Below are 121,896 nucleotides of genomic sequence, written 5' to 3' on the forward strand. Positions count from 1 at the left end.
GGGATATACTTTACTGTGTTACTGCTGAGTCACAGCCTGTGGGTGAGTGTATCTCAGCAATGTTTGAGGTAGGAGACTGGCAAATGATAGTGCAGCAGTCTTGAGTATTTTTTTCCAGAACGGTGTTGATAAACTGCTGCTCAAATACATTTCCTTTCCTTCCTTGACTGCCTGGTTTTATTTGACCACATAGCTACAAGTCAAGTGAAATAAAGAAAGGCAAAAAATGTATAGACATAACATATGTCTATACATGGACAAAGAATATGTGTATAAGTTAGGATGCATTTAAAGGCAAAGTGACACAATGCCTTACAATGGCTTAAGCAATAAAGATGTATAACTATCCTTGCAGCAAGAAATCTAGAGATAGAGGAGTCCAGATTTGATGCATTGGCTCCACTTGTCATTAGAAACTCAGGTGTGTGTGTGTTTTGTTTTTTTTTTTTAATTTTCTATCCTGCCAACCTCAGTACATTGGTTTTTCTGTCCAAAGGCTGATGAGCCTAAAATAATTGTCTCAACGTTCAGCGCTAGGTTTTGTGTGCTTGGTCGCTCAGTCGTGTTTGACTCTGCAACCCCATGGACTGGCCCGCCAGGGTCTTCTGTCCATGGGGATTCTTCCGGTAAGAATATTGGAGTGGACTGCCTTGCCCTCCTCCAGGAGCATCAGGTTTTATACATATTCAAAAAATGAGAGATATACAGGACTCTCAATTTATCTGTTTATCATGAACCAAAACTTTCCCTAGACAGGATTTCCCAAAATCCTCTGACAGGATTTTTCTGGGTCTCATGACTGGATCTGTGTCACATGTCCTCTAATTTCCAGCAAAGAAAACCAAAATTGTTCTGCCTGGCCCAAACCAATCATAATTCCCCTCCTAGGTCTGAAGAAAGATCCTTCTTTCTTTGAGATGTTTCTTCTTTGACAATGCAAAATTCCATAAACTACAGACAAGGATAACACTGGGAAAGGAAAAAAGGTATAGCCAATTTTACACATCAAGAGATTCGTAGATCTTGAATTTTTTTTTTTTGAATAATACTTTGTAAGGTTACTTTCTAGATAGATTAGTAGCTATACTCTTGAGTTTAATTTTTCTATTAATTTATTTTAATTGGAGAATAGTTGCTTTACTATATTGTGATTGCTTTTGTCATACATCAATATGAATCAGTCACAGGTATACATATGCCCCCCCCATCCTGAACCCACTCCCACCCCCCCCCATCCTATCCCTCTGGGTTGTCCCAGAGCACCAGCTTTGGGTGCCTTGCTTTATGCATTGCACTGGTCATCTATTTTACATATGGTATTGTACATGTTTCACTGGTATTCTCTTAAATCATCCCACCCTCACCTTCTCTAGATGAGTCCAACATCTGTTCTTTACATCTCTGTCTCCTTCACTGCCCTAAGATCATTGGTACCATCTTTCTAAATTCCATATATATGTGTTAATATACAGTATTTGTCTTTCTCTCTCTGACTTACTTCACTGTCTATAATAAGTTCCAGGTTCATCCACCTCATTAGAACTGACTCAAACGAGTTCCTTTTTATAGCTGAGTAATATTCCATCATGTATATGTACCATAATTTCCTTATTCATTCATCTGCTGATGGACATCTAGATTGCTTCCATGTCCGAGCTATTGTAAATAGTGCTGCAGTGAACACTGGGGTACATGTATCTCTTTCAATTCTGTTTTCTCTGAGGTGTATGCCCAGCAGTAGGATTGCTAGGTCATATGGCAGTTCTAGGGCTTCCCTGGTAGTTCAGTCAGTAAAGAATCTGCCTGCAATGCAGGAGACCCTGGTTCAATTCCTGGGTTGGGAAGATCTCCTGGAGATGGGATAGGCTACCCACTTGGGCTTCCCTGGTGGCTCAGATGTTAAAGAATCCTCCTGCAATGTGGGAAACCTGGGTTCAATCCTTGAATTGGGAAGATCCTCTGGAAGAGGGCATGGCCACCCACTCCAGTATTCTTGCCTGGAGAATTCCTTGGACAGGGAAAGCTGGCAAGCTGCAGTCCATGGGGTCACAAAGAGTTGGACACAACTGAGTGACTAAGCACACACGCTCATGGCAGTTCAGTTTCCAGTTTTTGAAGGAATCTCCACGATGTTCTCCCTTGTGACTGTACCAGTTTGCATCCCCACCAACAGTGCAAGAGGGTTCCCTTTCCTCCACACCCTCTCCAGCATTTATTGTTTGTAGACTTTCTGATGATGGCCATTGACCAGTGTGAGATGATACCTCATGTTTTGATTTGCATTAATTTAATAATGAATGATGTTGAGCATTTTTTCATGTGTTTATTAGCCATCTGTATATCTTCCTTGGAGAAATGTCTGTTTAGTTCCTTTGCCCACTTTTTGATTGGGTTGTTTACTTTTCTGGTATTGAGCTGCTTGTATATTTTGGAGATTAATTCTTTGTCAGTTCTTTCACTTGCTATTATTTTCTCCCATTCTGAAGGCTCTCTTTTCACCTTGCTTATAGTTTCCTTTGTTGTGCAAAAGCTTTTAAGTTTAATTAGGTCTCATTTGTTTATTTTTGTTTTTATTTCCATTACTCTGGGAGGTGGGTCATAGAGGATCTTGCTATGATTTATGTCAGAGAGTGTTCTGCTTATGTTTTCCTCTGAGAGTTTTATAGTTTCTGGTCTTACATTTAGGTCTTTAATCCATTTTGAGTTCATTTTTGCAAGTGGTGTTAGAGAGTATTCTAGTTTCTTTTTTTTTTACACATAGTTGACCAGTTTTCCGAAAACAATTTGTTGAAGAGACTGGAGCCAGAAATCCGAGATTTAAATCTTGGCACTAGCACATATAAGCTGTCATTCAGTTGTCTCATCTGTAAATTAGGAATAGTAATACTACCTATTTCATAGTTTTGGGGGATTGTTATTATTATTACTTTGCAAATAAAGACTTGGTAATATTGTATAGTTGTTAAGTACTTGAAACTCTGTCAAGCACCTAGGAAGTTCTCAATAAACCTTGGCGGCTTTTATTTTAGAAACATTGGTTCTATACATTTAAATTATGTTTGAGTGAAAGTCACTCCGTTGTGTCCAACTCTTTGTGACCCCATGGACTATACAGTCCATGGGTTCTCCAGGCCAGAATACTGGAGGGGATAACCTTTCTCTTTTCCAGGGAATCTTCCCAACCCAGGGATCTAACCCAGGTATCCCACATTGCAGGCAGATTCTTTAGCATCTGAGCCACCAGCGAAGCCCAAGAATACTGGAGTGGGTAGTCTATCTCTTCTCCAGTGCATCTTTCTGATACAGGAATTGAGCCAGGGTCTCCTGCATTGTAGGTGGATTCTTTATCAGCTGAGTTTGTCTTCTTTCAAATCAAAATTGTATAAGACTCTCCCCTATTCCCTAAGCCTGTGGCTGTATTTTTCTAAATGTAAAACAATATCTAGTATGGATATGTCCTCTTGTTGGGTGGGGTGGGAGTGGGGCTTCTCTTCTTCAGCCAAGGAAGTTCAGGCAGAATGTTGCTGGTGCATCTTTCTGATCTTCAGACCCCAGATATGCAGTTGACACCACTCTTGTGGCAGAAAGCGAAGAAGAACTAAAGAGCCTGTTGATGAAAGTAAAAGAGGAGAGTGAAAAAGCTGGCTTTTTCAACATTCAGAAAACTAAGATCATGGCATCTGGTCCCATCACTTGATGGCGAATAGATGGGGAAACACTGGAAAGTGACAGACTATTTTCCTGGGCTCCAAACTCACTGCAGATGGTGACCACAGTCATGAAATTAAAAGACACTTGCTCCTTGGAAGAAAAGTTATGACCAACCTAGACAGCATATTTAAAAGCAGAGACATTACTTTGCCAACAAAGGTCCATGTAGTCAAAGTACAGTTTTCCAGTAGTCATGTATGGATGCAAAGAAGGCAATGGCACCCCACTCCAGTATTCTTGCCTGCAGAATCCCAGGGCCAGGGGAGCCTGGTGGGCTGCCATCTCTGGGGTAGCATAGCATTGGACACGACTGAAGTGACTTAGCAGCAGCAGCAGCAGCAGCATGTTTGGATGTGAGAGTTGGACTATAAAGAAAGCTGAGTACCAAAGAATTGATACTTTTGAACTGTGGTGTTGGAGAAGACTCTGGAGAGTTCCTTGGACAGCAAGGAGATCCAACCAGTCCATCCTAAAGGAGATCAGTCCTGAATATTCATTGGGAGGACTGATACTGAAGCTGAAGCTCCAGTACTTTGGCCACCTATTGTGAAGAACTGACTCATCAGTAAAGGCTCTGATTCTGGGAAGGATTGAAGGGAGGAGGAGAAGTGGACAACAGAGGATGAGATTATTGGACAGCATCACCGGCCCAATGGACATGAGTTTGAGCAATCTCTGGGAGTTGGTGATGGACAGGGAAGCCTGGCATGCTGCAGTCCACAGTGTCAGAAAGAGTCAGACACAACTGAACTGAGCTAGAGTGAATCTTACTTAAAAAGCTTACTCAGGTCTAGAATCCATTTATTTGATTTCCAGTTGAATGTTTGCCTCTCAGGTCCAAACCAAAACAGCAATGCAATTTACCTTATCTACGTTATATTTCTGGCTGCCAGGGTGAGATCTGGCAGTACCTCAGCTCACAGGAGGCCAGGGCACACAGCCCATTGAGCTTTCTTTCCTAGGTCCAGGAAACTGAGCAGATCTGGAAAATTTGGAAATTTTCAGAGGACTAGCAGATCATTGCCCCCATTCAGTTAGAATATTGACAGGAGGGTGTATTTATTCAGAATCCAATCACCACTGTTATATTTGTGTCCGATAGGAAGTGGAGTTGGTGTCAGAGGAAGGGCTATTGTCACTCTCATTGTTTACAAGACAATAGTTGGGAAGATCTGCTCAAGGTTCTCTTGACCATGGTGCCATTTACAATCTTTGGCATAATTGACTGGATTTTACTGCTACTCCTCTGTTTATTCCTGAGAGTCTCCCTGAGAATTCTATAAATATCCAAGATGTCCCCTGTAAGGGACTCAGTGCTAGAAATTGATGGTCTGAAGGTAGACACTTCCTGTGCTGTGGGCTTTAGACTATAATGAGCAAATATTTGGCTTCCCACTGGTGGGAAAAGGAAGACTTGCCTCTCCTCACATACAGATTCCAACATGAACTCTGCTGTGTCTTATATATAGGTGTTTTTACTGACCTTGAGAAAGGTCAGAAAACTGGCAAACTTGGGTGTTGGGTGATCATTTTAGAAAATGGGAAAACCCAGGAAATACCTTTAAAATTTTTTCCTGTATATTCTTCCTTGATTTCTCCTCTTTTTAGTTTAATTTTTCTACTATTTATCTTTTTCCTTTCTGTTCAGATCAGTTCAGTTGCATAGTTGTGTTCAACTCTTTGTGATCCCGTGAATTGCAGCACATCAGGTTTCCCTGTCCACCACCAACTCCTGAAGCTTGCTCAAACTCATGTCCATTGAGTCAGTGATGCCATCCAACCATCTCATCCTCTGTTGTCCCCTTCTCCTTCCACCTTCAATCTTTCCCAGCATCAGGGTCTTTTCAAATGAATCAGTTTCATTTCACATAAGGTGGCCAAAGTATTGGAGTTTCAGCTTCAACATCAGTCCTTCCAATGAATACTCAGGAATGATTTCCTTTAGGATGGACTGGTTGGATCTGCTTGCAGTCCAAGGGACTCTCAAGAGTCTTCTCCAACACCACAGTTCAAAAGCATCAATTCTTCAGCACTCAGCTTTCTTTATAGTCCAACTCTCACATCCATTCATGACTACTGGGAAAACCATAGCTTTGACTAAACAGACCTTTGTTGGCAAAGTAATGTCTCTGCTTTTTATACGCTTTCTAGGTTGGTCATAACTTTTCTTCCAAGGAGCAAGTGTCTTTTAATTTCATGGCTGCAGTCACTATCTGCAGTGATTTTGGAGCCCCCCAAAATAAAGTCTCTGACTGTTTCCACTGTTTCCCCATCTATTTGTTTTGAAGTGATGGAACCATGACCTTAGTTTTCTGAATGTTGAGTTTTAAGCCAACTTTTTCACTCTCCTCTTTCACTTTCATCAAGAGGCTCTTTAATTCTTTGCTTTCTGCCATAAAGGTGGTATCATCTGCATACCTGAGGTTATTGATATTTCTCCTGGCAATCTTGATTCCAGCTTGTGCTTCATCCAGCTCAGTATTTCTCATGATGTACTCTGCATATAAGTTAAATAAGCAGGGTGGCAATATACAGCCCTGACATACTCCTTTTCCTGTTTGGAAATAGTCTGTTGTTGCATGTCTGGTTCTAACTGTTGCTTCTTGACCTGCATACAGATATCTCAAGAGGCAGGTCAGGTGGTCTGGCAGTCCTATCTCTTGATGAATTTTCCACTGTTTGTTGTGATCCACACAGTCAAAGGCTTTGGAGTAGCCGATAAATCAGAAGTAAATGTTTTTCTGCTGGTTAGGAAAATAGAAATTATATTTGTGCCCTTTTGGTGGTTATTCATGAAAGATGGCTGTGGCCTTGTCTTGCTATGCTACTGTTTCATTTATGGCCTCTGATCACAGAACCTTGCATATGCCGTAACCCCCAGAAACAATTTGTGGTAGCTTTTCTCAGTTTTCTTTCAAGGGTAGTTAAACCTGGGTTCAAGAAGTGACCTCAGTTCTGGTTGCTCTGCTTCACATGAGGAACTTTACCTTTTAGGAGCTGACACTGGGTCACCTCTGCCTCCTTCTGGCCCTGCCCCAGTAGGCATGCTTTAAGTTTCCTTCATCACCTTGAATTTATTTTCTATATCTGGCACAAATAAATGTTCTTCTTCTCCACCCTCCCCTTTCCCTTTTCTACCTCTCTTTCTTTTTCTCTCTCAGTCTGTTCTTGCTACATGTTCATGACTAAAAATATGGTCTTCCAGTGTCATCCTTACTGAAAGTCCTTGACTTGTAATAGAAGATATAAGTCACAGCCCATCACTCACATCAATAAACAAGACTGCCAGCCTGCTAGGGAAGATGTCAGGGCAAGCCATCAGATACTGATTCACTTTATCAGATGCAGTGGTCTCAAACTAGAATTCCCTCACAATCCAGATGTGCAGAGTGGGGGACTGATTGAAAAGCACTCACCCCACCTAAAACTGCTACTCAGCATGAGCTGATTATTGCAATGAAGGAAAACACAAACAAACAAACACTGTATGGTGGAAATATCCAATTTTCATATTTTTAACATTTAGAGAAACTATGTGGACTCTGAATTGAAATCCCCTGAATTCTGAATGCCGCCCACTGATTCTCTGTAAACAGATGAGAACAACGTGGCGGTCGGTGGGGCCCATGTGCCGCTGATGTGCCCCACCAGCTGCTGCGCTGTTGTGCCTTTGTCTACTGCGGTCGCATCTGGACTCCCAAGCTGTGTGGTGCTTGCCTTATACAACTAACTGACAGTTTCCATCCTGTATGGTCTTTTTGAAAGAAGGACAGTATAACTTGTGAACCACAAATAAAAAATCATGTGCTCTTCTGTTTGCATTGTTGGCAAGCATTTATGTGTTCTAGCCTATGGAGCACGGTCAAGGGGGAGGAAGCATACTCGGTATGGACCTGGCCACTGAGCATCACGCTCACGGCCAGACAGCCTTGGGTTTAAATGCTGGCTCCTCTATTTGCTAGACATTTGACCTTAGGCAAATTACTCAACCTCTCTGAATCTCATCTATCATATGTGGAAAACAGTGCCTCCTTCCCATGGCCCCCTGTGGGTACCTGAGATGACCTGCACAGGCAGAGGGCCCAGCACAGAGGAGGTTTCAGTAGTGGCAGCTGTCATTAGTCGTTCACTTCCATGCTTCTAAGATACTGAGCTCATTTGTGGCAAAGTAAACCTGAGCTAATAAAGATGATTATAATCTGTATGTATCCCACTTGGTGTGAATTTTCACAAGTTTCACTGAAAAATGTGTTTGATTATAGGTGCTACCCAGAACCTCTATTATTTTTCTACAATTTGAAAAGTTTTGAATTCTACAATACATTTGATTTTACAGGGTTTGGATAAAAGTCAAAGACTCTGTAGTTGCAGTAACATAGCAACAGGTGGAGATCGACATTATGAAAACCAAACACATAACCCACAATATTGCTAGAAAGTGACAGAGTAATATAAATGATTAGAGCTAGGAGAGTGGGGAGGTAAGTTTGGGAGAGCTTCCTGAAGGCAGTGGTCTTTTGAGCCTGATCCCAGGAGAAATGAAGGAATTGCATTTGGTGACGAGGCGGCAAGTTCCAGGGAGAATGCATAAGATTCTTGGCTGTCTTTCAAATGTCCCCAGCAATCCAAACTGCTTTCAGGTCTGTGCATTGTCATGGAGAGTACATAATCACCTTTAGAAAGATGCAGCTGGGGAACTGACAGGGAAAAACGTTGCTGGTAGGGAGGAGTGTAAAGAATGGGATGAGAAGACCCACTTTATGATGAAGCGCTGTTGGAGAGAAAGCGTGTTTTGAATGGCCCCTGAGGAGCCCTTTGCCTTTCTAGGCTGAGGACCTGGTTTTGCACACTGGCAGCTCTCTTTGTATGACTTCTGCATATGGCAGCAAGCTATTGCTGCATTTAGGAAAACTCTCCTGGAGCTGGGACCATGGCAAGCCAACATTTCTAAATTGCACACCCCAAATCATTCCCCACTTGGCTTGTCTTTTTTTAATGACCCAAAGATGATGCTGAGGAGATGATCTGGCTGAGCAGGGGAGTGATGAAACTTGGTTATGTTTCAGGAAAAGCACTCTTCCACTATGTGGGTTAGAGATGGGCAATACAAGACAGAGAAAAAAATACATAAGTCTTGTTCATCACTCTCTTCCCGGCACTTAGGACAGGGCCTGACACAGACTTGTTCAACTAAGTTAGTAACAAACATAATGCCCATCTTGGCACAGTCTCCTCCTCAGCCTGGAAACCAGAACATGTGATGACCCCCTGAAAGGTGGCCCTGGACCAACACTCCGTTTGTTCTGTGTGAACAGCAATGGTTGGAAGACAAGGAGTCTCTTCAATAATGTTTTGTAACAGGAACAACTGACCTACTCACATGGTACTTCTGTTGTCTACAACTGTAAGAAGAGGACTAAGAGGAACCTCGGGGAACAGAGAAACACTCAGCACCTCCTGGAACACAGTGTGAGGGGTCAGCTTCTACTACTGGCAGCAGCTCTGGCCTCTGAGTCTAGTACAGAATCCCTAGGTCTCTCTACTGAGATGGTACTTTTGTTTTTCCCAAAGTCTTCTACTTCCTGATGGGGACTGTGATGCCAAGCATATGTAGTGATGGCATGAGTTGTATATGGACTGAGAGGCTGAATCTGTGGGTTGGACAGGATGCAGTAAAGGCACATTGTGAAGGAGCCCCGGGAGAATTCTGTAGACTTTGGAGAGGGAGGGGCAGAGTCACTTGCCTACTTAGAAGTTGTGATTTGCTGACTGGAAATCACTGATTTGGAAAACATATTAAATTATTCTGGTTTATCTATTATGTATCTGAACTTCACATCTGCAGGACTAGGGATCACAATTCTTCCCAAATACACGTGTGTTGGAGAGGGCTGCCTTCCTGCCAAGTGAGGCATATGACTGCCCAGTGCTCTACATTTCCCAGTCTCCTTGTCTTGGTCTTGCACTTCTAGCCTCCAAAACCATGAGAAATAAATGTTTATTTATTTTACAGGCCCTCAGTCTGTGAAATTCTGTTATAGCAGCCCAAACTGACTAAGACACTCTGACTCCTAATTCTTGGCCTCTTGGATCTATGCATGTTCCTACTTCACAGCCTTTGTCTGAAGAGCCCTCTAGAATCACTGTCTGAGGCTTTTCTGATAGACTGAAGGTCACAGGAATCCTGGCCTGGGGGCCAAGTGTTAGTGAATAACTGTCCTGGCTTTCCCAGGACCGAGGGGTTTCCTGAGGCTTTGGATCCTCGTGCTAATACTGGGAGTGTCCTAGATAATTAGGACAGTCAGTCATGCTACTGACAGGACATGTGCAGAACCATAATGTTCCTGCTCCAAGAAATGGCCCAGGGTAATTGAAGAAATTATTCTGGGGAATTATAATCACAGGAGCAAAGCGAGATTACCAGGCTAAATTGAGTTTTCCCTGGATCTCGTGTTTTTGTTTCTTGAATGTAGAGCGGAAGGTAAGAAAGCTGAAATGATTATTGACACAGCTGTGAGCCTCACAATTGCCCTCTCTATTCATTCCTCTACACAAATTCCTAAAGTCTAGTCTCTTAAATGAACGCATATAATCCAGAGATATCCAAGTGTAGGCTATCAACTCATTTATTTCCAGCAGTACTTGAGACAATGAAATTCTAACATAATCAGCAAATCTGGGCTGTCCCTTAGGAGGAAATGACCTAGTACTTGACCTGTTTCACCAAGTTCAGCCAAGATCAATTTATTTCCTTCTTGGGAATGATTCCGTGCTTTGCCTGGGGGAGAAATCCGCTGTAATTGCTGGAGAAGTTTTTATGCCATTCTTTCTTTCTTTGGGACCAGGAAAGAGTACCTAATAGTGGAAGGAAGAATTACAGGTATATAGGCCTGATATGTACTAGAGTTAGCTTGTACTGGCTCAAAAGAGCAAATTTGTAAATTTCCAGGAGACTTGAGAGCCTATTGTTGAAAATTAAATCCAGCAATTAGTAAAACTACATTATGCATAGTTATAATTATGTTACCTTAAAAGGAAGGTATCTTCAACTTAGGCTTCAGCAAATACTTAAAATTCATCACTTCCTAATTGTTTTCCCATTACCTATATTCTCAAGATTATATGTATTTATCATATCTGTATGGCAGCCTATGCCTGTATTCAGACAAAGCCTTCTAATTCTCTTTACTAGAATGTTCCTGGGTACCTCTTCCCAAATCTGTCTTCACTGGTGTCAGGTTGGTGGCTGAAATCAGCCACGATGGAGATACCACAACACATGACACATCCATCTCCCGCCTTCTGAGAATCAGTCATTAAACGTATACCAGTGTGCCTCCCAGTAAAGTTGTCATTCATTGAAGGCTTGCTATGTGCTAGGCATAATTCCAAGAATTTTGTAAATATTTATTATTTATTCAGCCAATACTGAGTCATTGCCTGCAGTATACCAGGCTCCATTATCATTAGTAGTAGTTTTTATCAAATACCTACTGTGTGCCTTGCATTCTTCTAAGTGTAATAATTCAAGGAGGGAGGTTCTATTATTTTTTTCTCAATATATATATTTTATTGAAGTTAACTTACAATGCTTCAAGTGCACAGCAGTGTGATTCAGTTATACATATACACACATATTATTTTTGAAATTATTTTCTATTATGGCCTTGGAGTACAGAATGAAGCAGGACAAAGGCTAATAGAGTTTTGCCAAGAGAACACACTGGTCATAGCAACCACCCTCTTCCAACAACACAGGAGAAGACTCTACACATGGACATCATCAGATGGTCAACACTGAAATCAGATTGATTATATTCTTTGCAGCCAAAGATGGAGAAGCTCTATACAGTCAGCAAAACAAGACTGGGACCTGACTGTGGCTCAGGTCATGAACTCCTTATTGCCAAATTCAGACTGAAATTGAAGAAAGTGGAGAAAACCACTAGACCATTCAGGTATGACCTAAATCAAATCCCTTATGACTAAACAGTGGAAGTGAGAAATAGATTTAAGGGACTAGTCCTGATAGACAGAGTGCCTGATGAACTATGGACGGAGGTTCATGACATTGTACAGGAGACAGGGATCAAGACCACGCCCAAGAAAAAGAAATGCGAAAAAGCAAAATGGTTGTCTGAGGAGGCCTTACAAACAGCTGTGAAAAGAAGGGAAGCAAAAAGCAAAGGAGAAAAGGAAAGATATACCCATCTAAATGCAGAGTTCCAAAGAAAAACCAGGAGAGATAAGGAAGCTTTCCTCAGCGATAAATGCAAAGAAATAAAGGAAAACAATAGAATGGGAAAGACTAGAGATCTCTTCAAGAAAATTAGAGATATCAAGGGAACATTTCATGCAAAGATGGGCACAATAAAGGACAGAAATGGTATGGATATAACAGAAGCAGAAGATATTAAGAAGAGGTGGCAAGAATACATGGAAGAACTATACAAAAAAAGATGTTCATGACCCAGATTATCACAATGGTGTTGTGATCACTCACCTAGAGCCAGACATCCTGGAATGTGAAGTCAAGTGAGCCTTAGGAAGCATCACTATTAACAAAGCTAGTGGAGGTGATGGAATTCCAGCTGAGCTTATTTCAAAACCTGAAAGATGATGCTGTGAAAGTGCTGCACTTAATATGCCAGCAAATTTGGAAAACTCAGCAGTGGCCACAGGACTGGAAAAGATCAGTTTTCATTCCAATCCCAAAGAAAGTCAATGCCAAAGAATGCTTGAACTCCCGCACAATTGCACTCATCTCGCACACTAGTAAAGTAATGCTCAAAATTCTCCAAGCCAGGCTTCAGCAATATGTGAACCATGAACTTCCAGATGTTCAGGCTTGTTTTAGAAAAGGCAAAGAAGCCAGAGATCAAATTGCCAACATCAGCTGGATCATCAACATCTATTTCTGCTTTATTGACTATGCCAAAGCCTTTGACTGTATGGATCACAATAAACTGTGGGAAATTCTGAAAGAGATGGGAATACCAGACCACCTGACCTGCCTCTTGAGAAACCTGTATGTAGGTCAGGAAGCAACAGTTCGAACTGGACATGGAACAACAGACTGGTTCCAAATAGGAAAAGGAGTATGTCAAGGCTGTATATTGTCACCCTGCTTATTTAACTTATATGTAGAGTACATCATGAGAAACGCTGGGCTGGAAGAAGCACAAGCTGGAATCAAGATTGCCAGGAGAAATATCAATAGCCTCAGATATGCAGATGACAGCACCCTTATGGTAGAAAGTGAAGAAGAACTAAAGAGCCTCCTGATGAAAGTGAAAGACGAGAGTGAAAAGGTTGGCTTAAAGTTCAACATTCAGAAAACTAAGATCATGGCATCTGGTCCCATCACTTCATGGCAAATAGATGGGGAAACAGTGGAAACAGTGACTGACTGTATTTTTCTGGGCTCCAAAATCACTGCAGATGGTGATTGGAGCCATGAAATTAAAGATGCTTACTTCTTGGAAGAAAAGCTATTACCAACCTAGACAGCATATGAAACAGCAGAGACATTACTTTGCCAACAAAGGTCTGTCTAGTCAAGGCTATGGTTTTTCCAGTGGTCATGTATGGATGTGAGAGTTGGACTATAAAGAAAACTGAGTGCCAAAGAATTGATGCTTTTGAACTGTGGTGTTGGAGAAGAATCTTGAGAGTCTCTTGGGCTGCAAGGAGATCCAACCAGTCCATCCTAAAGGAGATCAGTCCTGTGTGTTCATTGGAAGGACTGATGTTGAAGCTGAAATTCCAATACTTTGACTCACTGGGAAAGACCCTGATGCTGGGAAAGATTGAGGGCAGGAGGAGAAGGGGTCTACAGAGGATGAGATGGTTGGATGGCATCACCGACTCAATGGACATGGGTTTGGGTGGACTCCAGGAGTTGGTGATGGACAGGGAGGCCTGGCGTGCTGCGGTTCATGGGATCACAAGGATTTGGACATGACTGAGCAACTGAACCGAACTGAACTGAAAGGTTGTTACAAGATATTGACTGTAGTTCCCTGGCTATACAATAAACCTTTGCTGCTTGTTGCATATTTATTTTTTTAAAATAGAAATCTAAGTCAAACAAGTGGAATCAAAATAAATTTCATAAATTTTTTAGTTGGTCAAAGATTCATAAGTTTTCTAAAACACACACATTATGTGTATTATTTATACATATGTATACAAAAGCTTTTCTACTATACTTGAGAAAGGCTTGAGAAATAACATCAAAAAAAAAAGATGGAGAAATTGGAAAACATAAAATAAATGTAATGGGAGCACTGAATATGAAATAAAAAAAGTGAAACAAACTAGTTAAAAGTAAAGGATCATCATATAGTTCACTTGTTTTTAAACACTACTGCTCATTAGAAATTTATCTGGAGCTCTGGAGAAAAAGAAAGCAGTACCTAGGCATTTACATTTTTCAAAATATTTCAAGATAATTCTGATGTGCATCTGGATTTAAAAAAGTGATTGTAGCGTTTTCTATTAAATCATAGTTTTGGTGATATAGAGTTCTATTATTCTTCTGTTGACCAATCGTGATACAATGGTATTAAGGGAATAATAGTTACATAATCACAATAGTAAAAGATGTTTATTGATTTTTACAGAAAATAGCCAGACAAAAAACAAAAGATAATTACAATTGCAAGCCATAATTGGAACATTATTAATGTAACAATATAAAATAGTTACATACAGTTTGAGGGGTCAAGCAGTGTTAAGTGGCAGAGCATACATGCACATGTTTTCATCCACCCAGCCAGTCTATGTCTTTCCTTTGGTGAATTTAATCCATTTACATTTAAGTTAATTATTGGCATGTGTGGTTCTATTACCATTTTCTTAATTGTTTTTGGTTTATTTTCTGTAGGTCTTTTCATTCTCTTGTGTTTCCTGCTTAGAGAAGTTCCTTTAGCATTTGTTGTAAAGCTGGTTTGGTGGTGCTGAATTCTCTTAACTTTTCCTTGTCTAGAGAGCTTTTGATTTCTCCATCAAATCTGAATGAGAGTCTTGCTGGGCAGAGTATTCTTGGTTGTATGTTCTTCCCTTTCATCACTTTAAATACATGCTGCCATTCCCTTCTGGCTTGTAGAGTTTCTGTTGAGAAATGATTCTGATACCCTGATGGGAGTTTCCTGGTAAGTTATTTATTTTTCTCTTGTTGTTTTTAATATTTTATCTTTGTCTTTAATTTTTGTCAGTTTGATTACTATGTGTCTTGGTGTGTTCCTCCTTGAATTTATCCTGCCTGGAACTTTCTGTGCTTCCTGGACTTGGTTGGCTATTTCCTTTCCCATGTTAGGGAAGTTTTCAGTTATCTCTTCAAATATTTGCTAAGGTCCTTTTTCCTCTCTCTTTTCCTTCTGGGACCCCTATAATGCAAATGTTAGTGCTTTTAATACTGTCCCAGAGATCTCTCAGGGTGACTTCATTTCTTTTCATTCTTTTTTCTATATCCTGTTCTGTGGCAGTGATTTCCACCATTCTGTTCTCCAGGTCATTTATCTGTTCTTCTGCCTCAATTATTCTGCTATTGATTCCTTCTAGTGTATTGTTCACCTCTGATTGTTTGTTCCTTAGTTCTTCTAGGTCGTTGCTAAACATTTCTTGCATTTTCTTCATTGTGTTTCCAAGATCCTGGATTATTTTCACTATCATTATTCTGAATTCTTTTTCTGGAAGTTTGCCTATCTCCACTTCATTTCACTGTTTTTCTCGGGTTTTATCTTGTCTCTTCATCTGGGACACAACTTTCTGCTTTTTCAACCTGATTAACTTTCTGTAATATGGTTTTTGTTTTAGCACTTTGCCATTGTGCTTCTTCTTGCTTTCTCTGTCTGCCCTCTGATGGAGAAGGCTAAGAGGCTTGTGTAAGTTTCCTGGTGGGCGGGACTGGTGGGCAGGACCTTGCTCAGTAAAACTTTAATCCAATTTTCTGCTGGTGTGTGGGGTTGAATTTCCTCCTGGTTTGGGTTCATTGTATGGTATGAGGAGACCCATCCCTGGGGTTTACAGGCTCTGTGGTAGGGTTAATGGTGAACCCCAAGAGAATTTACACCAAGGGGGACCTTCCTGGCCTGCTGTTGCCAGTGCCCCGTCCCTGTGGTGAGCCCCTGCCAACCAACGCCTCCACAGGAGGCCCCCCAACACCAGCAGGTGGTAATGTTCAGTATCCTGTGAGGTCACTACTCCTCTCCTCTGGGTCTTGGTGCACAAAGGTTTTGTTTGTGCCTCCAAGACCAGAGTTTCTGTTTCCCCTAGTCCTGTGGAAATCCTATAATCAAATCCAGCCGGCTTTCAAGGTCAGATTCCCTGGGGATTCCCACCCTTTGTTGGATCCCCAGGCTGGGGAGCCTGATGTGGGTTCAGAACCTTCACAACAGTATGAGAATTTCTGTGGTGTTATTGTTGTCAAGTTTGTGGGTCACCCACCCAGCAGGTATGGGATTTGATTTTACCGTGGTTACGCCCCTCTTACTTTTTCACTGCAGTTTCTTTGTTTTTGGACGTGGGGTCTCTTTTTTTTTTTTTTTTTTTTTTGGTGGGTTCCAGCATCCTCCTGTTAATGGTTGTTCAATAGTTGCAATTTTGGTGTTCTCACAGGAGGAGATGAACGTATGTCCTTCTACTCTGCCATCTTGAACTGGAAGTCCTCTCTATTATTATTTTTTTTAATTGGAGGAAAATTTCTCTACGATGCTGTGTTGATTTCTGCTTCACAACAACATGAATCAGTCATAATTATATATATATATATATGTATATATATATATATATATATATATATATATATATATATATATATATATATACACACACACATCCCTTTCCTCTTGAGTCTCCCTCCCCTCTCCCGTCCCACCCCTTTAGGTTGTCACAGAGCACCAAGCTGGGTTCCCTGTGTTACACAGCAGCTTCCTACTAGTTTTCTATCATACACATGACTGTGTATATAGGTTAATGCTGCTTTATCAGTTCGTCCTACCCTCTCCTTCCCCCACTGTGTGCACAAGTTCATTCTTTATATTTGCATCTCCATACCTTCCATGTAAATAGGTTCATCAGTATATTTTTCTAGATTCCATATACATGAGTTAATATATGATATTTATTTTTCTCTTTTCTCATCAGTCAGAAAAATAAGTGAAGTTATACTTCACTCTATATAACAGGTTCTAGGTTCATCCATCTCACTACAACTGACTCAAATTCATTCCTTTTTATGGCTGAGTAATATGCTATTGTATAAATGTGCTATATATTCTTTATCCATTCACTTATCAATGAATATCTAGCTTGCTTCCACATCCTTGCTATTGTAAATAGTGCTGCAATGAACATTAGTGTATATATGTCTTTTAGATTTGTGGTTTTCTCAGAGTATGCCCAGTAGTGGGGTTGCTGGGTCATATGGTAGTTTTAGGGGCTTCCCAGCTGGCACTAGTGGTAAAGAACCTGCCTGCCAATGCAGGAGACATAAGAGACATAGGTACATTCCCTGGGTCAGGGAGATCCTCTGGAGGAGGGCACGGCAACCTACTCCAGTATTCTTGCCTGGAGAATCCCATGGACAGAGGAACCTGGTGGGATGCAGTCCATAGGATCACAAAGAGTGGGACATGACTGAAGCAACTTGGCATACATGCAAGCAAGGTAGATTATTCCTAGTTTTTTAAGGAATCTCCACACTGTTATCCATAGTAGCTGTATCAATTTACATTCCCACAAACAAGGCAGTAGAATTCCCTTGGAAAGTTTTATTACTGTCATTTTAAATATAGGAAAACTGAGGAATTGAGAAGTTGAGTAATTGTCCCAGGCTCACACAGCAGTCCATATTGAAACCTCAGAAACCTGGTTCTGAAGCCATTGCTCTTAACCACTAAGCTCTCCTGCCTCTTGTTGCCTCTAAGTTAGTCACTTAGCCATGTCCGACACTTTGTGACCCAGTGGACTGTAGCCCACCAGGCCCACCCATGGAATTCTCCAGGCGAGAATATGGGAGTGGGTTGCCATTTCCTTCTCCACCAGATCTTCCTGACCCAGGGATTGAACCCAGGTCTCCCACATTCTGGGCGAACACTTTATCGACTGAGTCACCAGGGAAGATTATTGCCTTGTTGCCTCTAGGCCAACCAAAGTAAACAAACAAAGTTCCTGACATCATGGAACTTACATTCTGGTTGATAGGGAGATAGATACTAAATAATAAACAAGAGCATCAAAACATGTATATTATCAAGGGTGAAATAGATCACCAGCCCGGGGTGGATGCATGAGACAAGTGCTCGGGGCTGGTGCACTGGGAAGACCCAGAGGGAGCAGGTGGAGAGGGAGGTGGGAGAGGGGATCAGGATGGGGAATACATGTAAATCCATGGCTGATTCATGTCAACGTATGGCAAAAACCACTACAATATTGTAAAGTAATTAGCCTCCAACTAATAAAAATAAATGGGGGAAAAAAAGAGTAACAAGTAAAATGTACAAATAAAAAGTAAGAATAATAGAAAACAATGAAGTAGGGGAATGTTCATTTCTTCAATTATCTTACTTTTAATCTAATACTATCTCATTTTCAGTTCAGTTCAGTTCAGTTCAGTCTCTCAGTCGTGTTAGACTCTTTGTGACCCCATGTATTGCAGCAGGCCAGGCTTCCCTGTCCGTCACCAACTCCCGGAGTTTACTCAAACTCTTGTTCATTGAGTTGGTGATGCCATCCAACCATCTCATCATCTGTTGTCTCCTTCTCCTCCTGCCTTCAATCTTTCCCAGTCTTTTCAAATGAATCAGTTCTTCACATCAGATGGCCAAAGTATTGGACTTTCAGCTTCATCGTCAGTCCTTCCAATGAATATTCAAGACTGATTTCCTTTAAGATGGACTGGTTGGATCTCCTTGAAGTCCAAGGAACTCTCAAGAGTCTTCTCCAACACCGCAGTTCAAAAGCATCAATTTTTCGGTGTTCAGCTTTCTTTATAGTCCACTCTCACATCCAAACATGACTACTGGAAAAACCATAGCTTTGACTAGATGGACCTTTGTTTGTAAAGTAATGTCTCTGCTTTTTAATATGTTGTCTAGGTTGGTCATAGCTTTTCTTTCAAGGAGTAAGCATCTTTTAATTTCATGGCTTCAGTCACCATCTGCAGTAATTTTTGAGCCCCTGAAAATAAAGTCTCTGACTGTTTCCACTGTTTCCCCATCTATTTGCCATGAAGTGATGGGACCAGATGCCATGATCTTAGTTTTCTGAATGTTGAGTTTTAAGCCAACTTTTTCCACTCTCCTCTTTCACTTTCATCAAGAGGCTCTTTAGTTCTTTTGCTTTCTGCCATAAGGTTGGTGTCATCTGCGTATCTGAGGTTATTGATATTTCTCCCAGCAATCTTGATTCCAGCTTGTGCTTCATCCAGTCCAGCATTTCTCATGATGGACTCTACAGATAAGTTAAATAAGCAGGGTGACAATATACAGCTTTGACGTACTCCTTTACCAATTTGGAACCAGTCAGTTGTTCCATGTTCGGTTCTAACTGTTGCTTCTTGACCTGCATACAGATATCTCAGGAGGCAGGTCAGGTGGTCTGGTATTCCCATCTCTTTAAGAATTTTCCACAGTTTGTTGTGATCCACACAGTCAAAGTCAAAGTAGTCAATGAAAGAGAAGTAGATGTTTTTCTGGAACTGTCTCGCTTTTTTGATGATCCAATGGATGTTGGCAATTTGATCTCTGGGTCCTTGGCCTTTTCTAAAACCAGCTTGAACATCTGGAAGTTCATGGTTCACGTACTGTTGAAGCCTGACATGAAAAATTGTGGGCATTACTTTGCTAGCATGTGAGATGAGTGCAATTGTGTGGTAGTTTGAGCATTCTTTGGCACTGCCTTTCTTTGGGATTGGAATGAAAACTGATCTTTTCCAGTCCTGTGGCCACGGCTGAGTTTTTCAGATTTGCTGGCATATTGAGTGCAGCACTCTTCACAGCATCATCTTTGAGGACTTGAAATAGCTCAGCTGGAATTCCATCACCTCCCCCAGCTTCTTTCATAGTGATGCTTCCTAAGGCCCACTTGACTTCACATTCCAGGATGTCTGGCTCTAGGTGAGTGATCACATCATTGTGATTTTCTGGGTCGTGAAGATTTTTTGGTATAGTTCTTCCGTGTATTCTTGCCACCTCTTCTTAATATCTTCTGCTTCTGCTCAGTTCAGTTCAGTTCAGTCGCTCCATCATGTCTGACTGTTTGCAACCCCATGAATCACAGCACGCCAGGCCTCCCTGTCCATCACCAACTCCCAGAGTTTACTCAAACGCATGTCCATTGAGTCGGTGATGCCATCCAGCCATCTCATCCTCTGTCGTCCCCTTCTCCTCCTGCCCCCAATCCCTCCCAGCATCAGGGTCTTCTCCAATGAGTCAACTCTTTGAATCAGGTGGCCAAAGTATTGGAGTTTCAGCTTCAGCATCAGTCCTTCCAATGAACACCCAGGACTGATCTCCTTCACGATGGACTGGTTAGGTCTCCTTGCAGTCCAAGGGACTCTCAAGATTCTTCTCCAACACCACAGTTCAAAAGCATCAATTTTTCGGCACTCAGCTTTCTTCACAGTCCAACTCTCACATCCATACATGACCACTGGAAAAACCATAGCCTTGACCAGATGGACCTTTGTTGGCAAAGTAATGTCTCTGCTTATTAATATCTATCTAAGTTGGTCATAGCTTTCCTTCCAAGGAGTAAGCGTCTTTTAATTTCATGGCTCCAATCACCATCTGCAGTGATTTTCGAGCTCCCAAAAATAAAGTCTGACACCGTTTCCACTGTTTCCCCATCTATTTTCCATGAAGTGATGGGACCAGATGCCATGATCTTAGTTTTCTGAATGTTGAGCTTTAAGCCAACTTTTTCACTCTCCCCTTTCACTTTCATCAAGAGGCTTTTTAGTTCCTCTTCACTTTCTGCCATAAGGGTGGTGTCATCTGCATATCTGTTTCTGTTAGGTCCACACCATTTCTGTCCTTTATTGTGCCCATCTTTGCATGAAATATTCCCTTGATATCTCTAATTTTCTTGAAGAGATCTCTAGTCTTTCCCCTTCTATTATTTTCCTCTATTTCTTCGCATTTATCACTGAGGAAGGCTGTCTTATCTCTCCTTGCTATTCTTTGGAACTCTGCATTCAGATGGGTATCTTTCCTTTTCTCCTTTGCCTTTCGCTTCTCTTCTTTTCAAGGCAAGTATATTGAAGTGGTTTGCTATTCCCTTCTCCAGTGGACCACATTTTGTCAGAACCCTCCACCATGAGCCATCCATCTTGGGTGGCCCTACACAGCATGGCTCATAGTTTCATTGAGTTAGACAAGGCTGTGGTCCATGTGATCAGATAGGTTAGTTTTCTGTGATTGTGATTTTCAGTCTGTCTGGCCTCTGATGGAGAAGGATAAGAGACTTATGGACGCTTCCTGATGGGAGAGACTGACTGAGGGGGAAACTGGGTCTTATTCTGATGGGCAGGGCCATGCTCAATAAATCTTTAATCCAATTTTTGTTGATGGGTGGGGCTGTGTTCCCTCCATGTTATTTGACCTGGGGCCAAACTATGGAGGAGCTAATGAAGATAATGGCGACCTCCTTCAAAAGGTCCCATGCATGCACTGCTACACTCAGTGTCCCCAACCCTGCAGCAGGCCACACTGATGCATGCCTCTGCCAAAGACTCCTGGACCCTCATGGACAAGTCTGGGTCAGTCTCTTGTGGGGTCACTGCTCCTTTCTCCTGGGTCCTGGTGCATACAAGATTCTGTTTGTGCCCTCCCAGAGTCTGTTTTCCCAGTCCTGTATAAATTCTGGCAGTTCTGTGGTGGGGCTAATGGCAATCTCCTCCAAGAGTATTTATGCCATACCCAGGTCTACTGCATCCAGAGCCCCTGCCCCTGCAGCAGTCCACTGTTGACCTGTACCTCCTCAGGAGGTACTGAAACACAGTTCTGTCTCAGTCTCTGTAGGGTCTCTGGGCCCTTGAGCCCTCTGAGCATCTCTGGTGGGTATGGGGTTTGATTCTAAATGTGATTTCACCCTTCCTACCACCTTGCTGGGGCTTCACCTTTGCCCTTGGGTGTGGGGTATCTCCTCATTATTTTACAGATGAGGAAATTGAGGATCAAAGTGGTTAAAACCATATCTAAGGATGAATTCGTGCCAAGTCACTTCAGTTGTGTCCTACTCTTTGCGACATTATGGACCGGAGCCTCCCAGGCTTCTCTGTCCGAGGGATTCTCCAGGCAATAATGTCAGAGTAGGTTGCCATGTCCTCCTCCAGAGGATCTTCCCAACCCAGTGATCGAACCTGTGTCTTTTGGGTCTCCCCCATTGGCAGGCAGGTTCTTTACCACTAGTGCCACCTGGGAAGCCCACATCTAAGGATGTTAGTCATTCGTTCATGTCCAACTCTTTGCAATCCCATGGACTGTGGCCCACCAGGCTCCTCTCTCCATGGGATTCTCCAGGCAAGAATACTGGGATGAGTTGCCATTCCCTCCTTCAGGGGATCTTCCCAACCCAGGGACTGAACTCGTGTCTTCTGCATTGCAGGCAGATTCTTTATCGTCTGAGACACCAGACTAAGGATACACAGCTATTAAGTGGTGGATCTGGGATTCATACCTATAGCAGTCTGGTTCCCAAGTCTGTGTGTATTTTCTGTATAAGCTTTCCTCCCTCTGCTTCTTGAAGCTCCCAGGATACCAGGCCCTTAATTCAAGCTTGAGTTTCCTGTGCAAACTCAACTCAGCTGTAATCTGCCCTGTGTCCATGCTCCTTTATTTCTCTGTCCTCCAAAGCCACATGAGGGGATAAATCAGTGTTGAGTTCACAGTGATCCTGAAAGCTGGCAGTGCCAGGGGCCCTGAGAAGCCTGCATGGATGAATGCAACATCTGCAATGTGGAATCAGCCACACGGTTCTTCTCCACGTTGGTCGCCAAGGGCACTTTGTCTGCGAAAACAGACTTGTGGCTAATATATGTCACAAGTGGAAAGGCCGGGGATGGACAGAGTTTTACTGGATTCCATTAGCACTCATAACAAGCTCAGAGAATAGGCATTGTAGGGACTTGGAACTGTTCTTTCAAGCACCCCACACTGCCCCACTGGAAATACTGTATTTAATGTCAACTTAGTTTGACCTTTAGTTTTGCTGGCATTTACTAATTCTATGAAAACCACCATTTCTCACTTCCCCTGAAGCTTAATAGAAAATCGAACTATTAGTTAGACATAGCCCAGTTTATGCAAAGGGGACAATCTCTCTCAAATGTTTCCCCCACAACCTGAAAAAAGATATAGAACAACCTCTATTATTTTGGTTAATTTAAATTTCTAACACCAGGGGAATTGAAAATGGTATCCTAACCATAGTTGAAAGCATCAGTTTGTTGTCTTTGGGAAGTCAAGAGAAGCCAGATCTCTCAAAGTGGGCCTGATTCTTGGGTTGGACAAAAGCATACTTGTTCCAAAGATTTCAGGGTCCCTGATCATTCAGTGATAGATAACTACTGCATGTATTAGTTTTTCATTGCTGTCATAACAAATTATCACAAACTTAGCAGCTTAAAATAACACCCATTTATTATCTCACAGCTCAAGGAAGCTCAGCTGGGTTCTCTACTCAAGGGCTCACAGTGCCAAAATCAAGGTGGTATTGGCTGGGCTCTTGTGGGACACTCTGAGGGGGAATCTGCTTCCAGGCCTACTCAGATCATTGGCAGAATTTAGTTTCTCAGTGTTCTTCCTGACTCATAGACGGAAGTTACTCTCACTTCTAGAGACCACCTGTATGCCCTGACTCATGGGTGTCTGTCCCCACATGCTCATCACAGCATCGCTCACAGTGGCCAACGTACAGAAAGAGCCTGGGTGTCTGTCAGCAGACAAGTGGATAAACAGGTAGGGGATATATATATACACACACACATATACACACACACACACACACACACACACACACATATACACATAGACATACACAATGGAATATTACTCAGCCATGTTAAAAAATCTTGCCATTTGCAACAATATGGATGGATCTAGAGGGTGTTATACTCAGTGAAACAAGTCACACAATAAAGAAATATGGGGTGATCTCATTTACATGTTGTTGTTGTTTAGTTACTAAGTCATGTCCAATTCTTTGCAACCCTTTACCAGGCTCCTCTGTCCATGGGATTTCCCAGGAAAGAATACTGAAGTGGGTTGCCATTCCCTTCTCCAGGGGATCTTCCCCACCCAGGGGTCAAACCCATATCTCCTGCATTACAGGCAGATTCTTTACTGCTGAGCCACCAAGGAAGCCCCACTTACATGCAGCTTTTTAAAAAGTTGAATACATAGTGACAGAGAGTAGAAGAATGGCTACCAGGGCCCAGGGGGAGGATGGGAGAAATGGGGAGGTGTTGGTCAAAGAATACGAACTTCAAGGTATAAGATGAATAAGTTCTGGGCATCTAATGCATAGCATGGTGATTATAGTTAACAGCACTGAATTAAATACTTGAAGTAGTTAAGAGAGTATATCTTCAATGTTCCTATCACATAATGCAGTAGTAAGTATATGACATGATGGAGGTGTTAGCTACTGCTAAGGTGGTGATTATTTTCAAGGTATAACAAATCAACACGTTGTGCACCTTAAACTTACACAAATTTTTGTGTCAGTCATATCAGTAAAACTTGGGTGAAAGCCAACAAAGGCAGGTTGAGAGTCTTTCTCACATTTCAAATCTTGTGATCCTTCTGCCAAATCTCTTCTGCTTCTAGCTGGAGGAAGTCCTCTGTTTTTAAGTGCTCCTGTGATTAGATTGGGTCTAGTTGAATAATTAGGCTAACCTCCCTTAATTACACCTGCAAAGTCCCTTTTGCTGAACATTGTAACATATTCACAGGTTTGGGGGATTAGGATGTAGACTTCTTCAGTGGTACATTTTATTTGTCATACAAGGTATCCCCTTGACTTCTGTGGGACTCAAATACCTGGCTTAGAGGATCCTGGAGGCAACACAGTGAAGGTGTTTTGGGAGCTGACTGTACCATACAGCTTTGAGGCTTGAGGCCTCAGGGGTGCAAATAAACAGATGTGCAACTAAAAATCAAGTTCACCTATTTGTGTGAAAATAGGTATTTCCAATTATGATTTTCTGCCCCTTAATTTTATGGTAGCTCCTGTGAGGACATTCATGCATTCATTTTCACGAGTCTTCCTTGAGCGCTTACTATGTGCTTGGTTCAATTCCAAGTTTGGAGAATCCAGCTGTACAGACTGATAAAAACCCCTGCACTCAGGAATCCTATGTTCCAGTATTGAAGAGCACAAAATAAACCCAGTAAATAAAGTGTATGAGGTACTAGAAGGTAAAAAAGTTATAAAGAAAAAGGAAAGTAAGGGAGAGGAATGGGGAGCAGTCTCGTGAGATGAGGGTAGGTTCCAGATTTAAATAAAGGTGGTTGGGTGAGGCCTCACTGGGAAGGTGACATTTGAGCAGATACTTGCAGGAGCATGTAGAAGAAGTGCAGAAGAAAACGCCAAGGGGGTTTAGAAATGTGGGAATTGTGTGTGTGTTCTTACACAGCTTGTGGATTTTTTTTTTTTTTTTTTTTTTTGAGTCATGAAGCTAAATGAGTTCTCTGTAGGAGTAAATGTAGACAGAGGACAGAAGAGAGCTGAGGAATGCATCCTGAAGCACTCCACTGTTAGAGGTCAAGAAGATGAGGAGGAACAAGCAATGGATGTGAGAGTGAGCAGCTGGTGAGGCACGGGGGTGATCAGATGAGGAATGTTCTAAGAAAGAGTTTTGAGGTGAAGGGCTTGTTTATCTCTGTCAAATTTATGGATGGGTCATGTAAGATGAGAATGAACAATTGACAGAGTTAACAATTTGGAGGTCCCTGGTTTCTGTGTCTTGGGAACAACATCCTGATTGAAGAATCTCAGTAGAAAATGAGAGGAGAGGACTCAGAGAAAGCAATAAGTAGCGCAGACCACTTGGGAGTTCTGAAGAGGGGCAAGAAAGTGGGCAAATATCAGGCAGGGCATATGGGATCAAGAGATTAAAAAACAAAACAGATTGCATGTTTGTATGCTGGTGAGGATGAGGAAGTAGAGAGGGAAAAAACTGATGACATAGGAGAGAGAAGGGTCATTTCCTTGAGTGTGAGGGTGTAGAGTCTTGAGAAGGGTTTGGCCTTGAATACAGGAAAGACAACATGTTCTTGGTAACAGAAGGCAAGGCAGAACATACTGGCAAAGATACAGGTAGGTGGAAGGTATAGATGTGTTCTTCTGGTGGCTTCTGTTTTCTCTAGGAAATAGGAAGATCAGTGGGGTGGGTGAGGGAAGGGAAAGAGATGAAAGGAATGACCCTCTCTTGGTGTAGCCATTGGTGAATAGGAGGGATTGGCCTTGAATATAGGACAGACTCACTTCTCTGATAAATCTAAGGACTTCCAGGTTCTGCTCCTGTTTCTGGTCAGCAAATATATGTTAAAATATATACATATATATTTACATATATATATATGTAAATATATATATATATTTGCATGCTAGACCAGAAAATATCTATCTATCTATCTATCTATCTATAGATAGATATAGATATATCTTTGGGGCTTCCCTCGTGGCTCAGCTGGTAAAGAATCCACTTGCAATGTGGGAGACCTGGGTTCGATCCCTGGGTTGGGAAGATCCCCTAGATAAGGGCATGGCAATCCACTGCAGTATTCTTGCCTGGAGGATCCCCATGGACAGAGGAGGTCCATGGGGTCGCAAAGAGTTGGACATGACTGAGCAACTCAGCACAGCATATAGCATGTGTATATATATTATATATATATATATATATATATTCATTGCAGTCCCTATATATATATACAGGTTGTTCAGCATTTGTTTGTTGTTAGGAAACTTCTTAAGTGACAACTTCCAAGCTCTTTACTTGCTGCACCAGAAACTGGAAGTCCCTATGACTTTTTCATATAATCCTCACCACAATGCTACAATATAGACATGACTAACTCAGTTTCAAAGATAAAGGAAAACATGAGAAAAGTTAAGGGACCTGTGTAAGCCACACCGCTTGAAGTGGCAGAACCGGAATCAAACTCAGATCTCCCTGCTCTAGGGTGACCATTATCCTTCCACAGTGCCTATTGTCTCTGCTCATACAAAGCATCACAGGTTTATACTTCATTTGGCCAGATTTGTTCTGGTGCTTACCTTGAAGCTCTTTAAATTAGAACTTGAGTATTTTGACCTGGTTTTGCAAATGTGTGGGTCTTCTAGGGAAATCCAGCTTTTCATCATACAGTGGTTTATTACCTAATTCCTTTTTAACCTATGATTTTGCTTCTACTTGGGGAGAGAAAAAGAGTGAAAAGTGAAATATGCTCATTTTATAACTTGATATTAGCTCAAGTAAAATGATTTAGGATGGCATAATTTGAAAGGAAGAGCCAAAATGTAGCTGTAGGAATACATGTGATCACTGTTAATTTGTGCAGAAATGAAAAATGGACTTATAATCATCAGGCCAGAGTTTCAGTTGAGTCCTGGCTCTGCCCTCAATCTGCAAAGGAACCTGAGTCTCAGTTTCCTCATCTATAAATAACTACTTTCTTATATTTGCATCATGATTGATTTAAAAAATACCTATCAACATTTATGGACTATCTCTGTGCCAAGCAGTATGCAAATAGACAGGAGTAATATAAAAAATATATAATGATGCTTGTCTTGATGGGGGTGTTTGTGGAGAGTGGAGAGCTGTGTGCTTCAGGAGACAGGTTGCAAACTATCAGACCTTGTACTGGAATCATTTCTGTCCTGCAAAATCAGTTGAGACATCTCATACCTTCTGCTTTGGCTCCTAAATTCCGAGTTTTTTGTTTAATTTCCTCATGTCCTTGCCTACTGCTCAGCTGACTGCATCTTTCTGTTGGTCCAGTAGTCTATCTAATCTATTTAGTTACAAAACAACTCTAGTTTCATTTAGTACAGCATCCTTCAGCAGACTTTGCCACTTTCCACCTATAGACCAGTTCTGACTCAAATGCTCAGGGATCCTTTTCCCCATTAATTCCGTGATTCACCTCATTTGTACTTCCTTTACCTTTAAAGAAAGCCAACACCAAAAGAGTGTCTTCCCAACATCTCAGTGGTAACCAGTATAAAATAAGTAATGCTTATAATTGAAGTAAAAGGCAAAGGAGAAAAGGAAAGATATACCCATCTGAATCCAGAGTTCCAAAGAATAGCAAGGAGTGATAAGAAAGCCTTCCTAAATGAATAATGCAAAAAAAATAGAAGAAAACAATAGAATGGGGAAGATTAGAGACCTCTTCAAGAAAATTAGAGATACCAAGGGAAAATTTCATGCACAGATGAGCACAAAAAAGGACAGAAATGGTATGGACCTAACAGAAGCAGAAGATATTTAGAAGAGGTGGCAAGAATACACAGAAGAGTTATGCAGAAAATACCTCAATGACCCAGATAACCATGATGGTGTGATCACTCACCTAGAGCCAGATATCTTGGAGTGTGAAGTCAAGTGGGCCTTAGGAAGCATCACTATGAACAAAGTAGTGGAGGTGAAGGAATTCCAGCTGAGCTATTTAAAATCTTCAAAGATGATGCTGTGAAAGTGCTACATTTAATATGCCAGCAAATCTGGAAAACTCAGCAGTGGCCACAGGACTGGAAAAGGTCAGTTTTCATTGCAGTCCCAAAGAAGGGCCATGCCAAAGAATTTTCAAACTACCACACAACTGCACTCACTTCACAAGCTAACAAAGTAATGGTCAAAATTCTCCAAGCCAGGCTTCAACAGTATGTGAACCAAAAACTTCCAGATGTTCAAGCTGGATTTAGAAAAGGTAGAGGAACCAGAGATCAAATTGCCAACTTCTACTGGATCATAGAAAAAGCAAGAGAATCCCAGAAAAGCATCTGCTTCTCCTTCATTGACTACACTAAAGACTTTGACTGTGTGGGTCACAACAAACTGTGCAAAATTCTTAAAGAGATGGGAATATCAGACCACCTTACCTACCTCCTGAGAAACCTCCATGTATGTCAAGAAGCAACAGTTAGAACCAGACATGAAACAATGGATTGGTCCAAAATTGGGAAAGGAGTATGTCAAAGCTGTATATTGTCACCCTGCTGTTTAACTTATATGCAGAATACATCATGTGAAATGCCAGACTGAATGAAGCACAAGCTAGAATCAAGATTGCCAGGAGAAATATCAATAACTTCAGATAGCAGATGACACCACCCTTAAGCAAGACAGCAAAGAGGAACTAAAGAGCCTCTTGATGAAAGTGAAAGAGGAGAGTGAAAAAGTTCTCTTAAAACTCAACACTCAAAAAACTAAGATCATGGTATACAATCCCATCACTTCATGGCAAATAGATGGGGAAACCATGGACACAGTGACAGACTATTTTCTTGGGCTCCAAAATCACTGTAGCCATGAAGTTAGAAGACACTTGCTTCTTGGAAGAAAAGCTATGACAAACCTAGACAGCATATTAAAAAGCAGAGACAGTACTTTGACAGCAAATGTCCACCTAGTCAAATCTATGGTTTTTCCAATAGTCAGGTATGGATGTGACAGTTGGACCATAAAGGAGGCTGAATGCTGAAGATTGATGCTTTTGAGCTGTGGTGTTGGAAAAGCATCTTGGGAGTCTCTTGGCCTGCAAGATCAAACCAGTCAATGCTAAAGGAAATCAATCCTGAATATTCATTGGAAGAACTGATGCTGCAGCTGAATCTCTAATACTTTGGCCACCTGATGTGAAGAGCTGAGTCATTAGAAAAGACCCTGATGCTGGGAAAGATTGAGGACAGCAGAAGAAGGGAATGACAGAGGACAAGATGGTTGTATGGCATCACTGACTCAATGGACAACAGTTTGAGTAAGCTCCAGGGGTTGGTGAAGGACAGGGAAGCCTGGCATGCTTCAGTCCATGAGGTTGCAAAGAGCTGGACATGACTGAGTGACTGAATGACAACAACAATAATTGAGCACATTTAATGTAAGACCTCCCACCCCCACATCCAAAAGTGGACACAAGACAGTCTGCATAAATTGTGCCTGGCAGAGTTGAGTGCATTTGTCATTCTGAATCCTGCTCTGTTCAGGTTCAGCTCAGGAATAGAAAGTTGGAGTATGCAATGAGTTGCTTCAAGAATGTGGCAGATGAGGTCATCATCCAAGAGACAAACCAGGAAGACTCAGCAAACAGTGGATACACTTGGCCATGTCAGGCGGAGTCTACCCTGAGAAGAGCTTTGTAAACATGCTGCTGATGGAAACTTAGGAAATATTCAAGTGCAGCTGAGGATATGACCTCAGGCTTGGATTTCACTGCAGGAAATATTTGTTGAATAATCCTTTGGAACAGTGGTTTGGCAAAATGACCAGGCTGCATTGGATCTGGGAAGAAGGAATTGGGCTGTGCAATCTCACCAAAACCAACCTTATAGCCATGAGAATGTGGGTCCTCAGAAAGGTTTTACTTTGATACAGATTCCTCATAGTGCAACAAGAGCATTCCCTCACTTGAGAATCTTGAATGGTTCTCATGTGGGGGTGATTTTTCCCCAGGAAATACTTTTCAATCTTCTCTAGTATCCAGTCAGTGGATACTATCCAGTATAGTGATAGCAGCAAAATTGGGGGATCTAGGAGGCTTTCATAATAGTCCAAGTGAGAGATGGCAGGGCTAAACCAGAACATAGTACTGGGGACAGAAGTTAAGGACTTCAAACTCCTTTCCACTCTTCTCAAACACTTTGCTTGGTCACTGTTCCAAAGTAAATCCCAGTGCAGCCTCAGCTAATTACTGGGCCAAAAACAGCTCTCCCAGGAGCCTTTAAACCTTCATGTCACCGTTCCCAACCTCTTCTTCTTGTGGGAGTGCTTTTGAGTCCCTAGGCATCCTTGCTTGTCAGTTTGACCTTGATCAGAATCACTATACAGTATCCAGTTCAGTGTTCTGGAAGAGTGCATTTTGACCTGAGAAAGAGTAGAACATATTCTTGGCACATTTCCTCTTCAACTTCCTAAGTTCCTGACCCCTCCATTTGTGTTGTTGGAGTGCCATGGTCAGAAAGAAACAACAAAACCTTTAGCAAGGAATGAATAAAGGGTGATGGGGGTGGGTACAAAAGTGATACAAAGAATGCAGCCAAAGATAAATAAATCTTTAAAAAAAATGGTACACATTTCCCTGCTCTAGTTTTGGAGACAAGAAGTCTGAAATCAGTTTCACTGGGTCAACATCAAGGTGCCAAGAGGGTGGTTTATTCTGGAGACTCTAGAATAGGATCCATTTCTTTGCCTTTCCTAGCCTCTGGAGGCCACTTGCACTTCTTGATTCATGACCTCTTCCTTGCATCACTCTTACCTCTGGCTTTTGTTGCACATCTCCTCATTCTTCTTTTGTAGTCAAATTGCCTCTGCCTTTCTTTTATAAGAAGTCTTGTGATGACATTTAAGGTTCACCTCATCTAGAATAGTCTCCCCATTTCAAGATCCTTAACTCAGTCATATCTACAAAGTCCTCTTTTTCGCCATATAAAGTGAAAGTGAAGTGAAGTCGCTCAGTTGTGTTCAGCTCTTTGCAATCCCATGGACTGTAGCCTACCAGGCTCCTCCATCTATGGGATTCTCCAGGCAAGAATACTGGAGTGGGTTGCCATTTCCTTCTCCAGGGGATCTTCCTGAACCAGGGATAGAACCCGAGTCTCCTGCATTGCAGGCAGATCCTTTACCCTCTGAGCCACCAGGGAAGCCAGAGGTTTTTAAGGTAACATGGTAAAAGATTCCAGGAATTATAACTTGGATATCATTGGGAGTCATTATAAAGTCTACTACAATTATAGAATGGAGAAAAGGGTATTGGGACTGGACCTTGAGGAATGAATGAGTTCTGGCATTATTCTAGCTGAAGGGATATAATATGGAAAGCCTCACCTGCTTAGGAAATACGAAAATCTTTCAAGTAACCAGAATATAAGCTGTATGATGAAGGAAGACAGAAGTTGAAGATGGTGAGGAGAACAAGGCCAACTCACAAGAGCCTTGAATACTAAACCAAGAAGTTTGGATCTGGCCTTCCTAAAAACAGAGCTGTTAAACAACAGATGGAATGGGCTGTTGACACAATCAAGTGCAAAGATGATGAGTTCTGAATGAAGGCAGACACTGCGTTCATCAACTACTAAATAACAAAGCTGTTCCTGCTGGAGGTGGGTAGGAATGCTGAATATTCTTAACTTCTGTCCCCAGTACTATGTTCTGGTTTAGCCCTGCCATCTCTCACTTGGACTATTACGAAAGCCTCCTAGATCCCCCAATTTTGCTGCTATCACTATCTAATCAATTTCTTAGTCTGTAGTCAGAGTGAGGAGAAGGCAATGGTACCCCACTCCAGTACTCTTGCCTGGAAAATCCCATGGACGGAGGAGCCTGGTAGGCTGCAGTCCATGGGGTCGCTAAGAGTCGGACACGACTGAGCGAGTTCACTTTCACTTTTTACTTTCATGCATTGGAGAAGGAAATGGCAACCCACTCCAGTGTTCTTGCCTGAAGAATCCCAAGGATGGGGTAGCCTGGTGGGCTGCCATCTACGGGATCGCACAGAGTCGGACACGACAGAAGCAACTTAGCAGCAGCAGCAACAGTCAGAGACCTTCTAGAACATAAGGCTGACCACACCACTGTTCACCTAGTTAAAATGGCATCCAGTTGCCTTTAGGGCACACAGTCCTTCAGCATCTGGGTTCTTCTCGCCTTTCCACTCTTATACAGTTTGCTTGGTCACTGTTCCCAAGTAAATCCCAGTGCAGCCTCAGCTAATTACTGGGCCCAAAACAGCTCTCCCAGGAGCCTTTAAACCTTCATGTCACCATTCCCAACCTCTTCTTCTTGTGGGAGTGCTTTTGAGTCCCTAGGCATCCTTGCTTGTCAGTTTGACCTTGATCAGAATCACTTGAATCCTCTTCAATATGATTTAATAAATTTGAATCTCAGGGTGGAGATTCTAGGAAGGATGGAGTTCTAGGAAGAATCCCAAGGTGTCTCTCAAGCTTCACCTTTCTGAGTCTCACCCACCTCATGCCCAACCCTGGGTAGATGCCTTGAATAATCCTCTCTCCTTTGTGGGGGGGAGGGGAATCTGTGGATGTGATAGGGTATCACTTTCATGACTAGTGATCGAAAGTTCAACAAAAGACAGATTTCCCTGAGTGGGTCTGACCTCATCAGAAGAGCCTTTAAAAGAAGTTAGAAACCTGTGGTCCTGCTGACCTTAGGGAAGAGGAAGATATACTAAATGTGAGAGGGTCAGTGGAGCTGAGTGCAGGTGGGGGGTGCTATGGCAAGGACTGCAGTAAAATTCTGGAAGCTGAGAGCAGCCCAAGTCACCAACCAGCAAGAGGATAGGGGCCTCAGTCCTAGAATCTCAACAAATTGAATTCTTCCTACAACTGCCTGTGTTTGGAAGAGGACTCGGAGCTCTAAGAAGGAACACAGCCTGGTGAACTCCTTGACTTCAGCCCCTCAGGCAGAAAATCTTGCTCAGCAGAGTGCAGATTTCTCTGCAGAAACCAGATAATCAGTGGATGTCGTTTGTCACTAAATTTGAGTCCCTTCCCACCCAGCAGACCCCCCGGACTCCTTACACAAAAGCATTCATTCCCTTCCCAGGGCTCTGCACAGCAAGAGGACCCAGGAAGACATCAGGCCACAAAGTCCTTTTCCATCTTTCTCTCCTGGATGCCTTCTGGTTTTAGAGTTACATAGCCGAGAGTGTTATCACAAAGACTCTTCTCTAATAAAGTTCTGTGTTCAAAGGACTTGCTGGCTCTACCTACACAGAGAAGCAATGCTGAGCTGTCCGCTTGGGACTGTATCATGCATGGCTAAGAGTGAGGAAAGGAGTAGAAGGAGGTGTTCTAAGGAGATGGTGTAAGTGGTTTGCCCAGCGTGGCCCTTAAAGCAGCACCAGAAGCAGCGTCTGGGAACTTGCTAGAAATGTGAATTCTCAGGCCTCATCCGGATCTTCTGAATCAGAAACTATTTTAGCAAGCCCTCCAAGTGATTCTGACGCACAGTAAACTGAACCACTGGCTTAGATAAGTCATTCTTGATTGCATTAATGACATATAGCAGCATTTCCTTTTTTTAAGTCAATTTTTATCAGAGTACAGTTGATTTACAATGTTGTATTAGTTTCTGTTGTGCAACAAAATGATTCAGTCATGTATATAAATATATTCACTCCTTTTCTTAGATTCTTTTCCTATATAGGCCATTCAGAGTACTAAGTAGAGTTCCCTGTGCTGTATAGTAGGTTATTAGTTATTTATTTTATGTTAGTAATGTGTGTATGTCATTTCAATTTCCCATGATATCCCTCCCCATCTTTATCCTCTGGTAACCATAAGTTTGCCTTCTACATCTGTGCCTCTATTTCTGTTTTGTAAATAGGTTCATTTGTAGCATTTTTTAAGATTCCACATGTAAGCAATATCATATGATATTTGTCTATAGCAGCATTTTTTAAGAAACCCCCTCTAAAGACTACCAGAGTAACAAAAGATGTAGAGGGTGGCCAAGGCTCAAACATGCCCACACTGGCCACAAAGTGACCAGCCAGTCTCAGTTTCTCATAGACTCTGATAACAGGACAGAGAGAGAATCTGTGATGTTAGGTGTCAGGGTCAGCTTAGGATTTAACCCCTGTCTGCAATTTAATCTTTGTCCTCATGAAGCCTGCCACATAGTTGATGTTCAATAAGCAGATGTAAGATGCATAAATAAAACAATCCTTTCTGGTGGGAACAGAGAGACCAAATCCCTTACTCAGGCCCTGGGGTTGGAGTCCTCCTCCCAGTTAACTCAGGGATAAATTCACCCTCATTAAGAGAGAAGACAGTCCCCTAACCTGGCCTCCTTTTAGAATCTTTCTGGAAAACCAGGAGTGTGGTACATGGTGAATAGTGCCTTGGCATTCAGAAAGAAGCCAAAGAGCAGAAGGAAGTACCATTCAAGAGCCTGCAGAGCCCACCTCTGCCCCGTTTGACCTCCAGTTCAGGTTATTGGAGTGGGTCCAACACCTGTGTTCACAGTCAGAGCCCTTGACTGCTGTTCCTTCACAGGGTGCCTCAGACAGAAAATCCTGCACCTCTTCTTGTCATATTGAAATGAAGAAGAAACCAATTTGCATTAATGTACACAACTAATAGATGGGAAATTGAATGACTCTCTCTGGGTAGCAAAGGTGTTCCCAGGACATTCAAGAGCAGAAGGTATTTTTTTAGTTTGGTCAGTTCAGTTCAGTCACTCAGTTGTGTCTGACTCTTTGTGACCCCATGGACCACAGCACGCCAGGCCTCCCTGTCCATCACCAACTCCCAGAGTTTACCCAAGCTCATGTCCATTGAGTTTGTGATGCCATCTAACCATCTCACCCTCTGTCGTCCCCTTCTCCTCCTGCCCTCAATCTTTCCCAGCATCAGGGTCTTGTCAAATGAGTCAGCTCTTTGCATTAGGTGGCCAAAGTATTGGAGTTTCAATTTCAACATCAATGAACACTCGGGACTGATCTGTTTTAGGATGGACTGGTTGGATCTCCTTGCAGTCAATTCTTTGGCACTCAGTTTTCTTTATAGTCCAACTCTCACATCCATACATGACCACTGGAAAAACCATAGCCTTGACTAGATGGACCTCTGTTGGCAAAGTAATGTCTCTGCTTTTTAATATCTATCTAGGTTGCTCATAACTTTCCTTCCAAGGAGTGAGTGTCTTTTAATTTCATGGCTCCAATCACCATCTGCAGTGATTTTGGAGCCCCCAAAAATAATAAAGTCTGACACTGTTTCCACTGTTTCCTCATCTCCTTGCCATGAAGTGATGGAACCAGATGCCATGATCTTAGTTTTCTGAATGTTGAGCTTTAAGCCAACTTTTTCACTCTCCTCTTTTACTTTCATCAAGAGGCTCTTTAGTTCTTCACTTTCTGCCATAAGGTTGGTGTCATCTGCATGTCTGAGGTTATTGATATTTCTCCCGGCAATCTTGATCCCAGCTTGTGCTTCATCCAGCCCATCATTTCTCATGATGTACTCTGCATACAAGTTAAATAAGCAGGGTGACAATATACAGCCTTGACATACTCCTTACCAGACTTTAATTCCTTCTGGACCATGTATTATTATGTGATTCCTGTTGCCTTGGAAAGCTCAGATGATTAAAAGAGTTTATATTTGCCACTTCCAAGAACTCCTCTTGCAATTTAAATGATTCATGCATCTAAGTTTTACAAAGAGGAAAACAATCTCCTTGTTATTTGCTCTATTAAAGCCCTCAAGGGTTCATCTTATTATTTTGTTATCTGGTAAAAAGGGGGAGTTTAATTCTCTAATCTTTTCCATGGGAAATTCTTAACAGCATAATAAAAATCCCTTATTTAACTAGCAGAGAAATAGCTACTGCTGTCATCTTTTCTCCTTTTTGGGGAGGGTGGAAGAGAGATACTGTTGGTTACATGCTAACACTCTCATGCCATGTGGCAAATTTCAGAAGAAGAAATGGGCAGAAGCCAGGGCAGAGTGATAGGAGTATCCCTCTGTCCCTGGTCTTTGCACCAGAACACTAACTGTTATGGAGACTGCTTACCGTCCCCTGGCAATCGTCTCCTTCTTCCTTTTCACAGATGGAGTTTCACTTGTCCTCGCTGGTGGGCTTGTTATTTTATCACCCGTGTAGGTCTTTGTGGCCATCCTCACAGTCAAGGTGGAGAGTGATTCTGTCATCACAGTGGTCCCTAGTGTTGCCTTTTTATAAACACATCTATCTTCCTTCTGTTTCTCCCCTCCTCGCCTAACCAACCCCTGGCCCTCCACTTGTGTCTTTATCCCTGGAAACCATGATCTATTCCATTTCTATAATTTTGGCACTTCGAAGATGTGTAATGGAATCCTACAGTATACACCATGTTGGGATTGACTTTTTTTTCCCAGCATAATTCCCTTGAGATTCATACAAGTTGTTTCATATTATCAGTAATTGGTTTTTAAAAGACATAGAGACACAGATGTAGAGAATAAATGTATGAACACCAAGGGGAAAAGGAGAAAGTGGGATAAATTGGGCAAGCCACCTGATGCAAAGAGCTGACTCATTTGAAAAGACCCTGATGCTGGGAAAGATTGAAGGCAGGAGGAGAAGGGGACGACAGAGGATGAGATGGTTGGATGGCATCACCGACTCGATGGACATGGGTTTGGGTAAACTCCGGGAGTTGGTGATGGACAGGGAGGCCTGGCATGCTGCAGTCCATGGGGTCACAAAGAGTCAGACACAACTGAGCGACTGAACTGAATTGAACTGGACCTGAGCTATACAGTAGGCTCTCATTATTATCTATTTTTTACATAATATCAACAATGATACATACACAGGGAACTCTCCTCAGTGCTCTGTAGTGACCTAAATGGGACAGGGAAGCCTGGAGTGCTGCAGTCCGTGGAGTCGCAAAGAGCTGGACACGACTGAGTGACTGAACAAGAAATGGGAAGGGAATGCAAAAAAGAAAGGGGAGCTGATTCACTTTGCTATACAGTAGAGACTAACACAACATCGTAAAACAACTATACATAAATGAAAATTAGTTAAAAATTATTTTTCTATTGTCGAGTAATATTCAAGGTGTGGGTGCATCAGTTTTCTAACCATTCAGCCATTTAGGAATATGTAATTGTTTTCACTTTTTGGCTATGAGCATCTGATAACAGTTTTTTAATCAACAGTGTCACTCCTCTGGGATAAATGTCCAAGAGTGCAATTGTTAGGATGTATGGTAGTGGCATGTTTAGTTTTATAAGAAACTCCCAAGTGCCTTGTACCATTTTTACATTCCTACCAACTGTGTATGAATGATCCAATTTCTCCACATCCTCACCAGCATTTGCTGTCACTATTTTTGTTTTAGTCATTTTGATAGATATGTAGTATCTCCTTGAGGTTTTAATTTGCATTTTTCTAACGGTTAATGATGTGGAATATTTTTGTGGGCTTGTTTGCCATCTGTATATCTTCTTCACTGAAATGTCTGTTCATATCTTTTGCTCATTTTCTAATTAGATTGCTCATTTGAGAATAATTAAACATTATTTAAGTTTTGAGAGTCCTTTGTATGTTCCAGATACTGATCCTCTATTAGATATGTGGTTTGCAGTCTTTTCTCTTAGTACTAAACTTCTGGGGTTTAAGCTGGGCATCTGGCTACTTTTCCCAACCTCTCTTGCAGCTAGGTGTGGCCATCTGGCAAAGTTCAGAGCAATGAGATAAAAGCAGAAATCCTACATGCTATGCCTGAATCATCTCCAAGGAAAACAAAAACTGTGTGTTCTGAATTTCCATCTTCTCCCTCTTCACGCAACACGCTGTTGCAACTACCCAGCTTCAGCCATGTATATGAAAACTGTGCCTTAGGGCAAGATGGGCAGACTTTTTGTTGAGGGACAGACAGTTTGGGCTTGTGGGCCTTACGGTCTCCACACATGCTCTTCATCTCTGCTGTTGATAGAAAAGCAGCTGTTGTCACGGAAGCAGCTGTGACAGTGTGCAGTCAAGTAGGCATGGCTGTGTTTACATAAAATTCATTTTGAAAAACAGGTGGTCTGCTCACGAACTTCAGTTTGCTGACTCTCCTTTAGGAGTCTATATTAACACAAAACCACACACAGCAGGAATGGGATCTCTGAAGTCACATGGAACCATTCCATCATCCTGGATTGCTACCCTCTAGATTAATTCCTGACAAAGAGATAAACTTGTCTTATTCAAGTCACTTTCTTTTACAGGCTCTTTGGTAGCATCTCAGCCTATGCCTATCTAAGAGCAATAAACTTGGCTTTCACAAGGCACTTGTTCTGCTTGATGTACAAAGATGATTCAAAGGTGTATACCTATATTCATTGCCTAGAGAGAGTTTGCAGTGTGGTGTGAGAGAGTATCCCAGTACTGTAGATTGAGCTATAACCTAATTATAAAAAAAAAAAAAAAAAAATGTGCTCTGTAAACAGCATGGGGATGACTGGGGAGAAGGAAAGAAACACCGAGTGCCTAACATATGGCAGGCATTTTAGTGTTATTATGTGGCTGAAGTTTCAGAGACATCTATGAAATATGTTGCATTTCCATTTTAGGGAGAAAAAAATGAGTCTCCAAAAAATTATTGAACTTTCCCTGTAGCAGAGATGAACCTTTGAAAAGTGTCCACTTCCATCATGGATTTACTCCTTGCTGACATTCACAGACTGACCTGAGTCCCCTCCTTGGGCAGCACAGCACCTTTCTCTCCAAGTCCCCTCTGGCAGGCAGAGCCCTCATCATCATATTCTGTTAAAGTTAGCTCAGCAAGCATTTACTATGCACCTTCTATCTGCCTGCAACCAAAACCAGGAAATATAAAGGAATGTAGTAAAAGGCCTGAAAACTGTTTCATTTTTTTTTTTTTTCTTCACTTTTTGGCTATGGGGTCTTTGTTGCTACTCACGGGCTTTCTCTAGCTGTAGCGAGTTGGGGCTACCCTCTGGTTGTGGCAAGAGTGTTTCTCACTGCAGTGGCTTCTCTAGCCGTCAAGCACAGGCTCTGCAGCAGTTGTGACTTGCGGGCTCTAGAATGTGGGTTGAGTAGTTGTGGTGCAGGGGCTTTGTTGCCCCGCAGCATGTGGAAACTTCTCTGACCAGGAATGGCATCTGTGTCCCCTGCATTGACAGGTGGATTCTCAACCACTGGACCACCAGGGAAGTCCAGGAGTTCATCTTTGAAAGAACAAATCTTTGGACAGTGTTGCATTTTATATGAGCCCTGCACTCCTGGAAGCTTTTGTGTTCCTGGACTTGCTAACAACAAAGGAGGTCCTTGTATATTCTGAGATAAGATCTGTCTCCATCCTTATCCAGGACTCCCATGAGACTCCTAATAAGTTGTTTGCTTACCTGCCTCTATAAATCCCAGGTCCCCTTATTTTTCTGTGAGACATTCCTCATTAATTACCATTTTCCTTATTGCAATAGTATAAGTAAAATCATATCCTTAATTGTCCAATGCATTTTGTCTTTCACAGTTTCGGTGCTGTGACTTAAACAAGATTGGACCTCATCTTTGAATTCACATTTACTCTATCTACATACTGAAGCTTCTCAGAGTCAGCTGTGCTCCCTCCTTGACTTCTAACTTGGGACCCCCATGGTGCCCCTGACTCCTGGCTGGTATTCTGGGCTCTTGCCTGTTAATAGCTGAGTAAGGATTTGGTGCTGATTCTGCGTACTCACTCGACTTCCAGTCCTGGCTTTTCTTGGTTTTATTGTCTGACAAATTGGTGTTCTCTGTAAATAGACTAATGTAAATGTAACAGATGTAACATCATGAAAAAGTTCTTTTCTCTATTGGATGGAAGATAGCACAGAATCAGAATTGTTAGTCTTTCCTGTTTGTCTTTTGTTTGTTTTGAATTTGAATTAACTAAGAATTTGTACGGGAAAAATTCCTTGATACAGACCAGCGAGTCTTGTATTTCTGTTTTTATGCTTGATCCATAGCTGACATTTTAAACTTGAAGCTATTTCTCTCTGTATGTGTTTGTGTGTTTATATATATATGATTCAGAAAGACCTTCACCTTTCCTTTGTGTGACTGTGTAATGTTTTCCTGTTTCTGAATTGTATTACTAAATTAGATTATAAATCTCTTTATAGGAGCTCTATTCTGATTACCTTAGAGGTAAATAAGTGCTTATGTAAATGGAATATTCCTAAAATTCCAAGAAATTAAGGAAATTAAGCCCCAAATATTTTCAATGTGAAAAAGAGATATTCCTATGTAAATGAACTCAGAAATGATTTAAGAATTCAAGTTAACATAATTTAGGTAAATCTTTCACAAAGAAGACTTGTATAATTTTGGTTTAATAAAAACAGCTGTTTTTCTGAGTTATTGACAGTAAGTATAAAAATAGCATATATTTTGTTGTACTTTATGGGTTTTCTAAACATACACACGTTCACTTATTAGATAATTAACATTACTTTTACTTAATGCTTTAGGTTATGAAAGACATACATTTATATTTTCCCAAATTGAATCACTATTCTGAAAACTTTATTTCAACAGTAATTATCTTTTGTAATATGTAAGCTTGAAGGTAATTTCCCAGAATATTAGGTGATTTAAAACTTTAGACTTCTACTAAATTGAGTTTACATACATCACCTCCAAGTAAGATAGAGTACTAAAACATTAATTACTAATCATAATTTAAAGTTTGAATACACTTGCCTCTTATTTTTATACACTGCAGAGAGGTTTTCTACTTTGGGTTGTTAATGAGCATGTTTAATTTTTGCCACTTTGAGACACTGTATTGTAAGGGACATGTATGGTTACAGGAAGTTGTGAGCTCTGCTAATGTGCTGCAAAATGCTGGTGTGTGGCAGATTGTTCAGTTATCAGCCTCTTAATTTTCCCTCTGGAATAGAAGTTGCTGTGGTTAAAAGTTATAATCAATATATGTGAAGGAGATGCCAGAGAGGACTAACTCCATATGCAAGGTAGGTAGGATGTGCTTTTGTTAATGAAGCAAGAGAGTGGTTTGGTTCTAAGCTATCACTGGTTGCTGCAGAATGAGAAAGAGAAAAGAGGAAGGCCGAACCTAAATGGATGTAAAACCTAATAGAAAATTTGTGAAAAGGAAATTTTATTTGTTGTGGTCAGTGCTATCTCAACTTTGATAGGTTTCTTATAAGATTTCAAAAAGGGCTTTTAGTGTCAAATATTGGTGGTAGTGGTTTAGTTACTAAGTCATGTTTGACTCTTGCAACCCCAAGGACTGTAAAGTGCCAGGCTCCTCTGTCCCTGGGATTTCCAGAATACTGGAGGCGGTTGCCATTTCCTTCTCCAGGATCAGGAGAAGGGATCCTGATCTTCCTGGATCAGGGATCAAACCTCAGTATCCTGCATTGAAGGCAGATTCTACACCATCCAAGCCACCAGAGAAGCCCGAGTGTCAAATATTATGCTGATGCAAAATTGAGATTGTTTTTATCTCTGTTAAAATGGCAAAATTTTCTGTCCATTTAGCATGAAGTTTTAAAATATTATTCTTTGCCTTCTGCATAATGTTTTAGTTCACAAAGATTTTGTGTCTTAACAGAATAACCCTCTATGGTTTAATGTTGGTTTTAATGTATCTTTGAAGATTTAAGAAAATAAAAGCTTATCACTTAGGAAAAAGCACGTTACCTTCGGTGTTTATTTTTGGATGTTCCATTGTCACTTTGAAACAAGAAGCAAAATGTCTCAGGCACTCATGATGCAATTCTATCTTAGATGTTCAAATTTCCTAACAACTTTTGAGTTTTGTATTTCCAAAATACAGTTATAAATGATACCTTTACACCTAAAACTGCCTTTGAGATTTCCCAGAGGGCCCCTAGAAACTCACAGAGAATTTGTTCTTTCACCTTATCAAAAGAGAGGTGCTAGAAATAATCAAATTTATTTCCTATGTTACTATTGATGAAAAGCAAAGAGTTGTCAAATCAAAAGAGATGCTTAGCCTTCCCTAGGTAAATTTGTATGGGTGATATTATTAATACAAACATTTTAAATTGTATGTCATAGAGGAAGTTCCTAGAGATCTGTCGGTGCCCTTGCTTTCTACAGTATGTTTCTATTTATCAGATTCCTGGTTCTTCATTGCCTTATATTAGATAACATCAGTGTAGTATTAGTCATATTTTCAGTATTTAAAAAAAAATTAACTTTGTTGCAACTTTATTTCTTTACTTTAAATCTGATAACTTCTAGAACTGAAATCTGACTGCCTAGATCCCTATTAGGATACTAGATTGCCTTGTAGGTGGTGCTATTTCCCAAGATCTGAAGAGGCCCTGCAAGCTGAAGCCCAGCAACTTGCCATAAACTTCCAAGGGCTCACCACTGCAGCAGAATTCTCCCTGTACAAGCTGTGTTTGGATCACTAAGTGAGTGCAGTGAAAAGTTCAGGTCATACATGCTCTTTTACAAGATGTAACCAAGACAGTGGACAACATCACCAAGAACAACAACGTCCCAACTGGAGAACTTTAAGAAATCGAGTACTGCCGAACAACCTTCTCCAACCTCTTGGAGTCCATTGGACTAGCTGCCCTTAGAATTCAGCTTCTGGCTCTTTACCTTAATACAACATTCAGTGCTAATATTTACCTTTCTAACTTTAGGTATCCCTCTTTCAAGATGCCTGATCTCCAGAACCCTAAAACGACTGATCTTCGCTACCACTTCTCAACAGATGGTTCACCTGGTCTTACATGAATGGCATTAACAAGAATGCTTGCATTGCAGGAAGAGGGACCCTGAGAGTGGATTCTTGTCTAACACTTGGAAATGAATTGGCACCTCCTTTTGACTTTCCCAAGTTCTTCTATTAATCATTGTTGGTGGCTTGTTAGTTTCATGTTCCTTACCAGGATCCTTGTCATCAAATAACTCACACAAATTGTTACTGTGGTGGCTGGCCAGGATAGGCAGTTTCAGTCAGTGTTTTCTCTAACAACTACCTTCCTGCAACACCTGGGAGACTATTTCTTAGATTCTACCTTGCCCTCTCAAGAGGCTTATAATTACCTCTGAGTTGTTCAGCAATGAATGATGCTTGTCTGGGAAAAAGGGGTTCTGACAATGTTGAATTATTTTCTGAAACTTGTGCTCTCAGAAAGTTGCAACAGTTAAGAAATCCCTACACTACTGTATCTAAAATAAACAAGGTCCTACTGTGTAGCATAGGGAACTATATTCAACACCTTGTGATAGCCTATAATGGAAAAGAATTTGAAAAGAAAATTAGTTGTGCATATGTGTGTGTGTGTATAACTTTGCTGTACACCAGAAAATAACACAGCACTGTAAACCAACTATACTTCAAAAAGTAAAGTAAAAATGAATGCCAAAAGTCAAAAATCCAAAACCAACCAACCAAACAAAAAAGAAACCTTCCCCCTAATCCTTCCTTTGTATACTCCAAGATCCATTCCCATCCTTTCTCCTGACTTCCATAAGACTTGTAGATTACTTCCTTATTTATCTGCTCTACAAAACCCAGGTTCTCTTCCTTTTTATGAGATGCTCTTCATTAATGAATGTTGTCCTTGTTGCAATAGCCTGAACAAAATCATATCCTTAATTATCTGATACAGTCTGTCACACTCTCATTTCTACGGTTGAGTTCTCTCAATTTCTTCATTTCTCTGAGCCTCAATTTCCCCATCTATAAAGGACCATTATGTCCACCTCCAAAAGATGTGAAGGTTGAGGCAATACACAAGATAGAACAAGCTAGTCTAATAGCAGGTGGTCAATAAGTAATAGTCCTTCTCCCTAGAGGAAAACAATCTCAATGCAATTGGTAGCCAGAGTGGGAACTGTGGTGACTCAAGATTGAAATAGCAGATGAAACCAAGGAGGGGCTTGGAATGCAGGAACAGAAAAGCCAGACCCTTATTGTCCTTCCCTCCCCCATGTTGTAACTATTAATGGATTTCAGGTCCTCCTGGGCAGTGTAACCTGTCTCCCCTCCTACCCCACAGGGAGAAGGTATTTGCCCTACTCTTCCCCCCACCCACTACATGTGCCTTATCCAATCAGCAAATGACCCGCAAGACCCCTATCCCACTCCTTGTACCCTGGGTATAAAAGTGGACTAAGGACCCCTGTTCAACGTCCCTTCTCTCTTGAGCTGGCCAGCTGTTCTAACAGCGCCTCCCACTCTAATAAACTGTATTTCCCTCTCATTCTGTCTCATGTCTGGAAATTCTTTTCCTACTACTGCCCGGACCACGACCTTTTTGGGGCCTGTATGGGGACTTGGGGTCTCTTCCCCACTGCCTCAATTCTCCTTTCTCAAAGGGACCCTCTGCGAACACACAAGTGCTGTGGAGCAACTGAGGCACTCTGGCCAGGGTTATCCTCTGGTGTGTTCCAAAGGGCCCGCTGCCCGCTGCGCCCCAGTAGCTGCCGCCAGAACGGGTGAGGGTCTTTCCTTTGTCTTCTTTCCAACTGAGGACTAGGCCAACCAATATCGTGTGAGCACAGGTTAGGCACTTAAAAGCCACATGAAGACTCCCGTGTGAGGATAAGGGGCACACGGAACAGATCAGGCCACAAGGGCCTCCGCCCACAGCAAGACAACTTCCATGCACCGTGTCAGGCTCACAGTGGTTAACGCAAAGCAGAGCCCACTGTCCCCTGGTCACCGCCTCCCCAGGAGGCTCGGAAGGCAGATTCCTCAGCCTTCTTCCCTGTCACTCTCCCTTCTTTCCCTTTCAGTCCGGATTCGGTTACAGGAGCCTCGGTGTTGCCTCTGGGCCATGCCAAGAGTGCCCTCCGCGTTTCAGGGAGTCTCCCAGCCGTGCGTCACCCTGTTGCTCCCGGGAAGCTGTCTTTCTCTGCCCGGGTCACACGGTGCCCTAGCTGCACGGCTCTCGGGGGTCGCCTCTCACTGTCGGACACGGCTGTGGGGAAGGGCAGCCATTTTTATGCCGTTAGTGGCACAGAGAGATCCCTGGGACAAAGGGGCGCCTTTCTGTCAGCCGGTGACTCTCAGGACCCACGTTCTATGGCAGGTAGGCTAAGAGTGGGTTCTGGGTGTCCTGGGAGCCCTCTCAGACTCACCCCCTGGCTACATTCTCAGAGACGGGAAAATTCTGACCTTGTGAAAGGTCTGGCCTCAATACAAACTGGGGGACGCCCCCAAAATGGCCTCTGAATGGCACACTAGCTCTTGCCAAGAGCAGGGAAACGACCCAGAATCTCCTCACATTCAGTCCTTCATGGCCCTCAGTCAGAATTCGGATTTCAGGACTCATGCCTCACGTGTCTGTCTGTTGCCTCCTTATCTCCCGTCCCCCTCTGACTCTCTCCACCAGATTTCCTAGGCGACCCCTACTCGACCTTTCATATCCGCATGATTTCTAGGAAAGGATTCTGAGGTTCCCTTTGGTCCAAGTCTTTCTCCTATATTCAAAAGCCTGAAGGATTAAAACCTCTCCTAACATTCTAAAGAATGTTCTAACTACACTCATCTCACGGGTGTGGAGGGAACCAAGCTTTCCCCACTCCTGAACATCCTAAAGAATTCCCTTCTAACTACTTCTGTTTCTCAGGGTAGAGAAATACCAAGCTTCCCCCACTCCTGCAAACTCCCTTAACCCTTCAGATTCTTCTGATGTGACGAAGACCTCCCTTCCCACCAGAGATTTTTATCAGCTGATATCGCCTGATATCAGAGTCAGTTTGAGCACTATTTGGTCTATATTTTAGCTATAGAACTATGACTACAGAAAGGAAAGATGACTTTTTGACACAGGATGGCCATGATATTCTTTAGACTCTGGAGAAATCTGGTTAAAATGAAAATTTTTTTTCTTGGAAATTGCAAGACCAATTCTTTTTGCATATGCAATTAAAAAAAAACTAGCTTGTCAAAAGGCCTGCCTAGGGAAAAGCTTGAAGTTAACCCCTTCCATGTCCTTGAAACACACAACCAACTTTGAGACCTCAACCTTGGCCAGATTAGAACTGCAAGCCAAAAAAGAGGGTGGGGGCCGGGGAGGTGGTGTCAAAGTGATATTTTAAAGCTCAAGCAGAAAATTATGAGATCTCGCAGAAAACTGAGATCTCTGTCTGTCTGTCTGGATTTATGCATGTCTCAGTGTGTGTCTTTTGTGTTTTGTTTTTTTGATAATATTGCTGAAGTTGTAAATGAGTTCTAAATTGGCCTAAAGAAAAGTAAGCACTTACAAGTGAGATAATTCTAAATACAAGAGAAATTAACCTAAATGAATTTAAGATTCACATGAACTGGGAAATATTCAGTATTAGATATCTAGTATTAATGTTTGCTTGTTAACCTAATATAGGCATGTCCAAGAGTTATTAACATTAAGCATACTATTTTCACTGTCCCTAGGTTTATTATAAGTTATGTGTTATTATATTGTTATTATCTATTACAAGTTTATCCACAAGGAAAGAACCTCAAGAGAAGAAACTTCCAAAAAATATGTAAATGAGATATGAGCTTTTAGATAAACTCTGTTAAGAATAACCATACTTTAGAAATGTCTGTCTAAAACAGTCTCTCTAGATTTTGGTAACCTGAATTTCTAGGGTTGTGCTAAACTAAGTAACAGAAGTTTATTGAATAGATAGGTCATTTCCAAATAAAATAAGATTCTGAAACATTCATTACTGAATACTAACTTCCTCTTACAGAGAAACTAGAGATTTTGGACTATTAATGAATAATGTTTGATGGCATCCTGAGATGTTCTATAGAATTTTTTTTTTTAGAAATTGTCTATGTTCACCAATCTATAGAATGCTAATATAAAAGTCACTTCTTGGTTGCTTGAGGAAGGTAGGATGTGTGTTTTCAGTAAAGAAGGTATGAGGAATGAAATTACATTTTATAAATGGAAACATGAGTAGGTCTGACTTATAGGTGGCTGTTTCAGGATGGGTGAGGAAAGTAATGGGTACAGATAGTGATAAGAAGATTTTATGGAAAGTGGACCCCAAGGGAAGAGTTTTTTGCATAAATACAAGTTTTCTTGAGATGTTGAACTGCCTTTGATAATAGATTTTAAGTTTCTTTACCTCTGAAGTGATATGTTCTATGTTTACCTTTGAAATCTTCCTTAATACTTTGGTTAAATGAATATATTGTTTTACAGTGATCTATATGATTCTATCTGACTGTTATAAACCCTTTTGATATTTATCGACAAAACTTCTTAAATAACTTAACTTCTAGCTAACTTTGGGATGCTTCAGAGGGCCCCTGAGACATCCCAAGGAGCTATTAAACTACCTGGGTTCATTGGACATGTTAAAGTACATGGGAAGTACTATTGAAGGGGTGACAAATCTTCTCAGGTTATACTGAATGGTTGATGTTATTAATATAGATATCCTAAAGTTATATGGAATTCATATAGATCTGATATACCCTGAGAAAATGTGGTTAACTATAATGCTAGTTAGCATATTGAAGTGTTACATCTCACAGCAATGACCAGGCTATTTTGTCAATTGGAATTTAATCAGATTTTAAACATGCCTTCTATGGTTTCACTCTGATAACTGCAAGAATACTGCTACTTCAAGATTTATGGAAAAGACTTATCTAAGATTAACCAATAAACAAATTTTCTTTGTTTCTTATCTGGTAAACTGGTAACAGACTGGAATTTATTCTACTCTCTTTGTTAAGAGAACAAAGTTTTCTTAGAATGAAACTTTTGTTAATGGATTATGAATTTCTTTGCCTTTAAGTGATTTATATTTGTTTTTAAAATCTTTTGTTACTTTGATAAAGTAAATAAGTATTATTTAAGATTATGGTACATATAGGCAAAGCTCATTCTGCTTCTACAAAAAATAAGTCCTCACTGTTAGACCTTTGCTATCCTGATGTCCTTAAAACATGGCAACAGTCTACTCCTAAATCGGGGAATTAGAAATAGGTGAACAATAGCTGTAAATCAAAGAGTCAGGGCTGTGGGAAATCCAAGGTGGCCGCTTGGCTTTCCTTGCTCCCTGACAAACCTCATTTTCATTTGATGAGTTAAAGCCTTCCCTGGCTACAGGGTTAATGTCCTCACAATGACAAAAAATTATATTTCACTTAATATTAAGTTCTAGTTTTGCTAATTAAGGCCTGGTTTAGTACGATTCATTTCTGAGATAGTTCCTTGTTGTTATGTTATATTGCTAAAAGGTTTAATTAATTAAGTTATTAGAAAGGACATTCTAAGTTTGTTTCTAAAGCTTATCTCAACGACTAATCTTTGGATAAAGGTCAGAGGCTCCATGATGTACACCAGGAGATTAACACATGGCTATAGTCATTTAACTAAGTCAGATGACCTGGGGTATACTGGGCTATACCTAATGAAAGTTCTTGACTTAAATTCTTGCTTAAAGTGAAGTCGCTCAGTCGTGTCCGACTCTATGACCCCATGGACTGTAGCCTACCAGGCTTCTCCGTCCATGGGATTTTCCAGGCAAGAATACTGGAGTGGGTTGCCATTTCCTTCTCCAAAATTCTTGCTTATGACCTTACTAATACCTGCTAGCTATATTATTTTCTGTGTCACTTGTTTCAGAACTGTTTCTTATGTTACTAAATGTGTGCCTGAGCCTGTGATAAAATGCTGATATGCAGTTTCATATGAGATCAATGATTGTAATAATGTAACTCTAGAATTGGGAAGAAGCAACAAGAGGGAATACTTTCCTGGACCAAGAGGCTAGTAAGACAGGTATGGTCCAGAGACTTTTGCTACTCTCAAGGTCTGGTCCAATAACAGCACACTGAGTGGCCTCTCAATGGGATCTTCCCAAGACCTGGGAATGAGCCTTCCCAGCACCGTGGGACACAATGGCCATGAAATGCCCCCCAAACATGGTCAAATATGTGACTATGAAGGGATCCTGCTGACTGGAAATTGGTGCTTGCCAGCTATCTCTACAAAGATTACATCATGACCATTGCAAGCTGTTGACCTTCAACACCCCTTGAAAGAAATTCAGGGTGGAGATCAGAAATAAGGCACTCTGTGCTCTGGGAAAAACCCAAAAGAACTGGCCTTCAGAGGGTCAGATGCTTTCAGGTAAAGGTTTTTATGAGCCCAAATTCTTGCATCTTCTCTTACCTGGAAAAACACTAATGTCACAAACCAAAGTCTAGTCCTGGTTCTCCTGGCTAGCTCCTCAGAATCTTTTCTACTTCTATTAGTCTTTAGGCCATATATCTTTAAATTTCTCATTAAGCTGATTTCTTCTAGAAAACAAAAAATCTCCGAGTGATAGTTTGACAAGAATATTCCCGACCAACACCTAGACAATGCTGAAACAAGCCACTTTATTATTCCATGGACTCTCATCTCCCTCCATAAATGCACCCTGACAGAGAGCAGGCAAAGGGAACTGAAACCCAGAGCCCCAGTATGCCCCTACAGCCTGAAGAAACCAGAGTGGTCATCGCCTCTTTTCCTTTGAGACTGGGTTCCCAAATGCTTGAAAAGGAAAATAGGTAGATAGTTAGACGTGAGCAGAGTATCAACAGGGGCCAAAAATTTGGTCCTAAAAGTAAAGAGAGGGAGGAATGTGGTGACCCAAGGACGAATGAGCAGATGAAACCAAGGAGGGTCCTGGAATTCAGGAACAGAAAACCAGACCCTTATTGTCCTTCCTTCCCCCACATTGTAACTATTAATGGATTTCAGGTTCTCCTGAGAAGTATAACCTGTCTCCCTCCTACCCAATAGTGAGAAGGTATTTGCCTTACTCTTCCTCCCACACCATATATGTGCCTAGTCCAATCAGCAAGTGACCCGCAAGTCCCCTATCACACTCATTGTACCCTGGGTATAAAAGTGAGCTAAGGACCCCTTTTCAACATCCCTTCTCTCTTGGGCTGGCCAGCTGTTCTAACAGCCTCTTCCACTCTAATAAACTTTATTTCCCTCTCATTCTGTCTCATGTCTGGAAATCCTTTTCCAACCCGCACACAGACCATGACATAGATGATATAGATGTAGAATAGACTTATTAATAGATGGTATAGATATAGTGCAACTGAGTAGGATTCTAGGGGGCTTTTTCAGACAAGCCTTCCTCGATGCCGTATGCTTCTCTCTAAAGTACCTAGATTTGATGCACATTTCCCGAGTTGTTTTGCAGATGTGAAAATCCCTCCACAGATTCAGTGCAGTTCAGTTCAGTCGCTCAGTCGTGTCTGACTCTTTGTGACTCCATGAATCACAGCACGCCAGGCCTCCCTGTCTATCACCGACTCCCGGAGTTGACTCAAACTCATGCCTGTTGAGTCGGTGATGCCATCTGGCCATCTCATCTTCTGTCGTCCCCTTCTCTTCCTGCCCCCAATCCCTCCCAGGATCAGGGTCTTTTCCAATGAGTCAACTCTTCGCATGAGGTGGCCAAAGTATTGGAGTTTCAGCTTCAGCATCAGTCCTTCCAATGAACACCCAGGACTGATTTCCTTTAGGATGGACTGGTTCAATCTCCTTACAGTCCAAGGGACTCTCAAGAGTCTTCTCCAGCACCACAGTTCAAAAGCAATTTTTCAGCGCTCAGCTTTCTTCACAGTCCAATTCTCACATCCATACATGACCACTGGTAAAATCATAGCCTTGACTAGATGGACCTTTGTTGGCAAAGTAATGTCTCTGCTTTTTAATATGCTATCTAGGTTGGTCATAACTTTCCTTCTAAGGAGTAAACATCTTTTAATTTCATGGCTCCACAGAATAGAAGACACTAATTACTTGACAACTAAAAGCACACAGCCTCAGGCCTCCTGGAGCCTGACTGATAATGTGACACCACCCTGTTCCCTCCCCAAATCAGAGAATTGTATACCAGCTCACCCCTCCCCCCTCACCTGGCTTTTAAAAGTGCTTTGCTAAACTCTTAAGGGAGTTTGGGCTTTTAGGGTGTGAGCCACCTGTCTCCTTGCATAGCCCTGCAATAAACCTTTCTCTGCTTCAAACTCTGATGTTTCAGTTTGTTTGACCCCAGTGTGCATGCACAGGAATGTGTGCTAACAGTAGAATAAGTGTAGTTGATATAGATATAGAATAGATGGAAATAATAGAGACATAGAATAGATGTAGTTCATATAGATGTAGATGTAGAATAGATGGAGATGATACAGATATAGAATCTGTGAAGAGCACCCTGGGGTGACAGTGGGGATGATACTGGGCTGGTGGAGGGACCAGATCCAGGGCTGGCTTACAAGCAGTGGCAGTGACACCAACGAACCCAAGGTGGGGGCCCGCACCATCATTGTGAGGCCGGCCATTTCCTCCGACCTCAGCAGCCAAGAACACATGCCTCCCGCCAGCCCTGAAGTGTCCATGCTTATTCCTGACTGGCTTTGGGATACCATTCAGCAGCAGGAGAACCAGGAGTCAAGGAGAAGACCAGAGAGCCTGCCACTCCCTCACCCTGCCCGGAGGCGAGGACCGTCACCCCCAGCTCAGCCCCCTCCACTCACGACACCCATGATGACAGCAGCGCCCGAGCCACCGATCACGCCGGTGACCGCCACGACACGTGCGGCACCACGGCCGTGGGGGACCACGCTGAGGCAAGCGCTGCGCTCACGGGCAGGACCGGGCCCCCCGGCCCAGCTGCCGCCGCCGCCACCTACCACAAGTAGGTGTCCCTGTCGCACGTGTAGGAGGAGGCGGACAAGGGACCAGGAGCCGGGCGGGAGTTGAGGGAGCTAGGTTGTTTTCCGTTGGTAGCTTTGCCAAGGTCACTTCCGTTTTACCTTAATGGTGCTGACGCCCGCTCCTGGGGCAACTTGGAGAGGAGGGGAAGGGGCTGTTTCCAGGGGGGCACCTGTCCCAGGACTTCTCAGAGGGGCTCAGCTGACGTCTGCTCTATCTTCCTGCCTTTTTGAGGGGAACCATGTTTTTAATTTATATGTCGTTTTCTTAATTTTTAACTTTGTTGCATTTTGGCAACAAAACTTACCTTTGCTTTGGGGGGGCGGTTACAATCCTGAGGTTGGCATTATAATGAAGGTCCACTTGGTTCAGGGTTCTGTGAACTGTGTGGTCTCAATTGGGAAAATGTATTTCCTATACTTGTGTCTTTAAAAATAATGTGAACAGTGAAAGTTTAGGTTGCTGTGAGCGGGAAGTTTCTCGTGGGCTTCTCCAGCTTACTTCTCCTTCCACTGCTTAAAGTGTCCCAGATGCTTTAAGATGAGCTGCTTGGCCCTTTCCCTAACTTTGGGGACACCCTAAGTCATACTGAGGAGGGGGAGCATAATGGGTTTACACCTCCAGAAAGTGACAAGGTTAGGAAATGTTGAGAGTTTCTGTGTGAGTCCTAGCTTTGTTTAGCAAGCTTGAGTTTCTTTTCTGTAGTCCTTGTAATCATTCTCATTCTTAACAGTGCCAGCTTTGCTTGAATGACTTAGAGGTAGCATTGTAAGTGTCCAGAATAAATGTTTGGAATAGTGCTAACCTAAGGGATGGCGATTGGTTGAACTTCAATTCCAGACTGTTAAGATGGCAGCTTTGTGCTGGAGGAGTGGGTGGTTCTTAATAGACTCTAGTGATCTTACTTAAAAAAAAACCAACAAAAAACTTGTGTTATATTTTGGTAAAAATGAGCCCACTTCCTTCTTCTGAAAGTACTTAGTGATAGAGCTGAAGGGGTCTCCTTTTTACATTTAAGGACTAAACTGGATATACCTCCTGTAATTAAGTAAATTTCCAACACTTCTCTTATCTGCTCCTCCCCCATCCCACCTCCTTTATCATGTTAAACAGTCCTTTTGCTTTTCTTATTCCTCCTCTCCTGGAGAGCTGTGATTAGAAACCACACCCATCATTGAATGAGGTGCTTGAAAGGGAGGCTGGCTACCTGTGAACAAACATTGGCAGCAATGAGGGAAAATGACTGTCCCTGGACATTGGACTAGATTACAGCCAGATATTTCAAAAGCAGCGAGACACTGCTCTCTGCAGCCTCTGACAACAAATGAGACCCATAACACACTTGCTTAAGCTTTTGAAACGTGAATCAGTGTAGCAAAAGGAAAGCCGTTTTCCCCACCCCACCTCAATATATTTTTCTTTTCCTCCTCTTCTGAGAAAGCTTGTATATTGGTGAGCACACCCTCACAAACTTTACTGTTAGAGAATTCTGTTTGCTTTTCTAATCTGTTGAACCATTCCCTCATTCTTATATGAAAGCCTGCGTATTGTTGAATACACACGTACACACACTACACACACACACTTTACTATTAAAAATGCTGTTTGCTTTTCTAATCTGTTTAACCATTCATTCAAGAAGAGTGTGAGGCTATAGTTGGGGAAGGGAGTGACAGTGCATTTTCCGGTAAAATACTGGGGACTAGATTTAAGAAGCTAAAATGGCAAATGCAATTAAAATTTGGGAAGGCCTCTCTAGAAAAATGACAAGTATAACGATTTGCACTTCATTTATACCAAAGTTGGAAAAGTAAGATTTAAGCCCAGGGCAGCTTTTACTTTATGGATATTAAGTAAACAAGTGTGTATTTTCCACAATGGATTTAAGCACTATGCTGATGGAAAGAAGCATGATGTTAATAGTCTTCATGAACTTTCAAAGGCTGTTCATGTTTATAAAAATGCACTGCTCTTAAACACTCACCTAAATCAAAATTAAATTTCAGTATATTTGACAAAACCTGGTACACCGAGCTACAGAACTTTCTGCACATCTAATTCGTCTGCTTTTTCTGCAGCTGCTTAGAACCTTGAAATAGATCCCCTGCCTGAGGGCCAGTTCCTCTCCTGTTTTTCAAATGAGGACCTCTTCTGATCACCTTGACCTCTTCCCAGAAAATACATAGATTATTCTGCTGCCTTCAGTCATTGTGTCTAATTTGGGTTGTTCCTTTTCCTTTTTTTTTTTTTTTTTTTTGTGGAAGAGTGTAAAGATGATGCAGAATTTATCTAAAAGTTGTGAGAGGATGTGGTTGAAGTGATTTAATTCTTACTTTTAAAACAATTATTTTTTTATTTCGGCAACATACCAAACCTAAAAAGAACAACCAATTTACTTTAAAAACAATTTAAGACAGTTAAGAGAAAGGATACTAAGGCAAAGAGCAGTAATAGAGGTAATGCACTGGAGGTTTTTTGGTTCATCCCAGTTGTTAGCGTTGCCTGTTTTCAGTCTCTCTCTCTCACCCCTGCTCTCCCTTCCCTCAAAGATTAAACCCACTGCTTCCTGAAGTCTTGCATCAGCCACCCCTCCCCCTACCCAGGCAGAGAAACCCATCTATTTATGCTCACCCCCTGTTTCCATCTCATACTCAATTCTCTCCTGATTTTTATTTTCATTAGGCAGACCATCCATACTCATGAAAGCAATTATAAAATGAAAGGATGTGAGGTAGTTTAGCAACTTCTTTACAGCTAGCTCTGATTTTAGTGAGGATTTAAGGCCCAGTTTAGTCTCATACACAGCTTTTGGGCTGTCCCTTTCGTGGTTCAATTTTAAGCAATGTCTCTCAGCATAGATAGGAGGGTGAAGATTTAGAAGGAACTAATATGCGACCTATCAGTGAATCAGCTGACAAGAGCCTTAGGAAGTCTTTTTACTATGTATTATTAACCTCACATTCTGAAGCTGTCTAAATTGACTGGAAGAAAGTTCTCTTGGTGCCTTATTGGTTTATCCTTGCAAACCTTTGTCATACTTTCTTGCCGTCGCTTCCAACGACGGGCCCATGTGTGTGTTGTGTGTCACTGTGCGCATGTACAGGCTTAAATAATGTGCCAGCAGCCCTGTTTCCAAGTTGGTATTCATTAGGCCCTTTCCTCCTGGGCTAGGGCTGCACTAATCCTGACACCGGCTGCCAGGAGAAAACCTCATGGATCCCGCACCGAACCTTAGTAACAGCATCCGTGACCCGCAGTCTCAAGTACAGAATGGGAACCCCAGAGCTAGGAGACGTAGTTGTATATTTTAATGAACTGCCACCCCTGCTAAAGAGGCTTCTTTCACTTTTGTGCTCTACAGAAAGACCAAGGCGGGTAGGAGGGACAAAGCTTTGAATCACTGCTTTCTAACACTGAATGGGGCCAACAGGACAGAGAACATCACAAATCTAGGCAGGTGTGAGGTACAGTGGCTGAGAATTGCCTGCTCCCTCAGCGTGCCCTTTCTTGCCTCCAAAGTCCAATCAAGTGATCCTGGGAAAGAAATCTGCCTGGGTTGAGGAGGGTGGTTCTGAAAGAAAAAGCTACCAGGACATGAAAGCAGGGTGAAGGGTAGGCAGGATGAAAGTAACTAAGTAACCCGACTCAGAACTCTCAAAAGCTTCTAGCAGCTTGATGACAATTACAGGATTTATTTCAGCCAGGATAATGTCTGTGGTACATCATTTGAAGACAATATTACTTCATGTTGTTAAAAACTGTATGCATAGTATGTATGTGTTGTGGGTGTATATAAATAATTTTTATATATGGGAGATTTAGTGACTTTTGATACGGGTTTGGTGCAGGTGAATTTATTACTGAGCCAAATGAGGCACATACCGAGTCAGTAGTTTGAGCCCAGGGCATTCACTACTTTTTCTGATTTCCACATATGTGTATTGCCTGTCCCATGAGGTATTGTCGATGTCATGTCAAATCCAGAACTCATAAAGCAATGCCAGTGGTATTTTATTTGTAGACAATCAACTCAAATCTATAAATTATTACTGGCAGATGATTATAATATTGAATCTCTTAACACTAACAAAAGGAAATCCAGAGCATCTTGATAAAAAGTTTTTTGTTTTGTTCCTGGAAGTCAGTAGAACAGCAGTTGCATGTGGTTATGTTAGTTTCAAGGTACTTAATTTGCTGACACTATTTCAGATAAAAAATCTGTATGTATTATATTTGTGGGAAGCTAAAATAATGGTTTGAGATTTTTATCAAATATGGAGAGTAGCTATTTATGAAAAACAAAGAAATGTCTGTTTTTGTTTCTTTGTTCCCAATATAGATAAATTTTAAAGTGCATTAAAGCAATGGTAAAGTAAGTAAAAAGATGCTACACAAGTATTTTTCTCCTCATGCTTTTTACAAAGAGACACACTGCTTTCTAAGGGATTCCCTGGAGTAGGAAATGGCAAACCACTCCAGTATTCCTGCCTGAAAAATTCCAAGGACAGAGGAGCCTGGTGGGCTACAGTTCACGGCATCTCACAGAGTTGGACATGAATGAGCATGTGCTGGCTGAAGGCGCTATGTGGATTCTAACTTAATTATCAGATTTTTCAGATATGAGTGGCAACCTTTTTGTTGATAATGAAATTAAGCAAACTCCAATCACAGAAGCAGAACTAATGAAAACATGTTTTACTTGAACATACTTCTTAGGTTTCTCCTGCCAATCCTGTGATTGTTTTATGATTCACTGGAAGAAGGGAAATACACAAGAGCAGAGGCACTGCCTGACATTGTGTTGTTTTGTCAGCTCTGTCTAGACTGCTGAAGCAATTTGGATGGAAGCGGTGCTGTTCTGTGTGTCTGCTTGGCAGTCATGAACTCCCCAAACTTGATCATTCAATTTACAACTTGGTATGAAGGCCTCCCAGGTGGCTGAGACGGTAAATTATGTGCCTGCAATGCTGGAGACCTGGGTTCTATCCCTGGGTCTGGAAGATCCCCTGGAGAAGGAAATGGCAACCTACTCCAGTATTCTTGCCTGGAGAATTCCATGGACAGAGGAGCCTGGTGGGCTATAGTCCATGGGGTCACAAAGAGTTGGACATGACTGAGCAACTAACACCTTCACTTTCATTAAGGTCTAAACACCAGTCAAGGAGCCCAGATAAGGAGATATATATTCTCCCTCTATATTTGTGGAGTACTGGTTCCAGGAACTTTCCCTCCTGCAAATACCAAAATCCACAGATGCTCAAGTCCTTTATGTAAAATGGTGCAATATTTCCATATAACCTACACACAGTCCTTCCGTCTTCCCCCTGCATCCTCCCATATACTTTAAATCATGTCTAGATTACTTCTAATGTCTAATACAAATCCTCAGTAAGGAGTTGTTTTAAGTATAATGCAAATGGTTGGTAGTATGCAGCAAATTAAAGTTTTGTTTTTCGGAACTTTCTTAAATTTTTTCCCCAAGTATTTCCAACCCATGGTGATTGAATCCACTGATCAGAATCTGTGGGTACAGAGGACCTATTGTAAGTTGATTTAAAGTTGCCACTTCCCTGACAATATGGACAGATGCTTAGCAAACCTGAGAGAATGTAGTGTCAAAGTAAGATGAGCATTGTTAGACTGGTACACATTAGGGCATTTGAGAGAATAGAAAATACAGCAGCTGAGCTGGATCCTGGTAGAAGAGCCACTGTGCCTTCCCCATACAGGTCTCCATAGTTGACACATCTTCCTGATGCTTTCTAAGACATTGCTTATTCCCCACCAGTAGAAAAGGGGCCTGTTAGACTTGGGTGGCTAGAGAAGTAGGTCATAATGCATTTTTAGTGGCTTAGTTGCACAGCTCTTTAATTGGTCACATCCAGCAGAAGGAGAGGCAGTATAAGCGTTCTATGCATAGATTTGGGAGCTAGACTGACGAGGGACTCAGATTCCAGCTCCATCAATCATGGGCTGCTTGATCCTAGACAGATGGCTTAACCTTTTAGTACTCTCATCTTAGCACTTTCTCATCTGTGAAAGGGCGATAATGATAGTATTTATATTTTAGAGTTGAGAGGACCTGAAGGATTAAACCAGGTTAAGGTAAGTATCAATAAAATGAGGAGGAAGCAGCCATTCAGGCATGGGATGGGAGAGAATTGAAAGACTAGTTTTCAAGTTTGTGTCTGTGTAAGAATCATTGGGGGTTCCTATTAGAAATGTAGATTTCCTGGCTTCGCTCCAGGAACTGAGATTCGTTTAGTCTAGGGCCCAGGAAGTGGTTCTTTTTGTTTTGTTTGCTTGTTTAAACTTTTAGAATTATTTTAGGTTTACACAGAAGTTGCAAAAATATATACATCTTGCCCTAATATTAACATATTATCATAGCACTTTTGTTAAACTGAAGTCAAGATTATCATATTACTATTAACTCCAGACTTCATTTGGATCTCACCAGACTTTCTACTAATGTTTCTTTATCTGTTCCAGGATTCCCCTCATTTCTTACAAGTTTTCAGCCCATGAGAGGCAAGATGGTCTAGCGACCACATCTTGTGAAATACTGGGACATGTAAAGGACCAAGCAAGGTCAAACTGCCCTATCCTCATGTTGGGAAGATGAATGCAATTTTGAAGCAGAAGGGAATAAACTGGTGAGGTTCTGGAGGGGATGGGGGTGGATATAGCAGTTTGATTTTAAGCCTTGGGATGGAATTGCCTCCGTTGGATGAGAGGGGTTACCTTAAGAGTGAGGCATCTGTTCCTAACGCCAGGTGAAACAAGTTGTGGAGTCTGCACGTGGGGTTGCTGCTTAGCCTGAGGTGATACGTCTAGAATTGTGGGCAGGTCAGGGGACTGAGTGCAGCAGATGGGGAACAAGCACCTTGAGGAGGGCCCAAGCAGTTGATTAAAGGGGATCACAGGGACCAGTTAGCCTGTGAGCCATATAAATCCTGTACTTCCTGGAACCTGCTAAGGCTTTGGAAGTGGATCACAGTAGTAACCAGCATCAAGCACTGCCACATTTGGCACTAGCAGAAAATCAGAGGGTGAAGCTGAGATGATCCTGAGAGAGGCCAGTGGGAGGTGACCGAACACTCAACCTTTGCCCTTGGAAGGGTCAGTTCCCACAGGGAGGTAATACAGGGCCACCGTCTGGGGAGCCAGAAGTAAAGGTTGGAAATGAGAATGCTAGGATGAAGGAATAGATGTTTTAAGAAAAAGTCAGAACAATCTGAGTAGATATGGACACATTCTTGAGTACCTTAGGTTCTGAGGCTGTCGCTGAATTTTTCTAATATTCAAATTACTAGCTCCCTTCACATTTACCTGGGCCTTTTTTTTTTTTTTTTTTATGAAGATTACTTTCCTGTATCCATTTTATGCTTCTAACTTAGCAGTTTATCTTGCACCAATGTTATTCCTGTATTTTTGAAAAAACAGAAATGACGTGTTGTTTGTTTGGTAATTTCTTTTTTTTTTTTTTTTTTAATTTTTTTATTAGTTGGAGGCTAATTACTTCACAACATTTCAGTGGGTTTTGTCATACATTGATATGAATCAGCCATAGATTTACACTTATTCCCCATCCCGATCCCCCCTCCCCCCTCCCTCTCCACCCGACTCCTCTGGGTCTTCCCAGTGCACCAGGCCCGAGCACTTGTCTCATGCATCCCACCTGGGCTGGTGATCTGTTTCACCATAGATAGTATACATGCTGTTCTTTTGAAACATCCCACCCTCACATTCTCCCACAGAGTTCAAAAGTCTGTTCTGTATTTCTGTGTCTCTTTTTCTGTTTTGCATACCTGGGCCTTTTTTAAAGAATGTTAACCACTTTTCATTTGACTCTGGATTCCTCTTAATTTCTGTTTCACTTTCCTAGTTCTTTCTGCATCCTAGAGTTCCCTAAACCACAAACTGGTATTCTTAAAATTTGTTTCACATTAAATTGTTCTCTCATCTGCCAAACCCATTTAAAATAGACTAAATTGCCTCCGAAACCAGACTGCACCTGTGTACAAGGGACCAGACTTTGCTGAAGGGCTCCTGGATTTTATTTTTGCTGGCAGTGTCAGGCCGGCCAGGGTGATAAGTGGCCAACAGTTGAGATCTTAGGTGATCTAATCCTTGATAGATGCTAGGGATAATCGACAGATTCTGCACAGAAACTAGCGCTTGCCTGAGAGAGGCTCTGCCAGCCATCAGGTGCTTTACCTAGCAGCTCTGAACTCACAGACCACGGCTTCTGGGCGAGGAACAGTCCTAGTCACTCTACACGTGGTAGAAGGCTTGTGTGATCAAAGAGTTCAGGTAACCTACATGCTGTATGGAAACACTTCCCAAAACACTGCATAACCTGAAATATAGAGTGAATGATTTTCCAGTAAATACTGACTTCATCAGCACTTTTAAAAAATCAAGTAATGGTATATCTTATAAAATGGGAAAACTAACAAATGAAACATGAGTTGTTATAAAACCAGGACTTTGTAAGGTTGAATTTCAATAATGGGCATACAGGGTACTTTAGATGTGATAGAATAGGGTCATGATAGAATCTGATACAGAATGGAAAAAACTTCTCAGAAACACTGGGCCCTAAGTTGTCTTAGGGTGAACCACGTGAATTTAATGTAGAAAAATGACAATTTCATTTGGTTCATACATAGATTTGAAACCTTTGTCTTGTCCTTATAAAGTTCAGTTCACAGTATTCCAGTTAAAATTGCACCGTCAGTATATTCCAAAAACTAAAAATGAAAATAAATTTGAGTTGAGGTATTCTTTTATAGTCTTAGTACTTTAGGGAATAAACTCTTCCTATGTATAAAATCTCAACACTACCCTATTGCCCCTACTAGGAACTAGTTTTCATGCCCTATAGTACTTATGAGAATCTTTAAGTTTTCCATTTATCAAAATGGCTGTAATTGTCTCTAGAATTAACACTGAAAGAGCAATGTTTAGTGATTCTAACTTGTCTTCAAACTACAGTCGTGTCCAAGCAGTGTTCCTACCCCCACTTTTTTTTAACCTTTGACCACTCAAGATGTGACAGCATTTCTGCTTAGTAACTGGCATATTATTACATGGTACAAACTATCTTAGTGATTTGTCATAGTTTTTCTCTCCTTCTGCACTAATTCAGATTATTTCTCCTAATCAACAACTTACCAAGAACAAAGTTAAAAGATCTGACCTTAGGTAGTGAATTAAGGTGGATGAAGACACAACAATACTATCAGGAGTGATGGAATATTGCGCGAGTGCAGTGACTAGGGTCTTAGAGAAACCTGATGGTGATCTGGTACATCACATGGCTTGTTTAACATCACCCTCTTTACAACAACCGCAGTTCTACTTCCTCTTATTCCATTTTCTTTCCTGTTCAGTGGCTTGAAATCCTCAAGTAACTCATGTTCTGATTCAACAGTATTTCTGTAACTCCTTTCTGTGTTTTACCTTTTATCTTCCAATGTGCTTTTTTCCCCTGTTGGTACAATAACACACAATTCCAAAGTGCCATCTAATGCACTATGCCACTGAGCACCACAGCCAGTGATTTTAAGTGTACTAAATTATCTTCTGGTTGAAAAGAACATAAGCCGAAGAAATAAATGCCTCTTAACTAAAGGCAACGGTCAAAGAAACTTTTGAATGGGTAGTCGGAAAATGCTTTCAGGCCTGCCTATCAGAGCGTATTGAGAACATTTGCGCTAAGCAGAGCCGTGATGTTACGTGAGCAGTGAGAAGGTGCACAACAGCCACGTATTTTAATTAAAATACTTTTATTCTTTTCTTTTAATATAAACATGAGGAAGAAAAACCACACAAGTTGTAGCATCCTTTTCAAAATAAAACTGCAATCGATACTTGAATCTCCAAGCTCCATAAACAACATTTTTTGAGGTGGTAGACTGTAATATTTTATATCCATTATTTATCGTTTATGTCTCTGTCCTTTAAAAATGATGGAACCTGTGGCACTCAATATAATGTGAAGCCTTGCTATAAAGAGAGAAAGTATTTATAGCCCAGAAATGCTTTGTTTACAGGCAAAATTCCTAGGATTATGTTTGAGAAGGTAGGAGAAAGATTTTACATAGTTGAGAACACTTTTTTTTTTTTAATGTTTCACATTTAGGTGACATCATTACCAATTTCCTAAAAGACTGATTACTGGACCTCCCTGTCTTTTAATGGGCTTCCTGGTGGCTAAGTGGTACCCTGTGTTTTAAAAAGCTTGAGGTAAGGGTTCCTAAGATTTATCTTTCCTCAAGTAACAACTTGAACTGACACACCTACAGCCAGGTTAACACGCAGAACAGAAAAGCTGTTTCATGTCGCTTACTTCCCTGTCACTACTACTAGGGTCCAGTTCCTTTCAGTTTATTATCGATAACTAATGCTATTGTTCGTAATTCCTTTACCAAACCTATAAAAAAGAAACTTCCGGGCTCAAGCAGATCAACAGCCCAGCCAGGCAAAGGACTATTTTAAAAAGAGGAGGCCAGGTCTATAAAGATACAAGATATCCTCCTGAAGTCTTTGTGCAATTTGAAGCTTTGATACTTGTAGAAATATAAATGCTACAAACTTACAAAACATCACCTGAGAGTTTACTTGAATTTCTTCTAAACTCATTTAGTTTTGTAAATTTTAAACATTAAGCTCTTAATTTTAATCTTTTGTTTTAGCCTATTGTTTGCCATCTTCAAGAGGGACTGAAACAAAAAATTCAAATTAAAAGCTTAACATCTAAGATTTACAAAACCAAATGAGTTTAGAAGAAATTCAAGTAAACTTTCAAGTCACATTTTGCGTCTGTAGCATTTATACTTCCACGGCAGTGTCCTGGAGTGTCCAAGCACACTGTATTAAAGCTTAAAATTGCACCAAGACTTTTGGGACACCTTCTATTTCACTATCTGCTTATTCCTGGACTAACAGGTTGGCTGCAATTATGAAAATATCCTTTAATACAAGTATTTAACAAAGAGGAAAATCATCAGAAAATGAGAAGCACCATTAGAGTTAACAAGAAACGCAGCAGGGACCCAATAGAAGCAGGTAACAACATACTTTCTCTGCTTATGATCCCAAACATGCTAATATGCTAATAAGTAGTGCTTGCAAAAAAACTGAATGACAAGTGTTATTCAGCAGCTTTTTGGTTTAAACTGATTGCCAAAAATGACTAGCAGCTTCAATGAAATAGGGAGGAAGAATCCTTCAAAACCTAACAGTGCTACAGCAGTCTGTTCCTAAGTGGCTATATGAGTTGTCAGGAGTCCCGTGTTTGAACGGCAATACTGCACTGATTCTAAAGGAATATGCAGCAATATGGGTGAGAAAAATAGGAAAAAGTAAAAGTTATACAGTTAGTGTCTTTAAAGTCTAAAAATTTAAACTATTAAAAAAACCTCACATAGTTCACAGTTATCGGCCTACACAGTAAGCAAATATCTGTGGGTGGGTTGGGAGCTTTTAGCTTTGGAGTGGTTTTTGTAACTCTGTTTACATTAAAAAGGACAGAAGAGTGTGTTGTCTTGACAAGGTCCAGTTTTTTCCTATGACCATAACCTTTGCTGTCTGCAAGTCTCTTGAATTCAGTGTCTTTCTTCTGGGTGAAATACTAACTTTGCTGGTTTCTGAGCAGGAGAGGTGGTATTTCTCCAGTCCTTGTTACGAGGGGTTCATGATGTTACAACCCCTCACCTCTCTCTGTTCATGAGAGGATGGCATTGGAGCGCTGAATACCAATGAAATGATCAGCGCTGAAAGACCTTCTCACAGCAACTCTGCCCACTTTGTATTTGTCTTCACACAGTCTGGAGATGGCCTAAGAAAGTCAATCAGATAGAACATAAGTATAATTGGGGGAAAAAAGTTCCAACCTTAAAGAAAGCAGCATTGATAAGCCACACATCTGCATTCATTTAGGTTGACAGTTGCTGCTACTTTGGATAGCTCATATCTACACTGCTGATTCCCTAAGATAATATTCTTCAAGGGCTATGATGAGATTGCTGGGGCAGGGAGGAACATATTTAAAAACTGGGTTCCCAAAATAGGCCCCATCTAACAGCAATATGATGTTACCTACATACTAGGTCCTTAAGCATAATGAACACACCTGAGCAAAATCAGTGTTTACCCAGCTATTCAACTTCTATTCAGTCTTCATTATTTACTACACTACGAACATTTTAATGAGGGTAGGTGTGTGTTGAAGGCAAGAAAGGTCTAGTGATGAAGCACTACAAGGTGCTATTTCACATGCATGTAAATTATTGTAGAAAAATGTCTTATTTCTAAAGTACCAAGGTACCAGAAAAAGTGTCAACTTTATATGTATTCATTTCAGTTGTAAATTTTGCTGTATACCCACCAGAAATCACAAACTACTTCAAATTACTCTTCAAATCACTACTACAAATTCCTTCATCCCATGTATGTTACCACTTCCATTAAAAACCCACCTACTTTCTACATCCAGTTTCTGAACCCACATTCTAATTTCCAAGTATAGGTCTCACAGGTTAGCCCCTGATGCTTCTGGTCTAATAAACTCATGGGGCTGAACTGTGATACACAAACACACACTACAAGCTCAGGCAGTTAAGAATGGTAAGTAATTATCAATGTACATATGATTAGGGACACAATTATAAGAATTATTCCTGTATGGTTATATGTAAGTGTGGAGGTTCAAATGGAAAACCATTAAGAACAATTAAATCTGATTTAAAATATTCTGAATTATGGTTACATAAAAGATATCTGTAATTTTTTTAAAAAAATAATGTGATATCTCTGTCTAACCCATAAAAGACACAGGGAATAAGATGCCAATGGGTTAATAAGCTCTGCAAACTGTCAGTCACTGCAGAGTGTAAGTCAGCCACAGACGCTGGCTTTGGTAGCTGACAGAAAACCCAGTTAGTGAATCCCCAGTCTTACCTCTAGGCTCTGTGCTCTTTCTGTGCTAAAAGGAGCAATTGGAAAACTCAGGTTGTCGTCATCTGCTAAGGAGAAAAGATCAAAGTAGTATCTGGCATAAACACTGGTGGAAACCTTAAGATGAAACTGGAGGAGCTCCACAAAGTGCAGTTCCGCCTCATTCCTGGGGGAGGAGAAGACAAAACCAACATAGGACAATTTTAGTCAACTGGGCTATCTTCAGAAACCCCATTCTGTGCCACAACAGCTCTAAATACAGCTTGGAAACAAATAACGGCTCCCCAGCTGGATTAATACACTCATGTTCAAACAAGGGACAGCTCTTGGTGGTTCTTCCTGCGTCCTGGCACTTGGAGTTTGGGACAAGGGGGGGAGGTTACGGCCCTCTTATGCACCCATGCTGCTGACTCAGGGGCTCATTCCTCAGAGTTCCATCAGTGCAGCTGCGCATTCATGCTCCACGCTCGCTCACACGGCCCCGCTACAGTCATCAGATGACAGGAATGATGTGTGCTGTTTACTAGCTCTGGAGAACTTGCAGACATTCCCACAGATAACAGGAAGGGGCTTATTGAAGTAGAGACACGCCAACAAAAGGAGTAGGCACATCACCACGGCAACAAATGGGGCCATGGAGAGCCACTGCTATTATCTCTGAGGGGAGAAGACTCTTGAGGCAACAAGGATTCATCTCAGATAAATAAATAAATAAGCTACACGCGATGCGAAAGGGAATCCCCTCCCCCCGCTCCAGTGCAGGGGACTGTGGCAAAGGGCAGAATGCAAGTTTCTGTTCCTCTTAATCCCAGTAGGACCAGAAGGTGTTCCTGGGACAGGATGGGATACACTTTTCAAGCTATGGGAGGCAGTAGGATTAAGGGGAGACGTCTTGGCTAGACTAAATGCACCTGAGCAATGACCCCGATGGAGCAGTTCCCCCTGCGCTCTGTCCGCCGGCCCTGACTAGGACAGAAGGTGCATAGGCACGCAGGGGGCGAATTCAATGAAGTGGGAAAGTAGGGTCCTGGGAGCAGGTCTTTCCTGTGGGACCATACACAGTCATTAGCTTGTCTAATCTTTAAGTAAATAAAATCAGAGTAAGTCTTACCACTTTCACAGCAATCACTTTAAAGAGTTAATTATATACAAATGATAAATACCCAGACAAATGAAAGTGACTTATTTTTCAAAATATTTGTTTCCTGGTTTTAAAGTGTTAATATTTTATCCATTGGTAAGTCATCAAATGTTTGATGTTCTCCTGCATGGAGAGCAGAGTGTGAGCAGAAATGAGGTTTCTCATTTGCTGAACTTTAAACCTAACTGAACCTACCTCCAAAATTAATTTCCTGTTCATATGGCCATAAGTCTATAGAAATGTAAAACAGATAATGTTTTGATAATCAGCTAATGAGGACTTAATTTATTATGGGAATAAATGCACTTCACTATCCCTTTTATATTCTCTTCCACTAATACATTTTAATTGTGTGGAAATACAGTACTTCATAGGATTAACATGTCTATTAACAGAGCTTTACTTACTGAAGAAAAAGGCATTAGAACTACAGAATACGCTTCTGCGTTTTTTTTTTTTTTTTAAATGACTAGATGACTGAAGAGCATGCCATTTATAGGTGCAGCAAATTTTCTGAACAGCAGCTGCTCAATATATTCAAACAAGATACATGAATGTTAGAAAACTTTTAAGGAAAAGCTGATAGATGCCAATTTTTCAATTTAGACTCAAAATGAGACCATTACAAATAGCAGCCAACAGCAGGGGGATGAGACAAATGTGACTTGAACACTTGGCTGTAATGCTTTCCAGTTTCCAAAGATCATAAACAAAAGCAACCTATTCCGAACATAGCTCCTGGTGATTCTGTTGTACACAGAAAAGGGCTGTTTACAATTAGCTTCTTCCTGTAGCTAGACACTGCCATCAGTGCTATTGGGCTCACATCTATGAACATCCACACACTTCCCTGCATGTTCTCTGATGCTGTAACTGGACCCAGAGCCCCCGTCAGCTTAGCTGCAGGTTCTGAGAAAATTTCAGCTGCCATCATGGCAGACCTGGTGTTTATGATTACACATTTTCCTTCCTTCAAGGAACCAGTTTAAAGATGGATGATAGTGGTGCTCAACGTCACCTTAGTTTCTACAAATTCCAAAAGTACTTCTACTTATCTCGAATTATCTGCCGTAACACTAAGGTGGCTACCAGCAATATCACCATGACACTTTCTATCATCAAAGTGGACATTTTCACCAAAAGCCACTTTGACAGCTACCAACAATCACTGGTCCCTTCTCTTAGTCACAAGCTTCTTTGCTTCAGTTGTAAATATGCACTTTGGTAAATCTGAATTAAGAGTCAGGGGCAAAGGGAACAAACTCTTGCCACTGCCTGCCATGACCTTGATCGTCCTCTGCTGTTCAGTATAATAAAGAGGTGCCCCTTTACGTTTTCCTAAATGCCACCCACAAGGACATTTTTCCTGTCAAGTGAGCACTTCTAGAGTCTGCTGCAAATACCTCTCTGGTTCCTGCTGCCTCCCACCCTCGAGGCCCTTCCCTGCAGCCAGACAGCAAGCCTGATGTTTCACGCCCATGGGAGCATGCCATCTGTGAGGAACCCCCCAAGTTAACTCGAGGCCCCACCAAGTACCACTGTGGTTGCTGAGTGCCCCGGGTGAGGCCCCACTGACACTTCCTGGGCTATCTGAGACAAAGGAGTTTCCTAACTCAGCAGACCTACTTCTAAACATGGGGAACACTCCTGACAGTGGAGGAGACAGAACACAGAGATCTGAAACCTTTCTATTTGGTCATCTGTACATCATGGTTTCCGTAACAACAGAACCTTAGAGACAACCTCAGATTACAAAAGAAAAGACCTGCAAAAACAAACATACAATGTGTGACTCAAGTTGAAGTTATAACCTCAGTAGTCTGGAGGTGCTAAGATCTCAGCAGTGACCACTTAACTTCCAAGGCCAGACATGTGTCTCTTAAAAACAGACTGGACCTGGTAGACAGCTTTAAGAAAGACGTGAAGTTATTTACTGCATCATGTTGTTCTGGTAGTGAGCTTGTAAAATGGCAAAAACGACCAGAAAAGTAATTTCAATTTATCAAGCAGAATATTACAACAGTAACACACCAAGATTTAACTAATTAATGATGGGAAATACAAATGGTTATACTACAGCTAGACAGAAAGAAGTCTAATTTTATATTTATACCTAATTCAGCTCTCTGCACAATGTAACATTTCTTAAAATGTAACATTTCTTAAGCTGTAAACTTTATGGGAGCAAATAAGGTATTGGAAAATGGTTAGACAATTCACCGTAACCTTACAAACTCACATGTCCTCAAGTGTAATGTCCTTTAGGATCTGGCAGTAGTCCGAAATAGCCTTATCGTCCCAAACCTTGGAGGCAAGAAGAATGGCTCCCAAAACAATTCTTTTCCAGTTAGTGGGGCAAAGGTCGATCTCAGCATAAGTTAAAAGCCTTTCTAAGTAAACCTGCAAAAGTAGAGGACTGACCTTTGATTTTAGTTCAGTTTAAAAGCTGTCATAGAATTGTTAGGAATGATAGGTTTCATCTGTTTTTAACATATCTTTTATTCTTTGGTTCTACAGAGACTTTTGCTTGGCCAGCCAAGGCCAAAGGCCAGGTCACAGTTGTAAGGCAAATATTTCTGTCAGTCTGGTATTTCTACTCTGCCCATGTGAATTTCCAACCCAATTTTGGTCGCAGGAATGAAAGGACATCTCAGCATTCTAAAGACAGGCATTGTGTTATTACCTTCCCACTTGTAAAAGGCAGCACGTATGGCCCAGCATTGATTCAACCGTTCAGTAAATGCTTGAGTGCCTACCGTGTGCAATGTACCTACCATACTGGTGGTGGGTACGTGGCAATTTTACATAAAGCTTGAGTATGTAAAACTCTGGTAAGACTGAGCATTTCTTTATCTTCTCTTCAGAGGGTGAACTTGAAGATAATAACTGGTGGTCAAGGAGCCTCCCAGGTCAAGGAGCCTCCTTGCTGCGCCCCACAGGGCAGGCAGCACGGAGCAGCTGTGCTTTACACTCAGGGCCTCTTCAGGGAAGATTCACGCACAAAGAGCTCTTTGTTCACACCCCGATTTTTCACATCTCCATTATTTCATAACTCACTGGTCTTACATATTCTGCAACTTAGTCAATTTGTTTGGTTCTAAGGTGGTTAAGAGCTGCCGATGTCTGAATCCCTGGGGCTCCTCTAAATCTGCCAGGTAGTTTGTGAGATGACTTCATGGCTTCTTTTATATGTGTCAAATGGCTATTCTATAAAGAACCAGACCAAGTTAACAGCTGAGTAAAGACTAAAGACATAAGTTGTGATGGTGTTACCTCTGCAGAAGAAAATATATGCCATTTGACAAAAAGAAAAATGTCCCGTTATCAGACTGACAGCTCCGATCTGCCAAAGCTCTCCAAACTCAATTGTGTTTCAAACACGGTTACTGAGATTATATACTCTTAGTGAACTTCTGCACCCCACTCCCCAGAGAACTCCACACGCGCCAGTACTCTCCAAGAACGAGTCTCCCGCAGGGTCCGCCCCTCTGCTGTATTATGGCACTGACAGAGGCAGTTCAGCCTTAGGGGCAGTCCCTCAGCTTCCTCTCAGCTTCACTTTATAAAGGCAAACCTGGTCTCATTTACACCACTTGCCCTCCTGTCTCAGTGGAAGTTACACTTCTTTCTTTTCCCTGAAGCTAACTCTTCTATGAATGAAGTCAGTCCCACCTCTCATTTCTGCAGAACACTGTTCCCACAATTCATCTCTTCTTGAACAACCCCCTCTCTGTCAGAGATTTTCTCCAATGTTTTCTTACATGTTCTCAGCCCATCCGTCACCACCCCTTAGAACACTTCCTTCAGGAAATGTTCTGACACTGGCTCCTCATGACCCATCCTCTCCTTAGCCCATCTAGTCTGCCCCTGGCCGCCACTGCCCCCCTGAAACTACTGAGGCATGGTCACTGCTGCCTTCATGACAAACAGCCAGCACTCTTCATCACAGCGCCCCACTCCCCAGGCCTGCCCTCAGAGCTGAGAGACACTGCCACACGCCTGGCTGCCGGGACCAAAGACCTCCACTTGAGTTATCTCACTACCATCTGTTGGGAATTCTTATCTCCACTTTCACTGGTCACCTGCCGGCTCTGCTCTTCTGTCCGTCACTTCTGGCTTCTATCACTGCCATTGCCTCCTAACTTCTCTGCTTCCACTGAAAGCCAACCACAGTCTGTTCTCCCCAGAGCAGCCAGGAGAGCCTCTCAGATTAAGTGCACTTCACGGGCCTGCTCAACATCTGCCAGGGCTCTCCCATCAAACAGGTCACTTCCGTGGCCTGCTAGTCACGAGGCCCTGGGTGAGATGCCATCGTCCTTCTGTGCCCTCATTGCCTGTGCCTTCCCTCATTCCCTACTCTGATCACAGCGGCACCCTGCTGACCCCTCAGCACAGAACCCGCTCCTGTCTGCGCCTCGTGCTCTGCCCCCTGCCTGTGCTCTCAGGCCCCTCATCTTCCTCAGTCCAGCCAGGTCCTGGTTCAGATCTCACCTCTGTAAAGAGGCTCTTCCTGGTCTTTCTAGCGTGCATGTGTTAAGTCGCTCAGTCGTGTCTGACTCTGTGACCCCATGGACCCGTCTGGCTCCTCTGTCCATGGGGAATTCTCCAGGCAAGAATACTGCAGTGGGTTGCCACTCCCTTCTCCAGGGGATCTTCCCAAACCAGGGATGGAACCCAAGTCTCCTGCACTGCAGGCAGACTGCTTCCTGTCTGAGCCACCAGGGAAGCCCCTCGAATCTCTCCATCCCTTTACCTTGCTTTCTCTTTCTAGCTTTCACTACTACTTCAAACAGTCATCTTTTTAAAAATACTCATTTTAAAAAGTCTTACACTCTGTGGTACACCCGATACTTACACACACTGTAAATGAACCATACTCCATAAAAACTAGAGAAAAACAAAACCCTTATGTCTGCTATACTTACCTCAGAAAGGCAAGAACTCTCCTCTATGCCCAGCACTTAGAACCGTGACACGGGCAGGCATCCGGTGCCCATGTATGCCCTAAGGAGTTCCTTGGCAGCACTCAGCACGTGCACCATGCTCTCCTTCTTCAAGCTCTCCTGGCAGCTCTTCTGATTCTGTCCTGGGTTTCCTACCACTCCGGCCACTCCTCTGGGGATGTGTCCTGTGAGTGCTGACAGTCCCCACAGATCTATCTTCTCCTCAACTTTTATTTAATGTACTTTCTCTGCATTTGAACAGCTACACGTAATTCCCTGCCTCTTGCTCAGCTTCGGGCTCCAATCCCATACAGTCAAATGACTGCTAGACACTGTCACTCTGCTGTCTCACAGGTCCATCGGGCTTAACTTGTCTACAAAGAAATGCCCCTCTTCCAACCCACACACCCTCTCCTGCCTGCATTTCCCAGCTCTCCACGTGCCAGCGCCACTCCCGCCTCTCTCAAGCACATGCCAACTGAGCCCTGTACCTGGCTCGCAGCTCCAAGAAAAGGCCTGCGTCTGACCCGGGCCCACTGAGGGGAAGCCTCCTCTCCTACACTCTGCCTGCAGGGGCGCGGGCAGCGGTGGACGCAGGCCCTCCCTCCAGACCATGCAGCTGACCTTCCCCTATGGGTTTGCTATAGGGAGGAGTTAGGCAATCCCAACGACCTCTCAGCTGAATATGATGTATTAGTCAAATGATGAAATCTTACCACAGGAATTCAGTATGGATGACAGAAAGGTCCTCACATAGCTGGAGCTCGGCAGGCTAACCTGAGTAAAGCCTTTCCAAGCACTGCTGACACCCCAGTCCTGGGTACCTTCACACGCCGGCACCAGGGGACAGTAGAGATGGTTAACACTGTTGTCCAAGGTCAGGGAGGTGAAGGCAGTCAGTCTCAATCAAGACACACATCACACTGCCTAGGCAACACAGCCTGAGACTCAGAAACACACTGAATCTACACCTGCCGTGGGCCAGGAAGTTCAGTGATCGCCTCCATCCTACCACCCAGCACACTTTGCCGGTGTGCGCCTGTGTGCCCTGTGTGTGCATGCATCCTGAGGTGTGGAAGGAGAAACCAGAAGTCTCTCCTGCTGCCTTTAACATCAATTGTTTTGTGATGAGAAAAGCAGTGGCAACATTTTAAATCATGATGATTACTAAAGCTCAAATCTGTATGTTTTCATTCCTTTTGATACATTTCTCTTTAATAAAGTTCTGATGATCATTTCAGGAACCTACTTTCATTTGAAAAACAGGCCCATACCTTCTGTACAAGAAAAAAATTTCTAGAGATGCTTCTATTAAGAGAAAAATATATTACCAAAGTCACTATTGCACATTTAATAGTAGCCAGCTGGGCGGCACTGAAGAGAGCATACACAAATCTGTAGATGTATTTGGGTTCAGGATCATGCTGAAAGTACTCCTCCGGAACCCTTTCTCGCTGAAAGAAGAAAAAACACAGTGTTAAGTATCCACTGAAGAAAAATACTTAAAAGTACCCTCAAGATAGCAATCTTCACACGTGGGCCCACGTGCTACTTAAAATAATTTTGACTAGGTGACATATCTTGTAGTCTTTTAAATATAAACAATTGGATCCTAAAGTACCATAGTGATTCAATACTCACTACCATTCATTAAAGAAAAATGCAAGCACAACCTCAGAAAATGTATTTTCACCTTCTTCCCCAAAGAATTCTAACCAAATGCAAACTATTTTTAGGCTCAAAGTCTTGCTGATCATTGTACGTCATCAGACTTTTCTGCAGTCAACTATGAAAACACCTTTCCAGTGTCCTGTAACCAGAGGCTCTAAGAGTGTGCTCTCTTACACAGCGGTCACCAGTCACATGTGTCTACTGAGCACCTGAAGAAGTGAGTTTTTAAACCCTGTCATTTTAATTAGTTTAAAATTTAAACAGTTTTTAAATTTTCTCCTTAGAGGTCTTACATATGTGTTAGGAAATGTTTATATTGTGTGACGCTATGGAAAATCATCCTTTAAAAACCTACATTTTCTGTTGCTTGTGTATGTTTACTTACCTGCTCATTCGTCATACAAAGCGTAACTTGGTTCTTATCAGTCACACCCCTGACACAACATGCTTTTGGTAAAATTACTTGACATAATATGGGGTGGGGGAAGAAGACTTAAAGGAAGACAATCTTGGCTTTGAGCTGGAGGCAATAATTTTCTTCTAGTAATTAATTTCAAAGCAAATCAGCATGAAATAAACACAACTGTAATAAGAGAAAAATACACCTTCAATAAAAGTGACACTTACTGTGAGTGGATGTGATCTCTCATCAAAAATGTCCAAGGACCTATTAGAATCTCTATAAAATAAGAATGTGTATTTTAAAAATTAATTCAGGAGTTACTAGCTTAGTAAAATATCTGCTAAAAGTAGAGAGAGGAGTAGAGGAAGCTTAACCTTAATAAAGCAAACAGTTTTACATATTCTCCTGGATTCTGCCCTTAGAAAGGTTTTCTGACCTATTTTATACTCAGCACACCAAGTTGCATGAAATCTCTTCTATAACCAGCCAGAGCTGCCTTTACCCACACAGACCCCTTCTAACAGGCAATGTTCGTAGACCAATACATTTCCACTTCACTAACCTCACAATGGAATATACAAGAACATTTTATAAAGTGGTAGTAGTAGGCAATAAAGTCTTCTAACTTCAATGAATGTAAATATGAGATTCATGATTTTTTCTTGTCTCCACCCCGCTTTTGTTCTTCATATTATATTCTTATTGTTTATTTCTTCTTGTCTCTTTTAAATAGTTTGAGTTAAAAATTTTAATTGTCTTTTAAGAGAGACCAGGCTTTTTCTTTTAAATTCCACCACACTACTACACTGTGCCCATTTAAACAGTAGTTCTGCAAATGTGGTCTATAGGCCTCTATAGGAATCTCCCCTGGCCCCTCTTCAGAAATCCTGTAAGTCCAAGAGGTCAAAACGTGTTTTATAAGAATACCAAGACATCACCTGCCTTTACCCTGTTTGACACTTAACTATGATTGTATAAAAGCAAAAGTGGGTAAAATTGCTCATTTCTGAGTGTGAATCAAGGCAGTGGTATGAAACTAAATTAGAAGTCATTCACTTATTCCTGGCCAAATGAATGTAAAAAATCTGCTTCACTTAAGAACATCCATGATGAAAGAGTAAAAATTAAGTGTTCTTAAACCTTTACTCTTCTTCTTCATATTCTGAGTAAGCGGAAAGTATGCATTAAGCGCTTGTATGGACTGAAATATGGCTGTGCTAAGGAAGAGCATTTGTAACTTACTGGTAACCAAGTCACTTTCTTCCCCCTAGAACATCATATTTAAACCACTTTTTTCATGAAACGCCAATTGACAGTCATTTTTTCAAAAATGAACAAAGTGAGCCTGTCACTTCAAAGAAAACTCTAAACTATTTGTTGCCAATGATAAAATTCAAACCATCAAGCTAAAAATATTAGGATTTTTGGAAAATTTGTACCTTCCAGTGTGTTATTTATGGTGAGCTTGATTTATCAATACTTAAAGACTTTCCTGATAAGACTGGTAGTGATACTAACAAGAGTGAGTTTTTGACACTGTCTGAAGACATGTGAACCAATACTTTGCAAATGACAATGTATAATATAAAATCATGTACAGATAAAAAGATCCACTCAGTATGCATGACAGATCAATGGGCATTAATTTAACATAGTATCTACCTCAAGTTCACTGATAATGACTTGGAACTCCATCTTAACTAATTTAATAAACTGGCACATGTGGATTTTGGGGACAGTATCAAAGAATATGTCCAATTATCTCAAGGCTTTAAAAATTCACCTTTTCCCAACTATATGTCTGCATGTAGCTGGATCTTCATATTGCTTCTTCAAAGCAAATGACTGAAGACAATGTTGACATGAGAATCAACTGTCTCCTATTAATGAGATACTATCCTCTCCACTATTTTGTTGTGGAAAATGGTTATTTTTCATTAAAAAAATGACTTATGTTAAACACTGGGGTCCCCAGTCAGATGGTGATCTCATCCCTCAGGAGACAGTGTTCCTATCCTAATGTGGAGAGAAGCAGAACACCTTACTTGCACCTACAGAGCAGAGGCCGGGGTGCTGCTAAACACTCTGCGGCACACAGGGTGGCACCCCACGCCAAAGCCTCATCCGGCTCACAACTTCAGCAGTGCTGAGGAAAGCCTGTTTTCACATACAGTGGATTTAATTTTTTAAATTTTAAATTTCAATTTCTAATACAGTAAATATCCATGTAAACCACATAAAACTTAAAGAATTAAGAGTCTCAAAATAAAAATAAATGATTCACTTCAATACTGTAATGAAAGGACTCCTAACAGTAAAAGCTTACTCTAATACTGTCCATTGTTATTAACACTAAACTTGATACTGTGTAAATTAATTAGCTGGAATAACAAGACAGGTTTTAAAAGAGCTCACCTGTTTTTTATGTGGTTATATATTTCTAAGCTCACCCTGTGGAGGAAAAAAAAATATTGTAATAATTGGTTTTTATCACATTAGGCCTGAAGACATTTTAAAGGGTTGGTAGAGAGGTAAGACCATCCAGATGCCCGGTGGCCCCCACACCCCCTAATTCAGAGCAGTACCCATAGGTGGTATCCCCCATGTTTTAGGTTCTTTGGCTTTTAGCAAAATTAGGAGACCCAAAATATAGATGTGCTCTTAGAAGACATGTTTGGGTTGATTATTATAATATATAAATTCTTACATATTTCCCCGGTCATTTGTCCTTCTATGCACAGAATCTTTCATCCCATACAAGTTACATCATCTATCCACATGGTTAAATTTAAGCCATACAGATTTTGTGCGTGTGGCTTTTTGTTAGGCACTGCATTTCAGTTGATTCCGTTCGGTAGTCCCCCTAACACATCTATTTTCCATTATTTCTCTAAAAGTAAGTAATACAAGTGCTCCATATCAAATAAAATGGATTTAAAATCACTTTCACACATAATTATTAGAAAATTTAATAGCAAAATTTTATAGTCACAAAATTGATGATAGGCCTAGTTATCCTGAAATAAGCACTGCTAATAAGGCAGCACAATACAACACAGTACACTATTAATGACAGGTATTTCCACATTATTTTAAATAAAGTATTAACTAACCAACAGGTACAAGTCCTCAGATAGTTTTTACACTACTATAGCCCTAAGTTATTCACAGATGCTGTGTATTAGGCAATTAAGGGGTTCTCTGGTTAAGTTATTTGCTTCCCTTTGTTCTCAGTATCTAAAATGAAACTCAAAATAATAGAGAGAAGGCAAATCTGAATTTTGTAACTCCTCTATAGAATCTTAGCATTTGCAGAAAGGCCTGTAACACTGTTAGCATCAAAGATGGATACTTCTATAGTGCTTCAAAGTTTCTTCAAATTGATTTTAAAGTCACAGAATTAAAAGTTACACGATAAAAAGGGCAACTGAACCTAATATGATACTTAACCCATTTTACAAATAAGAGAATCAAGGCTTAAAATTGACTTACTCAACGTCCCACCAGTTATCAGAAGTAGTTCTCTTTCTCCTACCCTCAAAGCAGAGAGTGGTTCCCAAGGTCAGCTGCACACTGGATTACCCGGGACGCTTTAAACACTGCCTGGCTTCTGCTTCAAAATGTTCTGATTTAACTGCATTAGGTACGACCTGGGCAACAGGATTGTATTTAAAGCTCCCCAGGTGACTGCAACGTGCAGCCAAGTCTAGGAATGAATGAGTCAGGGTTAAGATCAGAATCTCTCAGGATGCTTTTGTCTATGAAATCATGCCTCACACATCATTCCTCAGCTTGTCAAAAGGGGTGTGTGTGTGAGAGAAAGAGACACAGGGACAGAGAGGCAGATAGACCCACAGACTGTGTCTTGAGGGCAGGGAGGAAAGGTGGAATTCATGTATGTGTTCAGAGACATACATCTTGAAAAAGTTGCACAAGTGATTCTAATAAGGCTCACCTACCCCAAATGAAAACTAATCCCATCGTATTTTTCAAGATCATTCCTAAAAGCCAATTTGCCCTATTAATTTTCTCAGTAAACCTTTATTTCATCAATAATGAATGTGAATGGTCATTTTTAAAACTTAATGAGAAAAAAATTTACTTTATTTCCAAACACTAAGACTAGGTTGAGAATAAAAAGCATGAAACCTACTTGTCTGAGCAAGGTTAATCTTTAAAACTACTTCTGAATTATATACTGGAACATCAGGCTCTTTTGAATTCAAAAGAAGCTGTGAGTCTAGCCACAGTGAGAGTAGTTTTTAACCCACAGATTTAGAGTCTTGGCTGAATAAAAACATTCAGTGATTACGAGAGAAGTGCCAAAACTCAGGACTTTAAAGAGCAATGGGGCTCAGTTTTTGTTGAAATACGATTTGACCGAAACTAATATTATAAGAAAGTTACATTATTATGATTGTGAACTGGTTGTTTTTAATTAAAGTTAGAAGTTACTGATCATTTAAATAGCTAAAAAATAAAAAGCCTTGCACATTAAAAATTAAATTAAATTTATAAGCTAATTATGCTTTTAAGACAGAAAAGTAAAATTAATGATAAGGATACTAATATATTTTTTTTAAATTTTATTTATTTTTTCAGTGGGTTTTGTCATACATTGATATGAATCAGCAATAGATTTACACGTATTCCCCATCCCGATCCCCCCCTCCCACCTCCCTCTCCACCCGATTCCTCTGGGTCTTCCCAGTGCACCAGGCCGGAGCACTTTGTCTCATGCATCCCACCTGGGCTGGTGACCTGTTTCACCATAGATAATATACATGCTGTTCTTTCGAAACATCCCACCCTCACCTTCTCCCAGAGAGTTCAAAAGTCTGATCTGTACTTCTGTGTCTCTTTTTCTGTTTTTGCATATAGGGTTGTCGTTACCATATTTCTAAATTCCATATATATGTGTTAGTATGCTGTAATGGTCTTTATCTTTCTGGCTCACTTCACTCTGTATAAGGGGCTCCAGTTTCATCCATCTCATTAGAACTGATTCAAATGAATTCTTTTTAACGGCTGAGTAATATTCCATGGTGTATATGTACCACAGCTGCCTTATCCATTCATCTGCTGATGGGCATCTAGGTTGCTTCCATGTCCTGGCTATTATAAACAGTGCTGTGATGAACATTGGGGTGCACGTGTCTCTTTCAGATCTGGTTTCCTCAGTGTGTATGCCCAGAAGTGGGATTGCTGGGTCATATGGCAGTTCCATTTCCAGTTTTTTAAGAAATCTCCACACTGTTTTCCATAGCGGCTGTACTAGTTTGCATTCCCACCAACAGTGTAAGAGGGTTCCCTTTTCTCCACACCCTCTCCAGCATTTATTGCTTGTAGACTTTTGGATAGCAGCCATCCTGACTGGCGTGTAATGGTACCTCATTGTGGTTTTGATTTGCATTTCTCTGATAATGAGTGATGTTGAGCATCTTTTCATGTGTTTGTTAGCCATCTGTATGTCTTCTTTGGAGAAATGTCTGTTTAGTTCTTTGGCCCATTTTTTGATTGGGTCATTTATTTTTCTGGAATTGAGCTTCAAGAGTTGCTTGTATATTTTTGAGATTAATCCTTTGTCTGTTTCTTCATTTGCTATTATTTTCTCCCAATCTGAGGGCTGTCTTTTCACCTTACTTATAGTTTCCTTTGTTGTGCAAAAGCTTTTAAGTTTCAGTAGGTCCCATTTGTTTATTTTTGCTTTTATTTCCAATATTCTGGGAGGTGGGTCATAGAGGATCTTGCTGTGATTTATGTCGGAGAGTGTTTTGCCTATGTTCTCCTCTAGGAGTTTTATAGTTTCTGGTCTTACATTTAGATCTTTAATCCATTTTGAGTTTATTTTTGTGTATGGTGTTAGAAAGTGTTCTAGTTTCAGAATCCAGATAGGAAAAGAAGAAGTGAAACTCTCGCTGTTTGCAGATGACATGATCCTCTACATAGAAAACCCTAAAGACTCTACCAGAAAATTACTAGAGCTAATCAATGAATATAGTAAAGTTGCAGGATATAAAATTAACACACGAAAATCCCTTGCATTCCTATATACTAACAATGAGAAAACAGAAAGAGAAATTAAGGAAACAATACCATTCACCATTGCAACAAAAAGAATAAAATACTTAGGAGTATATCTACCTAAAGAAACAAAAGACCTATACATAGAAAACTATAAAACACTGATGAAAGAAATCAAAGAGGACACAAACAGATGGAGAAACATACCGTGTTCATGGATTGGAAGAATCAATATTGTCAAAATGGCTATTCTACCCAAAGCAATCTATAGATTCAATGCAATCCCTATCAAGCTACCAACGGTATTTGTCACAGAACTAGACCAAAGAATTTCACAATTTGTATGGAAATACAAAAAACCTCGAATAGCCAAAGTAATCTTGAGAAAGAAGAATGGAACTGGAGGAATCAACCTGCCTGACTTCAGACTCTACTACAAAGCCACAGTCATCAAGACAGTATGGTACTGGCACAAAGACAGAAATACAGATCAATGGAACAGAATAGAAAGCCCAGAGATAAATCCATGAACTTATGGACACCTTATCTTTGACAAAGGAGGCAAGGATATACAATGGAAAAAAGACAACCTCTTTAACAAGTGGTGCTGGGAAAGCTGGTCAACCACTTGTAAAAGAATGAAACTAGGATACTAATATTTTCAAGTAGCATTTCCCAAACTGTTCTGGAAAGTCAACATTCATATGCTAAGAAGACATTATTTAATGTTCCATGGACAACCCCAAGGGAGGTAGGAAGGTCTGCATCCTGTTTCGTTTTTAATTCTCTCTCTTAAATAAACTTGAACATTCCCATGATTAGGGCGTTTTGAACTGTGCATCTCCAATTGTGGACTATGAGGGGCTTCCAGAAGTTGAGGAATAGTTTTCGTCATTGTAACACTGTTCGTGTCTTCTTAAGTATAAGCCTGGCCACAGCCTTGTTTCTGAAACTTCATCTCTTTTTTTGTTCTCTGCTTTGATTGATACAGTGTGTTAGAGATACACATATATAAACAAAAATTAAAAAAAAAAAACAAAAACAAAAATTTAATGTGTCTATTAAGTTAAAATCTCAGTTGAACAAATTTCATCTATGGAGAAATTAAGCTTGAGAGTATGCCCCTTAAAACGGTTTTGATATATTTTCCCCCTCTTTGGGGGAGAGGAAGGAGAAGTAAAATTTCCTACAGAAATATTGCAGGAAAAAAATGCACGGTGGGATAAATCTGACCAAGTCCAGTTAAATTTAACTGCAGATTCACTTCAGTGCCAATAGGGGACAAGCTGTTCCTTCTTCTAATGGTAGCTTCCAAACTAGTATACATAGTTGTAGGACTCTCCCAACTCATAAAGAAATAATTTTTTTTCTAGAAACATACAATAAACAGGTACCTCTGTTTCTCATTATGTTCAACATTGTCTTAACAATAGAAATGAATCAAATGAGGTTTACATTTTTCCTGGGATTTCTCACTTGCTAACTGACTTTCCCTTCTATCATGTACTCTATGATTAACATGGAAACTGAAGACTCATATTGAGAGGTCCCTGAAGCCAACATAGAGTTGACACCAGTTTCTTAACCTGATCACTGAAAAGGACAAACCAAACGAATGAAATAATGTATGGCGAGGATGCTTTCAGCATGAAGGGGGTCTGCCACTCAGCCTTGGCAACCTAGTTGTACTCACCATTTTATTGTGGTTCTAAGATTAGGCTCGCTGACTGTGCTGTCATCTGGAAATATGGTTGGGCATGAGCTATACCTTTTAGTAAGCTTCCTTGGAGATACCTGAAGGGGAAGGGAGATAGAAGAAAATGTCACAGTAAGTTAAACCTATAAAAGTGTGTTTTTTCCTTGGTTAAAATGTCAAACGATAAAGCATTAAGATTTTCCTTATACTCCATGAACTGCTGAGTGTGGCATCACGTGCAGCTCCATGGGAAACCTCTGTACTCTCACTTCCACAGGCAAGATCTGAGAAATGTGGTATAAACTGCTGCTCTTGAAAAAGGACCCACAAATGAACCTGGAAAGCACCTATTATAAATTGCCTTTATAGTAATGAGAAAGCTTTTAGTAAGACTTCAGTGTTTCTTCCTTAAGCAATGAAATGCAGCGGAGATTTCTATTTCTATTCATTTACTACAATAAAATGCAATGCTTTATATAATATCGATGTGAGAGCATTTCATTGCAGTCAATGAACGCCAATCATAAATGTATTAGTTTGGGAGACAGTGTGAGGAAACAAGCGTTTTTGAATCAGAGGCTGGGCATGCCAGGGCTGCTCTATCACTAGTGACCTGAAGGCCATAAATCTCTTTGAGCCTCAGTTTCCTTATCTGGAGGATGAAAGGGTATAGCTTTAAGATTCTCTCACAGCCAAGAAACAGACAAAGCAGCTCTGAGAATTTCACGGTTAAGTAAGACTGCCATTATATTACACAAGGGAGAGCCTCAGAGAATACTTTCCACTCATCTCACAGTTTTATTAATTCTACTCTACATGTTATCTGCCACTCATCATGGCACTCTGCTGCCTTGCACATGCTGCTCTCTGCCTGCAGTGGCTTCTTCCTCCTCCTTGTCCCAGCAAGCTTGACCCCATCGACCTCCAGCAAACCTCAGCCAGCAGCCACACCACCAAACTTCTACCTTTCTGCACACTTACACCTCTGTTTCACCACCTGTTACATGGTCTCAACTGCTTGCCTGGTATCCCCCTCCTAAGTAAGCAAACAAGCTCCTCCAGGTGACAGATTCTTACTGCTCCTCCTCCAGCTGCTGAGAACAGAATCTGGGACAAATTAGGAATCAAGAAGCATTTGACCAATTATTTAAGATCGATTACAACTGGAAGGTAAATCATGCTAATGATACACATTCAAACTATCTGCAGTGGTGCTGGGTAGGTGACAAAGAGCTTTGTCAGACCCTCTAGAGAACAAGCTATCTTTAAAACACTTTAGAAGTATCCATTTATTTGTGAAGAGCCCAAAACACAGCCATAGTCAAATACTAAAACAGCCTGAACTATGTGAGGACAATTCTCTTCCTTTAAGTAAAGGCCAATAATCAAATCCCAGTCACTGTCAGTAGCTCTGAGTAATAGCATTCTTTAATACCACAGAACACAAACAGTTTTAACACTTGGTTTTCTTGGGTTTTGTTTACTAATTCAGATGAGCCTTCCTTCCTTCTATTAAAATAGTTTTCACCACGCTGTCACACTCTATCCATGTCCTCCACAAACGCATCAAAGGTGAAACAAGGAGAAAGTCTAGTCAATGTTTTTTTTTTAAATACAGAGCATTTAAATAAACATTGCCAGTAGCCAATAATAAGAACTATCCAAATGGGTGTATAAGCCACCGTTTTGCTTGTTGCAGGTATTTTATGGCAAGGCCACTTACTCCTTATTAACAAAAAGTTCTACACATAACATACCTGAAAAGTACCACTATTTGGGAGAATTTCTCCTTCAAGCTAGAAATGATTTCAACTGAAACTCATATATTCCTTAAGCCATCTGGTTAATGTGTAATTTCAGAATCTCAAAAGAGACACAGCATGAAAACTGTTCATTCAAATAGTTATATTCTAAATGAAGTTATCTTTTAAAAGGTCACCACTATTAAGAGTATGACACATTACACACAGTAAAAGTCAGTTCTGACTATAAAATCTACCTATGAGGGGAATAAAAATAGTAAGAAAATGCACCAAAATATAGACTAGTTTGTAGAGCTTTGGCTTTGGGTAACATTTATCCCGTTTTTCTCTATTAAAACTTTTTTCTTTATTATGAATTATATCTGTTTATCTTTGGAAATATTAGTGCTGAAACGTTTAAGAAGTTTAATCAGACGTAGCCCTACAGACTACGGGCGCTCATTTAGTCTATCAGTAACCTACAGACTACTGGCTAGATCCTACCAAAGAAATAGTGAACGCTTCTCCAGGCCTACTCCTGAAGCGATTCAAACTTTTGGCATCTACTATTCACTAAAGGATGGCAGAATTAAAGCCTCTGAGCAAAGCCTGGATGTATTAGCTGCCAACAGGTTACTTTCCCCTCATCTCACTTTAAAATTTAAGGTAACTGTCCTTTATGATTAAAGCCTTATCATCACTGGCTCAAAACCTCAATAAACTACACTGACAAAGATTAATGATATAAAATGCAAATACAAAAATCAAACAGCAGAACCCACTCACTGATAGTTTAATGTTCAATGAAGAAGAGTATTTACCTTCATTCAGAGCTAAGGACAGAACAGATGGACTTCTACAATCTTTACAAGAAGGGAAAAGGCTTACTTAGTAGACTTCAGTGTTAATGGCAAAGACTAGAAAATCATCATACTGGAAGACTAATAAGTAACAATCCCCCCCAAAACTTATCATTAAAAGTCAAGCACCTGTTGAAATTCTGCCTCCACCCAAGTGAATCTTCCCATCCTGCCTACTGCCTCTGAGTTTAACCCATCAAAAAAATTAAGCTGAAATTCACTTTTTTCTTCCCCTTTCCACAAGCTTTAGATGTGTTTATTAATAATTATTAAGACTTTAACTTAAAATTTTGTAATATTCTATGCATTAGCGTGGGGCTTCCCTGGTGGCTCAGTGGGTGAAGAATCCACCTGCCAATGCAGGAGACGCAGGTTTGATCCCTCAATCAGGAAGATCCCCTGAAGAAGGAAATAGCAACCCACTCCAGTATTCTTGCCTGGAAAAGTCCATGAACAGGGGAGCCTGGTGGGATACAGTCCCTGGGGTTGCAGAAGAGTCATGTCTGACTTAGCAACAAAACAACAAGAAGTGCATGAGTGGAAACTACTCCATCCACATTACTGCACGTTAATGGCCAATGTGGCAGGATGAGTAGTCTGAACAGGATTCTTATCAAGGCCTTAGTAGAAATGTGCAGTATTCTAATTGTAGGTATAATAGAAAGTACTGTCTGAGTCAGTATCATTAACTATACTGAATTAAAACTTTTAAACTGAGAATTTACATTCAAAGTATAAATCCAACTTTGAGTGGACCAACCACAAATCTACTTCTTTTCCCACCTTCTTTCAGAGATATCATCTCATTAGAATTAAAAGTATTTTGTCAAAAAAGCTGTACCCAAGACAGGATAAACTGCAGATGATTTTTGATGTTTGAAAGATGAAAAAATGAGATAAAGGAGTAGTAACTGACATGGCATAACAGAGGAAGCACAACCTTGGAACTACAGAGTGACTGGGCCAGGAACAACAAAACCAATCTGGCTTACAGAACCCAAGGCAGGTTCAAAATTCAGAGACGTGGTCGCCAAATCTGTGCAGTGAGGTCTATCAGTTAGCAAAGTGATGCTTCCAATTAGATCTTAACAGACAGCGAGGGACCATCACATGTTTGAGGGAAACCTCCAAGAAGTCACAGATCAAAGCAGGGAGAAGGAACTGATGGGAATGATAAAAATCCAGGAGCAAATAAAAACTTAAAAAAAAATCTTCAACATCTACAGAAAGATGAGAAATTGCATCAGTGAAAAAAAGAATGAAAGGATGGAAGAGAACTCTAAAAAATAAGGTAGACAAAACAATATATTCAATAGAAGGATTAGAGCAGAGTCAAGGAAACCTCCATGAAGTAGGACAAGAAGACAAAATGGAAAACAGAAGGGGAAAAAAATCTGTACAGAAATATTGCTCTAAAATTTTCAACATCTAACAGGAATCCAAAAGAAAAAAATAGAAAATACCAAAGCAGCACACAAAAAAATTCACTAGAAGAAAAGATGTTCTGCATGTTTAAATGCCCCAATAGCGTGACAAGGTCTATACCAAACCATGTTATGAAATTTCAAAACCCCACAAAGACAGAGGGTACTACAAAGTTCCACAGGAGGAAGGAATGGAGAAAAGACTAACTTGGTAATATACAATGTATCAAATTCAATAGATTTAAGAGCAACACTGTAAATGAGAAGACAAGAGGGAAATGTCTCTAAAACTGCAAAAATTAGTTTCGACCTAGAATTCTACACTGTATCAAATAGAAGGAGTTTCACAGAGGCTAGGTCTTTATAAAATTTTTGCTCATGTGCCTTTTTCCAGGAAAATGTGCTCCAGTAAAACAGGACAGAGGGAAACAGAATCTAGGACATAGGCGATCCAACACGAGAGAGCAGTGATGTGAGATCCCAGGTGACTTCACATAGATATCCCAGGAAAACAGGCACAGAGCTAGTCCAGGAATCATTAGTATGTAGGAGGTAGGAAGACAAAAGGTTGGCGAAGAGTGTCTCCAAGAAGAAATGGAACAGATGTGGTTTTCTGGATGGTAAATATTTTTGATAGGCATGTGACAAATGTTACAACATTTGGGGGAAAAAATAGCTGTTAGAGTGAATATAGTCAGGAAATTAATTCCACAGAACAAAAATGAAGAATGTGAAAACAGGGAGACTGGCCAGGGAGCTACTCAACTATGTTGGGCTGTGTGAGATCATGTTTGCTAGAAAAAGCAGAACTGGATTATCCTGAGAAGTGTAGAAGTGCTCAGATTTCATTAATATTGAAGAAAAAGAATGAAAGGTGTATAAGGAGGTGGCACAGAGAACTATATGGCTCAGCAATGAACAATACTTGCTTAGTCATAATAAAGTAAACAGTGATTCCGATTTAACAAAAACTGATGCATGTAAAGGGACCAGAAGGAGGGAAATAAAATCACGGTGGACGAGGAGGTTAAGCTTTCACCTGTTGTGCCAAGAAGTCAATGGACGGTGCTAAAAATTAAATTACCTATTACACTTTTATTACTTTGGTTAAAAACTAAGATAAAAAATTTAAGGCAAAAGAATTTAAGGTAGATCTTTATGCTATAACCATATTATTGAAATTTAACTTAAATGTCAGGACCCTTAAAAAAAAAAGGGTACTACTAAGTCAAAAACCTTTCTGAATATACTTGATAATTAGGAACTAGAGATTCAGAAATTTTATAAATAAGAGGTTAAATGCTAACAGTATTGGATCCATCATACTTTTTAGGAATCATGGCAGACATACTTTTAATTAATCAAACTATTGATTTCTTAACTTTTCAACTATTTACTCACATGGTTTAAATGGTTGCTCTTCCTCTTTTCTCGCACTAAGAATAAAAAAAAAAACTAACTGATGAATTCTGATAAAACTACCATAGACAAATAAGTCACTAATTATCTGATGGATTACCAATATACACAATGAGTTAAAATTTCATTCTGTTTTTTAAAATAACTTCCAACAAAATATATAATTTAAACCACCCAGCAAAATGAATCCTATAAATAATATTTAAAAACTTAGTTTTACTATTTGACTAATACTAACAGATGCTCTGTATTAGGTACAAATCAAAGACTCTCCATTTACAAAAGAAAAGGACAAAGCAAATTAGGCCAGGTGAGATATTTAGCTGATACCAGCTGCACAGTATGTAGTATTTTCTAGTTCTACATGTACTTTAGTCACCAGGATTAACAGATGACAACTCCAAGTTCCAGTTTCTGGTCAAGCACCCGTGTCTCTGGAAGCATCCCGAACCACTTATTGGTCACCCAACTTAAAAAATACAGGTTCTTTACACACTGAAAAGTAATCTATAAATTTTAACATACGTGCTGACCTCACTGAACATACATCGACAGCACATAGAACTGTTTTGCTCCAACAAAGGCCAGAAGAATATAAGCTCAAAGAGGGTCTTAGGCCATACACTTTCCCATGGCATCACAAGCACGAATTCCTTTAGACTGAGGAGAGACAGGGGCATGGGAGAGTGTTTCTTTTACTCTCTCCACCGTCTCTCTACAGTGTGAGCAGCTCAGGAGTCTGGAAAAGACTGAGAAATACAGTAATCCTAACTAAAAATAATTGCCTCAAGGCAAAGTACACACACTTTAAGAAAATGCAAACTAGAAACCCCAGGAGCTCCCAGGTTGGAGAACATGTGGTACACTCTGGGCCCTGCCCCCATGCCTGGCCCTCTTCCGTCTGGCTGTTCCTGAGACAGACCCTTTGATAAAAACCAGTAATCTAATGAAAATAAAAGAGGAAAAGAACCCTCTATTTTTTACTGTGCTGCATTACTTCAAATATTATAGAACGTTCACTTCTGGTATTCCTGCTCTCATAAACAACCGAAAAACCTGATCATATATGGCTTTTTAGCAAATAAACTAGGATTTAACATATATTAAGGAAGACAAGCAGGCAAGACAAGCAGGAGTGCAAAAACTTCTGATTCTCATCTTAAAACAAGCAGGACACTGGAAATTTACACAAGGTTTCCCACACTGAGGATAACCTTCTGGAAAATCCCATATGGCAGGCACATTGGTCTGATTACCCTGACCCAGCACTACATCAGGATGAAAGAACTTTGAAGAGCTAAAAGTTCTTATAAGAACTTTTAAAAGAACTTAAAAATTCACATGAATCTGGATGTGAGAGAGGTTCACCCGGTTGAGCACTGTGCAAAATGGTGCCGAAATCACAAGCCTCGACTCCCATACATAACAACTGATTATGAAGACCTAACTGTGACCTAAACCGTGTCATTCATCTTTACCTCATGTGCTCTTGGAGCGAAAGGAAAAGGACAAAGTAGCATGGAAAAACAGACCACAACTAAATCATGTGGCAAGCTGACTGCTGATAAAGAAATAGCAAAGTGTATAAACAGATGGTCTGGGTGTTTTTCCTCATTAAAACAGTGACACCTAAATGAAAAATGTATCATCACATATTAAAATAAAACATCACATATTAAAATATTATCACATATGAAAAAAAAAATTAAACCATTCTAAGTGCTTTTCTGTATCTTCCTATAATACACAAAACAAAAACAGTTTTCAATCTTTTTCTCAGGGGGGGAAAACACTGTCTTACCGTCCGTTTCAGATTTGCTCCGGAAAATTGTGCTTGCCCTTGGGTGGTCAAAAGGGTTTGATTCCAAAGCTAAGTCTGCACAGGAAAAAGAAAAAGGTGTGACAATTTAGTTGAGTAGAAAAAGACATGACTTTTAAAACAGCTACACGCTGATTTTAATCAAGTTTAATAGTCTTAAGAAGAGCGTTTAGTAATGACAAGAAGGAAACTGTAGTAAAGGCAACAATACAAAAATTCTATTGGGAAACAGAAAAATTGTAGAAATTCTCCATATATGTGGAATAAAACCAGGGCTATGTCTTAGGCTTTTTTTTTTTTTAACTTGCACTTAATCTATGCCACTTTTAGGCAAATCATGTATGTGATTCCCCTCCTACATATTGATTAAAAATTCAGTCACCTCTCTTTAAGCTGATATTACTAGCACATTTCAAGAAGTCTCAAGAAGCAAGTTATGCTGTAGTCACTTACTATCAGATACCAGATCAATCAAATATGCTATAACCAAATGAGCTGCTTTTGGCAAACGTTCTTCAGACAATCTAATGGCTAATTCCAACTACACTCAACAAACCAACTCATTTAGTTGGCTGCCGTTTATCTAGGGGCTATTCATCATGGCAGATTTAAGAGGATTACATAAGAGTTCAATGTTCTGATCCATAGGAACACTTCCAGGATAGTGAGTTTTAACTTTGCCCTCTATTTCCAAAGCTAAACTCTCACTTCTTCCTTTCATGCTGCATGATTAATAGAGGGCTTCAGTAACAGTATTTCCTGGAGCACATCAAAGGGCTGCTTGAAAAAAATTTTGCCCATACCTACATAAAAAAGGTGGGTCTGCTGGCAGTTCACCTTGCACCAAGGTGGGACAGTCTTCTATTTAGGCAGAAATATCAAGCAAGCACAGGCTGCCATGCTGGACAGTAAGGTTGTTGTTTAAAACAAACGTAAAAGCCCTATGGGCAGTTACTTAGTGAAGTCCACCTCAAACCAATTAAACAATCTTTTAAGAAACTGGACCAAGATTTTTAAAGAGCAACAGTTAAGGCAGCATTTCCCAAACCACATAATAATTGGCCTATTTTTAAAGGGGACTTTGGTGGTCAACGTGATTTACACATTATCGCTGAGAATCAAAAGAATATACACATTGATATATTAAAAACTAACCATGTGTTCCCCATCCCGTATGGCAAAAACTACTACAATATTGTAAAGTAATTACCCTCCAACTAATAAAAATAAATGAAAAAATAAATAAAAACTAACCAGTCCCATAGTGAATTCTGTCTGACCCAGCATTTAACAAATGTTATCTACCTAGAAGCCTTTTCTTCCCCAAAGAAAGAATTTTGCATGAACAGTAATTTGGGACTTCCTGGTTTAATGGGAATTTAATTGTTACTGCCAGCACTAGAAATTTACATAGCTAAACCGACTGCTTTGTTCTTCGTGAAAATTCCTTCACTGCATTTGGAGTTTATTAAGCTGTTTTTGGAGAAAATATTCTACTCAACAGTTTTATGTAAAAGACCCATAAAATTATTTTAAAGTTTTTTCCCCCCTACAGATTTGAAAAGTGGGACACTGGGAAAATAAATTATTTCAGTTATACACAAAGTTGACAGGCACAGACTTTCGACCTAAGGCTTCTGAAAGGATTCATGACTACTTACTTGTACCAGAAAGTAAACAGACTACACTGGAATCTAAAAAATAAGCAGAAATGCTTGCAAAGTAGCCATATTTTTCATCAGGGTTTATGGAATGGTAAAATTTAACAAGAGTCAATGGAAGTCCAGGGAAAATAAGTGTCAGGATCAAAGAGAAGCAAGCTTTAACATACACACACACACACACCCCTGCCAAACACACACACACACACACACACACACACACACACCCCTGCCAAACCAGGGTGTGTTACAGGTATGCTATGATGTGCTACTACGGATCTATATATAGAAATCAAGAAGGCTGGGATAAAAGAAATGACAACATGCAGGAAAAAAGTAAACTTGCCCAAGTGATCAGAAAAGAGCTGGCACTCCCCCTACCCTACCCTAGAGGTTTCAAGGGTGGGCACATGCCCCAGAACTGACTGACAGATCACAGCTTTCCTGGAACTTTCCAAGAAGCAGAAGAAGGCAGAGGGGTGCCCTAGGACCCTTAGCTAGTCTGGGGCTGCTGGACACTCCTCTTGCCATCATGAGGGGAAAGGCTTTTCAGGAGAGATCAATAGAGGACAGCAGAACTGAGATAGGCTGTGAGGTCATTGAACTCCTGGGTCAAGTACTGCTTAATTTACTCATTCAACTCCAGTTATATAAAAGTCAATATATATATTTTTTAATTTAAGCTATTCTGAGACATTTTCTCAAACTTGCAACTGAAAGAGACCTGGTTAACCAGCAGTACTGATGATCACAATGAAGGTGGGGAAAGGTAAAAGTCACTTGCTCATTCCTTTAACAAATGTCATGAACAAAAATTTGCATGAGCCAAAATGACCCTATTTAAAAATTAACCCACAGACTTACAACCCTTACTTTTAGTTGTTTTCCTTATACATTAGAAAAAGCTCTAATTAGTGTATAATTTATGTCTTCTTGTTACTAACAACCCTTCTACATCTCACTGTTGCATATTTACTGTTTAATGAATACACAACAGTCCATCAAGCGTTATTCCTGTGCTGGACTTAGCCAATCCCCTATTGCTGGGGTTTAGGTACTTACAACATTCTATTCTTTGATGAGGAAACTTTTCATCTATAGTTATACAGCTTTTTAAATAAATAATGGTTTTATCTCCTTAGCAAAGATCTTCAAAAGTGGGATGTCTAAGCCAAAAGGTTAGATCATTTTCATGGCTCAAGGTACAGTGCTAAACTGCTTCCTGAAGAAGGTGGGGCCACATTAATGTATAATACTACCAATCATGACAGTTTTAGTTCCGACCCCTGCTCTGTACAGTTGAGAGGCGGGGGGGAAGTTCTACTAATATAAATAAGGAACAGCACTGTAGATCTAATCTGTATTTCTTTCGATTACACAGTTTTTACTACTTTCCCATAATTATCAGCATCATTTCCACTTTGGTGAGCTGCCTATCATTCATACATACTAAACATACCAGGGCCTTACTGCTGTCAATTTGCATGAGGTTTTCAGAAAATATTAATCTTCTGTTTACAGCCTATATAACAATTTTCTATACAACTTGCACTTTTTGCCAGTGAAAACTACATCACTATTTTATAACAGACTTGACAGGTAAGCCATTAGACAGTAAACTCATACATACACACAATATTTCTGCACACTCCATTAACTGTTTTGCCAAGAGTCTAAGGAGACGATGAAAAAAACCTACCGTACTCTTCACTGTCACAAAGGTAAGACTGTCAACTCTGAAGCAAAGCATTACCACCCACACTTCCCCTCATCCCCTCTCCCACAAGCACACACAGTAATGTTAGAGGTATTTTGAGAAATTACTGTGCATTTTATATGTGAATTCTTCCTAAAATTACTTCTCTAGCAATCTTTAAGAATGTTTTAACCCAGGAGAAATATTCTTGAGCTTATGATTAGGGGTTATCATTAAAGTTATATTTTAAGACCCATCACTTTTATATTACCAATTTAAATTGCAACTTATTTGACAGCATGATAGACTTATGTGGAAAAAGGATGGCTAAAAAAATTTAAGTTGGGGTCTTAATATAAACACTCCCAGGAGGAAACCTGTAAAATACCAGGTCACTGAACATTACTTTTCCTCCAACCTAACATTCTATCAATCGTGAGATCCATCTCAATTGCAGATGTTAAAAATATGAAAATAAAGGCCACTTAGGACAAACAAGATGCATTACTGAAGCCTAAAAGTGTTAAAATTATGCTGTCAAACTGTCAATAAATGATTTTCCCCTGTCAAAATATCAGAGAGAGGGTAGTGACTAAGAAATCATCTGACAGGAGGAGACTAATGCCAACATACTGACTTCAGTTCAGTTCAGTTCAGTGGAGTCCGACTCTTTGCGACCCCATGAATCGCAGCACGCCAGGCCTCCCTGTCCATCACCAACTCCCGGAGTCCACCCAAACCCATGTCCATTGTGCCGGTGATTCCATCCAACCATCTCATCCGCTGTCGTCCCCTTCTCTGCCTGCCCTCAATCTTTCCCAGCATCAGGGTCTTTTCAAATGAGTCAGCTCTCTGCATCAGGTGGCCAGAGTATTGGAGTTTCACCTTCAACATCAGTCCTTCCAATGAACATCCAGGACTCATCTCCTTTAGGATGGACTGGTTGGATCTCCTTGCAGTTCAAGGGACTCTCAGGAGTCTTCTCCAACACCACAGTTCAAAAGCATCAATTCTTTGGCGCTCAGCTTTCTGTATAGTCCAACCCTCACATCCATACATGACCACTGAAAAACCATGGCCTTGACTAGATGGACCTTTTGTCTCTGCTTTTTAGTATGCTGTCTAGGTTGGTCATAACTTTTCTTCTAAGGAGCAAGCGTCTTTTAATTTCATGGCTGCAATCACCATCCACAGTGATTTTGGAGCCCAGAAAAATAAAGTCAGCCACTGTTTCCACATCTATTTGCCATGAAGTGATGGGACTGTATGCAATGATCTTGGTTTTCTCAATGTTGAGCTTTAAGCCAACTTTTTCACTCTCCTCTTTCACTTTCACCTTCATCAAGAGGCTCTTTAGTTCTTTTTCACTTAATATATTGCAATTAAACAGGACTGTCAGCATTTTCTGGGCCAACTTCTGGGCTCCAGTTTACTTAAAGGTTTACTCCATTTACTGAACTGCCCTATCACCCCTAGTAGTACAGTATATTAGTTTTATGGCTAATATTACATTTCATGTCTTACAGTCATCCGGTGATTTCATCTGAGTCCACACTTCACACCCTAGCCAAGCGGTTCTTGCCAGCAGATGCTGACCTGGGCTGTCTCACCGGAGGGCACACAGCATGCTCCTGCAACCCCCTCAACTGACCTGCTTCCCCAGTTTCTGACCAACCTGGCTTCCAAACTGCTTCTCAACTTGCCTCTAACTTGGTTCTCAGTCCTGCCTTACCTTAATCCTCAATCAAATGCTGTAATGATGATGACCAAGAGATGATAGACAGGTAAGTATACCTGGATTTATGTATTTCTAAGGAGTACTTAGCTCGGGCTTCTTGGACTTTTAGGAACCTTTCTGGGTTGCAAGCTATGGTGATTTCATTTCACATCATACAATGTTACTGTTTTAACTCTTCAAGTTTTATTGCTTTAATACCCTAAAAATAAACAATTTTTCTAAAAGGGGCGAGAAAAAAGGTAGTATTTCAAAGCAGAGCACAAAATGACATCAATAAATTTTATCCCTATATGTCATGTACATGGAATTTACAGTCCTGATCTATCAAGGTTTTAAAAATGAGTAAAACCTTGGACAATTCTATACCTCAGAGAAGAATCCCTACACTGCCTAACTCAGAACACGATAAGAATCAAATGAAATTCAAGAGCAATCCATACACTATAGCTTCACAGAGTTACACAAGCCCCTTCACCATGACAAGGCTGCAATCCATGAGGGGATATACTATATAAAGCATAATAAATGACACATCACAGCTTTCACAAATTAACTCAAAAGCCAAAAGTGAACATTTAGCATTTCATAGGAAAACTGATGTCCACTTATCACCCTCAGCCAAATAACATCTTAAGTAGATAGTGCTTTGTTGTTGTTCAGTCACTAAGTTGTGTCTGACTTTGCAACTCCATGGACTGCAGCACGCCAGGCTTCCCAGTCCTACACGATTCTGTTTGTGCAAACTCATGTCATTGAGTCAGGCCACCCACTAAAGGAAAGAGGATAAGAGTACCCAAGGGCAAGCATTTCTCCTAGTGTTCTTCCTTTTTCTTCTTTAATAAGCAAATACATATCATTTCTCCTGCTTCTGTCATGGAGATTGGTGTATATTTTCTCCCCATTTTTTTTCAGGTTAACATCCCCTGCAGATGAAGTCATTAACAGTGGAGAGAGCTCCTTCACAGCTCCCTAATTCTTCAGTGTCTGGATGTGCTAGTTTACCAGTCCCTTACTGGACATCTGAATTATTTCCAGTATTTTGCTACTGAAGATAATGCAACATATGCAGCCTATACCTTCAGAATAAATTCCTTTAGTAGGATCTCTGGATTAAGTGAGACTGTGCCAACTTCCCCTTCAAGGGTTGACCAATCTCCCATTTTTACCAGCAATATATGAATGTAACTTTCCTCAGTATCACCAAAGAATGCAGTGCCGAGTTTCTGAATTTTCTCTCAACACAAGCTACAGTAGTTGTATTTTCATTTCTCTTATGTGTGAGGATACGCTTAAAAGCCATCCGCATTTCTTTTTCTGTGACTTATCCCATTCATATTGTTGTTAGCCTACTTTTAGATTCACTCAGTTTCTTCAAGTCAGCCTATTTTAGGCCCTTCTTAATGTTGCTTTTTTGTTCAAACCACTGTTGGCTCTCAGCTGAGTGACTACACCAGCCTCCTAGCTTGTCTCCCTGCTTCATTCTACCCCTGCCCACGTGAGAGTAGCGAGTAGCTCGTCTGATCTCCCTCCCCTCTCCCCACGTCTCCTTCCCCTTCTTTAAGAATTATCACCATTCCCTTGCATATAACCTTTCAATGGTTTCCCATTACAATTAGACTAAAATCCGTATTTTTTCTTGTCAAGGTCTACTAGACACAAGGCCTTAACCCCCTGATATTCCTCCTGGCATTCTTTCACTCAGCTGCAGCCACCCTCTTTCTGTCCTCTGCCTACACCGAGCATATTTCCTTCTGAGGACCTCACAGGGCTCCCCTTCACTCCTAGGATGCTCACTGTCACTTAAGGAGACCACCCCCAGTAACACTGCCCCCTCCCCAGTCCATGACCATCCTTTTCTTTCTTCTCAGTGTTTCGCTACTTGACATTATTCCTGTGTCAACAGGCCCCAGGGACCTCTAGGAAGTAAAGACCAGAGTTAGGGTTTGGGTTTTGTCAGTATAACCTCTGTTTGTCCTGCCCCTAAATCGTGCCCAATAATCATCCATTTCAGTGTACCCCAAATCATTTATGCTTCCCCCAATTTTCCTTCATCATCTAAGATTTCTTCTAATGCTGTCCTTTGATGGGTCTGTCACCCAAGACCAGCATTAATTTCAGATCTCTTCGAGCGGTAGTTTAGTTACTCAGACTCAAAGACACCGACAGGTTACCAAGACCCACAAAAACCTAAGAGAGGAAATCTACTGTTCAGTGACAAATCAATGGTAACTTTAATTTGGGGACAGAACATTTAATGTTAAAATACCTTAACTACAAAATGACTCACCCTATGAATTTAATTAAGTCGAAAGACAAAGCCACAAGACCAGAATTCTGCAGGGAAGTACGATACATCACTTTTTATGTGTGTGCCCAGATTAAAGCAATATAATGAGATTATAAAAGACAACCATAAAGGGTGGGTAAATGAATGATGCTCCAACCATTAAACAGGTGGTAAAAAGCAGACTGCACAGCTACATGCAGCTGCGTGGAAATACATCCTGGGGCACGCTTCAGGTGTCAGCACGGTTCCAGGAGCTTCCCGTCTTCACTTTACAAGAGAAAGTTACAATGTGGCACACAAAGAACGATCTCATACAATAAACACAACATTCTGTTTATTCGTATACAAAAGGTTCAGGAAGAACCAACACCAAAATATTAATGAAAATTCTGGATATTCTGAGTATGAGTGAATGACTTTTTAGTATTTTGCAAATCTTTTACCCCAAATGTTTACTGGTATCAAAAAAGTAAAAAAAAAAAAAAAAGTGTTTATAATAGCTACTGAAAGGAGGAAAAACCTGTTGCTCAGAGGTTTTCCCCCATTACGTTGTCAATTCCTTCCCTACCCGCTCCTTGGAGGATGGAAGGAAGGAATCACTTGAGAGAGCAGCTTGCACCAGAGAATGAGCAAAGTTCCTAAGAGGAGAATATAAAGGCTGTTTGAAAAGCTGATGCATAATAATAAAATCAGATAATAGGACCTTAGCATCTTATTTTCTATTATTGACAGTAACATCAGTTACATTAGATACACTGTTAAAGGCAAGATAGCCACAAAATTCTTTTGAGTCTATCTGATATTTATACTAGGTTCGTAGGAGTTAACTGAAACAGCTTGAAGAAATCATGTTCTTCTCAAAGGTTTCTGAAGAAAAACACACAGCATCATTTATGTTTGGTTTTGTCTAAGTAACCAAATAATTCTTCATTGCAGAAAAGCCAAAATGTTTTATATCAATGCAGGTATTTCTCAGTTTCCAGGGAAACTGATATAAAATTGTCTGAAATAAAAACATTAAGAGCAAACTTCCAATGTGCTTGCACTTTACATTCGTGTTCTGACCTCGTATCTATGGAAACTTAATAATAGGCAAATGCTGAAATTGAGGTTTCTCTCATCACTTTATTGAATGCCAAAAAAGAGAGACAAATTTAAGTAAAATTTTCACAATCATGTCAAACATAAAAAGGTAAATTCTGTGCTCATGAACCCTCTTTTTCTAGTTCCCGGCTCAGCACTCCCCCTCACTAAATGCTTCGTACCTTACCTGCCCCCTTACCGGTTTCTCCTAATGTCCCTCTGTCCAGGGCATTCTCGGCTTCAATTTGAGTCAGCAGAACAAACTCTTTAAAATATACCAACATGTTTACCTGACTGGTAAATTGAGGCTATTTCACGACTTCTTTTATTCCTATCCATTGTAAGAAATGTACAGACACAGAATGCAGAGGTATGTGTTGCTTCTGAGTTGTGAACAATAAACTCAAATGGAAATAACCAAACTGAAGTTGAGTTAGGCCTATCTTATGGATAAATTATAAAATAAAAAGTGCATTCCAAACTTTTTTTTAAGCACCCAACAACTGAATTTGGTGTATCTACCATTCTCAAGTCTGTCTCTTCTGTTCAGTAGCTATGTTACACAGTTATTTCAGAGCTCTAAGTCTTGGCTTCTTCATTGGCATCACAGGGAGAATATTCACAGGCCTTATTTATAGATGGAAGGGTCAGGTGAAATACACCCGAAAATATGTTGTAAATCGTAAAAGAATCATACAGAAGTCCAATTTTGGTCTCCCTACACTAGCCTACTACTGTTTTTTAAAATCACTTAGAGGCTTACCTTATAGCAACAAGCTGAGCAGTTTTCACAGGTATGCACAAGCTTTGTTTTTAAAGCTACAATTAATTTACATTAATTTGTGCTTTCACAGTATCTGAGTATTCTGAAAAGGGAGTACTTTCCACTTACAAAGCCATGTCCATCATATGGGTGAGTTCACAGGCTTACCTATTCTAACTTTGAAAGAAATTAAATAAACCCAAATAAAATTTAAATAGAAGAGCTATAAGACATATCCTCTATGAAATAAAGAAATACTCTCTGGCATTTAAATGAAACAAGTGGGCCAGTGGGGCTTTAACATCTTCACGGCACAATGTTTTCTACTTTAAAGAACACAGTCTTGATTAATGAGCCACAGTGTTATCCAGAATCTTTTTTTTTTAGAACCTAGAGCCGTCCAGTCTCAAAATTCTAGAGGAAAAAAAAAATCAAACATTTCCTCTCCTCTCTCTCCTCTTCTCCGTGACAACCCACCCCCACCCCCAGCCACTTCGTCTTCAGAATTTTCCCTGAACGTTATAAAAGTTGACTAGGATTCCACGGGCAGGAGGGGGTTGGAAGGAGAGGTAGCCATGGAGACAACTTTCCTGCAGGATCTGCCATCTCAACTGCCAAATCTTTGCATTACAAATTACAGTCTGAATTTCTCTTTTCTCCTTTGAAACTTTTGACCAACAGTCTCAGGAACCATCCCCAATCCTCCCTTAGAAGAGGCAACATGCAAGTGAAGTTGGTTAAAGCTGGGGAGCTGAAGACATTTTTGTGTCAAAGTGGGAATCTTAATCTGAGCTCCGTGGGATCGTCTTTGGGTAAAAACAACAACAACAACAACAAAACTATTCCCTGCAGCCGTTGCAGTAACGTTTCACACCGTTCAGTTATTTTAAGACCCCCTCTAACCTTTTTCTTATCGTTTTCAAATTATAGTTAGAATAAGGTCGCTTCAATCAGGACAACTCTAGACAGAATATTACTTAACGCCACACTAACTCTGTCGATAGCAGTTTTGATTTTAAATAACAAACCCTAAAATCTGTCTTAATTGTCCCGAGTATCAACTATCCTAACGAGTGGAAGTGTATCTAGATCCTTACCTCGTTCCTTCTCTTAGGTACCACCTGAATAGGTAAGGATTGGAAGATGGGATGGATATCGCCGAAGTTGGGAGTATTTAAGTTTTCATTGAGAAAAGAGAGAATACATCAGAAAGTCTTTACAAAGTCCCACAAGATGTTAAATAGAATCACGAACAGGAGCCACAGACTTGAGGGTCTTGGGTCGGGTTGCGAAAAGGGAATGAGGAAGAATTGGGCGTTCGGGTAGAGAAGAGGGAGAAAGACTGGCCGGACGCGACGGAGAAAGAATAAGGGGTGGGGACGCCAGGCAGGGCCAGCCTCCGTCCTTGGTGCCCAGCCCCGAGAGAGCCAACTCCAGGCAGGAAGGAGCCCTAGGCGGCGGCTTCCTCCCGGGGGACCTGGGGGTCGGCGGAGGCCAGAGGTAAGCCCGAGAGCAGACGGGGCCGGCCCCGCGAGGGGCGAGGCGCGCCGGCCGCTTCCTTACCTTCGGGCATCTCCCGGTCGCTGATGTGCTGCAGGTGGTGGCCTTCACCCGCTCGGAAATCCAACTCGGTGGGTTCCACGGCAGCCGGCGCCGGTGCTACGGCCACCGGGTCTCCGGCCGCCGCCTCGTAGACCTCAGACTCGGAGTCTGGCGCAGGCCCCACGCGCCGGTTGGCACTGAGGCACACGCAACAGCTCAACGTGTTCCCCATGGGGCGCCTCCGCTCGGCCCCGGACTCCGCCAAGCTCAGAGACCGCCCCCTCCCCCAACAATGGAGCGGCGGGCACCGGCAGACCCGGGCTATGCCGGGGCTGCGCCGCACAGGTAGACGCGGCCTCGCCTGCCTCTCTCCTGTCCGCCACGCCGCCGGGGCCGGAGCAGGGCTCCGGCCCGGCCGCACCCCCGCTGTCTCGCCGCCGCCGCCTCCCCGGAGTCAGCTAGTCAGTGAACGCTGCGACCAGCCGGGCTTATTTAAAAGGGGTGGGGACCCGACAAGCGCTGAGACGCACAGCCACTGCCGGGAGAGAGCGCGGTCGGAGCTCCTCCTCCTTCCGCCGCCGCCTCCAGACTGAAAGCCGCTCGCCTGGCTGGCCCTTGCCAACCGGAATGCGTCCTTCGGTCACCTGGTTACGACGGACCAATCACACACAGAGGTTCCTCCCCGCGCCCGCCTCAGAGAGCAGGCACGTGACTCACAATGCCCCGCCCCCACCCGGGCACATCAGACGGAAGTTCCTATAGCAAAACGGCTGGTGGGCTGCACGGGAAGAACCGCGCATGACACGTCAATCCAAGATGGAGGCAGCAGGCCGAGAAGCTGCACTCGGCCCTCGGAATCCATTAGGCGCACGCACGCAGGCACGTGCAGAGAGAACCCCGCCCCCTCCTTGCTTTGGCACGCACGCAGGCACGTGCGGAGAGAACCCCGCCCCCTCCTTGCTTTGGCGTATATAAAGCAGCCCCCACCACAGCCTTTGGCCCTGAAGAGCACGTGCTCCAGTGCGTGAGCTGGTGTCTCTACGTTCGTCTGTCAGAGAAGGACGCTTTCCTTTGCTTCTGAAGCTAACTGAGTCACATTCTGTCAGCTGAAAGGACACCGAGCAGAAGGACCGTTCATAAGGAAAGTCCTTGACTTAATAAGCAAAGGAAAAATGTATGCTGCGGTTCCTGAAGATCTCTGGTAAGAACGACTCTTCTCTTGGTAAAATTGTGAAGGAGAAATCCATGTTAGATTTTCTGTTGCACCATAAACTGGAGAAATTACAGCCACGGAAAAGCGTTTAGTTAACATAGAAAAGTTAACATAGAAAAGGCTTTAACTTTGTCCAGTAAGCTATTTTGAGAGAGACCATGTCCACATAACATTTATGACAGTGCACTGTTACAATTATTGGCTTTGTTTTCAGTCTCTGCACGACCTCCCCACTTCCTTCCTGTCCTAGGGGTAGGTCTTGTCTCCCTAGTCCTATCCAGGAGGTAGTGTCCCCAGGCTGATACCTTGACTGCGGCCTTATGAGACACCCTGGGCCAGAACCACCCAGATAAACTGCTTCCAGGTTCCTGACCCACAAGCATGTGAGATAATACAGGTTTGTTGTTTAAAGCCCCTTAAGATTTGGAATAATGTGTTATGAGCAATAGATACATCATATTTTCCCCTGTGTTTCTTTGTTCCCTTCAAGATTATTCATTATTGTTTGTTGGCTAGTCTTCCTATTTTGTAGCAGAAGATGACTTTTTCTTCTTGAAAGATATTGGAGGTAGGTCTAAATGACCAAACCAAAAATGAATGCCAATAAGAATTTTGTTTTCCGTGACATTGGTATGAGAAGAGTCATAAATGTGATGGAACAAAGTGTGGCTGTTTCAAATAGGAAAACCATACTCAGTTGTCCCTTTTTAGTTGTTTTTTTTAAGCTTGACACTATAAAAAGACTTTATGAATTCCATCCCTAACAATTCAAATTTTGTGTTTATTTAGATGAAATCTGGGGAGCTTATTATCTTTGTGAGATTTCATATATATGGCACAGATTATATATAATACTATATATATATATTGCTTTGCCTTAGTATGTATGTGTATCGTAGGACCATTACTACTTGCTATAATTGAAAGCAGTCTCTATATTCTTTTTGTAGACGTATCGATATTCTCTCCCTCTTGCCTCTCATCCTCAGATGGAGGATTGCAAATTTCCAGTCATGGGTTTATTATCATTGTCTTCCAACTCTTCATACCTGTCTGTGTTGAAATAATAGCTTAAGAAAGTTGATATCAGTAAATTGGTTTTTATGTCTCTATGTAGTACAGTGTATATGCATATATACATACAGGTTTCCCAAGTGGCTTAGTAGTAAAGAATCTGCCTGCAGTGCAGGATATAGAGGTTCAGTCCCTGGGTCAGGGAGATCCCCTGGAGAAGGAAATGCAACCCACTCCAGTGTTTTTGCTTGGGAAATCCCAAGGACAGAGGAGCCCAGGTGAGCTCTAGTCCATGGGGTCACAGAGTCAGACATGACTTACTGATTGGGCATTTATACATGCATCTATATATAGAATACAGTATAAAAAGATTGTAAGGGTAAAGGAAATCTTTACTGGCTTCCACAAACTACTTTTTCCCTCAAAGTATAACAGCACCTTGACCTATAAATATACATAAAGTGAAAGTGAAGTTGCTCAGTCCTGTCTGACTCTTTGAGACTCCATAGCCTGCCAGGCTTCTAGTCCATGGAATTGTCCAGGCAAGGATACTGGAGTGGGTTGCCATTTCCTTCTCCAGATGATCTTCCTGACCCAGGGATTGAACCGGGGTCTCCTGCACTGCAGGCAGACTCTTGACTGAGCCACCAGGGAAGTCCATAAATACATGTAAAACTATATTCAATAGCCTTCATCTGGTCATCAAAATAGGTCCAATGAGATCTCCCCATGGTTCTGTCTTTGCCCAGTTCATATTTTATAATCTTATACTTTCCACACTCCAGTTTGATTCATTCATCCATCAGATATCAAAAGGTAATAAGATATACTTTCTTGTAACTTATACTTTAATTAAGATTTTTATTAATTCAGAATTGCCTGTCCCTTCAGTAACTCTAAATTGGTGAGTTCTTCTTTGAGGCATTTTTAATATCTGTTCTGATCTTGAATCGGGTGGTATTGGATTACTTTGATGGATTAAGAACTTACTTCATTTTTAAAATAGCAGTCAGAATTTTCTCTGATGAACAAAGAAACAGGTAAAAACTTTTTTTCAGAGACTAGCAGATTGACTCATTTTCATAAAATATTTTGGGTAACAAAAGTATAAAAGATGTCTCGTTTGTAAGCTGATTGAATGAATTAATATGGCTTAAGTACTCAGAGTGTTAATGATGACATCTACCGTGTTTCATGTCATCTGGAGGCAGTAAACACATCTAATGTTAGGTGGGTGGGTGCCAGCTATAAATATGAGTTATAACATGTGAAAGTGAACATCCTCACCTATGACCTGCAGCTACAGAGTGGCAGGGGACCACAAATTTTGGAATTTTGCAAACCTTGGTCTGAAATCTGGCTTTACCTCTTATTTGCACGTTAATCTAAACCTTCTTGGCTTCAGTTTTCTCATCTTCAAAATAGAAAGAAACAATACTCTCTCTTCATATTGTTGTTTGTAATATTTAAATATGGTTAAGGAGCTAGTGCTTAATTTTTAACCAGGGGTCTGTAAATACATGACAAATAACTAGGTCATTATGTGAATGGTGAACCTCAACTTTTTCTCACAGAGAGATGACCTATTAATTATCAAAACACAATTGAAGAAATGAGCTTTTCTATTTCTGCTCCTCTCTTCAGTGCTATCTTTTGGAATTTCCCTTGTTGTAGATCAAAAGTGGTCAAATATTGGTTCATAGTGTCCAATCTAATGGCAGTTTTATATTCAGAAAATTATATTCTGCTTAATCATACAAACCATGAAAAATCTCAAGGATAAAAATGAGTTTCAAGTCCTGCAGGGATCTCTTAAGTTTCTGTCTGCACTTTACTCACTGCACTTGCTATAAGACATCATGAATTTCTATGAACTCCTTAAGGGGAGATACTACCTTATTAAACATTGTTTCCTCAGAGCCTGTATTTGCATAGGGAAAACAGTATCTGGTTGAGGTTTAGCACATGCCTGCCAATGCAGGAGACTTGGATTCAGTTCCTGGGTTGGGAAGATTCCCCTGGAGGAGGAAATGGCAACCTACTTGCCTGGGAAATCCCATGGACAGCGGAGCCTGGTGGACTCAAGTTCAAGGTGTCGCAAAGTGTAGGGAAGGACTTAGCAACTGAGCAACAAAAACATGTTCTGGATCCAGGCTGCCTGAGTTGGAAGCCTGGCTCAGCCACCTACCTGCTGTGCGATCTCGGAGTGCCTTAAAAATGCTGTGTCTCGTGTGCAGTCTGCTTCCTGGATCCTTCCTTGCTTATGACTTCCTTACAATTCAAAGATTTTTAAAAAGTGAGAAACAGAAAGCATTTGGAGTAGCACTGGATACATTGTAAGTCTTCAGTTAATAACCGTGCATTTATTGCAAAATGCTATATTAGTTTGTCTTCAGATAGGTCAGCCCTGCCATCTCTTTTTTCTGGTTCTATACACTGTTTTTCCCTCTTAAATATTTCATCAGCTTTGTTAATCTTTGTGTTTGTTTATTTAGCCTAGGATCTAACAGTGATTCTCAAATCTAACCGTATGCTCTAGGCTCATCTGGGGGAGTCAGTCAGAAAACCCCAGACATACTTCCCAGTGATTCTGTGATTAGAGACCTGCAGCTTTAAGTTTACTAGGCAATTGATTACTAGGCAGTTGATTCCAAAGAGGTGTCCCATGAACTGGGCCAGCATTTGGAAACACTGCCCTAGGATTTCTATCCAATTTTAATTTGACTCCTTTATTTCCTAACTCATTTCTTAAGAGAGCACCTCATGTACACAATTTCCCCTTCAATTGAAGTCTGTTTAAAGCAAACATCTAAATGCCATTTCATTCTCCTTTTTGCACGATGCCCTTTTCTCTCCTCATTCTGTCCCCTTCACCAGCAGTTAGCATCTGATCCCGTCCTTGTTCACCAAAAGAGCTGGCCATTTGTAGTCAATGGATGAGCAGCTGACGGCTCCTTTTAGGGGAGTAAAATTGCAAATAAGGGTGATAAATAAAACCGTTCTCTGAAAGAACCAGTCTCTTTGGCACATTCTGTGCTTTCCTCTATCGGAGGCAGGGAAGACTGAGGCTTATTCATAAGGGAATGAATCAGTGGTCAAAGAATCACTCCAGAGAGTCAGAAGCTAATTCTTTTTTGTCAAGTGGGGAATGCTTCTCCCTATTTCATATTTGTTTATGAATGTCACAGCATGTATTCTGAAAACACCATCCCTGGAGAGAGCAGACCTATAATTCTGGGAGAATTTTATTACTCAATCATCTAAATTCAGGATAAATTTTAGATAGAAAGAAGATAGCAGAAAACCAATCCTTAGAACACACCTGTGAGACCCTTTGAATAGTGCTTTGTGAATGAATTGCCCTTTATCGCTGCCCCCCGCCCCCTGTGATGCTATCACAGCTTAACTGGCACTAACACAGCTGTTCACAGCTGCACACAAGATGCTTGCAAGAGCACAGTGTCAACCATTTGTTCTCATGGGGTGCAGCTTAATTTATTTCCTTTGAGGATGGAGTCTGATATTGTGTTCTAGCAAGACTAATCAGCAGATCTAAAAGACATGCAGTGGTCAGATTTAAGGGATGAGTTGCATTTCCAAGTATGATTCTTCTCTTGGATATCTACTCCTGCCCCTTGAAACATATCCAGTGGAGAACTCATTTTGAGGGTGAGTTTGTTTTTGATAGACCTTAAGCAGGAAGTGAATTGAGGTGGAACAAATGTTATTATTTCAGAGAGAACCATAGCCACACTCCACTTCTTAGCAGGGTCAGCTGATGCCAGAATGCTCTTCGCAAGCCAATTCATAGCAATGTGACAAAGGAAATGTATTGAGCACCTACTGTATGCCTAGCAAATGTGTAGGGCTGAAAAAGGCAATAAAAAGTTTTCATCTCATTACAATGTAAGTTTCATGTCTTGCTCTTGAATGCCTTTGACATCCCTGGCACAGTTTAGATGTTCAATGAATGTTGAATAAATGAATAAATAATGCACTCAGTAAATCAGTCTCCTAAGCTAAACCCGATAGATTTGTAACAGCTGCTTAAAAAGCTATGCCAAGAAAGACTCTGAGGCTATACCCATGTCAGTGGGAAATGTGACCTGATTGATTAGCAATGTCTGTCAAGGGCAGGAGAGAGGTAAAATCAAGTGTGCTGTATAATATATTCTGTGGCTAAACGTAAATGATATAGCTATTCATCCCCTCCTTCTCACCCTCCCCACTTTTCCCCCATAAACCTTTCCCTTCAGTTTCTGGAACAAGTGGAACGACTGTCAGGGTCTAATCAGAAGTATAAATCTTCTGCACTCATGAACTCCATCTTTTCAAAATTCATCTTCTTCCATTCAGGAGAGAAGAGCTAATAGATTCTGGTTTGAGTGAATCAAAGAGATCATAGAAGGAAATTCCATCTTGCTACCTCTGTGCCTTTGCCTGGTTGGTACAAAATGAAAGACCAGGCGGAATGCAGAGTTCAAAAAGTTGAGAGTACAGAGTACATTTTATTGATTTAGTTTGTATACACAAGCTTCACCTAATCCTTAGCAGGTGAGGATATTGTTGATGAGTGTCCTGGATTCATATGGATTTTCTGTTCCTCTTGTGAAAAACCACATATGTCTTGTCTCTTCTTAATTTCGCATTAAAAAAAAATTGTCCAAGAGGTATATTAGAGCATGAACATAATGGGAAGTAAAGAATGAAGTTGAGATCCAAATTGCATAATGAGTTATTCCTATCAAATTAATATAAGTGATATAATATTTGATTTGATAAGATTTCCCCTTTCCTCCTTTTCTCCTGGAAATTTTTGTTAGAGAAGTAAACAGGTATAGAAGAAAAATCACCTTCACATTTATCTAAATTCTATTTTCTGGGGAATATTGACTGAAACAAAATGTAGAGATTCATATAATAGAACAGAGATGATCCTGGAAAACATAAATAGGAGTAAATCAAATTTGGTTTCTGAATATATATTGTTGAAATCATTACTGCTTAGTAATATAACAAATGCATAATTGATTATCTTATGCACTAGAAAATGCTGAATATTCATTAGACACAGTAGTAGACATTGAGAAATGTATGCCAAGTCCTTCTGAACTTGCCAATGATTTTACTTACATTTAAAAAAAATCACTATATAAACATTGTTGCTAGTAGCCCAGACCAATGGAAATATGGAACCCCTTAGCTGCAAACTAGAAACAGTGAAAAAAGGAACTTACACAAATAGGGCAGACTGGAAAGAAACTAAATTTGCACTAAGTATCAATCTTATGATAATTAGTTCCTCCTGGAAAATAATTTTGCAATTAGAGATTGACTTCAACACTAAATGCATGAGAATAAATTTGTAAAATGTGCTTCCACCCACCTTTTTTGCTTAAGGGTTCTAGGTATAAAGAAAGGACCAAGAAAATAAAAGTCTATGACAAATGAAAGAATCCTAGACAAGCAAGTGAGGATGAGAAGAAAATAACATGGGTTCCAAAATTATGGAGTTTTAAAGACCTCAGCAGTTAATCGTTAAAGGTGGGAGGGGGGACTATCGGATGCATAGGCAAGTCCAAGATACTTAAAGTGAGCTTTAAAAGTTCTAGGAATTGGTCTGACTCTGGGATTGCCACGGTGAATTATTAAATTAATTATTGTGATATGGGAGAATAGTATATTGAAGTCTGGATTTGGGTCCTCTTCAAGTTTTTGTTACTCCGTGAAAAATGGTAGTCAGGCCTGTATGTCCTCTTGTTTCAGAGTGTGTGGATTGTAGGGCAGAAAGCAGAATCCACCTCTGGAGGACCCTTGCTGCTTGGCTTTTATTTTCGCCAAGTCTGCTTATTTTGTTTAAATTGAAATATAGTTGATTTATAATGTTGTGTTATAGTTTCTGGTATACGGCAAAGTGATTCAGTTTTGTGTGTGTGTGTGTGTGTGTGTGTATTCTTTTTTCTTATTCTTTTCCATTATGGTTTATCGTAGGATACTGAATATAGTTCCCTGTGCTGTACAGTAGGACCTTGTTGTTTATCCATTCTGTATATAATTGTTGGCATCTGCTAATCCCAAACTCCCAGTCCAACCTTCTTCCTACTCCTTGGCAACCAAAGTCTGTTCTTTACATCTGTGAATCCATTTCTATTTTGTAGATAAGTTCATTTGTGTCATATTTTAGATTTCCCATGTAAGTGATGGCATATGATATTTTTCTTTTTCTACATTCACTTAATGATCTCTAGGTCCGTCCATGTAACTGAAAATGGCATTATTTTGTTCTTATTGATGGCTGAGTGGTATTCCCTTGTGTATGTGCACCACGTATTCTTTATCCACTCATCAGTTCATTGAGATTTAGGTTGTTTCCATGTCTTAACTATTGTAAACAGCACTGCTGTGAACATAGGGGTCATAGATCATTTCAGATTATGTTTTTGTCAGGATATATGCACAGGAGTGGGATTGCTAGATCATATGGCAACTCTTTTTAGTTTTTTTAGGAGCCTCCATACTGTTTTCCATAGTGACTGTCCCAATTTACATTCCCACCAACAGTGCAGGAGGGTTAAAAGTCTACCTATTCATTAGGCCACTGTTACTTTGGGTCTCCATTACCCATAACAAACCTAATCCTAAGTGACATTGAAATTACTTCTAACCTGAATGAACAGCAGTTCAAAGTAAAATTTAATTTGATTTCAGAGAAATAGTATTTTTTTTTTTTTTTGTACAGCAGAGTTGGAGATATACTACTTACTCCTGCTGTACTGAATTTGAAGATGCAGTTATCCTGGTGATGTTGTCATTGCTTTGAAAATTTTGATGTGCATGTGAATTACCTGAAGACTTGCTACATAAATATCGCTGGGCCCTACCCAGGATCAAATGCTGCAAGTCTATGGTGGGAGTGAGATTTGCATTTCTAACAAGTACCTAAGAGATGCTGATTTTACTGTTTCAGGACCACACATTTTTTTTTTCTTTCAGTTCTACCAATTTATTGCTACCAACCCATCTCTGTCCACCCCCCTCATGAGTGTGTGCTCGGTCATGTAACCCCATGGACTGCAGCCCACCAAGCTCCTCTGTCCATGGATTTTTCCAGGAAAGAGTACTGGAATGGGTTGTCATTTCCTTCTCCAAGGAACACACATTTGAGGGCCCCTCTTCTAGACTAATTCTCAAACTAGCTAAGGTGAAAGGCAAGTCTCAGTGTCTGTACTTACCTAATGGACTGGTTACCAGAAGTTCACAGATAAGCCTGGTGCATGGCCCATGACAGAACCCTTAGCCTAGGACTAGGGGCACTTTGGCTGCTTCCTGAGAAATTTCTGCAGTAGAATTCAAAGACTCAAAGCCTAGGACAGTATCTCCTATCCTGCCTGAAAAAGTTCAGTCTTCTCTTTTTTTTGGCCATGTCATGGTTCAGTGGTTTAGAGAGCTTCCTAGCATTGCTTCAAGTAGCGCATTATTGAGGAGCTTCTGCTGCAAAGTCTTAAAAAGTAGTTGACAGCAAAAAATTCGTTGTCATCAGATTTTCCTTCTCTATGAAGGAATCTGCCCCTCTTTAAAAATACTATTTCTCAATAACTGGCAACTTATTTTTAGCACTTATATGTTTTAGGAACAATGATAAATTGTTTACAAGTAATATATGTGTTTTACATCCATTGTGTCATTTAAACTCGCAACAATCCCATGAGGCTGGTGCAAGCATTACCCCCATTTTCAGTGGAGAGGAAAAAAACAAAAACACAGCGAGGCCCAGGAAAGGGAAATAACTTTCATGAGATCATACAGTGGAAAGTAGGCAGTTAAATCGGGTCCATGCTTTTAAACACCAGGTTTTATTCCTCATTTCACTGAAGATCTTTCCTTGCAGAAATGCAGGCCAGATCAAGATGCCAGATTTATGCAGAGAATCCTAGAGACACCAGGAGACTCAGGCATAAGTCTGTACTCTGTCCCCAAGTAGATGAGGGCCTAGGAGAAGTCATTTTTCTCTTTGAGTATCACTGAGTTGTCATCCGTAATTTTCTTTAGAAACTAATGTTCTTTGGAGAGTTTATCAGACATTCTATGGGAAATGTGTTTACGGTCAAATAAATATAGGAAAGACTGAATAAAATGTTACCCTCTTTGAGATTCATGTTGCTGGTAAATTAAAAATTATGAAAGGTCTTATTGCGATATGGTTCTGATTTTACTTAGCCAAGTATTTCCAAAGTCTTTGAATAGAGAACCCTATTTTTATTTAACTTAATATCTTAATAGTAGTAGTTATTCATGGAACACGGTTCTGGAAACAATACCCTAGTTTTTTCCTGTCCCCAAATTCTGTGAATCTAATTCTGTGAATCTGTGACTGGTTTAGAAATAGAAATAGATACAGAATGGTACAGAAATAGAAATGGTATAGAATAGATATAGAACAGTATGCTGCTGCTGCTGCTAAGTCGCTTCAGTCATGTCCGACTGTGTGCGACCCCATAGACGGAAACCAACCAGGTTTTGCTATCCCCAGGATTCTCCAGGCAAGAACACTGGAGTGGGTTACCATTTCCTTCTTCAAGGCATGAAAGTGAAAAGTGAAAGTGAAGTTGCTCAGTTGTGTCTGACTCTTAGCGACCCCATGGACTGCAGCCTACCAGGCTGCTTTGCCCAGGGGATTTTCCAGGCAAGAGTACTGGAGTGGGGTGCCTTTGTCTTCTCCAATAGAACCGTATAGAGATAGGAAAAGAATGCCAATATAATAACAAAACCTATAAGACCTAAGCCTAATGATAGTAACCTGGATGTTATTTTGCACGCTTCACGTATATTACTTCATTTAATCTTTATTATAGCCCTATTATAATAATTGGGTTTCCCTGGTGGCTCAGACGGTAAAGCGTCTGTCTGCAATGCTGGAGACCGGGTTTGATCCCTGGGTCGGGAAGATCCCCTGGAGAAGGAAATGGCAACCCACTCCAGTTCTCTTGCCTGGAAAACCCCATGGGCAGAGGAGCCTGGTGGGCTACAGTCCATGGGGTCACAAAGAGTTGGCCACTACTGAGCAACTTTATTACTTACTTACTATTATAATAATTACAAACATTGTTATCCCTATGTTACAACTGAGGAGACTAAGGCCCTGAAAAGAGCAATTATAGATCTCTCAAACTAAACCATTTCTTAGAAAGTAAGATTTTCCTGCACACACTATGGAAAGTATCAAGAGAAGAAATAGAAGCAAGCGCATTGCTTTTTTTTTTTTTTTTTTTTGCTTAGTATGCTCTATTTGCATATCAAAAGGCCTCTAATGTGACTATAATCTGCACTGTTTAATGTCTCTGACTTTCTTTTACTTTCCCTCTGTAAAGCATGGTTCACGGTCATTACCCTCTTGATCAAGTTACAGACAAATGCAGACTTCAAATTAGGCCTATTAAGATTTGTTTTTAATGAGGAGATAATTCCTCTAACAACACAAGCCAGATTTGGCTGGAATGTGATTAGACAATCAGGTCATCTTGCAGAAAGGAAAAGCAGATTTTTGCCTCTTCCGTAAATGATTTCAGCCAGTCTTTATTCACTTGATGCCACTTAAAAGCACAGAGCAAATGTAATATTTGAGACTTCTGAGTCATGAAGTAATCACATAGTCCATGCAGGACAGTGGGAGAGTTTCTATTTCAAGAACTGGAACTTCTTAGAAGGCAAATGTCCAGATTCATAGTATTGGAAATCACAGTAGGGAAGATAAATTCTTTTCTAGAGTCTGAGCTGTCTTGCTTTGTTGAATTCCCTTGCCAACCTTTTTTGTCTTTTAGGAATGAATACCCTGTAAGACTTTTAAGTAAAATGATTTGTTAATTAACCCCAACCCTTGGGGATCTTTCTGCATACTTTTTATTTTTATTAAAATAATCCTAAGCACATTTACTTTCCAAAATGTTCTTCCAACAAAATCATGTCTAGATATGTTTATATCCTTTGCATACTCATTTTTCATAGTCTTGGGTTAAGAAATCTTTATCTGTACTTTATTAAATACCCCAACCAATCATTTCATTATATTTAAAATCCACCTAATGTATCCATTCATCTGAAACTCTTTTACAATATGTGACAAAGAGAATGAACTTCGTGCCTAATGGACTCAGAATTCTCCAGTAGAGGCCTCTTTGATGTTTGATTGCAACACTGTTATGAAGAGATGTGATACGCCTCCTTACAGATTTAAAGTTGGTGGGCAATTTTATTTATTTCTGGCTGTGCTGGGTCTTCATTGCTGCACATAGGCTTTCTCTAGCTGCGATGAGCAAGGGCTGCTCTCCAGTTGCAGTGTGCAGGCTTCTCATTACAGTGGCTTCTCTTGTTGCGGAGCACGGTCTCTAGGGCTTCAGTAGTTGCGGTGCACAGGTTTAGTTGCCCCACAGCAGGCATGTGGGATATTTCCGGACCAGGAATCGAACTCTGGTCCCCTGCATTGGCAGGCTGATTCTTAACCACTGGACCACAAGGAAAGTCCCTGGGCAACGTTAAATTGTTTAAAGTTGTTTGCCACAGTTGAACTTAGCATTATTGTCAAGGAATAACTCTCAACAGCAGGCAGGGGTTATAAAAGAATATTTTGGCCAGAACAACAGTTACTGACATTATGTATGACTCTACATGTAGAACAGGATCCAGTCAGATGTTTTATTTGTTCTGTACTAACACAGCAGAAACCAGCTTGTTGCTTTTGGGGGCTGAGTGAATGAATCATGGGAAATGGCCACAGTCAGGAGGCTAAGGTCTAACTTATCTTGAACATCATCACCTGCCATCCTACCTGACACCTGCACAACGCTGTTAGACTCAGCACTGTGACTTAGCGTGGTCACATGTACAAAGCAAAGTTTTCAACTTATGTGGTCTCCTTTCAGTACCGTAAATACCCCTATTTTCCCATTATAGTCCTATACTATTCTGGATTTCTAAAATGCTCTTTACCCAAATGTTTATATTGGTCCTTTCTTCTCTTAGCTCAAATTCTCTTCTTTCTTAGCTCAAATAAATCACCCAAGAAGCTTTACTGAAGCACACAAAGCAACTCTACTCAAATTCGATCTTTCTCTCTCTTTTCTCCTTGTTTATCTTCAAATATAACTCCTATTTGATTTATTGTCTTATTATTTTTGAACCTATATTCCTTATCACTCTGGACAGTCTTTGAGACTAGAGAAGAATGTCCATTCTGTCCACTGCTATATTGTCTATCTTTAGAAAATATGGTAAAATTGACACTTTTTGTTTACTCAGAAAAATGTATTTTCTTGCTCATTTTTCGTTGTTCATTTTGATTTTCATTTCCTAATATAAATGTCCCTCACTGGAGGCAAAAGTTGAGTTTTATGTGTATCCCAGTTCCATCTTCTAATAAATTTCTTCACCTTCCTTCCCTTGTACATTTTGAATGTGATTTTACCTAGTGCCTCTCAATGAGCATTGGAGGTAAAGATGTTGGGGAACTCTCTCCTTGGAGACTTCACTTAATATTTCTCCCGGATGAACTTACTGCCTCACAAAAGGATTCTTTGTCTTTCGAATTTAACTGGCTCTTTGTTTAGGCTGGTATCCAGCAGCCCAGGAGTAAAATGTCAGGGCTCTCTATTTAATCAATGTTTTATTCTTGGCTTGTATTTCAACAGGGGGGATGAAACAGCAGTTTAAATGTTGCCGATATATATTTTTGACCCTTTTAAATTACTGGTCTATGTTATGTGAATCTCAATAATTTCTAATTTATTTTCAGTCTGTACAAATCCCTTGGAGATATGTGCTATTCTTTTGCTAAAAGACATAACAGCTGTGCTGACACCGTACTAAAACCAAGACTAATCCTCACCCAACCAAAGAGGTCATTTTATGGCATTCAACTTTTTTCATTCTCATCATAATTGACAAACTTTATATTGTGTGTTTGTAGAGCAGTGTTTCTCAAAGTTTGTTTTGTGGAATACTAATCTGCAGTGTTATTTTGCTCCCCACCTCCCAAATAGTTTCAATGAGCCAGGAGTTTGAGAAACAAAGTACTAACATATTAACAATTCTGAAACCTGTTAGAAAATCAGCTGCTTCAGTTTGGTTTACCTTTTAGCAGTTTTTCAGTGTATTTTACCATAGTGATGGTACACAAACTGTGGTCCCAGACCACCTGGGAATTTGTGAGAAATTCAAAATCTTGGGCCCCACCCAAGATCTACAGACTCCCAAGCCCTAGAGCAGAGCGGAGTCTGAGCAATCTGTGACTTCTCATGTCCTCTAAGTAAACTTGACATTTGCTCAGCGTGAGAACCACTGGACTACGGAGGTCTTACATTTGGGACAACCTTCTAACATCCTGAGGGAATGTATTCAGATCACCTGGGAAACTATTCAGTAGCTCTGGAGTGTGGCCTGAGATTATGCATTTCTTGAAATTTCCCAGGTGATATTGATGCTCTGGAGTACACCTTGAGTAGCAAGGCCACAAGACAGTTCTGAAAGAGCTAGAGCAAGCATGGGGAAGAATATTTGGATAGATTCTTACAATGGAAATTACGGGCAAAGTGTCTCCTGTGACCCATTTGAGCCCTTCATCAGTCATCCATGGACCTTTGTTAGAAGATGGAATGGCAGTGGCAACGTGGTGCTTCTTACCTGGCCACCTACCATACCAGGTATTCAGAGAAAACACATGGCAAAGAAAGAAGTTAGAGCAGGGATTCCTGAGCATGGGAATTTTTCTTGTACTTACAAATAAAAAAATGAATAGCTGTGTGGTCCTGGGTAGCTTACATAACCACAGTGAGACTCAATTTCCTCACCAGTCAGTTGGAAATATGTTAACAGCACCTGTGTTAGTAGTAGTACTGAAAGTATGACCTTCATGTAAAATGCTTACATTGTGGCACATAGTGAGTACTTAATAAATGATAATGATGTGATAATGGTCATTATGGTGGTGGTGGCCCCACATAAAATGGAAACATCCTGAAGTCAGCCTCACAATTTGATGGAAAAAACAATGTGGGAGCAAAGGTCAGATCGTTGTATTTTCCTCCCATGATTAGGGTTGCAAACTATACTTTTTCATTTTGATTCTCTTCTCACAGCTCCCAGTGACTAAACCACCTACCAAGAACTCTGGGGTTTATGAGGAGTGGGATTGCTGCCGATCCTGGTTTTCTTCTTTCTAGTATGAAAGGGATAAAACTAGTCTTGTATAAGATTTAAATGTGTGAAACTCTGAAGGCAAAAGAAGAGGACGGCAGAGGATGAGATGATTAGAGAGCATCACCAAGTCAATAGACATGAATTTGAGCAAACTCTGGGAGATAGTCAAGGTCAGGGAAGCCTGCTGCATTGCAGTCCATGGGGGTCACAGAGTCAGACACTACTAGCAACTGAATAACAACAACAGTAAAATTAAAAACCTTCCCCCATCTCAGAGTATTCCAAGGAAGATATAGCATTTGCCTAAGATCCAGGACTTTGGTTGTATGGATCTCAGTAATGCGTAAGATGTTGTGTGTGTGCATGCATGCTCAGTCCTGTCCAGCTCTTTGTGACCCCATGGACTTGAAGCCTACCAGTCTCCTCTATCCATGGGGTTTTCCAGGCAAGAATACTGGAGTGGGTTGTCATCTCCTTCTCCAGGGGATCTCCCAACCCAGGGATCAAGCGAACCTATATCTTCTGTGGCTCCTGCATTGCAGGCAGATTGTTTACCATTGAGCCACCTGGGAAGCTGGTATGAGGTTACCTGGATCTAGACCAAGAGAAGGCAGGAGAACCACATCAGAAAAGCTGAGACATTGGACACTAAAGTGTGAGCGTGGAGAGGAGACAGGCAAGCCAGCACATTTACAGTCAGATTTGAGAGAGAAGAAAGAGATTGCGAAAGAGCAACTGTGGTGATGAGAGTATGAATAGATGGTTGAAGAGGGGTGTAAGGACATTTCAGGGGAAATGCCTGTCCCATATCTCTTAGGGAAATTTTGTTAGAGAGTTAAATTTATTTTCATTGATTTTTGGATGTCAGTTTGTGACTTTGTTGACTGTGACACCAGATTGAGACTAACTTTGGGTAATTTGGTGTTGCTTAAGTAATATGTTCCCATATATTATGTTTTATAAATATTTATTACATTTATAATAAAAAATAATAATACCTTTCTCTGTTTCTCTTCTCCTCTTCTTCTGCCTCTCTCTTAGTAAAGAAACCATCTCCTTAAAATTTGAACACCCAGACTTGTTTCAATTAGCGATTCTCAACTAGGGGCTATTTTATCCCCCAGGGATATTGACAAGCTGTATTGACAGGCTGTCTTCACGAGATATTGACAAGAGCTTGACAAGATAAATTGACAAGCTCTGAAGACAGTTTTGCTTATCACAATTGAGGTTGTGTTTCTATTAGGTGTATGGGCTTCCCTGGTGGTTTCAGACAGTAAAGCGTCTGCCTACAATGTGGGAGACCTGGGTTCAATCCCTGGGTTGGGAAGATCCCCTGGAGAAGGAGATGGCAACCCACTCCAGTACTGTTGCCTGGAAAATTCCATGGACTGAGGAGCCTGGTAGGCTACAGTCCATGGGGTTGCAAAGAGTCGGACATAACTGAGTGACTTCACTTTCACTTTCTACTGGGTAGAGGCCAAGGATGCTGCTAAACATCCTACAGTCAATCACAGGTTAGCCCCCCCACTGCCATAACAAGGAATTATTTGGTGTAAATGCTCATAGTGCCAAGGTTGAGAAACTCTTGTTTAAATTGCTACAGATTTCCTTCCTCAATTCCACCTTCCAGCCTGTGACTTGAATAACTCCTCTGATTATAATTTACTTACTTCCCAAAATAGTAATTCTAGGGGAAAGCCATTATGTATAGCACATAACACAATTAATGATGCTTTGGGAACTTCCTTCCATCTTACTGGGGCTTCCCTGGTAGCTCAGTTGGTAAAGAATCCACCTGCAATGTGGGAGACCTGGATTTGATCCCTGGGTTGGGAAGATCTACCCACTCTAGTATTCTGGCGTGAAGAATTCACAAAGAGATCACAAAGAGTCAGACAGGACTGAGTGACTTTCACTTTCACGTTCCATCTTATTATCTGTCAAAGGAAAAACTCTTAATAAACTAAAGATTTTCTCTGGAAACTCCTACTATGATAATAGACTCAATTAACCAATAAATAAAATGTTCAATTCTAAAAGAATTACTTTTGAGATTTCCTTGCCAGTAACAAATGTATGATGAGTTTTATTTGATTTGCATGGCTAATGACTTCCATGAAATCACCATCTTGGAGGAGCTATTGCTAAGTGTTTAAAGAGGTAGTGATGCCAAGTGGAAAGGGCTTTATCTGGTTGTCCTGAGCTTGGTTCTGGGTCCAGCTGTACCACCAGTCACCTCTTGTCCTTGGGGAATTTGCAATACTTCTCTAAGACTTGATTGCTGCTTCTGCAAGATTAGTAGGAATTGGATTCTTCTGGTTCACTCTGAACTCTGATTGATATTCTTTTCCTCCATGAGAACTGACGCCTTTTAGTTGACCTTTGAAGGAGAGCTAAATGAAGTTCAGGTCAGCCCAAATTCAACGAAGTGTTTGTGTTATTTCTAAAAAAATAAGGAAAGTTAGGAGAATATGGCAAGTTGCCACTGTTAAAGTGACTATCTCTAAATGGAAATTTAGCATTTTCCCCTTACTAAGACAAATCTGGATCTAAATAGAATTTGAAAAATAGTAGAAAAGTCAATTCCCACAGAAAACAATGAATCAAAATGAACATCTGTTAGATTTTCTTTTTCAAGTCAGGCCAACACCATATTAAACTGTTGCTGGTCCTTGCTCACTCCCCTTAGTCTCCTTCTTCCAAAAATAAGTAAAATAAATTAAAACAACAACAACAACATAGAAACAATTTGCATTGACCTCATTGTAACAGAATGTAAACCAAAACACATCTTTGAAGTTCCCGGCCCAGATGGCAAGTCCCAGCTCTCCCATGGTAGATGCTAAGCAGAAAAGTGACTGAGCCACAGGAAGTTGAAGAGATCACAAATATGTAACACCACAGAAATGGCCCAGAACTACCACTGACAAACACAAGATGCAGTAAACTGATGCATCTCTCTGAAGCAGCCCATTTCTGGGTCTTCTGAAGGAAGTCCTTCTTTCAGTTTGAACTTGTTGGTAGACTCTTAGGTTATCAGCATTAGGACATGCTCTTCTGAGCCTCATGCTTTAGTGGGAGAGATGGATTTGTGCTGCTTTGTTGATATCTACCACCTATATCCCATGGTGACTTGTAGCAGCCTTTTAAAGAAAGCTTCCTGAAGTCTGAAGTCATGGTGAGCAAACTTTTTTGACCTCAATGCATAGAAATACATTTTACATCATTATACAGTACAAATGTGTATGCACACAGAGTAAATTACCCAAAGTACCAAAGTTTCTCTGGTTATCTCTTGTGTTTAGGCGTATATACCAGTTCCTTCTGCTCAAGTCACTGTTTCTATTCCACTCTCTTATCCCATTACTTATCTAGATGATGCCCACTTGTCACTCAGGCTTAGAAATGTACCCCACACTGGATTCCATGTCTTTGGTCCCTTTACAACAATAACAAAAAGTATATAAGCACATATAGAAAACATGACAATGCCATAAAAGAACTGAAAGTTAAATGGCCTGATTTATCTTGGAGCATCCCAGTTTTTGCAAGCAAAAGGGAACCATAAAAATGATTAAGAACAGCAGTTGCCAACTTATGTCACTTATGGTACAATTTGTGGCTAAGTACTGTGGTTCAGTATTACAGAAAGCTCAGGGGAAAATCAGTCTACTTACTTTTGATTAAGGTTGCATAAGCAAATAAAATCATTTTTATATGACTTTGATTATAAAAAGTAGGAAGATCATAGATTGTTACTTGAACTAGTGCTGATTGCTTTCTTAAAGAAAAAGTCTCTTAAATAATAGGAAAACTGATTTTTTTTAAGTTCTTGGCAATCTAGGACATTTTTTTGAGAGTCACTGATTTAGACCAATGCCTTAAGTTTCACAGATCTGAAAACAGCTCGAGAGGGTAAGTGACCTTCCAAAGCCCATCTAGCATATAAGGGCACACTTAGGATCAATGATTATATCCTAAAACACAGGATTTCCCTCTAACGGTATAGATAACTTATCTTCTCAATATGTTAAGGAGATAACAAATGATCCAGAATTTCAGTCAAAAGTTGAGTGTAATGTTCTAGCAAACATAAATCTTGTACAGTTTTGAATATATTGTGTTCAAAACTGTAAGAGACTCATCAGAAACCACAAAGATGAATTCTATAGAAGCCTTAAATTTAAGAGTTTAGAATTAATAGCATATGCCTTCATTCTCTTGTTTAACCCTCAGAAAAATTTTATCTGGGTAAATGCCACATTATTCCCATTTTGTAGATAAGAAAGTCCTATTGCTGGTAACCTGCAGAACAGTGACTCAGAGTCTATGTCTTTGCTGCTGCCATATGTTGCACAAGTATTTTGAGAATTCAGAGAAAGACTAATTCTGGTTAGGAGATTTGTGTAAGGCTTCTTCGAAAATACGGATTTTTTTTGTTTCTGTTGAGATATAATTGATTTATAATGTGTTAGCTTTAGGCCCCTTCATGGATCACAGACTTGTCATGACAAAAGGGCTTGTGTAACTCAATGACGCTATGAGCCATGCCGTGCAGGGCCACCCAAGACAAATGGGTCATAGTAAAGAGTCTGACAACACGTGGTCTACTGGAGAAGGATATGGCAGCCCACTCTAGTGTTCTTGCATGGAGAACCCTATGAACAGTATGAAAAGGTGAAAAGATATGATGCTGGAAGATGACTACCACACCGCCCCCCACCCCCAACCTCTGTTACCCAGGTCAGAAAGTGTTCAGTCCTAGGGAAGGGTGGAGGGATATCACTAATAGCTCAAGTAAGAATGAAGCAGCTGGACCAAAGCAGGAAGATGCTCAACTGTCGATGTGTCTGGTGGTGAAAGTAAAATCTGATGTTGTAAAGAACAATATTGTATAGGCATCTTGAATGTTAGGTCCATGAATCAAGGTAAATTGGATGTGGTCAAGCAGGAAATGGGAAGACTGATCATTGACATCTTAGGAATCAGGGAACTGAAATGCACGGGAATGGGTGAATTTAATTCTGATGGCCATTATATCTACTACTGTTGGCAAGAATTCCTTAGAAAAAATGGAGTAACCTTCATAGTCAACAAAAGAGTCCAAAATGCAGTAGAGTGCAGTGTCAAAAATGACAGAATGATCACAATTTGTTTCCAAGGCAAACCATTCAACATCACAGTAATCCACGTCTGTGCTTCAACACTGATGTCAAAGAAGTTGAACATTCTGTGAAGACCTACAACATCTTCTGGAATGAACACCAAAAAAAAAAAAAAAAGATGTCTTTTTCATCAGAGGAGATTGGAATGCAAAAGTAGGAAGTCAAGAGATACCCAGAATAACAGGCAAGTTTATAACAGGCCTTGGAGTACAAAATGAAGCAGGGGAAAGGCTAAGAGTTTGGTCAAGAGAACACACTGGTCATAGCAAATACACTTTTTCCACAACCCAAGAGATGGATCTACACATGGACATTACCATAGTGGATGCTGAAATCAGATTCATTCATTATATTTTTGGCAGCCAAAGATGGATAAGCTCTATATAGTCAGTAAGAAAAAAAAAAAAAAAGACCTGGATCTAACTGTAGCTCAGATCATGAGCTTTCAATTGCAAAATTCCGGCTTAAATTGAAGAAAATAGGGAAAAACCTCTAGGCCATTCAGGTATGACCTAAATCAAATTCCTTATGATTATACAGTGGAGGTGATAAATAGATTCATGGGATAGATCTCTTAGAGTGCATGAAGAACTATGGACAGAGATTCATAACATTGTACAGAAGGCAGTGACCAAAACTTTTCCAAAGAAAAATGCAAGAAGGCAAAGTGGTTGTCTGAGTAGCCCTTGTAAATATCTGAGGAAAGAAGAGAAGCAAAAGGCACAGGACAAAGGGAAAGATAGATCCAACTGAATGCAAAATTCCAGAGAATAGCAAGGAGAGATAAAAAGGCCTTATTAAATGAACAATGCAAAGAAATAGAGGAAAACAACAGAATGGGAAAGACTACAGATCTCTTCAAGAAAATTGGAGCTATCAAGGGAACATTTCATGCAAGGATTGGCATGATAAAGGACAGCAAAGGTAACAACGTAACAGACATAGAAGAGATTAAGAAGAGATGGCAAGAATAGAAGAACTTTACAAAAAAGATCTTAATGACCCAGATAACTACGATGGTGTAGTCACTCACCTAGAGCCAGAAATCCTGGAGTATAAAGTCAAGTGGGCTTTAAGAAGCATTACTACAAAGAAAGATAGTAGAGGTGATGGAATTCCAGCTAAGCTATTTCAAATACTAAAAGATGATGCTGTTAAAGTGCTGCACTGAATATGCCAGCAAATTTGGAAAACTCAGTAGTGGTCACAGGACTGGAAAAGGTTCAGTTTTCATTCCAATCCCAAAGAAGGTCAATGCCAAAGAATGTTCAAACTTCATACAGTTGTGCTCATTTCACATGCGCACAAAGTTATGCCAAAAATCCTTCAAGCTAACCTTCAGCAGTATGTGAACAGAGAACTTTGAGATGTGTAAACTGGATTTAGAAAAGACAGAGGAACAGAGATCAAATTGCCAACATTTGTTGGGTGATAGAAAAAGCAAGGAAGTTCCAGAAAAAATTCTGCTGCTTCGTTGACTAAGCTAAAGCTTTTGACTGTGTGAGTCACAACAAACTGTGGAAAGTTCTTGAAGACCTGGTAGTACTAGACCACCTTACCTGTCTCCTGAGGAACCTGTATGTGGGTCAAGAAACAGCAGTTAAAACCAAACACGAAACAACTGTCTGGTTCAAAATTGGAAAAAGAGTACAACAAGGCTGTATATTGTCACCGTGCTTATTTAATTTATATGCAGAGTACATCATGCTGGGCTGGATGAGTCACAAGCTGGAATCAAGATTGCTTGGAGAAATAGCCACTTCAGATATGCAGATGATATCCCACTCTAATGGCAGAAAGTGAAGAGGAACTAAAGAGCCTCTTGATAAAAAAAATTGCAAATCAATGTGTACTCTAAAAAAATGGAAACAACTAAGGAATATTGGATACATATTGGGTTTTAGGTGGCTTTAAGGAATTACAATTAATTTATATCTTATAATAATGGCATGATTATTGCCTCAAAAAAAAAAAAACCAAACCTTTATATGTTAAATACATAGTGAAGTATTTATGGGTGAAATTATTTACTTTAAAAGAATATAGTTTTAACAAAGATTAGATGAAACCAGAATGGCAAGATGTTTATAAATTTGATGAGTTGTGTTCTTTTCTTGACTTTTGTATATATTTGATGTTTCCATAATAAAAAGTTAAAAATAAAATCAATGAGAGAGACATTAGGAAGGAATAGTCTTCACCCTCTTAGGTTGGCTTCCCTGGGAAATTGGCTTAGAGATTTGCATGCAGGGCTCTTGAGAGTAAACCCCGTGGGAGATTACAGGAAGTTGAACTGGGCCC

General features: G+C 40.7%; 1 protein-coding gene across 1 annotated transcript; it reads right to left on the minus strand.

Annotated features, from left to right (window-relative positions):
* Positions 1-61,909: 61,909 nt before the first annotated feature.
* LOC122682865 (cyclin-Y-like protein 1) lies at positions 61,910-99,488 on the minus strand. The gene is made up of 10 exons (XM_043886194.1): positions 99,034-99,488; positions 88,225-88,299; positions 86,406-86,440; positions 80,976-81,076; positions 75,674-75,709; positions 73,483-73,534; positions 72,516-72,638; positions 68,481-68,641; positions 65,104-65,266; positions 61,910-63,982 (listed from the first exon to the last, which is right to left on the minus strand). The coding sequence occupies exons 1-10, from the start codon at positions 99,242-99,244 to the stop codon at positions 63,869-63,871; spliced, it is 1,071 nt and encodes a 356-aa protein (XP_043742129.1). The 5' UTR covers positions 99,245-99,488; the 3' UTR covers positions 61,910-63,868.
* Positions 99,489-121,896: the final 22,408 nt, after the last annotated feature.

Source organism: Cervus elaphus, chromosome 1 (assembly GCF_910594005.1).
Source record: "Cervus elaphus chromosome 1, mCerEla1.1, whole genome shotgun sequence".
In the NCBI taxonomy this organism is placed as follows: Eukaryota; Metazoa; Chordata; class Mammalia; order Artiodactyla; family Cervidae; genus Cervus; species Cervus elaphus.

What these genes read in the sequence shown, in the direction of transcription:
- LOC122682865 (XM_043886194.1), bottom strand. Translation starts at nt 99,244, where the DNA reads ATGGGGAACACGTTGAGCTGTTGCGTGTGCCTCAGTGCCAACCGGCGC. An exon ending in CTTAGAACCACAATAAAATG is followed by an intron (nt 75,710 to 80,975) that starts GTGAGTACAACT and finishes TTTCCTCCACAG; the next exon opens with GGTGAGCTTAGAAATATATA. An exon ending in AATGTGCAATAGTGACTTTG is followed by an intron (nt 68,642 to 72,515) that starts GTAATATATTTT and finishes CTACTTTTGCAG; the next exon opens with GTTTACTTAGAAAGGCTTTT.